We start from the raw sequence: 144179 nt of genomic DNA on the forward strand, positions 1-144179 counted from the left end.
CCTCTAAGCTTCTTTAGAAGCACAAAAGTGCTTCTTGCTATGGTACTTAGTAGGCACTCAGATTTCTAAAATAACCTTTTTAAGTTATTAAAGTTATACTTTAACAATATGGAGTACTTGTGAAAATGCATAAAAATATAAAGTAGAAAATTTTAAGTTGCCTATGATTTCATCCCTCTAATATAAAAAATGGAGTATTTCAATGTATTTTATTCCAGTATTGTAGGGGAGGGACAAGATGGCGGGGAAGTAGGAGGAGGTGCCTTTATTCCAGTACTGTAAAATTGTTTTTATGCCAGTATTTTTTATTTATTCACAGATGTAGGGCTACACTGAATATGTGATCTTCTCCTATCCCATGTGAAAGACATGGTTTTTAGTACCTCTATAATGTTTCCTTGTATCATTTCTCTAATGCTTCCCTAACAGTGGACACTTAAATTTCTTCTCTTTATAAATAAGATTTTTTAAAAGATTTTGACAGAAAGAGACACAGCGAGAGAGGGAACATGAGCAGGGGGAGTGGGAGAGGGAGAAGCAGGCTTCCCACTGAGCGGAGCTTGATCTCAGGACCCAGGGATCATGACCTGAGCTGAAGGCAGAAGCTTAATGACCGAGCCACCCAGGCGCCTCTATAAATAAGATCGTGATGAGCATCCTAGGTGTATGAATTACTAACATACCTGAATCGTTCCTCTGGACAATTCCTAGGGATAGAATCCCTTCATTAGAGGGTGTAAACTGTCAATCGACCTTCTCAACAGAAGAGAACTTCTGTTGAATCCTCAGGTGTTTTGTTGAATTCCAGGTTTGTTTCATTCCTAGGAGTTGACAACAGACCAGCCTCCCTGTGCCTTTGCCAGCCTGGGGCCCTGGATGTGGAATGAATGAATGAATGGACTAATTCTCAGTCTATGCCAGATTCCATCTCTAACCAACACTGACCTATTTCCTGAGAGCCCACTTCTGCCCATGCCATAGGATCGATGGTGTTTTACTTGGTGCTTGATCTTTGAAAGGTCCTTCACCAAGCCAGGGTTCACCAGAGAAGCAGAACCAGCAGTAGATATGCACATATGGGTTTATATCCGTTTGTTACAGCAAACTGGTTTGCACAATGCTGCTTAAGCATTGTGGTTGTCAGGGCCTCTGGGGCTGGAAGTTGGGAGTCAGTGGGGGAGGCCATCAGAAAAGATGAATATAAAGCAGAGGAGATCTAAGGCAGACTGGGAGCCCCAAGAGGTTGGGACCCCATGAGGAGAGACTGAAACTCCCATCAGTTCCTGTGGCCTTTAAGCTCAGGGACAGAGGCATACCACCAAAGCTGGCCGCCGTCAGGGAGCTAAGCGCACCCATCTGGCCCTTGAGTCAGACAAACGGAGGAACCACCAAGGTAAGAGAGGGCAGGTACCACTGCAGACCGGCATCAATGTGCCTGTCTTTCCTTGGGATTTTCTCTTGGTGTATTTGTTTTCACTGTTGTGAATACGATCTTTTTTTTTTTTTTTAATTAAAATTTCTAATTGGTAATTCATGATGCAGAAAACTCTTGGGGTTTTGAAGGCTGACTTTGCATCTTACAGGTTTCCTAAATCCCCTTCATTCAAATCATTTTTCAGCTTTTCTGTAGTTTCTGGGCGGGTGAGCTGATTACATGCAAATAATTGCATTCTTGTCAATTTCCTTCCTGCTTTTGCACCTCGGTGGTAACCCTGGTTGGCTTGAAGAGGAGGGTAGCCAGCAGGCTTGCTCATCATTGCAGGAGTTAACTGTGAGGTTTGCTCTGCTGCTATGTCCACTCCTGGCACTTAATTCTGTGAGCTCTGCTCTGGTAGAGTGTTTATTTAGAAACGAGGATTCAGGACTTTGTGCTCACACTAATACGGCTGTCACCTCAGGCTACTGAGGAGGGATAGGTCTGTTTGTCCCAAATCTTCCCGAGAGCCTGCTTGAATTATCCTGGTGATGCCCCAGAGCCCCCCGCTGTTCTCTGCATGTAACTCTAAGCCCCGTGATTTTCTGGCATTTTGTAGGAAACTGCTATTTATAGCAGCCTTCTGCTTAGAATCTGGACTGCGTTTCCTCCTAATTTTCTGTCAATCTGATCCCATCAGCTTTTTATCACTTCAGAATTGCCCCCAAGCTCAGTAATGGTATTTTTTACCATGTCAAGGGGACTTGGAGCCCGAGGAAGAGTGATGTTAAATGTTCAGTCTGCAATGACACCTAATCTCCCCTACCGATAAATTTTTAATGTTTTTTTCTTCATTTCCATTATTTCTTAAAAACAGCATGTAATTGTTTTTTGAAGCATGTCTAAGAGAGGAGAAGCCAAAGCTCCCATTCCTCTTCCATGTTTCTTCTAGTTCCTCACCAAGAAGAATCGTCGTTAATCGTAAGTGGGTCAGGTCCCGGGGCCCTGAGCCATATTTATTAGTGGAGTAAGAGCTTCTAAAAATTAAGGTGCGGGGGAAAGGAAAGAGACAAAAAATGAAAAAGAGGAAAGCTTTCTTTGCACAGATATGGAAATATCTCTAGAATACATTGTTTTGAAAAAAGCAAGATGATGCACGGTGTATGCTGCCATTTGTTTAAGAAATTGCGGGAATAGGGTGCCTGGGTGGCTCAGTCAGTTAAGTGTCTGCTTTCGGCTCAGGTCATGATCCCAGGGTCCTGGGATGGAGCCCCACATCGGGCTCTCTGCTCAGCAGGGAGCCTGCTTCCTTTTCTCTCTCTCTGCCTGCCTCTCTACCTACTTGTGATCTGTCAAATAAATAAATAAAAATCTTAAAAACAAACAAACAAACAATTGTAAAACTTCAGAAGAAACTAGTGACTGTTTCCTCTGGCCAAGTGTGGTCGCGGACAAGGGTGCTTCCTCAGGGGAGGTGAGGAGGCCTGCTTCAGCGGTGTTCAGCTGTTCATGTATGGCTGCTTATTTATTATTTTACTTATTTCATTTTCTCTTCTGTAACTCCACTATGAACTTTATTATGAATATGGAATTTATGACTGTGAAGTTTATTATCCCATTTGGTTGTTGTTGTTTTTTTTAATTATTCATTTAACATACAGTGTTACTGGAGCGCCTGGGTGGCTCAGTGGGTTAAGCCTCTGCCTTCAGCTCAAGTCATGATCTCAGGGTCCTGGGATCGAGCCCCGCATTGGGCTCTCTGCCCAGTGGGGAGACTGCTTCCCCCTCTCTCTCTGCCTGCTTCTCTGCCTACTTGTGATCTCCATCTGTCAAATAAATAAAATCTTAAAAAAAAACAAAAACAAAAACACACAGTGTTATTATCTTCAGTGACTCATCAGACTTATGTAACACCCAGTGCTAATTACCTCCCATGCCCTCCTTAATGTCCATCACCCAGTTACATCCCCCATCTGCCTCTACTCCAGCAACCCTCAGTTTGGTTCCTATGGTTAAGAGTCTCTTATAGTTTGTCTCCCTCTCTGATTTCATCTTGTTTTATTTTTCCCTTTCCGCCCCTATGATCCTATTTTGTTTCTAAAATTCCACCTATGAGCGAAATCATATGATAATTGTCTTTCTCTGATTAACTTATTTCCCTTAGCATAACACCCTCTAGTTCCAGCCACATCATTGCAAATGGCAAGATTCCATTTTTGATAGCTGTGTAATATTCCATTGTATATATACACCATCTCTTCTTTATCTATTCATCTGTCGATGGACATTTAGGCTCTTTCCATAGTTCGGCTATTGTGTACATTTGCTGCTATAAACATTGGGGTGCAGGTGCCCCTTTGGATCACTATATTTGTATCTATTAGGTAAATACCCAGTAATGCAATTGCTAGGTCGTAGGTAGCTCTATTTTCAATGTGAGGAGGACCCTCCATACTGTTTTCCAGAGTGGCTGCACCAGCTTGCATTCCCACCAACAATGTAGGAGGGGTCCCCTTTCTCCGCATCCTCGCCAACACCTGTCATTTCCTGACTGGTTAATTTTAGCTCTTCTGACTGGTATGAGGTGGTATCTCACTGTGGTTTTGATTTGTATTTCCCTGATGCTGAGTGATGTTCAGTACTTTTTCATGTGTCTGTTGGCCATTTGGATGTCTTCTTTGAAGAAAAGTCTGTTCATGTCCTCTGCCCATTTCTTGATTGGATTATTTGTTCTTTGGGTGTTGAGTTTGAGAAGTTCTTTATAGATTTTGAACACTATCCCTTTATCTGATATGTCATTTACAAATACCTTCTCTCATTCTGTAGGTTCTCTTTTGGTTTTGTTGACTGTTTCTTTTGTGGTGCAAAAGGTTTTTGTCTGGATGAAGTCCCAATAGTTCATTTTTGCTTTTGTTTCCCTTGCCTTTGGAGACTGTCTGGCAAGAAGCTGCGGTGGCTGAGGCCATAGAAGTTGCTGTGTTCTGCTCCAGGATTTTTAGGGATTCCTGTCTACCATTTAGGTCTTTTATCTATATTGAATGTATTTTATGTACGCTGTATGGAAATGGTCCGGTTCCATTCTTCTGCATGTGGCTGTCCAGTTTTCCCAAACCATTTGTTGAGGAGACTGTCCTTTTTCCATTGGATATTCTTTCCTGTTTTGTCAAAGATTAGTTGACATTGGATATTCCATTGGATATTCTTTCCTGTTTTGTCAAAGATTAGTTGACCATAGAGTCCATTTCTGGGCTCTCTATTCTGCTCCACTGATCTATGTATCTGTTTTTTGTGCCAGTACCATACGTCTTGATGATTACAGATTTTTTTTTAAGATTTTATTTATTTGACAGAGAGACAGAGATCACAAGTAGGCAGAGAGGCAGGCTGAGAGAGAGACAGGAAGGGAAGCAGGTTCCCTGCTGAGCCAAGAGCCCAACGCAGGGCTCGATCCCAGGACCCTGGGATCATGACCTGAGCCAAAGGCAGAGGCTTTAACCCACTGAGCCACCCAGGCGCCCCTGATTACAGTTTTCTAATAGAGCTTGAAGTTTGGAATTGTGATGCCACCAGCTTTGCTTTCCTTTTTCCACATTCTTCTGGCTCATTGGGGTCTTTTCTGGTTCCATATAAATTTTAGGATTATTTGTTCCAGCTCTGTGAAAAAAGTTGATGGTATTTTGAGAGGGATTGCACTGACTGTGTAGATTTCTCTAGGTTGCATAGGTATTTTAACAATATCATGGTGAGGATTTTTTTTTTTTATAAACATATAATGTATTTTTATCCCCAGGGGTACAGGTCTGTGAATTGCCAGGTTTACACACTTCCCAGCACTCACCATAGCACATACCCTTCTCAAAGTCCATAACCCCACCCCCCAGCAACCCTCAGTTTGTTTTGTGAGATTAAGAGTCACTTATGGTTTGTCTCCCTCCCAAACCCATCTTGTTTCATTCATTCTTCTCCTACCCCTTAACCCCCCATGTTGCATCTCCACTTTTTCATATCAGGGAGATCATATGAGAGTTGTCTTTCTCCGATTGACTTATTTTGCTAAGTGTGATACCTTCTAGTTCCATCACAGGTAGACTGTGTAGATTTCTCTAGGTTGCATAGGTATTTTAACAATATCATGGTGAGGATTTTTGAATTGTGTTCACTAGGGGTATCGCTCTATAATTCTCCTTTTTGGTGGGGTCTTCGGTTTGCAGATCAAGGTAGTGCTGGTCTCATAAAAAGCATTTGAAAGTTTTCCTTCCATTTTGATTTTTTGAAACAGCTTCAGAAGAATAGGTATTAATTCTTCTTTAAATGTTTGGTAGAATTCCCCTGGGAAGACTTCTGGCCCTGGGCCTCTGTTTTTTTTAGGAGATTTTTGATGACTGCTTCAGTCTCCTTGCTGGTTATGGGTCTAGTCAGGTTTTCTATTTCTTCCTGGTTCAGTTTTGGTAGTTTATATGTCTCTAGGAATGCATCCATTTCTTCCAGATTGTCTAATTTGTGACATATAGTTGCTCATAATATGTTCTTATAACTGCTTGTATTTCTTCAGTGTTGGTTGTGATCTCCCCTCTTTCATTCATGATTTTATTTACTTGGGTCCTTTCTCTTTTCCTTTTGATAAGGCTGGCCCAAGGCTTATCAATCTTATTCTTTCAAAGAAACAGCTCCTAATTTCGTTTATCTGTTCTACTGTTCTTTTGGTTGTTATTTCATGATTTCGGCTCAAATCTTTATTATTTCTCTTCTCCTGCTGGGCTTAGGCTTTATTTGCTGTTCTTTCTCCAGCTCCCTTGGGTTTAGGGCTAGGTTGTGTGTTTGAGAGCTTTCTTGTTTCTTAAGAAAGGCCTGTAGTGCTACATACTTCCCTCTTAGGACCGCCTTCGCTGCATCCCAAAGATTTCGAACAGTTGTGTTTTCATTTTCATTTGTTTCCATGAGTTTTTAAAATTCTTCTTTAATTTCCTGGTTGACCCATTCATTTTTTAGTAGGACGCTCTTTAGCCTCCATGTATTTGAGTTCAAATTTCTTCTTGTGATTGAGTTCCAGTTTCAAAGCATTGGGGTTGAAAATATGCAGGGAATGATCGCAATCTTTTGGTACCAGTTGAGACCTGATATGTGACCCAGTGTGTGATCTATTCTGTAGAATGTTCCATGTGCACTTGAGAAGAATGTGTATTCTGTTGCTTGGGATGGAATGTTCTGGATATATCTGCGATGTCCATCTGGTCCAGTGTGTCATTTAAAACCTTCATTTCCTTGTTGATCTTCTGCTTAGATGTTCTTCCATTGCAGTGAGCAGGATGTTAAAGCCCCCTACTATTATTGCATTATTGTCGATGTGTTTCTTTGAATTTGTTATTAATCGACTTATATAATTGGCTGCACCCATGTTAGGGGCACAAATATTTACAATTGAGATCTGGTTGGATAGACCTTTTAATTATGATACAGTGACCTTCCTCATCTCTTATTACAGTCTTTGGCTTAAAATCTATTTTGTCTGATATAAGGATTGCCACCCCAGATGTCTTTTGGTGTCCACTAGTATGATAAAGTGTTTTCCTCCCCCTCACCTTAAATCTGGAGGTGGCTTTGGGTCTAAAATGAGTGTCTTGCAGATGGCATATCAATGGGTCTTGCTTTTTAATCCAATCTGATATCCTGTGTCTTTTGGTCGGGGCATTTAGCCCATTTACATTCCGGGTAACTATTGAAAGATATGAACTGAGTGCCATTGTATTGCCTGTAAGTTGCCTGTTACTGTATATTGTCTCTGTTCCTTTCTGGTCTGTTACTTTTGGACTCTATCTTTGCTTAGAGGACCCCTTTCAATATTTCTTGTAGGGCTTGTTTGGTGATCACAAATTATTTTAGTTTCTGTTTGTCCTGGAAGATTTCTTCACTTCTTCTATTTTGAATGACATCCTAGCTGGATCACATATTCTTAGCTACCTATTTTTCTCATTTAGCACCCTGAATATATCATGTCCATCCTTTCTGTCCTGCCAGGTCTCCATGGATAGGTCTGCTGCCATCTAATCTTTCTACCCTTGTAGGTTACAAATCTCCTGTCCTGAGCTGCTTACAGGATTTTCTTTGTCTCTGAGATTTTTTTTTTTTTAAGATTCTATTTATTTGACAGAGAGAGAGAAATCACAAGTAGGCAGAGAAGCAGGCAGAGACAGAGGGGGACAAAGGTTCCCTGCTGAGCAGAGAGCCTGACAAGGGGCTTGATCCCAGGACCCTGAGACCATGAACTGAGCCGAAGGCAGTGGCTTAACCCACTGAACCACCCAGGTGCCCCTGTCTCTGAGATTTGTAAGTTTCACTATTAGATAATGGGGTATTGACCAATTTTTTTTTTTATTTTGAGGGGGGGTTCTCTCTGCTTCTTGAATTTTGATACATCTCCTTCCCCAGATTAGGAAAGTTCTCTGCTATAATTTGCTCCAACATACCTTCTGTCCCTCTCTCTCTTTCTTCTTCTTCTGAGATCCCAATTATTCTAATATTGTTTCATGTTATGTTATCACTTATCTCTCCAATTCTCCCCATGTGATTTAGTAGTTATTTATCTCTCTTTTTCTCAGTTTCTTTATTCCCCATCATTTGGTCTTCCATATCACTAATTCTCTCTTCCGATTCATTTATCCTTGTAGTTAAAGCTTCCATTTTTTTTTTTTTTTTACTGCATCTCATTAACAGCTTTTTTAAAATTTGAACTTGTTAGATTTTTGTTCTTTCATTTCTCCAGAAGGGGATTCTCTAATGTCTTCTATGCTTTTTTCAAACCCAGGTACTATCTTTATTTTTTTTTTTTAGATTTTTTTTTTTTTTTTAATTTGGGGGAGAGAGAGAGCACAAGCAGGAGGCACAGCAGGCAGAGGGAGAAGCAGGCTCCCTGCCAAGCAGAGAGCCCAATGCTGGACTCAATCCTGGGACCCTGGGATCACAACCCTTGCTGAAGGCAGATGCACAATGGACTGAAACACCCAGGCATCCCCCAGCCAGTACCTTTATAATCATTATTCCTGATTCTAGTTCCACCTCCTTACTTGTGTCCACATTGATTAGGTCCCTGGCAGTCAGTACTGCCTCTTATTCTCTTTTTTGAGGTGATATCTCTTTCAGTGTTCTCATAGATGGGTAAACTTAGTCTTGGATGGATGTTCTTTGCTGATCTTCTATGGGAGGGACCTGTTGCCATGATTCTCAAATGTCTTAGTCCAAGGGGGAACTGCTCTGCCCTTACCAGTGGCCAGGGTAAGTCATCTCTGGTTTTCTCTCAGACACTTTTGTTCCCTGAACACTTTCTGTAGAGCTCTGGAGGACAGAATGAAATGCAGGCCTCCCAGTCTCCAGCCGAAAGGGTCCAAGAGCTCAGTACCCCACTCCTCAGTGCACCCTCAGAGAAAAGAAGTTAGTTCCCTCCTGTCTCCCTGGTTTCCTTACTGCACTCCCAAGCTCACCCGGCCTGTGATCGAGTATTTCTACCTCTGGTGCTTGGCCCCTTTTGGAGTCTCCAAACCCAGCAGATTCCTGCAGCATGCTCCCATGCCGCTCCTCCCCAGGGAGGAAGGAAGGGGTCTCCCCAGATCTGCCACTTGTAGGGTCCCTGCTCGAAGAGCAGTGGCCTGACTGTGCCTCAGATCATGGTTTAAGGTAACCCTGAGCTGAGAGCCTTACACTTCAGCTCCGTCTCTGCAATACCTGGCAGCTCTGCCACACACAGACACCCTGGTATATCTGACCCCGCAAGGGCTGTCACTGTCCCTGCAAGGGCTCCCCCCCCGCCCCACTTAGCCTGTGGAGCAATGTCCCTCCATGGAGCAGACTTCTAAAAGTTCCAATTTTGTGCTCCGCTGCTCTATCACTTGCCAGGAGCTGGCCCTCCCCCCGCGATCTTTCTTTCCATGTATCACCTCAGATTCACTTCTCCACACATCCTACCTTCCAGAAAGTGATCAGTTTTCTATTTGTAGAGTTGCAGCTCTTTCTCTCTTCGATTGGTTGAGTTCTCAGGTGTTCAGAATGGTTTGATAAGCAATCTAGCAGAATCCGTGGGACTAGACGAAATTAAGGTCTCCTACTCCTCCACCATCTTATATAGCACTATTTTTTAAAAGCAAATTTTACCAAAATTCAGTGGAAAAAAAAATTAAAGTGAAACTGAATTGGTGACTTTCAAGTGGATTTTCATCACAAAAGACATTATTGAATTGAAATATCCTTTAAGATAAAACGTTTTTTAAAAATTTATTTAAGAGGGGTGCCTGGGTGGCTCAGTCGTGGGGTATCTGCCTTCAGATCAGGTCATGATCCCAGGGTCCTGGGATTGAGCCCCACATTGGGCTTCCTGCTCAGTGGGAAGCCTGCTTCTCCCTCTCCTCCCCACTGTTTGTGGTTCCTGCTCTTGTTGTCTGTCAAATATATAAATAAAATCTCTTAAAAAAATATTTAAAGAAAAGTTGGAGGCTTATTTATACCATAAATTTTAACCCTATTCAAGATATATATGTATCTTTTCAATTAGTGTTTTGCTCTGAGTAAATATCTAGCAGTGGTATCACTCGATCATATGGTATTTCTATTTTTATTCTTCTGGGAAACCTCCATACTATTTTCCACAGTGGATGCACCAGTTTGCAATCCCACCATGTGCCTGAGTGTTCCTTTTTCTTCTCATCCTCACCAACACTTGTTATCTCTAGTCTTTTTTATTCTAATCATTATGACCGGTGTCATGTGAGATCCTCATTGTGGTTTTGATTTACATTTCCCTGATAATCAGTGATGTTGGGCATCTTTTTTTTTTTTTTTAAAGATTTTATCTATTTATTTGAGAGAGAGAGAATGAGAGAGCAAGCATGAGAAGGGGGAGAGTCAGAGGGAGAAACAGACTCCCCGCTGAGCAGGGAGCCCAAGGTGGGACTCGATCCCAGGACTCCAGGATCATGATCCGAGCCAAAGGCAGTCACTTAACCAACTGAGCCACCCAGGTGCCCAATGTTGGGCATCTTTTCACATGTTTGTTGGCCATCTGTATATCTTCCTTGGAAAAATGTGTATTCAAGTCCTTAGTCCATTTTTGGTTTTTTGATGTTTTTGTATAAATTCTTTATATATGTTAACCCCTTATTGGACATATCATTTGCAAATATCTTCTCCCATCCAGTAGGCTGCCTTTTTGTTTTGTTGATCATTTTCTTTGCTGTGTAGAAGCTTTTTATTTTGGTGTAGTTCCATTAGTTTATTTTTGCTTTTCTTTCCCTCACGCAAGGAGACATATCCAGAAATATGTTAATGTTGATGTCCAAAAGATTACTGCCTATCTTTTCTTCTGGGATTTTTATGGTTTCAGTTTCTACTGAAACCAAAATCCATTTTGAGTTTATTTTTTGTCTGTGGTCTAAGTAAGTGGTCCTTTTTACATATGGTTTAGAATCATGTTATCAGGGCGCCTGGGTGGCTTAGTGGGTTAAGCCGCTGCCTTCGGCTCGGGTCATGATCTCAGGGTCCTGGGATCGAGTCCCGCATCGGGCTCTCTGCTCAGCAGGGAGCCTGCTTCCTCCTCTCTCTCTCTGCCTACTTGTAATCTCTCTCAAATAAATAAATAAAATCTTAAAAAAAAAAAAAAGAATCATGTTATCAAGTTTCATCCAACTTAGAGCATATATCAGAATTTCATTCCTTATTAGACTGAATAATATTCCATTGTGTGTATATACAACATTTTGTATATCTGTCTACCTGTTGACAGAACTTTGGGTTGCTTCCACCTTGCCTATTGGAAATTATGCTTCCATGAACATTGGCATAAACGTTACCTGTTTGATTCCCTGCTTTCAATTATTTTTCTATAACCAGAAGTGGAATTGCTGTATCATATGGTAATTTACATTTCATTCTAAAGACCACACATTCTATCTGCTGCAGTGGCTACGTTATTTTATATTCCTTTCAGCAATGCACAAGATTTCCATTCTTCGTACGTCCTTGCCAACACTTGGTTTTTTGTTATTTTTATAATGGCCATTGTAATTGGCGTTAAGTCTTGTGGTTTTAATTTGCCTTTTCCTAATGACAAAAAATGATGTAAAGAATATTCTCTTGTGTTGATTGGCCATTTATCTTTCACCGAAACATGTCTATTCAAGTCCTTTGACCATTTACGAATTGGGCTATTTGTTTTCTGCTGCTGTTGACGTGTAGAAATTCTTCATATATTCTGGACATTAATCTCCTTTGTATATAGGATTTACAAGTATTTTCTTCCACTCGGTGGGTTGCCTTTTCATTCTCTTGAAAGTATACTTTGATGTGTAAGAGTATTTAATTTTGATGAGACCCAGTCCATCTATCTTTTCTTTTGTTGCTTATTCTTTTGGTATCACATCCAAGAAATCATTACCTAATCCACTATCATAAAGATTTTCCATGTTTGTTTGTTTACAGTTTTAGCTCTTATAACTAGGCTTTTATTTTTGCCCAATTTGAATTAATTTTGTCTATGGCGTTAGGTGAAAACCCAACTTCATTCTTTTTCATGCAGATTTCTGATCTTTCCAGCATCATTTATTCAAAAGACTGTCCTTTCCCCCATTGAATGGTCTTGGCTGTCTTGCTGAAAATCATTTGGCCATGTATGTATACATGCAAAAGTTTATTTGGGGTCTCAGTTCTCTCCTTTGGTCTTTATGTCTGCCTTTATGTCAGTGTCGCACAGTTTTGCCTCCTACATTTTTGTAGTAAGTTTTGAAATCAGGAAGTGTGAGACTTCCAACTTTGTTCTTTTTCAAGATGCTTTGGCTGTTTGGGTCCCTTGAGATTTCATGTGAATTTTATTATGGGTTTTTCTATTTCTGCAAAATGTCTTTGGGATTTTACTACATTGTATCTGTAGATCACTTTTAGTACTATCATCATCTTAACAGTATTAAGTTTCCATTCTGTAAACAAAGGATGTCTTTTCGATTTATTTGTCTTTAATATCTTTCAGCAATGTTTTATAGTCTTCAGTGTAGATTTTCTACCTCCCTGGTTAATTTACTCATAAATACTTTATCTTTTGGGGTTTTTTTAAAGATCTTATTTATTCATTAGACAGAGAGCACACAAGCAGGGGGAGAGGCAGAAGGAGAGGGAGAATCAGGCTCCCTGCTGAGCTGGGAGCCAAACGTGGGGCTCGATCTCAGGACCTGGAAATCATGACCTGAGCCAAAGGCAGGTGCTAAACCATCTGAGCCACCCAGGTGCCCTTATTTTATCCTTTTGATGCAATTGTATAATGGGATTGTCTTCCTACTTTCCTTTTTGGACTGTTCATTGCTAGTGTACAGATAGAGATACAACTGAGTATGTGTTTCTTTGTATCCTGCAACTTCGCCGAATTTATTGGGTCTAACAGTTTCATCGAATCTCGGGTTTTCTACACATAAGATTGTGTCATTAATGAACATAGATAATTTTACTTCTTCCTTTGAGGTCTGGGTGCTTTTAATTTCTTTTTCTTGCCTAATGCTTTGGGGCTAGACCTTGCTGTAGTGAATAGAACTATTCACTGTAGTGAATAGAACTGATGAAAGTGCGAATACTTGTCCTGTCCCTGATCTGCTGGGAAAAACTTTGGGTCTTTCATTCTTGACGTTGATTGTGAATTTTTCATAGAAGGTTTTCATTATGTTGAGGGCATGCCCTTCTGTTCCTAGTTTACTGTTTGTTTCTGAAGTCAGGGTGTGAATATAGATACAATGGGATTAATTATTCTCTTTGTTACTCTTTCTATGTGCTTCCCCTATGCTCTAATTTTTTTCTCTTTCACTTTCTTTCTGCCTTCCCTGGTTTTAATTGTGCATTTTATATGATTCTATTTTCTCTCCTCTGCTGGCATAGCTATTATACTTTTCCTTAAGTTTTTAGTGGTAACCCTAGGGTTTGCAATATACGTTTACAATGAATCTCTCCCCCCCCCTTTTTTTTCTTTTTTAGGTAGAGAGGAGGGCAGAGGGAGAGAGAAAAATATCTCAAGCAGGCTCCACTCCTGGCACAGGGCTTGATCTTATGAACCCCAAGATCACAATCTGAGCCAAAATCAAGAGTCAAACCCTTAACTGACTGAGCCACACAGTCACCCCTCTAATTCCTCTTTAAAATAATACTTCATGGGTAGTGCAGATGCCTTATAACAGAGTATTCCCAATATTTCCCTCCCAACCCTTGTAATACTACCATCATTCATTTTAGTTATCCATAAGTTACAATAGCCAAATACATTGTTATTATTTTCAACAAATCTTTTCACCATTAGATAAATTAAGAATATTTTTTAAAAAGATCTAATTTTACCTTCATTTGTTTTCTAAGGCTCTTCCTTTTCTCATGTATATCCAAGTTTCTGATGTAGACCATGTTTCATCCTTCTAAAGAACCTCTAACATTTCTTGCAAGTTGGGTAAATGGTTGACAAATTTCCTCAAGTCTTATTCATCTGAGAAAGTCTTTATTTCCTTTTCACTTTTGAAGAATAATTTCCCTAGGTACAGATTTCTCATCTGATTTTTTACTTTCAATACTTTAAATATTCCACTCCACTCTCTTCTTGCGTGCACAGTTTCTCAAGAGAAGTCTGACATAATTCTTCTGCTTGCTCCATTAGGGGTACTGTTTTTCCCCCTCTGGCTTCAAGACTCTCTTCAATTTTCTGCAGCTTAAATATAATATATGTAGGTGTAGAGTTTTGGGTATTTATCTTACTTGGTGTTCTTTAAGTTGAATCTGTGGTTTGGTGTTTGGCATTATTTTGGAAAAGTCTCAGTTATTAACTTTAAATATGTCTTCTTCTATTTTTTTCCCCTCCTTCTGATACTCCCATTCACTGCATGTTACACCTTTTCTTATTTTTTTTTTAAAGAATTTATTTATCCATTTGACAGAGATCACAAACAAGCAGAGAAGCAGGCAGAGAGAGAGAGAGAGAGGAGGAAGCAGGCTCCCTGCTGAGCAGAGAGCCTGACTCGGGACTCGATCCCAGGACCCTGAGACCATGACCCAAGCTGAAGGCAGAGGCTCAACCCACTGAGCCACCCAGGCGCTCTTCTTTTTCTCTTTCTTACTTTCTGTTTCTTCCTTTCTTCCTTCTTTAATTTCTCTTTCTTTTGCATGGTACACCTTTTCTAATTGTCCCACAGTTCTTGGATGTTCTTTTTTTCCTCCCACTCTTTTTCTCTTTGCATTTCATTTGGGAATGGCTATATCTGAATGCTTAAGTCCCCCCAAAGTCACATTTGATCCCAAATTCACCTTTAAGTCCTAATTCCCAAGGGTGATAGGATTAGGAAGTAGGGCCTTTGGGAAGTGAATGGATGGGATCAGTGTTCTAAAAGGGGCCCCAGAGAGATCCTTTGTCCCTCTACTTTTTGAGGACTCAATGAGAAGGCACTGGCTAGGAACCAGGAAGAAGGCCCTCAACAGGATGAGACCACACTGAATCTTGACCTTGGACTTCCCAGCCACCAGGACTGTGAGCAGTAAATCTCTGTTGCTTATAAGCTACTCATCTGTAGTATTTCACTATCACCCCCTGAACAGACTAAGACAGGAAGTTTCTATTGAAGTTTCTAAAAACTCACTGATTCTTTCACTGGTCATGTCCAGTCTATTTCACTGGTCATGTCTAGTCTGTTAAGTCTAATCATGCCCCACAAAAGGCACTTTTTTTTTCTGTTATAGTATTTCTTATTTCTAACTTTTCATTTGGATACTTTGACTCTCTCTCTCTCTCTGATTTACATGACCCATCTGTTTTTGCTCGTTGTCCACTTTTCCCATTAAACCCTTAACATACCAATCCTAGTTATTTAAAATTTCCGTCTGATCATCCCCAAATCTCTCCCATATCTGAGTCTGGTCTGATGCTTGCTTTGTCTCTCCAAACTGTTTTGCCTTTAAGCAGGCCTTGTAATGAACTACCTGTGGGAAGCTAGCCTGGATGAACTGGATAAAAGGAACCGAGGTCAACAGGTTTCTGATGTGAGGATTTATGTTTATTTACCTGAGGCATAAGCTGTCTATAGTTTTTGTGACTATAGCTGCCAGGGGCTAAAATTTCCCCTGATGTCTGCTGATTTTTGTCTCTCCTTGTCTTTTGGCTTTGCTAGAGTTAAGTAAGGTTTGAGATGTATCATTCTTTCCATTTCTTGGTATTATACAGGAGCTAAACTGACGTGATGGTAAGGTGCGGCAGAGGGAAGTGTTCCGTAGTTCAGTGATAAGGTCTCACTCAAATCTTTTAAAGGGCCTGTGTGTCTCTGGACTGTGCCTACTCTTCCTGAATGATTCTGCTTCCCTCTATCCCCTAGGATGACAGAAGGATACAGGGGTCTACATGGGTATTTCACTTCTCCTTGTGGAAGGCTGGCAGGGCTGGAGTTTACTTCTTTCCCTCCCACCAGTTTAGGTTCTGATAAAACCCAACGTAGTTGGCCTCTAGTAAGTTTCCCTTGAAGGTAGGCTTTGGTTGAACAGCACAGAATGCCCTGGGCATATTTTTTAATGGTTCCATTTCCCTCACCTTCTACAGAAGCATGGAAGGATTTTTCTCTGATCTACACTCTGAGAACCTGATGGGGTCCTGAAGATGAAATTCATGGGATTTTATGGGGCTCACCTAAGACGAAACCCCCTTGGAATTTTTAACTCTTCAGCTTGTCTGCATTAAGCCTCCAGCAACTAGTCAGTTTCAGTTCCAGTTTTCCTGTTCCTGGCTCCAGCCACCTCTGCTCGGGTAAGCTGTATCTGTCCATCTCTTCAGCTTCTGGTGGAGAAGTTATCTTTGTGACCTCAGTTCTCTGAGGGATCTAGCAAGAGGAGTTAATGGTTCGGTCAGCTGTTCTCCTTTTGTTACTGTGACATCCAAGTGCCCAAGGTTTCTGATCAAGAGCTTCTAAAGCCCTTGAGATTTCCTGAGGTGAGAGGAGCATCTTTTGTTATGCATGATGAGGCCTTTTAACCTTGCCCAAGCTTATGCTAAGAAAGTCATTCTTGATGGGCCCCTGGATAACTTCGGGATGGGGAATGGTCAGGTCCGCTGAAAGACCAACATGAGATTAGAGGGTTGGGACTTGCTGCCCCGCCCCCCCAACCTCCAGCAAGGGGAGAGTGACTGGAGAGGAGTCCAATCACCAATGGCCAGTGGCTCAAATCAATCACACTCTCTAATGGAACCTTCAAAAAAGCCTCTAAGCAACAGGATTTGTAGCACTTCTGGACTGGTGAGCACATGGGGAAGCCGGGGAGGGTGACCTGCCCAGGAGGAGCGTGGGACCTCTGAGCATCATCACCCCTTGTCACTTCCCCTGTGCATCCCTTCCATTGAGCTCTTCCTGAGTTGTATCCATCATAATAAAACAGTAGCCATATGTCAAGCATCTTCCCAAGTCCTGTGAGCTATTCTAGCAAATTGTCGAATCCAAGAATGGGGCCCTGAAAAACCCCCAGCTGACAGCTGGTCAGTCAGAAAAAGTTGGGTGGGCATGGACTTGCAATTGGGCTTCTCAAGTTGGGGGTCAGTCTTGTGGATCTGAGCCCCTAAGCCTCAACCTGGGGTGTGACACAAACTCTGGGTCAGTCTTGTGGATCTGAGCCCCTAAGCCTCAACCTGGGGTGTGACACAAACTCTGGGTATGTAACGTCAGAATTCAATGGAATCATCAGACCTCCAGCTGGTGTTGGGAGATTTGGAGAACCGGTTGTTTGCCTAGAAGATCCACACATATTTGGTGTCACATGTGACAGAGAAGAAATGAGTTCTAGAACTCTTGCCTGAGAATTCTTGATGACCTCCAACCTCCTGACATGTCACGATGGAAACAAAGTCTTCTATTTTGTTTTTAAATTCTTCCATAATGTTTTTAGATTCCCAGAGTACTTAATGTTTTTTTTTTTCTTATCACCTGGCAATGGATTTTTAAGATATGATAACAAAAGCAGAAGCAAAAAAAGAAAAGATAGATGAACTGGGCTTCATCAAAATTAGAAATTTTCTGGGCACCTGGGTGGCTCAGTCAGGTAAGCGTCTACCTTTGGTTCAGGTCATAATCTCAGAGTCCTGGGATCAAGCCCCACATCAGGCCCCCTGCTCGGTAGGGAGTCTGCTTTTCCCTCTTCTTCTGCCCCTCCCCTGCTTGTGCACTCTCTCTCTAATAAATAATTAAATAAAACATTTTTTTAAAAGATTTTACTTAATTATTTGACAAAGAGAGACAGCACACAAGCAGGGGGAGGGGCAAGCTGAGAGAGGGAGAAGCAGGCTCCTCGCTGAGAAGGAGCCTGATGAGGGGCTCGATCCCAAAACCCTGAGATCATGACCTAAGCTGAAAGCAGATACTTAACCCACTGAGCCACCCATGTTCCCCAAGTAAAAACTTTTAAAAAAAAACAATAGTTTAGGGCGCCTGGGTGGCTCAGTGGGTTAAGCTGCTGCCTTCGGCTCAGGTCATGATCTCACGGTCCTGGGATCAAGTCCAACATTGGGCTCTCTGCTCAGCAGGGAGCCTGCTTCCCTTCCTCTCTCTCTGCCTGCCTCTCTGCCTACTTGTGATCTCTGTCTGTCAAATAAATAAATAAAATCTTTTTAAAAAACGATAGTTTAGGGCCGCCTGGGTGGCTCAGTTGGTTAAGCAGCTGCCTTCGGTCAGGTCATGATCCCAGCGTCCTGGGATCGAGTCCCACATCAGGCTCCTTGCTTGGCAGGGAGTCTGCTTCTCCCTCTGCCTCTGCCTGTGGTCGCTCTCTCTCCCTCTCTCTCACAAATAAATAAAAAATCTTAAAAAAAAAAACGATAGTTTAAAAACAAACAACAAAATCACAAATGTACTAAATGTACAAAATGCTACTGAATTATATACTTCAACTGGTTAATTTTATGTTATGTGAATTTTAGCTCCAAGGTTTTCCTGGAATGTTTCATTCTAGAGCTTCCTATTATAGATCATGGTTGCAGTATTTGGGGTTATCCCTTTGAGGATGTAAGTCCTCTTTATCCTATAAAGTCTCGGTTTCTTTTCAGTTGCCTTCTTGTATTACTGTTTTTTCACAGCTGTCTGGTCATCCTAGGCTTGTTCTCATTTCTGAGAAAGAGATGAAAAGCCAATGGGGACACAAGTCACTTGGTGGGCTTTGTGGAGGGGATCCCCAATATTAGGGTTTGTTTGTTTTTAGTATTCTCTATTTGGATTGCTCAAACTCCCCATAAAGGCTTTAAAACCCTGCTGGGAGAGGGCCACATTTGGGGAGCTAAGCAGCAGAAGACAACACAGATTGATTCTTTAATACAACAGTTGCCACAAAAATGTGTTTGAAGGTCCAAAACTAAAAGTTAGCATTTCGATAGCTTTTATAGCCTCAAATATCATTAGCACGCATTTTCAGTTTTAAGGTGTTTAATTTTATAAAAGCTTGTATGGCCATACCTGAGATAGGACTTGAACAGGCACTTAATACATACCCACTGGTAAGAGTAAATACACTAACAGAGAAATACAAACAAAGCTGGTTCAGCAATCAGTTTTACAGGGCAATGAACTTTCCTGAAAGAGGGAAGACATTCAACATAAGAGCACAGAACACTTCCAGCAGGGACAATCAAATTTACAGATTTACAATGATATAGTTTACATGATATAGTTTACATGATATAGTTAATGTCTGGGAGAAACTTAGAATTCCACCTCTGGCCTTGATCTCCACGAAGACAGTGCAGATTCTTGGGACAACTAAGACGGCATGGAACGATCATGTCTAGTCTGTGGGCTGGTGCTAATGCTTCTATTTTAGCCACGGTCATTGAAGACCCTTACTAAAATGCCTGCTAAAAGAACGGCGACAGCGACAGCTAGAGCTATTCCACGATAGAAAATCAACTGTCTTCCTGTCAGGACATCCCCGATGGTTGAAACGGTGTACTGGCTGCTTTCGTCTAGGACCATTAGTTGGAAGGTCTGGCTCTCGAGTGTGAGGACTTCAGGCAGAACTATTCCATCAGTTACTTCTTTCTCCAAGACAGGTAGATCTGATGGCAGAGGACAGTGGCGTATATATACCCTTATGTACAGGGTTCAGTAAAGAGCTATTATGGGAAGTTCCCTAAGGACACGCTCAGCAATGACCATCAATTATTGGCTGGTATTATGTGAAACTACATTGAGAACATTTCACAGGAGAACCCAGTGTTGATCTCCCAATTAGTAGGGCAGGGACAAGATTATTACGCAAGAGAGCAGGATCTCATAACTAATTAACTGTGGCTACACTAAGTTTCGGCCTCATGAGGCAGATCAAGGCCACTACACTGTGCTCTGTTACCTGCTGGTGACGGCGTGGTCTCTTTGATCCCCTTCAGCCCAGCTCGGACCTGTGCCTGAAAACAAGCATCACAGAAGCCAATGAAGTGTACATCAAGTTGGGCGAGTATTCTCTTGTTAAAATTTCACCCGAGCTACCAATGGAACCACTCCTAATGAGCTCTAACATTGGGGCGCCCGGGTGGCTCAGTCGGTTAAGCATCTGCCCACGGCTCAGGGCATGACCCTGGGGTCCTGGGATGGAGTCCCGCATTGGGCTCGCTACCCAGTGGGGAGTCTGCTTCTCCCTCTGCCCCTCCCCCTGCTCTTGCTCCTCTCCTGCTCCCTCTCTCTCAGATAAATAATCTTTAAAAAAAAAAAAAAGAGCTCTAACATCTAGCACCGTCTTTTCTGGTCCTGAAAACACCAATGACCATAGAATGTGATGGACACATAGATGTAATGGACAACCACTATTCTCCCCAGTGCTCAGCTCACAATCATAATGTAAAAGGCAAAAGTGCCTATAGTTGCAAATTTCATATTTTTCTTGCACTGCACATTTCAGTGTTCCTAAGCCCTGCTATAAGAAATAAAGTCTAAAGACGAATGGTGTTATCATATAAAGGACGGTTTATGGCCTAGCTGAATGTCCAGTACTACTTCCTCCTTCCATTCATCACACTAAGGTAGGAAAGATGCCATACATCACAAGTAGGAAAACCAAAGGCATGTGAACCTGGGGGACAGGACACAAAATTGAAGCAGGGGTGCTTTGTGCACTAAATTCAGCCCCTGTCTCCCTATCAGTAACACATCCCCTACCCCAACCTGTCATCCATCTCATCTTGACAATAAACACAGCTTACAAGTCACACCCAGAGAGGCCCATACAGTCGAGATCCCGTTCCTCTACCCGGAGGTTATGGCTCTTCCCCCAAGCATTCCTCACTGATCACAGATCCTCAGCACGCTGCCTTTTAGGAAAACGTGGACCAAAAATGTTTCTAAAAAGAGGCCTAGGGGCGCCTGGGTGGCTCAGTGGGTTAAAGCCTCTGCCTTCGGCTCGGGTCTTGATCCCAGGGTCCTGGGACTGAGTCCCGCATCGGGCTCTCTGGTTGGCGGAGAGCCTGCTTCTTCCTCTCTCTGCCTGCCTCTGACTCCTTGTGATCTCTCTCTCTGTCAAATTAAAAAAATAAAAATAAAAAAACAGAGGTCTAAACACAGATAAGTCTGTATAATCAAGATTAAAAAACTACTATTTTTATACTAAAACGGAAAAATATTTTCTAAGCTAATTCCTCATTTGTTGTTGAACCCTAGTAAGTAGATACTGAACTCATGGAACAAAGAAGAAAACACGTTGAAACGTGCTGTCTTTCTACCCCGAACTCACATTAGACAATTGCCATGAAATGAAGCAGTCATGCTGCCAATGGCCACCTTAGCATTTGACCTTCAGGTTCCTCAAAGAGCCACGGGACCGAGAAAGAGCCACCCTTCTAGAAGATGCTATTACCTGCTCGGCAGCTCTCTTCCAATTCGTCCTGCAGATGAGCACCAGATAGAAAAGGGCTTGAAAGAAAACACAGATGATCAATCCAGACCAGAGACCTACGGATACAGGATGAGAATCATGGCTTAGGTGTTCTTCCATGATGTTCTGTCATCGTTCACATTCTTCCAAGACAACTTCAGCTAAAATAACTTCCTGTGGTGCTTGGATGGCTCAGTGGGTTAAAGCCTCTGCCTTCACCTCAGGTCCTGGGATCGAGCCCTGCATCGGGCCCTTTGCTTGGTGGGAAGCCTGCTTCTCCCCTCTCTCCTGCCTGCCTCTCTGCCTACTTGTGATCTCTCTCTGTCAAATAAATAAATAAATAAAATCTTTAAAAAATGAAATAAAATAACTACCTTAAAAATTTACAGAAGTATAGACTGGCACTCAAGTTTACACTGATCGATCATGGCAGTCACTCTGGCAATAAACAGTCAAAACAACACAGAACTGTTGGCTGCTTATACGCTGATTTAACAAATATGTACTGGCTGCTTTGTGGCAGGTCGGGTTTTGAGGACTGGCCACACAGAGTGGGACAGGCTGGCGAGATCTGGGCCCTCCTAGAGATTACATACTACTAGGGGAGACAGAAAACAGGCAAGGCTGCAAACGTGCCGGCTGGAAGGGTGAGAAGGGCCACGGAAACCACTGAACAGAGCGCCGCAACAGTGACCCACAGCCCAGAGTCCACGAGAAGGGCAGCAGCTCTCACTATGGGGGGGAGGGGAAGTGGCTGTGACAGCTCCAGGACAGGCCCGGCCGGTAGAGGCAGGAGAAGGCCCAGGCCCAGGGGGAAACCAACTGTGGTGTGGACAAGTTTACTGAGAATATAAATGGATCCTTTCAAAAAAAAAGAAAAAGATGAAAACAATGCCTATTAACCTATGAAACTATTTAAGCTAGTTAAATGTCCATTACATACCAAAGTGGATGTAAAATATCCACTTGTATGTCAATAGTTCCGCTACAAAGCTGGCTGCTTTGGTGAGAGATGGAATCTGTCAGAGATTGTCAATTAGTCCATTCATTCATTCATTCATTCATTCCACGTCCGGGGTGCCACACTGGCAAAGGCACATGGACGCCAGTCCGATGTGGATTCCTCATAATGAAACAAAACTGGAATTTAAGCAAACTCCTCAGAATTAAACAAAACTTCTCTTCCGTTCAGAAGCAGGTGGACTGACATCCCTTTGAGGGAGTGATTCTATTTCTAGGAATCCATCCTGAGGGAAGAGTCAGGGAACTTAGTGATTCACACACCTGGGAGGCTCAGCACAATCTTATTTATAAAGAGAAGCAATTTATTTATTTACTTACTTACTTATTTAATATTTTATTTATTTGGCAGAGAGAGAGCATAAGCAGGGGGCTGCAGCGGGGAGCCTGCTTCTCCCTCTCTCTCTGTAGCTCCCTCTGCTGTTCTCTCTGTCCCTCTCTGTCAAATAAATAAAATCTTAAAAAATACATAAATAACGAGAAGCAATTTAAATGTCCACTGTCAGGGAAGCACTGAAGAAATGATACAAGGGAGTAATGTAGAGGTACTAAAAACCATGTCTTTAACATCGAATGGGAGGAAATTATATAGTCAGTATAACCCTACATCTGTGAATAATAGAAAAAAGACTAGCATAAAATACATTGAATGCCTCTGCTGTTCTAGCTCAGTAGGGTAACTAAAGATAATTTAATTTTCTGTGTGTTTAAGCATTTCCCCAAATTTCCATACCATTAAAGTAAAATTTTAATAATTTAAAAGGACTTTTGAACAAATCTGAGCACCTACTAAGTACGATGGTAAAAAGCCTCTTAGTGAACAAAGAGAGGGAAATCTGCTTATTCTAAAGAAGCGTTAGATTCTACTAAGAGAGAGGTTTTAGCGTTTTGGGTTTTTTTAAGTGAAGGAGAACTATAAAACCTTAGCAGCTTATTGAGGAGGACAGGGGCTCTCCCAATTTAGGTAAACAGTATATCCCAGGGGTTTAGGGCAGTGTTTGATAGCACTACAAGACAGTAATAAACATTTGGCAGGTGTGTGTCCCAAACAGAGAATGACAAAGCCCAGCTTGACATTAATCAGCCACACAAAGGCCCCCAGGCAGGAGAAGAGAGATGACATTGAAGATAGTTATTCTTTAGGCCACCAAGTAATGTTTCCTAAAAAGTCAAGGTAAGAAACTAAGCACCTGTCTATGTGGACACAGGAAGGCTCTTACGACAACTGCAAGATTAAAATTTCACAGAGAACTGGGGTAGATTCAAAATTTTTACATGGAAAAACGTACTGATTGGATGCAGAACTAAACCTACTTGACTACATTCTACGGCATTTAGTAAGTCCTCTAATTAGACTATTTTTTCACTAAAAAAATAAAATTCAGGGCACTTGGGTGGCTCAGTGGGTTAAGCCTCTGCCTTCGGCTTGGGTCATAATCCCAGGGTCCTGGGATCGAGTCCCACATCAGGCTTTCTGCTCAGCAGGAAGCCTGCTTCCTCCTCTCTCTCTCTTTCTCTCTCTCTCTGCCTGCCTCTCTGCCTACTTGTGATCTCTGTCTGTCAAATAAATAAAATCTTTTAAAAAAATGGTGTTGGGGAAACTGTATAGCCACATGAAAAAGAATGAAACTAAACCACTTTTTTATACCATATACAAAAATTAACTTAAAATGGAGTACAGACCTAAATGTGAAACCCCCAAACCATAAAACTCCCAAAAGAAAACATAAGCAGTAATCTCTTAGACATATTTATGGATGTATCTCCTCAGGCAAGGAAAACAAAAACAAAAAACTATTGGGACTACACCAAAATAAAAAGCTTTCACACAGCAAAGGAAACCATCAAAAAGCCAAATAGGCAATCTACCTTTGGGAGACTGGGAGAAGATATTTGCAAATGATGTATCTGATGAGGGGTTAATACCCAAAATATATATAAAAAGAAGTCATATAACTCAACTCCAAAAAACAATCTGATTAAGAAATGGTCAGAGAACCTAAATCAACATTTTTTCCAAAGACTTACAGATGGCTAACAGACATGTGAAAATATCACTAATCAACAGGGAAATGCAAATCAAAGTTATCAGATATCACCTCACACCAGTGAGAGTGGCTAGTACAAGAAAGACAAGAAATAAAAAGGGTTTTCAAAGATATGAAGAAAAGAGAACCTTGAGGAACCTGGGTGGCTCAGTCGGTTAAGCACCTGCTTTTGGCTCAGGTTGTGATCCCAGGGTCCAGAATCAAGCCCCACATCAGGCTTCCTGCTCAGCGAGGTGCCTGCTTCTCCCTTTCCCTCTGCCCCTTCCCCTACTCATGCATGCACTCTCTCTCTCAGTCTCAAATAAATAAATACAAATCTTAAATAAAAAAGGGGGGAACCTCATACTCTGTGGATGGGAATGTGGGTGTGTGTAGCCACTTAGGGAAATAGTATGAAGGTTCCTCAAAGAAATTAAAGGAGGGGCGCATGGGTGTCTCAGTGGGTTGAGCCTCTGCCTTGGGCCCAGGTCATGATCTCAGGGTCCTGGGATGGAGCCCCGCGTCAGGCTCTCTGCTCAGTGGGGAGCCTGCTCCCCCTCACCTCTTTCTCTGCCTGCTGCTCTGCCTACTCATGATCCCTCTGTCTCTCTCTGTTGAATAAATAAATAAAATCTTTTTTAAAAAAAAGAAATAAAAGTAGAACTACGACATGATCCAACAATCCTGCTTCTGGGTATTTACCCAAAGGAAATGAAAATACTATTTCAAAAAGATATATATAGATAGATGGATAAATACATATACATATACATTCATCCCTATATTTATTACAGCATTGTCGATAATAACCAAGATATGGAAGCAACCCAGTGTCCATCAATAGATGGATGGATAAGGAAAATGTGGTCCATATATGCAACGGAAAATTATTCAGTCATTAAAAAGAATGAAATCTTGCCATTTGCAACAGCATGGATAGAGCTAGAGTAATTAATGCAAAGCAAGATAAGTCAGTCAAAGACAAATACCATATGGTTTCACTCAAATGCGGAACTTAAGAAACAAAACAAAGAAGCAAAGGAAAAAAAGAGAGACAAACTAAGAAAGTAACCCTTAACTAAAAGAACTAAGATGGGGGATATTGGGGGAAAGAGGGAACTAGGTGATGGGGATTAAAGAGGACACTTATCTTGATAAAATAAAATGTAAAAAATTAGAAATGGAGAAAAATTATTTCTAATTACATATGACATGATCCTATATATAGAAAATCTTTTTAAAAATCCACACATTAAAAAATACTACAGCTAATAAATTCCATAAACTTAGATCAACACGCAAAAATCAGTTGTATTTTAATATGCCATAACAGTCTGAAAAGGAAATTAAGAAAATAATTCTATTCACAATTGTATCCAAAAGAATAAAATATCTAGGAATAAATCTAACCAAGGAAATGGATAACATGGAAAATTACAAAACATTGACTGGAAGAAGTTAAAGACCTAAATAAATGGAAAGACATTCTGTGTTCATGGATTGGAGGACTTATTATTGTTAAGATTCCATTATTTTCTCCTAAGCAATGTACAGATTCAATCTAGATAAAAATTCTAATTTTTTTGGTGCAAAAATGGAAAACCAGACCCTCAAGTTCATATGGAATTCCAAGAATCCTCAAATAGCCAAAACAAAATTTAAAAAGAATACAGCTGGCAGGCTTACACTCCTTGATCTCAAAAATTATTTTGCAGCTACAGTAATCAAAACAGAGTGGTGCTGGTACAAGCCAGACATAGACACTAGTGGAGTAGAAGAGAGAGTCCAGAAATAAGCTCATACATCTATGGCCAACTAATTTTCAACAAGTGTGCCAAGATCATTCAGTGGGGAAAGAATGTTTTTCAATAAATGGTGTTCGCTTCACCTAGGTAATTCATCATGTTTCAGGTCTGAAGCTAATGCAGGACTACCTTAGGTAAGTTCCTTCTGGTAACTCTGTACTCCAACTTATGATAGGTGCTCACAGGGCCAAGGTCTTCTCTCCTGCTGTACTGAACCCAAATGCTGTACTGAACTGGGTAATTAATTAATCCTGGCCTCATCCTGAGGGCACAGATCATGTCTACTTTGTTCAAGACTGCATTTCCAGTGTTGTACACAGGAAAATAAGGCTGCTTTGTATCTCAAGCAGTTTTTCTTAATAAGACAGATAAGACTTGAGGTTGATCACTGAAGAATCAAAAACATACCTATTATCCCAAGTTTAGCAGCAAACATCAAAGATACTCCCATGGGAAAACCGAAAACATAATAACCAACGGCATTCAAGATAGCACCGATCTTTTGTTTCCCTGTACCTCGAAGGACTCCCCCGCAGGTGCCCTAAAGAGAGGAATACCGAAACCAACACTGCAATCATTTACCTGTCATCACATCAAGTTTGGAATACTACGTTAATATATCACAAGTTTGGATATAGTCAAACAGCTCCATCTGAAAACAAGAACTGAACATTATGTAAGAGATAGAGAAAAAGGTTAGGCTTTTGAGGTTACGTTAACAACAATGTACTACAGCAACTTTCATTAGAAACCCACCAGGTAACATTATTTAAATCTCTATTTTAAAATATTCTGTGGCGCGCCTGGGTGGCTCATTCGGTTAAACGCCGGACTCTTATTTAGGCTCAGGTCATGATCGCAGGGTTGCGGGATAGAGCCCTGCATCATGCTCCACCCTCAGCATGGAGTCCGCTTAAGTTTCTCTCTCCCTCTGCCCTTCCCCACCAAATAAACAAATAATCTTTTTAAAAAGATCTTAACTTATTTCAGAGAGAGAGAGAGGGCACAAGCAGGGGAGACAGGCCGAGGGAGAGGGAGAAGCAGGGAGCCTGAGGTGGGGCTCCATCCCAGGACCATGGGATCATGACCTGAGCCAAAAGTAGAAGCTTAACCAGCTGAGACACCCAGGCAACCCATGAATAAATCTTTTTTTTTAAAAGCATATGTTAAAAAATGTAGAGGTTCGTTGATGGGTATCTCAGCAGAAACCAGTCTGATATCATGGCTGAAAAATATTAATGTGACCATGCACTTCAAAAATGCCCAGAACCAGAGTAGTGATGATCATCCTGCTCTCTTCCACATTATTCTTAACACAGCCAGTGCTCAATATGAGTACCACATCTTCAGAGGGATGTGAACAAACAGAGGAAATTCCCTGGGGGGAAAAGCAAGATGGCCAATGTACCTAGAAATCATCTCATGAGGGCTAATTGCTGAAACTGGGAGTAAGCCTCAAGGCATCATTCTGGGGTACAGAAGCAGGGTCTTCAAATACCTACATATCTAGCAAATCAGCCTAGGGAAGGACTTTTTAGTGGTCAGAATGAACCCAAAGGTGGCCTGGCCTGCCTTGGCCAATACAGCAGAACCACCTTGGCCAATACAGCAGAATCACCTTGGCCAATACAGCAGAATCAGATGACTCAGATGTCACATGGGCATTTAGCCCCCAGACAAAGAAGAGGTTGGGTAACTCTGGTTTCTTCTACCTTGGGATGCTACACTAGGGTACCCTGTCTTTCCCGCAAATGGCTAAGAATGCCTGAAGCAAGAGGTCTCTCTTCTCAAAGATGATATCAGAGATGTTTAATTTCAAAAGTTAGAAACACAAAACACATTTTGCCTTGTGTATTAGGAGTTAAATCACTCCAAGTACTCACTGCGAGTGCATCAAATAGATGAAAGGGAGCGAAAATCGGCATCACTTGGCTCACAAGGTAAATAATATCTCTGTTGGAAAAAAAGAAAGTAGTCAGTGACCCAAAGATCACACATAAGCCGAGTACTAATTAACCACGGAGCTGAAGAACCTAACAAATTAATCAGGTAATTCAGTGAAAACACTACTTTTCTATTGGACAAAACAAGTACACAATAAAGCCTCACTAACATAAGTTTTATAAGTTAGAATTTAGGGTAAAAGGGACAAAGTCTAGGCTGCCGCTACAGAGGATAATTGTTAAAGTTTTGTTTATGAGTGTAAAAACGTGCAGGTTGGAAAAAAAGGTTTCCAGCCCGTGTATAGTAATCTTCCTCTGTGAATGAGAGTCTTCCTCAAAACTGTAGAGTGGAAAGTCAGTGTTCATATAGGAAACATGTGCCTCCTCATGGGTCCTCTGAAGTCTGATTATGGTGGGAGATTGGCTTGGGGAGGGACTACAGGGAGGGTGGTGCTGAGATTTTGGAGAGACATATAGCAGAGTTGGAGGTGACTAAGATTGTGCACAATGGGACCAGTGAGGTTGCAATACATGAGACAGGCTATCATGCTCTCCTGCTTCCCTACCATTCACCCTAAATGGGAAGACTGGAGGTCAACAGGTACCATCACTATGGCCTACGGTCTGACCTCTCACCAGGAGCAACCTCTTTGGAATAGACCCATAGGACTACAAAGTGACCTCCTGTGTACACGATCTTTACTAATCAAAATGACAATGTGGTCTTTTATTCAAACACAGACATTAACCCAGTGTTCACCAGACAATGAAGAAAATTCACAGCAAAAAAGGAAAGACCAAAATGAGGGTTCAGAATAGCTGATACGAAGAGCTGACATTTCTTTTTTTTTTTAATTTTATTTATTTATTTGATAGAGAAATCACAAGTAGGCAGAGAGGCAGGAAGAAAGAAAGGGGGAAGCAGGCTCCCCACTGAGCAGACAGCCTGATGCAGGGCCCGATCCCAGAACCCTGAGATCATGACCTGAGCTGAAGGCAGAGACTTAACCCACTGAGCCACCCAGGCGTCCCAAGAGCTGACATTTCCTTAGCAAACACAGAACGCATGGAAAAAAAGGAGCAAATGGGGAAAAAAATGTAATGAGAAAGATGAACACTAAAAGAAAACATTCTATTTAAGGACCAGATAATGGAATAGACATGGATAAACTCTAAATTTCAATTTCAAAGATAAAGCTGAGGAAACATGCCAAAACACAGAGATAGAAAACAAGAGAAAAGAGGAGATTCAGATTAGTCCATAAGTTCTACCATTTATAGAAATTTCCCAGAACTAAAGAAAAATCCAGTACTTCAGACTGAATGTTTATAAAGTCCATGCTGAATAAAAGAAAAAAGATTCACCTATACTTAAGTACATCCAAGGAGAAAAAGACTGAGAGATTTCCAGAAAAAAAAATCCTCCTTCAAAAGAGTAAGAGTCAGATTAGTACAAAAAGTCTATATCCAGATGATATCATGGTAGATGGTGGAATAGGAAGCTCCAAGAATCATTCCTGTTACCAGAACAATTCTTGAACTGGCAAGAAATACCAAAACCAACCATTTTCAGAACTCTGGAGTCTAGCTGAAAACTTGCAGCAAGAATGCCTGATGAACAAAGAGCCTAGTAAATATCCATGAATTTTGGTGTTTTACGAGTAGCTACCATTTCCCAGTCCCAGACAGCTATAGGGATGGCTCCCTGCATTCCTGATGGGGACAACTGGTGGCATGTTGGACAATAAGGATCTTTTCCTCCAAAAATCAGAGTTGCATGTTTTGCACTCCTTGGCAGTCCACTACAGAACTGGCAGAGAAGCTGGTCACTGTCTCAACGCCTCTGGGCTGAAGTGGCTTCCCACGCAGCGCCTGTCAAATCATTTAGAGAGACAGAATTTTTAAAACATATTTCTTTTCTCATTGGAATAAGACATTTAAGGAAATCGGTCAGGCCAATGGATGACCGAGGCGATAAGATACCACACATGACAGGGAAAACAGTCTTTGTAAAAAGTGGTTTGGAAAATCACTATACAAATGGACAACTGCGGAACAGCAATAAGAACAAGCAAGAACAGCAATGCCTAAGGAAAGAGGAGAACCCGATTTCCAGAATTATCTCATTACAATATTCAAAATATAATTTCAACAAAAGTATAACAAACATACAAAAGAGGGGCCCATTCACAGGTTAAAGATAAATTGTCAAACACTAGCAAATATTGTCAGAATCAATTTTTTCAGAACACTGGAAATTAACCAAAGGATTTCAGTGACCTGGGAAGTGCTTCTTCAAAAATAGCTGATGAATCTTGGCAAGAACGGTGAGCTTTGTGATGTTTTAACTAACTTTAGTACCATCCCCTGCTGCCAGCTCAGCTGTAAGCTTGAAAAATAACAGCCCATATTTATAAGACTGGAGAAGGAAGAATGAGTTGAACTTTTTCAAAGCTTCATTCTCAAAGAACAGCTGTTTTGCAGATAGACCAACCTGTCTAGTTGTTCTTTAGAAGATCCTACTTGAAAGGCTCTTTCTTTCAGTTGACTCAAACTCACCCAGTGCTAATGCTGATCTCTGAGAGATGTTTGCCAAAAGTCTCTCCAAGTAAATGTTTTAGCTCCTGCTGCCTGAAGCAAGAGTTAAGAGCTGGCACAAACAACAGACTAACCAAGAAGCTTGGTAGGAAAGTCTGGGCAATGAGATAGCAGCAGTGGCTTTGAAAGCTCTGATATATTCCTGGGAATCTAGAAGGTCAGAAGCATGCTTATGATTGTGCACATGCTCAGATAAGACCAAGGCTCTCGCCTCTGGCTGAGCTTGAGGCTTGCACAAGCAGGAAATGAGGGGTTAAGCCCAAGTTGTATTGGCCTGTCTGAGTGTTGAAGATATGTCCTGACCCATGCATAGAGGGCCCCTCAACAAAGAGTAGGCCATGTCTGGGCTGTAAGTATCTAAGGAGATCTTTGTCCAATAAGTAGCTGATCATACGCCAGAGACTTTAACAGCCATACTTGCTTGACCAAAAATACAGACTTCACCAAACTAGTTCATAAGTCACTAAGCAAACAACAGCAAATAGCAAAAACAAAAAACCTTGGGGAAGGGGAGGTCTGGTTTCCAGAACTGCCATATTATAATATAAAAAGTGTCAAGTTTTCAATGAAAACATGAGTAATGTAAAGAAATAAAAAAGTAGGGCCAATATACAGAGGGGGGGAAAGCAATTAATAAAACTTGTCTCTGAGGAAGCCCAGGCTTTGAATTCACTTAGAAAAAAACCCCTTAAATCAGCAAATTTTAAATATTTTCATGGAGTTTTAAACAACTGTATTTAAAGAACTAAAGGAAAGCATGAGAATAATATCTCATCTAGTAGATACCATCAATGAAGAGACAGACATTAAAAACCATGGAGTTGAAAAGTACAAAAACTTATGGGGCACCTGGGTGGCTCAGTTGGTTGGGTGACTGCCTTCGGTTCGGGTCATGAATCTGGAGTCCCGGGATCGAGTCCTGCATCGGGATCCCAGCTCTGTGGGGAGTCTGCTTCTCCCACTGACCTCTCTCCTCTCATGCTCTCTCTCTCTCTCTCTCTCTCAAATAAATAAATAAATAAATAATCTTTAAAAAAAAAAAAGAAAATTATAAAAACTTAAATGAAAAATTCAGTAGATAGCCTCAATAGTAGATCTGAGCTGGCAGAAGGAAGAATCAGTGAACTGAAGATAGGATCATTGAGATTATTCTGTCTGAAGAATAGAAAGACAAATAAATGAAGAAAAATGAACAGAGATGCAGAGACCCATTGGAACACCAAGTGTACGAACACACACACATGATGGTAGTTCCAGAAGGTGAGGAGAAAAAAATTTTTTTTGAAAACAGAATAGCTAAAAACTTTTATATAAGATATGAATCTACACATCAAAAACTCAACAAAAAAACCCAAACAGGATAAACTCAAAGTAAAGGCAAGCTCATTTGCTGAGAGTGACAGCCAAGGGTGGTAAGGAGGGATCAATTGTTTGAGGAATGTAGACAAGGTCTACTACAGACTGTAGGGACGGACAGTGAAATGATCAAAGAAATGCAAGATAGACTGTGCTGAGGGTCTACTTGTGGTTGGTGGTCTTAAGTTTCTAATGGAACTGATGCGTCCTCTTGTATGACTTTTCCAAAATGATCAGTTACTGCTATAGAAAATTTGCAACTGGATTCTTCCAGGGTGGGTCAAAGGAATTTAAATTACTAGCAAGAGAGTTACTAAAGTAATGGCATCTAAGTTATCTAAGTAGAGAAGTAAAGGTAGGAAGGTCATGATGGATTGAAAATAAATGCAAGGTCAAAGGTGTCAACACACTGGAGGGCCACACGTTTGATGAACCCTCTTAAAAGTAGATTGGAAGGACTGGGGTTGTAACCAATTGCAGGACTGGAGATGGGACAGTTCTATGCCCATGGGAGAGTATGACTAGAGTAGGGTAGAGAAGGTTACTGAGGTGAGGACTAGGGCATTAGAGTGAGGGTCGGACAATGATGGCTCATCCACATGGATGCTAAGTTCACCCACAATGCTGGCAGGACTTTGGGCTAAAGAGGAAGACTATAATGAAGATGCCAGAGTTGTACGTAAAAGAGGAGAAAATGGAAATATAAAAGTATATATCACATGTTCAGATGCCAGAAGCTGAAAAAGATGGGAAATACTGTCACTGACAGAACTGGGAACCAAAAATGCCATGATGAGTCAAAAAATAATAAGGATCAATAGGGACAAATGTAGGACGTTGCACCTGGGCCCAAGACGACAACCACATGAAGGGTGGGTGGGAATGTTGGGGCTGATTAGGGGCACACTGGCAATCAGCTCAACACAGTAGCCACCAAAAACTTAATACTTCTCTAGCAGTCCGTCAGTTAGAATGAGGTAGAATGAGATAGAATGGGAAAAGTGCTGCTCTAAATTGGTGGTGACCAAGAGCACTGTCTTCAGGTGTGTGTGAATTCAAGATGGCGGGACTCAAAATAACATTCCATAAGAAATGGCTGGAGGAATTATACATGTCTACCATGGAGAAGACTGCAGATCATGAAAGCCTCCTTCAAACAGCTGTAGGGCCGTTAACTCGGGAGATAGATTTAGATTCTCACAAGCAGAGAACTGGAGTAAATGGTGACAGTTAACAGTGGGGAAGGGTAAGTTTCAGCTCAAAATAAGAAGGGTGTCCTGAGAACCAAAGCTGCCTTAGGAGACAGCAAGTTCCTTGTTGCTGAGGTTATAAAAATGTAAGCTGGACCACTTGGTGAGGATCTTTTGTTGGAATCCCAATGTCAGGTGAGTGATTGTATCAAATAGCCTTTTAGATGCCTTTAATCCTAAAATTTACTAAATTTGGAAAGTTTTTTGTCATTATTTCTTCCAGTGTTTTTATCAGTCCCCAGTTGTCTCTCCTCTGCTTTGAGAACTCTAGTTATATTTAGGTCATTTATGGCTCACTGATGCTCCATTCGTGTTTTTCTAGACTTACTTCTCTCCCCATTTCATGGAGGATATGTGCTATCTCTCTATCTTCAAGTTCACTTCTCTTCTACAGTGTCCACTCTGCTATTATCTCATCCAATCCATTTTCATCTTTTTTTTCCCAGCTCTGTAAATTCAGCTTGTTTTAAAAATCCTTGATGAATTACGTTAACATGCTCATGTTTTCCTCCAACTTCTTGAAAATACAAAACAAGGTTACAAAAACTTTTAGTATCCCTGGGCACTAACTGTATGTATCACCCATTTCATCCCTGGGTTGGTTTCCTTGATTGGTGTGTCTTCTCATTAAGGATTTCGGTTTCTTGCTTTTTTGTACGCCTCATCACTTTTGACTGGATACAGATGCTTTGTAAGTTTGAGTTTCTTGGGTACAACCTAGTCTTGTACTAGTTTAAATACTCCTGAGGCGTGATGCAATTAAGTTCTGGGACGCGGTTAAATTTCTTGAAGATAGTTTGATCCTGTAAGGTTTGCCTTTAAGTTTAGTTGGGTGGCACCAGGCCAGCCTTCCTCCTAGGGCTAATTCTCCTCCACTGTCAAGGCAAGATCCATATGAGAATTCCACCAGTTGTCCCGTGTGATGAGGTTTGCTTGCTCTGGCTGGTGGGAGCACAAATTCTTCTCAGCCCTTCATGAGTAACAGGGGTTGTTTTGCCTTCGACGTTCAGAAGATTTTCTCTTAGCCTCAGTCACAACCTCACGTGAGTGCGCAGCTCGGCGATTAGCTGAAGACACAAAGGTGACCCGCTGTAGTTCTCCACAGCTCTCTCTAGAAGCTCTCTCCCCTCTGGCACTCTGCTCTAGTCATGTGGCCTCCCCAAAACTCGTACTCCATTCCTTCAGTCCGGGAGAGGGAGGGGCTTTGCCAGGTTCCCTCCCCATCGGGGCTGTGGCCTGGAAATTCCCTTGGGGTAAACTGGAGCAGTCATAGGGTTCTCTTTGTTTCTTCTCTCAGGAATTACTATTCTGTGCTGCCTGTTGTTCAACGTCTGAGAACCATTTGAAAATATATACACTTTGCCCAGTTTTTTAGTTATTTAAAGCAGGAGAGTGACCCCAGTCCCTACTATTTCACCTGACCATCTCCTCAGTCCTAAGATTTTTTTTAAGATTTTATTTATTTATTTGACAGAAAGAAAGAGAGATCACAAGCAGGCAGAGAGGCAGAGAGAGTGAGATAGGGAAGCAGGCTACCCGCCGAGCAGAGAGCCCAATGCAGGGCTCGATCCCGAGCCGAAGGCAGAAGTTTAACCCACTGAGCCACCCAGGTACCCCAATCCTAAAATTTTATAAGAATACTTCAGGACGCCTGGGTGGCTAGGTTGGTTAAATGTCCGCTTTCTGCTCAGGTCATGATCCCATGGTCCCGGGATCGAGTCCTGCATCAGGCTCTCTGCTCATTTTCTCCCTCTGTCCCTGCCCTACCCTCTGCCTGTGCTCTCTCTCACACTCTCTCTCAAAATAAATAAATAAAATCTTTAAAAATTAAATAAAACAAACCAAGAAAATGAAAATAAGAGAGCACACTTGGAAGCAGTAAAACTGAATTTCTTCAGAGAACTAATCTGAGGCAACCAGTGCAAATTACTGAAGCCCTATCATACAGAGGATCTGGTTGATTCAAACAACCCTTCATTATATCAAAATAATTGTGCAAACATGTCATTACAGAAAATACTGTAAAATTCAACCTAAGTTGAATCCTTTTGGATTCAGGCGTGCATGGCATCTGTGTGCTCTGCCTTGGGCAGGGGGTGCGCTTCTGGGGATGAAGATGCCCCATGTGCTTTTTCTGGGTGTCTCTGAGCCAAACCAGCACTGAACACAAGAGAAACCCCACTCAGGCTCGATAACTGAAGAAACAGGGTCTTAGAGGAATGGGGAGTGGTTACCATGGGCTTCCTTCACCCAGATTCATCCAAATTTAGTAACCGTGGCTCTCACTCCGGGCTATACTGCGGATTTTCCTGTTGAGGGAGAACAGTACTCACCTCTTAGAACCAGGAAAGTACACTGGGGAAAAAAAAATCAAGCAAGCATAAAACAGAAAACATTTCTCAAGAAGACGAGTACATACCTGTCACTGGTAAATATGTAGGCAACCACATCCCTCAAAGCTGCGAGTAAAACGCCCACCATGAGTGCGCAAACGCCTGGAAGATACAGAAAAAGCAACCAGAAGTGAAAATTCCCCCAAGGGTAATAAATCCTAGATCTGGACCCTCAGGAGATGGTTGTGTCAAGGATTTAGGAAATGTGATAGTTTGAAGAGTTTCTTCTTCCTGTCTGTGAAAAGATCCAAGGTGGTCAAACAACTCTGACTGCTTTTTCAAAGGCAGATTCACAGGAAAGACGTCAGTAAGAGGCCAGGCCAACCAGAATCTTCTCTAACTGGTCAGATGCCACAACATTAAAGCCACTAGAGGAGGCCGGGATCCAGGAACACGGAGAAGCGGTCACCCAGACTTTGGTCAGAAAACAAGCCTGCCGGTGATAACAACTGGAAAATTCTTCAGCAGTACCAAGCGTAACATTATGTCGTTGGTACCAAAGGACAGGAAATCATAAGAACTTTCATTTAACTGGGTAAACCTGAAAGAGCTTGAGGAATACTTCAGTTGAGTTTATACGGGTAAATCGATCCCCAAGAGAAGTTCCGATGTGTGAGCGTTAACTGACAACACCCAGGAGGGCGCCGGAGGGAGGCAGTGCTTGGACTCACCGGCGCAGAGGACAACGGTGACGCTGGAGTGCCGGGCCTGCTCAGCATTCCCCGCGCCCAGGGCATTGCCCACGCGGACACTGGCCGCCACACCAAAGCCAGGGGGCAGCTGAGAAGAAACAATCACAAATCATAAGAGATCAGGGGGCCTGAGACTTAGAATATTAGGGCCCTGGAGTCCAACCACACTGGAACCCAAGTGAGAGAGTAATCTGTGTTCTAGAACTGGCTCTATTACATCCAAGCCATGGGAGCATAACCAAACTGCCCAGTCCCCCTCACACCCAACCTCTTCGTTGCTGGAACAATCTAGTCGCTCCCCCAACTGCCCCCTGGATCAAGTCCACCAGGGCAGAATCCCTTAATGAAGCGGGACTTGCGGGCTGGACACATACCATCAAGACTCAATTCAATCTAGCTACATTCAACAAGAGAAGACTTGATGTAGTACAAATAAATAATCTGTAAAAATCGAATGAACCCTGTGAAAAAGCACTTAGAACAAGGCCTGGCACACTATAGGAACTGATCAATGCTGACAGACTCGGACTCGGTGAGTCCATCACCTCCAACAGCCCAAACGGCTAATTATCTGGGACACTGACCAATGTCCCTTCAAAATACCAAAATTTTACTTTCCATCATTCATAATGGCAATCTGAAGCTATAAGCTTCCTTGCTTCTTGAACAGACCATTATTCAACCTTCAGGGTCATCCTTTTGACTTCGTATTATTACTCTAACACAGTGTTGCCCTCAGGAGCTGTTCAAGTAGTGTTGGTTGTATAGAAAATGGGTTTTAGCTGTCATGTCTGCTGAAAATTTAGGCATCATATTTAACCTCTCATTCCCACTAGAAACAGCATCCTCCCAGCAAGCATCCTCACAGCAATAACCTGCAAGTTATTGTCACTGTTTGGAGAAGCCAGCTTGAATTGGTAAAAACAAAACAAAACAAAAAACCCACAAACATTATAAGACTTGCATGTCAGAATATGCCTAATATCCTCCGGTTCAAGATGAGTGACTGTCTTTCATCCTTAACTGTCTTGGCTCCCCAGTACTGTTAAAATACCAATAAAGGGGCACCTGAGTGGCTCAGTGGGTTAAAGCCTCTGCCTTCCGCTCAGGTCATGATCTCAGGGTCCTGGGATCGAGCCCCGCATTGTGCTCTCTGGTCAGCAGGGAACCTGCTTCCCTCCCCCTCTCTCTGCCTGCCTCTGCCTACTTGTGATCTCTGTCTGTCAAATAAATAAGTAAAATCTTTAAAAAATAAAATAAAGTACCAGTAAAGACGCTGAACAGAAAAGACGTTCATTCACATCACCGAGAATAAGAGAGCAGACCGGCTTCTGGAAGACAGAAGGCACATGTCATAACCCTGGGGTAGAACCACAGGAAGCCACAGTCCAGAAGATGAACAGGCAGAGGCCTGCCCGCTCTTCCCCACACAGCCTAAGGAGGCTTGAAACTTCAAGTCCATCCGCAAGGCAGCAGTGAGCACTGCTCAGGGGGGCTCGCTGCAAACAGCAGAGTCAGACCCCACTGCCTGCCTCATCCTCCCTTAGACTCACTGCAGACAGACAGGCTAGGCTAACATAGAAAAGCCAAGTTGGGGGTGGTGGTTAGCTCCCTGTGTGGTGTGAGCACCTCAGAACCAAGCCCTTCTTGGATTCTGTCTTGAGGACGGTACGGAGGAGCTGTGGATGAGGAGGGCAGACTGCCCGCTCCCTGTTCCTCACCCACAAACCCTAAAATGAAGGTGTCCCTTGACAGATACCAGCTTTGTGCTAGGCTTCCTCCGGGTGCTTCCCACTCAGGGGAAAGGTCTGTTGGAGAAAAATTCCCAAACGAAAAGGTCAGAAAAGCCATGCCAGCCATTTATTTTATAAATCAATGTGTTCATTCTTTCGTCAATACAGAGGGACCAATAAAGATCAAGGGATCTTTGGGGAAAACCAAAGAACATATCCCCCCCAAAACCAAGATAAATAAAAGGCCAACTGAGCTAAGAGGTAACAATGAGGTGATTGAAAGCATGGAAGAGAATGTTTGATCGTTCAACTTAGTACCCTAAGATTTCTAACAGATAATGCAGCATAAAACAAGAACAGGTTCCCAGAAAGAAGGGACCATAAGAGAAAAAGAAAGGGATATTGGAAATTAAAAACAAAAGTGAAAACATTTAATAGCAAAAACACAAAGTTCTTTTTTAATGGATGAAAAAAAAAATACCCAAGTTCAATACTAGAGGTCAACCTCCACCTAAGTGGAAATTAACAAGAATAGAAAAAAGGTACAGAAAAGGGGGAAGGAATAATATTTTTAAAAACTTCTCAGAGTAAGGGGAAAACAGAAGTCTTCAGTCAGAAAGGATATACCAAGCCCCCAGAAGCAGGATAAGCAAAGTAGTACCTTCACAGAAAAGCATACTTGCGAAAGTTCACAAAGTGCATGGACAAAGAAAATAAATGTGATAACTTTCAAAGAGAAAAACCATGTCATCACAAAGGAATAAGAACCAGATTAATATCGGACTTCACACTAGGAACTCAATGCCAGATAAACACACAGTAATATCTTAAAAATTCTGAGGAAAGCTTGCTTTGAACCTACAAATCTATACTCAGCCAAGTTACTGAACACATATACGGGGAAAATAAAGGTTCTTTCCAACATGCATGGCTCACAGCTTACCTTCCATATAATCTTAGGGAAAAGTTTTTGACTAATAATCCAAATTTTTTAAGAGGGTGGGGTGAGGCAGTGGGAGAGGGAAAGAGCGAATCCTGAGTAGGACCCGTGCTCAGGGTAGAGCCCCATGTGGGGTCTGATGTCACCACCCTGTGATTATGACCTCAGCTGAAATCAAGAGTCAGACGTTTAAACTGAGGCACTCAGGTGCCCTGATAACCCGAATATTTTTCTAAAGGAATATAATAAAATAGAAGAAGCAAGATCCCAGAAACTGTCGATTTAATTCATGAGGCCAGTGAGAAATAATTATGGCATGACAGCCGTGGGGCACCCCAGGAAGAAGTCTAGAACTCAGGGATACAAATTAAACCAAGGAATCAAAGAGCTCTAAAACCTTCAAGAATAAAAGGGAATCACACCCAACAGTCCAGTCAAACACTGTGTGGCCTTAGTGAGGCTATACTCTGCTGACAACAAGAAATAAAGAAACCCTATGAAAAGTCCTCCAAAACTTAACAAAGGGCCGTAGAGAAAAGTCATACTGTAAATAGGAAGCAAGCTAGAATACATGATTTTGATAAACTGATGAAAGCAAGAAAAAAATAACACACATCACCTTTCACTTATACCAGTCTCTTTCCAATGGGAATCTGGTATGTACTGGGATATTTCCTTCCCATCCAGAGCACACTATCACTTGGGTCTGCACATAATTCTACACCAAAAACTCCTGATACCATCTGGTCACTAGTGTTACGTGGTTTCCAGATTTTCAGACATGCTCTAAAACATGAACGAGACGACAGTGATTAGCGAACACAATTCAAAGGTTATAGCCTTTACAAAATAAAGACAAGGACGGCTGAGAGGCAGTATGACACCATGATTAAGAACTTGAACTTTCCAGGCACCTGAGTAGCTTAATGGGTTAAGCTGCTGCCTTCAGCTCAGGGTCCTGAGATTGAGTCCCGCATCAGACTCTCTGCTCAGCAGGGAGCCTGCTTTCCCCTCTCTCTCTGCCTGCCTTCTGCCTACTTGAGATCTCTGTCAAATAAATAAAATCCTAAAAAGAAAAAAAAAAAAAGAAGAAGAACTTGAACTCTGAAGGGAGGCCTCTGGGATCCGATCTCAGCCAGTTGCTTCCCTGAACTTGGGCCAATCCCCGTCTCTGGATCCCAGTTCCTCTGCTGGGAGGTCGGTGGGAAATAGCAGGAAATCCCTCACACAGGACCCCATGGGCTACTCTGCGAAGTGTCTGGAATAGTGCCTGGCCCACATCATGTGGCTGTTGTTAATATCTTATTGGATTTGGGAGGAAACCGGGAAGAAAGATGTAAAGAAACAAGGACACAACGTTCCTCATCTCGGAGGTTAAGTTCCAGGTGTCTACGAAGGTGTGGGATCAGGGAATAGAGGTCTATCTTTACCATTGTGGGTCACAACAGTAACCACTAAGAGAAGCAGAAATAACCAGCACCTCAAGGTAGAGGGAGATGTTGTGGAAAGTGAGTGGCAATCCTCGTCCTAACAGGGAGTCAGCGGTGATGGGAAATGTAGGAATAAAGCTCTCGGCTCAATCATCTGAAATAAAACCAGCAAGGATTCTCAAGTGGCCACCCCTGGGGAACTGGCCTCAAAAGGAGGAAGCAAATGTATTTTTAGTTTGTGACACCCAAAACTATGTGAGCACATTATGTGCTGCTTAAGTATGAATTGGTTTTATAATAAAACATTTTTTAAAAGATTTTATTTATTTGACAGAGAGAATACTGTAGTATTAAATAAATTTGTCTGAATTTTGTCTTTTGGGGACTAGCTTGTTTCCCTTAGCATAGTGTACTCAGGATTCATCCACGTTGTAGCAGATGTCAGACCCTCCTTCCGTTTTAAATTTTTTTAAGATTTTATTTATTTTGACAGAGAGAGATCACAAGTAGGCAGAGAGGCAGGCAGAGAGAGTGAGAGGGAAGCAGGCTCCCTGCCGAGCAGAGAGCCCAATGCGGGACTCAATCTCAGGACCCTGAGATCATGACCTGAGCGGAAGGCAGCGGCTAAACCCACTGAGCCACCCAGGCGCCCCTCCTGAGTGGGGCGATGTATGTCTATATCGTGTTCTGCGTATCCATTCATCTGTCGTGGACATCTGGGTCACTTCGACCCTTGGCTCATGGGAATAATGCTGCTGTGTCCATGGGTGTGCAGCTAGCTTCTGGAGATCTTGCTTTCTTTTTCTGTGTACCCCAAAGTGACATTGCAGGATCATAGGATACATTTAATTTTTTGAAGAACAGCAGCTCCAGTGGCGCAATCGGTTAGCGCGCGGTACTTATAATTTTTTGAAGAACTGCCACGTTTTCTTCCCATAGTGGTATACACCATTTTACGTTCCTACCAATGGCACACAAGGGTCCCAATTCTTCCGTCCCCTGAGCAAGCCCTATTAGTTTCTTTGTTTTTTTTTTTTTTTTTTTTTTTTTAAATAGTAGCCCTCATGGGTATGAGACGGTATCCGAATGTAGTTTTTTGTAAGTATTTCCTAATGATTATTGATGTTGGGCATTTTTTCATGTGTTTATTGTACATCTTCCTTCCAGAAATATCTATTCAAGTCCTTGGCCCACTTTTTAATCGGTTGTTTGTTTTTTTTGCTACTGAGGTTTAGGAGTTCTGTCTATATTCTGGATAATAATCTCTTATCCATAGGATTTGTGAATATTTTCTCCCATTCTGTGGGCTGCCTCTCTCCTCTGTGGATGTTATCTTTGGATGCACATCGTTTTTCAATTTTCATGAAGTCCAGCTTGCCTGTTTTTTTCTTTTGTTGCCTGTGCCTTTGGTGTCATGTGTAAGAAATCATTGCCAAATCCAATGTCATGAAGCTTCTGCCTTGTATCTTCTTCTAAAAGTTTTACTGTTTAGGGCTTACATTTAGGTCTGTGATCCGCTTTGAGTTAATCCGTGTATATGGTGTGAGGTAATGAGACTGCAACTTCATTCTTTCTCATGTAGATGGATACCCAGTTTCCCAGTACCCATTACTGAAAAGACTGTCCTTTCCCCATTGAATGGTTGTGGCATCTTTGGCAAGAATCATCTGATCACATATGCAAGGGTTGGTCTTTGTATCTAATTTCCATCTGCTTACATGTCTTTGTTTTATTCTGGAATTTCCACCAACTGGTCAAGTTCATTATTTGATTTTCCAGCTTTAACTTCTCTGTTCATCCCATCGAGTATTACATTTGTATGGCTATAATTTGTAATTTTAAAAATCCTATCTGGTTCTTTCCCAAATATTGCTTTTTTCATTTCAGCTCCTCCTTTTATGTTGAACGATTTTAGTTAACCATGTTTTATTTTATTCCAAAATGTTAACTATTCCAAATCTTTTTTTTTATGTTGAACGATTTTAAACGTACTTTTCTATTCCCCAATTATTACTTCATCATCTCAAGCTCTGAACTCTAATTTTTCTGTTTGTTGTATCTGTCCAAACTTTTGTTCACGGTGGATTATTTCTTTGTATTTTGTGATTTTGACTGGATGTTCACCCCTGTGGGGACTTGTTTTTTTCCCAAAGGAAATAATGAAGAATTATTGGCTTACTGCCTCTAACAAAGGAAAGCCTGTGACAAGAAACAGAAAGCAGAACAGTGGTTGCTAGAGGCTGAGGGCAGGGGGAGCAGGTAACTGTGGAATGGGTAGAATTTAGAGTTTTATGGAACAAAAAGGCTCTGGAGCTTGGCAGCTCAACAATGTTAACAGAAATAAATTGCACAGTTAAAATTGGTTAAGATTCTAAATTTGGGGGCACCTGGGTGACTCAGTCACTAAGCATCTGCCTTCACCTCAGCTCATGATCCAGGTCCTGGGATTGAGCTCGGGCATCAGGCTCCATGCTCAGCGGGGTATCTGCTTCCCCCTTTGCCTCTACCCTGCCCCCCCACACCCCTGCTTGTGCTCTCTCTTGTGCACCCTCCCTCAAATAAATTAATTTTTAAAAGACGGTATATTTTATATTATGTGGGTTTTAGCACAATTAAAAATAAAAAAAAAAAAAAAAACAAAGGAAGGCTATGACAGAGCAGGTAGAAAAACAGAAGATCTGAAGAGGACAGATGTAGAAGGTAGTACTGTTGACCACTTAGCTATCACAAGCTCTAGCAGCCCCATGAAAATAAAGAAGCAACACCAAAACCCTCCCTTGATGGGATCATTTTCCACCATCAACTACCAAACCTCCAGACAGAACTGTACCTTAGCAGCCTCTGCTCCTTCGCCATGGCTCTCGCTTCCCACAAAGGTCTCCGATGACGCGAAATCTAACGGACACTTTCCATCCTCACCTAATGCGGAGCCCCTCCCAGGAGCCCCCACCCAATTGTCATTCCGTCTGTGAATGGTTCTTTATCACCTGCCTCCTGTATGACACATTCTCCTGATTTCCTTCATTCCAACTGGCCTGCCCTCCCTTTTGGCTGGGTTGTCCTATTCCTGACTTCTACATCTTGCAGTTTTCTCCTAGACACTCTCCATTTGTATTCGTAAACAACGTCATCAATCCCCACTAAAAAAAAAAAAAAAAGTTTTCATTTTTAAGAATAAAAAGAAAAAATACATGGTGGGGCACCTGGGTGGCTCAGTGGGTTAAAACCTCTGTCTTCGGCTCAGGTTATGATCCCAGGGTCCTGGGATCGAGTCCCGCATCGGGCTCTCTGCTCGGCAGGGAGCCTGCTTCCCCCTGTCTCTCTCTGCCTGCCTCTCCACCTACTTGTGATCTCTGTCTGTCAAATAAATAAATAAAATCTTTAAAAAAAAAAAATACATGGAAACAAAAATGGCCCATAATCCCAGATGGTGTTTGTTGAACTTTAAAAAAAATAAAAGAATCAAACAAACAAAGAGGAGTATCTGTACAGGTTTGGAATATTCCAAAAGAATCAAGAAGTACAAGACACAGTTATCCAAGCCAAAAACTCGGGGGTGGTTTGTGATTATTCTTACTTATTGCCTTGACTTCCACATCCAAACCCTGGTCATGTCCTCTGCCCTACAACACAACTAACTCACTTTTCTCCCGGTCCACCAGCAGCATCCTATGTGCTCACCTAGATGATTCCAGTAGCCTGCTCCAGACCTGCCCAACCACCTGTGCTCCCTTAAGCCAGCTTCTATGTGTCACACCCTTCCTTCCTCATTAGCCCAGGTTCCCGTTTTGAGTCCCGGAACATGCCACGTGCTCTCTTCCACTGGGGAGCCGTGCAGTCAGCTCTTAGCCTCTGGCTTCCCGGGCTGCCTCCCACTCCCCATTCCAGTCTCAGCTTACCAAGTAACTCAGAAGAATGGTTTCTGATTGTCCTCCCTAAAAAGGTATCCATCTCTATTTTTATGCATCTCAGACCTTTTTTTTTTTTTTTTTTTTTTGCTTCCTCTAAGGGATGTGTCATCTATGTTTGTAATGTTCTTGTGTACCTGTTTACTTCTTTATCTCCGTCTCCCTGCCAAACCACAGGCCACGAGAGGGCAGGGACTGTCTTTGTCCCCCTCTCCATCAGGTCCTAGCACCAACTCCCTAATTGTTGAATAGACATGCCAGGCACTGTGCTAAGTACTTTAACACATTTTCTATCCTATTCAGTCTTCACCTGCTACATACATACTGTTTTTCCCATTTTGTAGATGAGAAAAGTGAAGCTTGGAAAGGTTAAGTAATGAATACACAGGTGCACAGTTAGGGAACAGCACAGCAGGACTCAAACCCAATGTCTGGCTCCAAACTCCATGTTCCCCCAGGTATGCTGTGCTCCCTCCCCTGCTGTCTGTCTGTCTCCTCTCTCCCTGGAGCATGGCATGGAGGGCTGAATGAAGGCAGTGACAATGGCCCAGCAGAGTTTATGCAGAGAAAGTGCCAGGTCTCACCCTGAAGGTCTTACCATGTAGGCTGCAGAAGCCAGTTCGTAAATGATGGCCTGGGCCCCAAGCTCTGTCACACTAATCAGACCTGAAATATAGGCACAGACACATACAAAACACAACTTAGAAGGTGGGTTAAAACAAACATTTTCCTTAGGAAACTAGGATAGATCTTAATTTAGAAGAATCGAGAGGGTGCCTGGGTGGCTCAGTCGGTTAAGGGTCCACCTCTTGGTTTCAGCTCAGGTCATGATCTCATGGGTTGAGACACTGAGCGTCACGGGAGTCTGCTTGAAGGTTCTCTCCATTGGCCCTTTCCCCCAACTCATGTGCATGCTCTCTTTTTCTCCCTCAAATAAATACATGAATCTTTAAAAAAAAAAAAAAAGAATTTAAAAAGAAGCCAGGATTGGGCCCAGAAGCATAACCCAGTGGCACAATTCACTATGCATGCTGAGGAGAGCCCCAGATGTCTGCTCCCAGGACGATTCCAAGCATTGGGGTGGCTAAGACCTAATACAGGTTCAATCTACAGGCCCCTGCTCCACCGAGGAACAAAACGTCAGGTTTAGAGTAGAAAACAATAAGACTCCTGGGGTTGCAGGTCATTCCTGGGAGCCATAGGGTCACAGTATGGGAGGGGAAAGACAGAATGCAGCGGAACTCTGTATAGAGCATGGCGGGATGACAGGAATATTCAACTGTCCCCAGATCCTTTGTCTCTATTATTTCCTCTATTGCCTTACTAACAGTAAGATGGCTAAGGTGAAAGCTTATGACCAAATTATCAGATCTCTGATAGAAACAAAGATCACATTGAAAACACAGCAAAGGGGCGCCTGGGTGGCTCAGTGGGTTAAAGCCTCTGCCTTCGGCTCAGGTCATGATCCCAGGGTTCTTGGATCGAGCCCTACAACGGGCTCTCTGCTCAGCGGAGAGCCTGCTTCCTCCTCTCTCTCTCTGCCTGCCTCTCTCTCTACCTGTGATCTCTGTCTGTCAAATAAATAAATAAAATCTTTAAAAAAAAATTTTTTTTAAAAAAAAGAAAAAACAGCCAAATGAGGAACTCTGTGTTTGTAAATGGCTTAAAAACTTGCATGATCTCTAGCAAAAGTCAGTGGAAGCGGAGGGTCTGAGTCAGGAGACCCAGACTGGGGTTTCTGCTCCTCCTCTCCATGACCTTGCCAAACCTGTTAATTGGGGCCTCCCTTTCCGAATCCTTAAAGTAAAGGGCAGGGGGCAGAGCTAAAAGCCCCACTCAACTTGAATATGGTTACAGCTGGACAAGGATTTAAACCTATGTTGAAACTTCCAAGAACATCTGACACAATGGGAAAGAAGGGGGAGTAAGGCCCATGGCTCTTGAGAAGCCCTGGAGACAAGGGCGGCCAGGCTGCTCTCGGATTTCTGCTGGACCTTTGACAAACCTGCGAGGAAGGTTCCAATCTCAAAGGTCCACCACTCAATGCACACCATGAACATACTGGGAATAGCCAGCTGGATGTAGGAGCCCCATTCTTGGAAACAGTCCCAAGTCCAACCTGGAGAACAGGGAAGAAAGGAAACGGCTTTTACTTTGCAGCAGTCTCTGATACCAACAATTCTGTTTCACACACCTCCTCCTCCTCCAAATGGCCAGAGACTGCAACCACAATCATCCAGAAAAATAATACATTTTAAAGATGTCAAACAAGACCAGAGTTTGAGATGGTGGGGACAAGGCTGACAATACTTAGTGAAACTAAATTATGTATATGCCCTCCCATCCGCACATTTCATGCCTGGGTATAAATGGTAGAGACCCTTTGATAGAGCTCTGTGAGAACAGATGTAGGCTGTTCACTGAGGCAGGGTGTGGGTGTAGGCTACTGGGGGCATTGAGGAGATCATCACTAGGAAGCTAGAGAAGCAGAGTCTGATCAATGCATATTACGGTTAAAAGCAGAACACCAGATCTGTATATGGCAATATGGTTAGATCTGAAAATAGACTGCCCATGGGCAAATAATGTAAAAACAGAACCTCCCAACTACATCAAAATTTAAAACTTCTGTATATCCAAGGACACAGTCACCAGAACAGAATCTGACAGCCTGTGGAACAGGAAAAAATATTTGGAAATCATGTATCTGGTAAGGATATGGAGATATCAAGATAAGCAGAATATACAAAAAAACGACAAAACAATCTAACTAAAAAATGAGCAAAGGACTTGCACAGACATTTCTCCAAAGAAGATATGCAAACAGCCAACAAGCACATGGAAGAATGTTCAACATCACTAACCATTCGGGAAATGAAGATCAAAATTACAGTAATAAGATGGTACCTCACCCATTAGAATGGCTTCTTTAAAAAAGAAACAGAAGGGGCACCTGAGTGGCTCAGTGGGTTAAGCCTCTGCCTTCAGCTCAGGTCATGATCTCAGGGTCCTGGGATCAAGCCCCGCATTGGGCTCTCTGCTCAGCAGGAAGCCTGCTCCCCGCCCCGCCACCTGTCTCTCTGCCTCCTTGTGATCTCTCTGTCAAATAAATAAATAAAATCTTAAAAAAAAAAAAAAATAGAAAGAAACAGAAAATAACACCTCTTGGTGAGGATCAATTGTAACCCTTGTGCGCTATTGGGGGGAATCTAAAATGGGGCAGCTACTGTGGAAAAGTAGTGTGGCAGTTCCTCAAAATATTAAAAATAAAAGTATCCTATGATCTAGAATATCACCTCTGAATATACATAGAAATAACTGAAAGCATGACCTCCAGGAACTGTCTGCACACCTGTGGTCACAGCAGCATTATTCCCAAGAGCCAAGAGGTGGATGTGACCCAAATGTCCACCGACAGATGAGTGGATACGCAGAATGCAACACAGACATAACAACTGAGTATGATTCCGCCTTAAAAAGGAAGGAGGGCCGGGGTGCCTGGGTGGCTCAGTGGGTTAAAGCCTCTGCCTCTGGCTCAGGTCATGATCCCGGGGTCTTAGGATCAAGCCCCACATCGGGCTCTCTGCTCAGCGGGAAGCATACTTCCCCCCGCTCTCTCTCTGCCTGCCTCTCTGCCTACTTGTGATCTCTGTCTGTCAAATAAATAAATAAAATCTTAAAAAAAAAAAAAAGGGAAGGAGGGCCTGACAGGTGCTGCAACAGGGATGAACCCTGAGGACACTATGCTAAGACGCAAAAAGACAAATACTGTATACGATTCCACTTCTGTGAGATATCTAAAGAAGTCAAACCGGAGACAGATAGCAGAATGATGGAACGGTGGTTGCTCCGGGATGGAAGGAGGGGGAATAGGAGTTTCTCTTTAATGGGGACAGAGTTCCAGTTTTGTGGGATTAAAAAAGTTCTGGAGATGGATGCTGGTGGTGGTGGTCGTACAGAGTGAATGTGCTTTCACACTACTTAACTACACCCTTCAAAGAAGATGGTATATTTTAGGTTATGTATGTTTCAGTACGACTTAAAACAAAACAACACAATATCGTGCTAAATCAGAAAGGTCAATAAACTTCTTCTGTAAAGGGCCAAATAGTAAATATTTTCAACATTGCTGGCCAGACAATCTGTGCCACTGTAGCAGCAAGGAAACAGCCACTGGCAACGCGCAAGTGATTAGGCATGGCTGTGTTCCAGTCAAACTTTGGTTACAGAAACAAGCTGCAGCTGGATCGGGTCCATGAGGCTGTTTGCCAATCTCTGTAGCAAGTGAAAAAAAATTATGGGGATGGGGGAGAAATCTGAACTATAATACTGTTAGGCAAGTATAAACATATATGTGGGCCAAAAACAATAAAACCAATTTGCAGTTTTCAAAGATGCAAACGAAGACATATACAAAGCACAGAGAGGGAGCCCTGAGGGAGGAGGATACGAATTACGAAATGGAGGGAGAAACAGTCTAAAACAGAGAGGAGCCCTATAAGACACGACATCCGTGCACCATGAATTGAGTGTGAGAAACTCAGTGCTTCAGATCTAAGGTCCAGGGTAGGAGAGGGGAAGAAGGGGGAGGGGAAGAAGGCACTGAAAAACACTGAGGAATTCCTGTATCATAAGAACAAAGAAAGGTACCAAGAGCCATCTTGCCACTCACCTTACTGGGTTCCGAGGGAAGAGAGGGCCTAGGACCCCACCCCACCCCCAAATTTGGAGGAGAAGGCTTGAGGGGAAAACAACATCAAGAACGAATGGAGGGGTGCCTGGGTGGCTCAGTTGGTTGGGCGACTGCCTTCAGCTCAGGTCATGATCCTAAAGTCCCAGGATTGAGTTCTGCATCGGGCTCCCTGTTTGGTGGGGAGTCCGCTTCTCTGTCTGACCTGCCCTCTTCTCATGCTCTCTCTCGCTCTCATTTTCTCTCTCTCAAATAAATAAATAAAATCTTTTTAAAAAAAAGAAAAAAAAGAACGAATGGAGGAAGATGGGAGAGGAATAGACCTTAATTTCGTCTGGTCCCAGGAATTCCAGGTCCCAGGATTTGCTATCAAATCATTCTTAACACCTGCAAACTCAACCGGAGACTGAAGACAAGAAGAGCAGCAATTCTAGGAACAGAAAATCGACCACCATCTGGAAGGAACGATGTGGGGAGAAGTGAATCTGAGGTGACATATAGGAAGATAGACCATGGGGGGAGGGGCCAGGTCCCAGCAAGCAGTAGAGCAGGAAAGCACAAAATTGAAACTTGTACAAGTCTGCTTCACTGAGTGACATCACTCCAGAGGCTAAGTAGGGGTGGAGCCCTCGTGGGGACAGTGTGGTCTCAGGACCTGCTGGGTCACAGAAGGATTGAGGGTGTCTAAGTGTGGCAGAGCCCCAGGTATCGGAGTGGGGAAGCCAGCTGCAGAGACAGAGCCAAGGTGGGGGCTCTCAGCTCAGGGTTACCTTAAACCATGGCACATTTGGGCCACTGCTCTTCCAGCAAGGACCCCACAAGTGGCAGATCCGGGGAGACCCCCAGCGTGAGAGCGCACAGCAGGAATCGGCTAGGTTTGGAGACGCCAAACAGGGCTGAGTGTCAGAGACACTCGGTCGCAGGCTGGGTGAGCACAGAGCAGCAGCCGGAAACCAGGGAGATGGGAGGGATTGAGTGCTTTCCTCCAAGGGTGCACTGAGAATGGGACCCTGAGCACTCAGCTCCTCCAGGCTGGAGATTAGGAGGCCACCATTTTCATTCCTGTCCTCCAAAGCAGTATGGAAAGCGCTCAGGGAAAAAAAGCTCCAAAAGCAAACCTGAGCAGATTGCTTAGCTCGGTCCCTAGCAAGGGTGGTGCAAGTCCACCTCAGGCAAATACACTGGAAACGCCACACAACAGGTCCCTCCGCCAGAAAATCAGTAAGATCATCCGGCCATCAAGTTTACAGATCAATGAGAATTGCAAAACTCCAGCGCTAGGGGAATACAGCACATAGAACTTGTGGTTTTTCCCCCATGATTCCTTAGTCTTTCAACTTTCATTTTTTTCTTTCCTTCTCAACCAATTTCTTATTTTATCAACTTTTAAAAATCTTTTTTGATTTTCATTTTTACAGTTACATTCTATCCCTTCATTATGTAAGTTTTTCTTTCTTTATAATTTTGGGATGCAACTTCTTCTAACAGACTAAAATATAGTCAAAATCTAATGTTGGATCATATTCTCTTTTATGTTGTTGTTTCTTCATTTGTTTTGTTTTGTTAAAGGCTTTTAAAATTTTCATCTTTGCAGTTCTATCTTTTCAGTGTATTTAATTTTATCTTTTACAATTATTTCTTCACAATTTTGGGGTCTAGTTTTCTAAAATAAAAAGAAAATACACACAAAATCCAATGTATTGCTCTATTCTGCTCATCTGTCTAATTATACTCTTTTTTTTCTTTCTCCCCTGACCCCCAGTTTCAGGTATCTTCTGATTTGTTTAGCATATATTTTTCTGGGGTCATTGTTGCCATTTTGCATTTTGTTCTATCATTCATCTATTCTTCTCTGGATAGAACAACAAGACGGAGAAGTATCAAAAGGTGACTATCAAAAAAGAGAACAAGAAGCAGTACTGACTGCAAGGGACCTAATCAATATGGACATAAGTTAAGATGTTGGAACTAGAGTTAGGAATAATGATTACAAGGATATTAGCTGGGCTTGAAAAAAGCATAGAAGACACTAGAGAAACCCTTTCTGGAGAAGTAAAAGAACTAAAATCTAACTGGTGGTGGGTATTATGGAGGGCATGTATTGCATGGAACACTGGGTGTGGTACATAAGCAATGAATTCTGGAACACTGAAAAGAAATTTTAAAAATAAATAATTTTTTAAAAGTGAAAAAGATTGTCAATGAGATGCAATAAAAAAATGGAGGCTCTTGCTAGGATAAATGAGGCAGAAGAGAGAATTAGTGATATAGAACACCAAACAATGGAGAATAAAGAAGTTGAGAAAAAGAGTGATAAACAACAAGGGGAGAATTTGAGAGCTAAGTGATACCATAAAGTGAAACAATATTAGAATAATTGGGATACCAGAGGAGGAAAGAGAAAAAGAGGGGCACAAGATATACTGGGTACAAGGTATAGTGGAGACTTCCCTAATGTGGGGAAGAAAACGGACATCAAAATCCAGGAGGCAGAGAGAACCTCCCTCAAAGTCAATAAAAATAGGTCAACACCCCAACATATGATAATGAAACTTACAAATCTCAAGAGAAAAGGAGAAAATCCTGAAAGCAGCTCAGGACTAAAGATCTGTATCCTACAATGGTAGAAATACTAAATTGGCAGCAGACCTGTCCACAGAAACCTGGTAGGCCAGAAACCATGGATATGATATATTCAGGGTGATGAGAAAAATATGCAGCCAAGAATACTTTACCCAGCTAGAATGTCATTCAAAATAGGAGTGATTTAAAAAAAAAATGTCAGGACAAACTAAAAGAATTCATGTCACCAAACCAGCCCTACAAGAAATATTAAAAGGGATCCTTTAAGCAAAAAGAGAGCACAAAAGTAACATAGACCAGAAAGGAACAGAGACAATACACAGTGACAGTCACCTTACAGGCAATACAATGGCACTAAATTCGTATCTTTCAATATCTATCCTGAATGTAAATGGGCTAAATGCCCCCAATCAGAAGACACAGGATATCAGACTGAATAAAAAAGGCAAGACTCATTGATATGCTGTCTGCAAGAGACTCATTTTAGACCCAAAGATACCTCCAGATTGAAGTTGAAGAGGTAGAAAACCCTTTATCATGCTAATGGACATCAAAAGACAGCTGGGATGGCAAGCCTTATATCAAACAAAATATATTTTAAACCAAAGACTGTAATAAGAGGTGAGGAAGGACACTATGTCATAATTATGAGGTCTATCCAACAAGAAGATCTAACATTGTAAATATTTATGCCCCAAACATGGGAGCAGCCAATTACATAAGCTCATTAATAACAAAATTAAAGAAATCAATAATAATACAATAATAGTAGGGGATTTTTAACAACCCCCTCTCTGCAATGGACAGATCATCTAAGCAGAAGATCAACAAGGAAATAAAAGCTTTGAATGACACACTGGACCAGATGGACATCACAGATATATTAAGAACATGCCATCCCAAAGCAACAAAATACATATTAATCTCTATTACACAAGGAACATTCTCCAGAATAGATCACATCCTGGGACAAATCAGGTCTCAACTGGTACCAAAAGACTAGGTTCATTCCCTGTATATTTTTGGACCATAATGCTTTGAAACTGAAACTCAATCACATGAGGAAAGTTGGAAAGAACCCAAATACATGGAGGCTAAAGACCATCCTACTAAAGAATGAATGGGTCAACCAGGAAATTAAAGAAGAACTTTAAAAATTCATGGAAAAAGATGAAAATGAAAACATAGCTGTTCAAAACCTTTGGTATGCAACAAAGGTGATCTTTTAAGAGGGACATATATAGCACTACAAGCCTTTCCCAAAAAAACAAGAAAGGTCTCACATACACAACCTAACCTTACACCTAAAGGAGTGGGAGTAAGAAAAACAAATAAAGCCTACGCCTAGCAGAAGAGAAATAATTAATATTAGAGCAGAAACCAATGAAATAGAAACCAAAAGAAGAGTAGAACAGATCAATAAAACTAAGAGCTGGTTCTTTGAAAGAATTAATAAGATTGATAAACCCCTGGCCAGACTTATCAAAAATAAAAGAGAAAGGAGCCAAGTAGATAAAATCATGAATTTAAGAGGGGAGATCACAACCAACACTGAAGAAATACCAACAAATTAGATAATCTGGAAGAAATGGATCCATGATATAAACTACCAAAACTGAACCAGGAAGAAATAGAAAACCTGAACAGACCCATAATCAGCAAGGAAATTGAAGCAGTCATCAAAAATTTCCCAATAAACAAGAGCCCAGGGCCAGACGGCTTCCCAGGGGAATTCTACCAAATGTTTAAAGAATTAATACCTATTCTTCTGAAGCTGTTTCAAAAAACCAAAATGGAAGGAAAACTTCCCAACTCTTTTTATGAGGCCAGCATTACCTTTATCCCAAAACCAGACAAAGACCCCATCAAAAAGAATTACTGACCAATATCCCTGATGAACACGGATGCAAAAATTTTCACCACAATAGTAGTCAATAGGATCTAACAGTACATTAAAAGGATTGTTCTCCACAACCAAGTGGGATTTATTCCTGGGCTGCAATGCTGGCTTAACATCCACAGATCAATCAATGTGATATAATACATTAATAAAAGAAAGAAGAACCATATGATACTCTCAGTAGATGCTTAAAAAGCTTTTGACAAAGCATCATTCCTTGATCAAAACTCTTCAAAGTGTAGGGATGGAAGGTACATACCTCAATATCATAAAATCCATATACAAAAACCCCACAGCAAATATCATTCTTAATGTGGGAAAACTGAGAGCTTTTTCCCTAAGGTCAGGAATATGGCAGTGCTGTCCACTATCACCACTGCCATTCAACATAGTACTAGAAGCCCTAGCCTCAGCAATCAGACAATAAAAAGAAATAAAAGGTATCCAAATTGGCAAAGAAGAATCCAAACTCTCATTTGTTGCAGATGACATGATACTCTGTGTAGAAAACCCAGATGACTCCACCTCAAAATTGCTGGCACTCATACAGGAATTCAGCAAAGTGGCAGGATATATCAAATCAATACACAGAAATTAATCGCATTTCTATACACTAACAATGAGACAGAAGAAAGAGAAATTAAGCAGTCCATCTCATTTACAATTGTACCCAAAACCATAAGATAGGTAGGAATAAACCTAACCAAAGAGGCAAGGGGTATGCACACAGAAAACTACAGAATGCTCATGAAATAAATTGAGGAAGACACAAAGAAATAGAAAAACGTTCCATGCTTATGGATTGGAAGAACAAATATTGTTAAAATGTCTATGCTCCCTAGAGCAATCTACACATTCAGTGCAATCCCTAACAAAATATCATCAATTTTTTTCACAGAGCTGGGACAAAAAAATCCTAAAATTTGTATGGAACAAGAAAAGACCCCCAAATAGCCAAAAGAATGTTGAAAAAGAAAACCAAAGCTGTTGGCATCACAATTTTGGACTTCAAGCGTCTATTAGAAAGCTGTTATCATAAAGACAGTATGGTACTTGCACAAAACAGACACATAGATCAATGGAACAGAACTGGACCAGAAATGGACCCCCAACTCTATGGTCAACTAATCTTCAACAAAGCAGGAAAAAATATCCAATGGAAAGGACAGTCTCTTCAACAAATGTTGTTGGGAAAATTGGACAGCCACATGCAGGAGAATGGAACTAGACCATTTCCTTACATCATACATAAAAAATAGACTTAAATGAAAGAAAGACCTAAAGGGGAGACAGGAATCCATCAAAATCCTATAGGAGAACATAGGCAGCAACCTCTGTGACCTTGGCCACAACAACTTCTTGCCAGACAGTCTCCAAAGGCAAGGGAAGCAAAAGCAAAAATGAACTGTTGAGACTTTATCCAGATAAAAACCTTTTGTACAGCAAAGGAAACAGTCGACAAAACCAAAAGACAACTGACAGAATGGGAGAAGATATTTGCAAATGACGTATCAGATAAAGGGCTAGTGTTCAAAACCTATAAAGGACTTCTCAAACTCAACACCCAAAGAGCACATAATCTAATCAAGAAATGGGCAAAAGACATGAATAGACATTTCTCCAAAGAGACATAATAATTGGCCAACAGACATAAGAAAAAGTGCTTGACATCACTCGGCATCAGGGAACTACAAATCAAAACCACAGTGAGATACCACCTCATACCAGTCAGAATAATTAAAATTAACAAGTGCAGAAACAACAGATGTTGGCGAGGATGCAGAGAAAGGGGCACCCTTCTACAATGTTGGTGGAAATGCAAGCTGGTGCAGCCACTCTGGAAAACAGTATGGAGGTTCCTCCTAAGGTTGAAATAGAGCTACCTACAACCCAACAGTTCCACTACTGGGAACCCATAGACACAAATGTAGTGATCTGAAGGGGCACCTGTACTCCAATATTTATGGCAGCAATGTCCACAAGAGCCAAACTATGGAAAGAGCCTAGATGTCCAGCGACAGATGAGTGGATAAAGATGTAGTGTGTGTGTGTGTGTGTGTGTGTGTGTGTATACATATATATGTGTATATATATATGTGTGTGTATATATGTATATATGTGTATATGTGTATATATATGTATATATATATATATATATGTATATATGTGTATATATATGTGTGTGTATATATATATATATATATATGTATGTGTATACAAACACACACACACACACACAGTGGAATACTACACAGCCATCAAAAGAAATGAAATCTTGCCATTGGTAATAACATGGATGGAACTAGAGGGTATTATGCTAAGCGAATTAAGTCATTCAGAGAAAGACAATTATCATATGATTTCACTCATGTGTGAAATTTAAGAAACAAAGCAGGATAACAGGGGAAGAGAAGAAAAAATAAAACAAGATGAAAACAGAGGGAGACATGGGGCGCCTGGGTGGCTAAGTGGGTTGGTTATACCTCTGCCTTTGGCTCAGGCCGTGGTCTCAGGGTCCTGGGATCAAGCCCCACATCAGGCTCTCTGCTCAGCAGGGAGCCTGCTTTCCCCTCTCTCTCTGCCTCCCTCTCTGCCTACTTGTGATCTCTCTCTCTGTCAAATAAATAAATAAATAGAATCTTAAAGGAAAAAATATATATAACAGAGAGAGACAAACCACAAAAGACCCTTAACTACAGGGAACAGAGGGTTGCTGGAGGGAAGGGAGGTGGGGGGATGGGGTAACTGGGTGATGGGCATTAAGGAGGCAGGTGATGTAATGACCACCGGTGTTACATGAAACTGATGAATCCCTGACCTCTCCTCCTGAAACCAGTGATACATTATATGTTAATTAAAACAACAGCAACAAAAGAACCAACGGAGAATGTTCCACATGAATTACATTACAGCTATGGCTGGTGACAAGTGTCAGGGGTCAAGGTATAAGCCCCGGTGAGCAGGGAGCATTCAGAGCCAGGGAAGCACTGTCCCTTTGCTGTCCCCCATTGAAAGCCTAGAAAACCTGCTTGTCAGTCTAGAGCCATGGGCACAAATGAGCCATGAGCAGAAAGGGTCACTGCGTATAGGAGAGGGCTTGAACCTGATGTACAGTCATGGTGAGGAAACCCAAGTTAAGACACTAGGACTGGAGCAGGTATGTTTCATTTGACCTGAACAGACACAGAAGCTTTAAAAAAAATGGGCAGGACATGTATGGGACTCAGAAGGAGGACAATCCCCTTGGGAAATAAGGTCACAGACAAAATCATAAAGAAGCCAATTGAAACCACACTCTGAGTTAGCTAGCATGTCAGATGACGCTTCATGAAATCAAGTATGGTTTTCAACACATCTAAGATATCATTATAAGCCACAAAGTATCTGCCAATTAAATGACGATGTGGCATTTTAGCACATCAACTGAAAGAGAAATTCTAAATTTTAGAGATACAAAAATGCAAAAAAATATGAGCCCTGGAATTAACAAAATGTGGGTAGACATATGTTTCATGACCCAGGATATAAACAGATTTTTTTAAAAATCTAATACCAGTAAATAAACTCCACAAAACAACATAGGAAAGATTTACACCTGACAGAGTAGAAATGATAGGGCAGCCTGAAGAAAAATTCTTAAGTAAGAGTTCTGAGAAATAAATAGTTTTGAAATAAGGATAGGCAGAAAAAGGACCAAGTAATCTTAGAAATAAAGAATGTAACTGTTGCAAATTTAAAATAATAAATAAATAATAAAAAATAAATAAACGAATCAGAAACTAGGCAAGTCACTGCTTAAAAGATACTTCGCAAAAGATAGGAATGAGCTCTCTCAAAGCACAGGAAAGAGTTGTGGAGAGAGAATATATGAAGAGAAATTAAGCAGTCTGGAAGGTTACCTGAGTGAGAGGACAGGACAGTCAGAAATGGGAGAATAAACAGAAGGAAGGGCTAAACTTTCCCATGGTTTAATGGAGGCCCTCAGATCAAGAAAGCTTACTGAATGGCTACAAGATATTTTTTTTTAAAAATCCTCATGTGTCCATGTTATAGTACAAAAAGGAAGAGAAAATCTTTAAAACTACAGGAGAAAATCCCCAATTATCTACAAAACAAAGACAACCCAGTTGATGATAGACTTGTCACCAAGAACAAGAAGGACATAGTGTCATATCAGTCATGCAGAGCTACTATCAACTTAGATTTTTAAACCCAGCAATATTCAAGAATATTGAATATTTGGGACGCCTGGGTGGCTCAGTTGGTTAAGCAGCTGCCTTCGGCTCAGGTCATGATCCCAGCGTCCTGGGATCGAGTCCCACATCGGGCTCCTTGCTCCGCAGGGAGCCTGCTTCTCCGTCTGACTCTGCCTTCCACTCTGTCTGCCTGTGCTCGCTCTTGCTCGCTCTCTCTGACAAATAAATAAAATCTTAAAAAAAAAAAAAAAGAATATTGAATATTCAATATCCAAGAAATTTATTTCTTGAGGGTGAGGCACAAGTAGGGGGAGGCGCAGAGGGAGAAGCAGACTCCCTGTTGAGCAGGGAGCCTAATGTGGGCCTCGATCTCAGCTCCCTGGGCTCATGACCTGAGCCAAAGGCAGAGAGTTAACCAACGGAGTCACCCAGGTGCCCGATAAAGGCATTTTTTTTTTAAGAATTTTTTTTTAAGACACCCGCACACTAAGGGTTTACTCCTTACCTGCCCTTCCTGAAAGGACCACTGAAAGATATAGGTCATCAAAAATAAAAAGAATCTGGAAGGAACGGACAAGATTCAAGCAGCAACAGTGAAAATATCTGCATCTCAAACATGTTGATAAATCAAAATACGACAAAATAATGTTTTATTAGAATTTTTTAAAATTTGCAACTCAACTTATAATGAACGATAATGCAAAAGAGAAGGCAGGGCAGGGAAGGGTTGCAAACTTCTCTGGGAAGAAAACAAAGAGAAGAAAAAACACGCATTTTCAAATATTACAGTGAGCAGGAAAGTTGCCTGGACCACCATCATCCCTGCCTTTCCTGGAAATGTAATTTTCACGCAAGGTTCCAGAGCCCCTTGCATGGAACACCGAAACACCTACCCTCAGACTTCCAGTCACACGGTCAGTTATGTGAAGTTGTAATGGTAACACTAGATTGAGTTGGTCGTTTGGTTTTTGTAACTTACAGCTGAAAGCATCCAAACTGTCGCAACTATGCATCCTAATAATCTAAGAATATATGAAATACCAACGTAGTAATTATTCAAGTGAGAATTGGCAGTGGACGTTAGAGCCATTGGATGAAAATTTATTGCCACAATGGAGAGTCAAACGCATCCCATCACATTACAGGCTGCTTTCTAGTCACGAAGGAGAGAATGTGTATTTCCAGTGGGGAAATCTGGCAGTCGCTGCTTCAGCCAAATGACCAAACCCACACCACCTGACACCACAGATCTCCACAGGGGCTGAGTCTTGTATGTAGCATTCCTACCCAAATGCTTTCTTCTGCCTCTGCTCATGAGGAAACAAATGGATCCAAGACATTCTCCAAGACAACCAGCAGAGGCTCTTGGGAAGATGAGTGTCAGGAAAACAGAAGAAGGTGGGGAGGTTGGGTAGCTAAAAAGGGGCTAAGGACAGGGAATAAGAACAACAAATATGGCAAAATGTTAACCGTCGGGAAATTCAGAGAACGTGCGGCTGAATGACCGCTAAACCATTCTTTGTACTTTTCAGTGGGCGTGAGCATTTTGCAAATAAAAAGTTGGAGAGCACAATGAGAAAGGTTTGGAACTGGAAAACCACTGAAACCAGGTAAGGGCAAGACACAGGTATCCAGTACCCTTCATTGAATGCCTTATGTCACAGTCTTTGTCCTAAACCCTTCATGTGGGTAACTCCATCAATCCTCTCAACAATGAGAGGACGTAGGTCCTGTTTTTAGGACTGCTATTTCACATGTGGGGAAACAGAGACATGGAAGTTGGGTAATAGTCCCAGTTTCCACTGAAGAGGCGGGACCTGAACAGAGGTGGTCTGGATCCAGAGTCAACGAGTCAACGTGTTGAACGATGAGGCAAGCGGCGTGCCCACTGCATCCCAAATGAAGAGGGGTTACAGTAAGAATACAACAAAGACAGACAGACAGACAACTGACAAATACAGGAAGAGGGGGGTAGGGAGTAAACAAACCACGCAAAAAGAGAAAACATAAAGTAAGTAATTCCTAGTAAGTGCGTCCTACCATGTTTTAGTTACGATAAATGCAAAAGGGTAAAGCCACGGATTTGAAATTAGAGATCCTTGGAGAGAAGAGGGTAATGTGCTATTTATGAAAGAAATGCCTGAAACAGAACGACTTAATGGTAGAATAGAGAAAGCTGGCTCAAGAGACAGGACAAGTTGCTCTCATACATTCTGGACACAAGTTGTTGGGGTGCTGGTCCATGGCAATTGATCAGAAAGGAAAACAATTTCAGTTTCAGTGAGCTGGACTGACCAAAGGCCTTGGACTTCGGGCCACCAGATCCACACAGGCCCCATACAGAGCAAGCAGTTGCAAAAGAGGCTTCAGGCTGTGCTATGGGGACAACACAGTCAGAACAAGGCTTTGAAGCTACATAAATATCAGGCTGGATGACAAAGCGGAGGAAAAAAAACACTTAGTACAAGTATCTTGGGGGGGTGGAAAAAACCGCATCTGAGTGGTCATAAACAGTACTTTGGAAATACTTGATGTAATGGAAAAGTCTACCCACAGGGAGGGGAAGGGCTCTTATGCCAGGTCACAGACACAGGGCACTATCCAGAAAGACAAGTCCAAGTCAACCCCCCGAACCACTGCCTGCCACCAGCATCCTTAAACCCAGCCCATCGGAGAAGGTCACTTTGCCCTATAGGCCGGTGGACTAAAATCATTCCTGGAGGAGAAATAAGAGCAGAAGTAAGAATGAGAAAAAAGAAAATGAAAAAAACAAATTCATATTTTTCAAATTAAGACTTCTGTAAATGAGTCTAGTGTGAGAAACCTATTAGTTTTATAATCATTAAACATGTTGTATATAATCTTTTTTTTTTAAGATTTTATTTATTTGAGGGGCGCCTGGGTGGCTCAGTAGGTTAAAGCCTCTGCCTTCGGCTCAGGTCATGATCCCAGGGTCCTGGGATCGAGCCCCCCATCGGGCTCTCTGCTCAGCGGGGAGCCTGCTCCTACTTGTGATCTCTGTCAAATAAATAAATAAAATCTTTTTAAAAAAAAAAGATTTTATTTATTTATTATTATTATTTTTTAAAGATTTTATTTATTTATTTGACAGACAGATCACAAGTAGGCAGAGAGGCAGGCAGAGAGAGAGAGAGAGAGGGAAGCAGGCTTCCCGCGGAGCAGAGAGCCCAATGCGGGGCTCAATCCCAGGACCCTGAGATCATGACCCAAGCCGAAGGCAGCAGCCCAAACCACTGAGCCACCCAGGCGCCCCAAGATTTTATTTATTTGACAGAGAGAGAGAACACAAGTGGGTTTGGGGGACGGGAGAAGCAGACTCCCTGCTGAGCAGGAAGCCCCAGGTCCCTGGGATCATGACCTGAGCCAAAGGCAGCTGCTTAACCGACTGAGCCACCAGCCCCCAAACATTTTGTTATAATCTCAAAACTGTTTTTAAGGTGGTTTGAAGCATTTATGGGATTGACAGATTAAACCTAAGGTTTTAATTAAAAGTGTGAAAGTGATAAATTTACAACCAATGTTTAAATGTCTGGGAAGTCTAAATTGTCAATTCTAAGTTTTGGGGTCTTATGTAAGCACTGAAGGAATAGTTAGACAAATGATTAATTAAAGGATGTTAAATAGTTAATAATTTCACAACAGGTAAATCAGTCCATACCAAAATCCTACCCCTCCTCCCAACATTATTAAAGGATCCACCAACCTTGTACAATGAGCTGAATCTGCAGAGGGTCCCAAATACGCATTTATGTTTATAAAAACCCATTTAGATATGGCCCTTCCCCTCCATCATTAAAACCAAGCAGCACCTGGGTGGCTCACAGGCTTACGCCTCTGCCTTCTGCAGGTAGTGATCTCGGGGTCCTGGGATCGAGCCCCGCATCGGGCTCTCTGCTCAGTGGAAAGACTGCCTTCCCCACCCCTCTGCCTGCCTCTCTGCCTACTTGTGATTTCTGTCAAATAAATAAATAAAATCTTTAAAAAAAAAAAAAACAACTAAGCAGTGGTGGGGGATAAAAACAGACAAAAATTGAGCAAGGAGCTAAGAATCACTTTACACGGGATATGTGAGATCACCTTCCTTACCTTGTTTATTGATCATTGGTAATTAGCCACCTCTGCAGAGGCCCTTAGTTTGCCTCATAATCGGATGGTTTACATACCACATAAAATATTCATGATGGTCCAGAAAAGGTAAATCTACAGAGACTGAAAGCAGATTAGTGGTTGCCAGGGACTCACGATGAGGACAGAGATTTTTCTTTCTTTCTTTCTTTCTTTCTTTTTTTTTTTTAAAGATGCGGGGCTCGATCCCAGGACCCTGACACACAGAGATCAGAGGTAGGCAGAGAGGCAGGCAGAGAGAGGAAGGGAAGCTGACTCCCTGCTGAGCAGAGAGCCCAATGCGGGGCTCGATCCCAGGACCCTGGGACCATGACCTGAGCCGAAAGCAGAGGCTTTAACCCACTGAGCTACCCAGGTGCCCCTATACACCATTTTATATGTTAAATATATATAATATGTGGTATATTATAGATTATATATATTAGTTATTGTAATATATATTATATATGTGTTATATATATTATATATTATATATCATACAGGTATCTGTATCATATAACTCAACAAAGCTATTATAGAACCAGTGAAATAATTTGACTTTGAAACAGAAAGAATCTGAAATGATTAAGAACTGTGATCTGACAAGAGAAAATGACTGAACGTCATCAGCATTTGGATGTGGAGGCTAGCCAGAACGATGCTAAGACCTTCTCTAAGATGCCATTCATTTCTGCTTTGGAAAGTGAAAAGAAAGCTGCTCCTGAGTGGCTCAGTTGGGTAAGCGACTTCCTCTGGCTCAGGTCATGATCCTGGAGTCCTGAGACCAAGTTGTGCATCGGGCTCCCTGCTCGCAGGGAATCTGCATCTCCCTCTGACATTTCCCCTCTTGTGCTCTCTCTCATTTTCTCCCTCTCAAATAAATAAAAACTTTAATAAATAAATAAATAAATGTATGTTAAAAGGAAAATGAAAGGAGGCTGATTATAAGAAAGAGTTAAGGTGTAAGGGCCCAAGCTCGCTCTTCTTTTATCACTTCTAACAGCTTAGTTTCATTTTCAAATGTGCATATAGTATTTTTCTTACTGTGGGCAAACTCCGATCTCAAGTCTGCAGCATTTGTATGAATATACTGGGACCCAGCTGATGGAAAGCGAGCATGCCACAATGTCAGGTTACTTATCTAAGAAGGATTTAGACCCATCAGGAGAATGGTAAATAACTTCTTCAGGGGACTTCTTTCTCCAGCATGAGCATGCAAGAAATCCCACAAGACAAATGAAAATCCGGGGTGAAGGCAGAAAAGCCACAGCTGAGTTATGTTCCCAGGTGGTCTCCACTGTTTGCCCACCTAAATCTGTGTCCTTACCCTTCACAGAAAGAAACTTCCAAAAAGCTTAGAGGTCACATGCACATTTCTTGCAACTTACTAGGACCATACAGAGAGGTACCGGCCTGCAGGGCAAATCAGAATTGGTATGGGGAACTTTCCAGAAGTTTTGCCACACTTAAAGGGAGAGTGTGAATGTCCTGTTCTTCTCCCTCCTCCTTCCTACTAACTGGAATCCAAGAGCAATGTTGGAGCCACCGTGGTCCACGAAGTGACCTCTATTAACCTATTTAATGCCCCTTGCGAGTGGATACTACACCATGACATACAGCTCAGGCAGAAGATCCATGCTGAGGTCCTGTGCTAGGGCGCATGGTGAATGAGGCCCAGGTAGGATTCCAGCCCTCCCTCCAACTGGCCACCTGTGGAGTTCAACCAACACTTATGGCCCTGCACATGACCGTGACACTATAGAAGACGTTACAGTCCCAGACACCTACCTCTGAGTATCCTAAAGGGGAGAGAAAAATAAAACTCCAATCTTTTTAAAGTAATTGTTATGCATAGTAGAATGAAATCCTAACTAACGCAAAGACTATCTGTAATCTTTATTTTTTAAGTAGCAGAAAGAAATTGCTACCATCTATTAAATCTGGTACTGTAAGTTATGGGGGTTATGTTATTCTCTATACTTTCCTGTGACTTTTAAATAGTCGGTAATTTGGGACTTTAATGCTATATCCACGGGGCAAAAAACACAAGATAGAGAATCCAATCAGATACCACTGAAGTGTGTGTTCCAGTTAACAGAACAGACAGCAAAAGACCTACTCAGCAAAAGTCTACTCAAGTGAGAAAGGTGGAAGCCAGGGTAACAGAATTACATAAATGTGTAAAGTGTCTGATGGAATGGTGTGATAGAAAGTGTCCTCATGGCCAGACAGGGAGCTGGAGAAATGTAAAGAGAAAAGGAAATACAAGAGCAAAGCAAGTCAAGAAACACAAGATACTCAATATCATCCACCATCAGGGAAATGAAAGTCAAAATCATAAGATCCCTCTTCCTACCTAATAGGATACCTGGAATTTAAAAAAAAGAAAGAAAGAAAGAAAGGAAAATCCATGCTGGTGAGGTTGTGATGGGAATGTAAAATCATGTACCCAGTTTGGAAGTATCTGCCAGTTCTGTAGATGGTTAGTCATAGAATTATCATATGACCTAGAAATCCTACTCCTAGCTATTTACCCAAAAGAACTGAGAGATAGATCCACCCAAAACCTTGTACATGAATGTTGACAGTATTATTCATAATAGCCAAGAAGTGGAAAGCAAGTATCCATTAGCTGTTGGGAGTGATAAGTAAAGGACGGTATTCCCATACGATGGAATATTAGTCAGCTGTAAAAAAAGAAATGAAGTGGGGCGCCTGGGTGGCTGAGTGGGTTAAGGACTCTGCCTTCGGCTTGGGTCATGATCTCAGGGTCCTGGGATCGAGCCCCGCATTGGGCTCTCTGCTCAGCAGGGAGCCTGCTTCCCCCTCTCTCTCTGGCTGCCTTTCTGCCTACTTGTGGTCTTGCTGTCAAATAAATAAATAAATAAAATCTTTTAAAAAAAAAAAAAAATGAAGTGCCTATAAACACTACAGCATGGCTGAACCTTGAAAATTTTGTGCTCAGTGAGATAAACCAGTCACAAAGGGCCACATATTGTATGGTTTCATTAATGTGAGAAGTTCAGAATAGACAAATTCACAGATAGGAGGTAGGTTAATGGCTACCAGAAAGATAGGAATATATACATCTGAGGAGCTCAAGTTATATAAACTCAGTGAGATCCACAGCAAGACATATTATAACCAAACTGCCAAAAGACAAAAGATTTTTTAGGCAGTGGGAGAGAAATGACTCATCACATACATGGAATCTGCAATAAAATTAACAGCCAACTTCTCATCAGAAACCACAGAGGCGGGGCGCCTGGGTGGATCAGTGGGTTGGGCCTCTGCTTTCGGCTTGGGTCATGGTCTCAGGGTCCTGGGATCGAGCCCCGCATCGGGCTCTCTGCTCAGCGGGGAGCCTGCTTCCCCCCCCCCTCTCTCTGTCTGCCTCTCTGCCTACCTGTGATCTTTCTCTCTGTCAAATAAATAAATAACATCTTTAAAAAAAAAAAAAGAAAGAAACCACAGAGGCCATAAGGCAGTGGAAGGACATACCTAAATTGCTGGGGAAAAAAACTGTCAACCAAGACTTGTGTATCGATGAAAATGTCCTTAAAAAATGAGAGAGAAATTCAGAGCACCTGGGTGGCTCAGTCAGTTAAGCATCTGCCTTCAGCTCAGGTTGTGATTCTGGGCTCCTGGGATCAAGCCCCATGTTAGGCTTTCTCCCTCTCCCTCTTCCTCCTCCCCCATGCAATGCTCTCTCATGCTCACTCTCTCCAATGAATAAATAAAATCTTTTTTTTTTTTTTAATGAGGGAGAAATTAAAATACACCCATGTAAACAAAAGCTGAGGAATTTTGTTTCCACTGGACCTGCCCTAAAAGAAATGTTAAAGGGAGTCCTTCAGGTTGAAATGAAAAGATGCCAGAGAGTAACTCAAAGTTGTGTGAACAAATAAAGCCCTCCAGTAAAGGTAACTAAGCCCTCCAGTAAAGGTAACTATAAGGGCAAGGAGAAAAACCAGGGTTATTGTATCTTTGGTTTGTAACTCCATGTTTTACTGCCTCCATAATTCAAAAGACAAATGCACAGAAAAGAATTATGAGTGTTTATTACCAGGCACACAAGAATGAAGATGTAATCAGTGATGACAATAACGAAAGGTGTGGAGGAGAGACGTGTACATTAGCAGCATTTTCAGATGCTCCTTAAGTTATACTGGTATCAATTCAAACAGGATTGTTAGAAATTTATGTTAAGTATGTAAGTAAAATCCCACGGTAACTATGAAGAAAAAAAATCTAATCTACACAAAGGAAATGAGAATGGAATCGAAACAGTTCACTACCAAAAAACAAAAAACAAAACCAACAACAACAGCTCAACTAAACACAAAAGAAGGCAGTAGGGGAGGAAATGAAACAGAAAAACATGTATAAGACCTATAGAAATCAAATAGTAAAATGGCAAAGAAAGTGCACCCTTATCAGTAATCACTTGGAATGTAAGGGGATTAAATTTTCCAATCAAAAGGCAGAGATGGACAGAATGCACTAAAAAACATGATCTAACCATGTGCTATCAAGGGGAGACTCACTTTCAGCGACAGAGTGACTTACCAACCAACAAATAAGCTGAAAGAAAGAGGACCGAAAAATATTTCCCATCCAAACAGTAGAGAGCCAGGATGGCTATACTAACAGGAAACAAAATAACTCTAAGTCAAACCTGTTAGAAAAGACATAAGAAGAACATTATATATTGATGAAACAGTTGGATCATCAAGAAGATATAACAATTATATACATGTACGCACCACACAACACAGTCCTCCAGAAGATAAAGCAAACGTTGACAGAACTGGAGAATCCATTTCACAAAACAGTTGGAGACAGCAGCACATTATTTTCAGTAATGAACGGAACATCTATACAGAAGATCATTAAGTAAACAGAGGACTTAACACAATACTATACACCAGTTGGCCCTAACAGACATCTCCGGAACACTCCACCCCGTACCAGCAACATTCTTCTCAAGTGCACACGGGACATTCTGCAGGACAAACCATATGTTAGGCCACAAAACAAGTTTAAATTCATTTTAAAAGACTGAAACATATGTATATATATATATATATATATATATATATACACATATATATTAAAAACACATATTTAAAAAATAAAAAATAAGAAATTTTTTTAAAAATAAAAAAAATTAATTTTAAAAAATAAATAAAAATACTGAAATGATAAAATGTATCTTCCCCAATCACAACAGAATAAGGACAGAAACTAATACTAGAAGGAAATCTGAAAAACTCACATATACGTAAAAATTAAACACCTTCTTAAACAAAGCACAGGGTAGGGTTCCCTGGTGGCTCAGTCAGTTAAGCTTCTGCCTTTGGCTCAAGTCATGATCCCAGGGCCCTACATTGGGCTCCCTGCTCAGCAGAGAGCCTGCTTCTCTCCCTCCCTCTGCCTGCTGCTCCTTCTGCTTGTGGTCTCTCTCTCTTGCTATCTCTCTGTCAACTAAATAATTATTTAAAAAAAAAAAAAAACAGGAAATCAGCAAATACTCTGAAACGAAAGAAAACAAATATGTAACATGTCAGATGAAATGCAGGGAAGGAGCACTACAGGGGAAATTTATAGCTGTAAATGCCTACATTAAGAAAGGGAGAAGCTCTCAAATTGATAAAACTAATTATACACATTGAGTTTCAAAACAGAAAAAGAGCAAATGAACCGAAAGCTAAAAAGAAATACAGAACAGAAAAATAACAGAAGAAACAAAAAGTTGATTCTTCGCGGGGGAAGGAAAAAACCAGATCCATGAAACTGACAACACTTTAGGTAAACTGACCAAGAGAAAAAGGGTGAAGACTTAAATAACTAAAATCACATATAATAGTGGGGACATTACTACCAACCTCACTCTAATAAAAAGGTTTATAAGAGAGTACTAGGAACAACTATATGGAAACAAATGAGATAACTAGATGACATGACAAAATTCCTAGAAACGCGAGAATCACCTAAACTGAACCAAAAGAAATAGAAATCCTCAGTAGGGTGCCTGGGTGGCTCAGTGTTTTGGGCGTCTGCTTTCAGCTCAGGTCATGATTCCAGGGTCTTGGGATTAAGCCCCGCATCAGGCCCCCTGCTCGGTGGGAAGCCTGCTTTTCCCTCGCCCACTTCCCCTGCTTGTGTTCCCTCTCTTGCTTTCTGTCTCTCTGTCAAATAAATAAAATCTTTAAAAAAAAAAAAAAAAAGAAAGAAAGAAAGAAAACTTCAACAAACCTTTAATAAAAGATTGAATAGGTGATCAAAATTTCCAAACAGAGAAAAGTCCAACTCTTAGGGCTTCACTGGTGAATTAAAGCAAACATCTGAAGTAGAACGGACACCAAATTTGAGTTTCTCAAACTCTTCCAAAAAATAAGAGTAAGTAACACTACCAAACTCATGGCCTCGTTCTGTGAGGCCAGCATCACCTTGATACGAAGGCCAGATTAAGACAACACAGGTTGGGGCTCCTGGGTGGCACAGTGGGTTAAGCCTCTGCCTTCAGCTCAGGTCATGATCTCAGGGTCCTGGGATCGAGCTCCGAATTGGGCTCTCTGCTCAGCGAGGAGAACCTGCTTCCCCTTCTCTCTCTCTGCCTGCCTCTCTGCCTGCCTCTCTGCCTACTTGTGATCTCTATCAGATAAATAAATAAAATCCTTAAAAAAAAAAAAAGACAACACAGGGAAAGAAAATCACAGAGCAACATCCCTGATAAATACGGATGTAAAATCCTTGACAAAATGCTAGTAAACTGCACCCACAGCATATTAAAGGATCATACTCTGTGACCCAATGGGATTATCCAAGAAACACAAGTGATGATTAACACCAATCAGTGCAACACATCACATTAATAAAACAAAGGGGGAAAAAACAAATACTGCTCATCTCAGTTAACACAAGAAAAAAAAAAAAATCCAACACCCTTTTATCCACAAAAACACTCAACAAACTAGGAACAAAGGAAACTTCCTCAACCTGGGAAGGGCTTCTGTGAATATCACACATGTATCCTATCAATGGCCAAAGCTTTACCCCTGAAATCAGAAACAAGACGAAGATTCTCACTTTTGCTATTCAGCATTGCCCTGGAAGTTCTATCAGATCGATTAATGAAGAAAAGAAATAAAAGGCATCAAAACTGGGGGGGGAGAAGAAGTAAAATGCTCTCTGTTCACACATGGCGTGATCCTGCATGTAGAAACACCAGAAGAATATACAAGAAAGCTGCTAGAGGTAATGAAAGAGTCCAGCAAGGTTTCAAGGCACAAGATCAACTGGAAGCAGACTGGGCGTTACCGGGGGCTGGAGGGAGGGAAATGGAGCGTTATTGCTTAACTGGTACAGGTTTCTATTTGGGGTGACAGGAATGTTTTTGAAAGACGTGGTGGTGATGTTTACCCAACGTCGTGAACGTACTGAAGAGCACTTAAAATGGTTAAGACAGCAAGTTTTCTGTGATAGATGCTTTACCACAATTTTACTAAATTTACAAACGCATGTTACACTATTTAAGGGAATTGAGCTACCCTGTAAGTTAAACCGGTTTTTTGAGTTCAGTCTGTTCATTTGCATTGATAAGACATTAACCAAGCGCTGCTTTACTACACCAGGATTAGTTGCAAAGAACAGTCAGGACTTTTATATCCGCAATTTTAATTCATTAAGTATTGATTCTTACAACCAAACAGCTGTCAGTGGTTTTTTAATGACCAAAAGCTGCCTTCGCAGACATAAAATAAAATTTTTAAAAATCTCATATTGACCTATAACTTTTATATTTTGACCAATTTAAATATTTTCTATAATTTTTAAATTTTCCAAAAGACTAAAAAAAAAAAAAAAAAAAAACCACACACATAAAAAAAACTCTCGGAGTTGGGGGACAATTCCCCAAACCAGAATTACATCCTTCTGAATAACAAATAACAAAATGTAAGAAATCAAAGTCCTCGTACCTCCCCAGGTGTCGACGTGAATTTTTTTCCACCACACATACAGGAAAAGAAGAGCAGACAGGAGAAACTGGGAAGTGGTGTTTGCCCAGGCAGATCCTCTGAGGGAGAGAACGTGATCATTCCCTGTGAGTGCCTTCCATGCAAGTACAAAGAAATAGGCTACCCCTCATGAGCTTTGGCTCCGTTAGAGAATCACAGTCTTTAGAAAAGCCTAGAACCTGGGGGCGCCTGGGTGGCTCAGTGGGTTTAAGCCTCTGCCTTCGGCTAAGGTCATGATCCCAGGGTCCTGGGATGGAGCCCCGCATAGGGCTCTCTGTTCAGCAGGGAGCCTGCTTCCTCCTCTCTCTCTCTCTGCCTGCCTCTCTGCCTACTTGTGATCTCTGTCTATCAAATAAATTCTTTTTTAAATCTTAAAAAAAAAAAGAAAAGAAAAGCCTAGAACCCGTAGGCTACCTTTTAATGGTCTAAATACAGTACCCACTTAAGACAGACGTGTTTTCTTTACAGCAATGCTAAATTTTGGAAGACCCAAAGGTGACTAATCGTCATCCAAAAAACAAAAGAACATATAAACATGTGTCACCATCCTTTGTCCTCACAGCTTCAAATAACCCATCAGATAACTTCTTACACATAGATACATAGAGTATCAAAACACAGCTACTATGTTCAAAATACTGGTCTAAGGTTCATGGCGGTATTATTTCTCAAGATTGTAATAAACTTGTTTGCTATTACAAGATAACCTTAGAACATCCTCGACAGATATTTTATCCCACGAATAAAACAATGCCACATCCTGGCACAAGGAGCCCGGGGCTGCTTGCTTTCTATTTTTTCACTTCACTCTTCTGACCGATCCTTAAATTTTATCACCGATTAATCCATTCCCGTGGGTTCTTCTTCTCCTCTTACCCAACTATCCCCCCCAACTGTCCTTTGTAGATTTGTTCAAGAAACTTTTTTTTTTTTAAAGATTTTTCTTTATTTATTTTGTTCAAGAGACTTCTAAGAGAGGGTCTGTAAGGTGCACCTGCAGGGGAAACCCGGACCCCCCACTTAGCTGCTTACGTGGGTTGACGTCACCAGCTCACAAACCTGTCGACTCTAACTCACCACCCCCGTCCCCATCCCCAGCCAAAGCCTCTTTCAGCTCTTGGCATAAAGAAGATGTTACAAAACTTTTTTCATTGATTATTCTTATACCCCACCTCTCCACTCTCCTTTATTTAATGGCTTTTATATATATTTCATACTGCAAGTAATAGTAGGAAAGAAATTTTCTATCACTACCTGGTACCCACAACAATATGTGTACACACATGCACACACACGCAGGAACAAACGTCCCCTGAAAATACGCTTGTACCTTCTCGTGTTTCCTATTCTATCACATTTTATTCTTTGTCATTCATAATATACCTCATTTTTTAAAGTGTCGATCAAGACCGACTAAACCAATTTTCATTTAGGAAGAAACACGGTGCCCTAAGGCATCCAGACACTGCCAGGGCTCAGGGCTGCGTCTCCAGGCTCTGGTGGGACCACACCTGCCACCTGCGGGGGAGGCTGGCTCTGGGCCAGCACACACCGGGAGGTTTAGCTGAGGGATGGACCGACAGCATGGCGCCTCCATGGGACCCTCATGTTCTCGAGCTTCATAAAGATGGAACTGGCTCGGGGCGCCTGGGTGGCTCAGTGGTTAAGCCGCTGCCTTCGGCTCGGGTCATGATCTCGGTGTCCTGGGATCGAGCCCCGCATCGGGCTCTCTGCTCAGCAGGGAGCCTGCTTCCTCCTCTCTCTCTCTCTCTGCCTCTCTGCCTACTTGTGATCTCTGTCTGTCAAATAAATAAATAAAATCTTTAAAAAAAAAAAAAAAAAAAAAAAAAAAAAAAGATGGAACTGGCTCAATTTCTTACAACTCAGAGAGAGCAGGAGAATTCCCCACCGTGCTCTGCCCCCACTCCTGCCTTTGCTTAGGTGCCCATCTCCATCTGCACAGGCTCCTCGGGCTAACTCCAGTCTGACATGCAGGTGCTGGTTCACACAGCACTTTTTCCAGAACATTCTCCCTCATCTCCCCCAACTAAACCCCTCACTCCCTCCCCAAAGCCTGGGCTGGCTGCCCCTCCTGAGCACCAGCCCCTGCCCCGTATTAAGGGAAACCTGTCAGGGCTCCCTCCCAGGCTGCCTCACTCCCCCATATCCCAGCCCCTGGCTAGAGCCGGCACCCAGCATGCATTAGGGATTTGGGGAATGAGAGGGTCGCTACTTACACAACCCCGAGGTCCAGGGCGTAGAGTAGGAGGCCGTTCATGCCCACATTGATCACATTCGCTGCAATCCCAGTGATCACTTGCGGCATGATGATGCCCTAAAATCCCCAAGAAGAAAACAAATAGCATTTTCAAGAGCTAATCAGGTGGCGTGAAATAAGGGAAGACACATATACTGGTCTTGGCCCCTCTCATCCCCCCAGTTCCCAGCACAGATCTCCTAAATCCCTTGTGATTCCCCCAGCGATAAGAGCACCAAGGGGAGTCCTTTGTTCTAATATATGGTCTTCAACCCAGGTTCTTGACACGGAGTTCCTAAATCCTTTGGAATGTCTTGGGTGACAAGGGTGCCCTCTGTCACAATGAGGGGACTGTGAGTGGGCTCCCGGATGGGAACTGGTCACCTGAAACACCAAGCCAGGGTTAGAAGCTCGACTGTTTCAGCCCCTCTCTCATAATGATCAATCCTGCCTCCCCGAAAAGCACACGATTCAGGAAACTTCCACGCTGGTGAATGTAAGGACGTGCTGGGAAGATGGCACCCCTTTCCCACAGACCTTGCCAGCGGGGTGGGTGCTGTCGGCATTCTTTGTCATTTCCTCTGAAAATGAACTGGTAGATCGTAAGCAAACTTGTCCTCGGTTCCATGAGTCCCTCTAATTAAATTAGTGGAACCTGAGCAGGGGGTCGTGGAAGCTTCCGATTTGCAGCCCATCGGTCGCCCAGGTGCAGCCTGGACTTGCCATCGGCAAGGTGGGAAAAGCCCTCCACCTGTGGGCCGTCCCCATCCATGCAGGCAGAGAGCAATCTAACTGAGTTAAGAGGTAGGCCAGGCGCTGCTCTGGCGGAACTGTGTGGTGCGGAAACAGCTGCCACGCCTCCCGGGGAAGGAGTCCTGTGAGAGCGATGAGATGGGCAAGAGGAAGAGGGAGTCTTCCTGAACAGGGGGGCAATCCGAGTTACGGATTTTTTATGTCATTTTAAATGACAGCACAGGACCATTGCCGGCCTGCCTCTCCCACAGCTCATGCTCAGTGAGTTCTCACCCTCTGACAAATAAAATCTTAAAAAAAAAAAGAGTGGCTTCAGTGCACAGTAGTCACACAGATGCAAGCAGGCAGCTCAGGAAAGAGGGATCGGGGAGGGTGGCGTGGTGAGCCAGAGGTCACCCGTCACCTCTGCCCTCGCCCGTCTTGCCTGTGTCCCTTCTCCCTTGGGTGTATTGGGGGCACCGTGAACCCTGGGCACTTCTGGGGTTGTGGCCCTTGGAACTCTGCAATCTCTTGAGGCACCAGGGCCAGGCCTGGGCCCAGACACAGAGCCGGTAGGTAGCCCACGGGAGAGGTAAGGGGTGGAGGGTGCGGAATGCACAGTAACACCAGGGGTGGGCGCAGGAGTCAGTCAGATGGAGACGGATGTCTCCCCTGAGCTGGACAAAATCCATCCACGAGACGTCAGGTCTCCCCAACAAGGAGCTCTGGGTAGAATTCCAGGAAAAAAATAAAAAATGAATTACTTTCATAGAAAATGCCCTAAGAATACTCACTCTACATTTCCAGTACCGTGGAGTAAGAAAAGACAAAGAACCTGTACCTGGCTTTGCAAATATCTCGTCTGCAGCTGGAAGAGGAAGGCTGCCTGTAAGACGAAACCAGAAATGCCCTGGTTAACATCAAAGTGTCAATCCAACAGTCCCTGTGAGTTCTGTTTTTCAAGAAGATATTTCCTCTTGATGAAAGACCACAAAATCGGAGAACCAGAGCCACACCAGTCAATGCTAGCATGCTAACTGTTTGGAATCTTCCAGAAAGGACTGTCTGACAGAACAGACAAGTCAACCTCTAACTGGCTGAAGCAGAAAATAGCTCACTGCCTTGACATCTGAACGGCTCTGAGGGTACCAACGGTGGGGGTGGGTATATCCCCAAATCCCAGGGAAGCCCCGGAAACATCCTGATTAGCTTGCAATCGAGAGTAATCACGGCATAAGGAAGGGAAGTTCTTCCCATGATCAATGTGGGTATTTCCTATAAGCTGCTGGACCTCAAAATGGTACCAGCTTTGAGAATCAGAAAGGGAGGGATGGCAGGTCCAAGAGATACTTGCAGAACGGACACAGGAATAGCATTATATAAATGAAAGGACGGAGGCACACACATGACCACATTCATTAACTGCTTCACACAGTGCAACGCAGGGCGCCTGGGTGGCTCAGTCGGTTGGGTGTCCGCCTTCAGCTCCTGTCCTGATCCCAGCGTCCTGAGATGGAGCCGAGAGTTGGGCTCCCTGCTCAGCGGGGAGTCTGCTTCTCTGTCTGTCCCTCCCCCGCCACACTCATCCTCTCGCTCTCTCTCTTTCTCACTCCAATCAATCAATCAGTCAACGTTTAAAAAATAAAAGCTTTTTAAAAATACCCTTGACACTTACAGGAAGAGCAGGAATAAAAATCATCACATAAATCTGGGCTATCCTGAAATATACAACAAGCAGTGTTGGTTAACATTCAAACAATTGCTGATCATACTTCCTCAAACTGAATCCATGCAGTACTTTATAAAAATTAAAACTGAACATAATTTGCATGGGGAAATTTAACGCTCTTACGAGACTTTTCCAACAACCCAAATTAACCCTACAGTAGGCAGGCTGCAGGAAAGCTGGACTTCACACCTCCCAGCTCATTCTTCGCCAAAAAGGTAGAAGGAATGCACAGCAACATGAACTGGAAACTTGGCAATACTTAGAAACTGAGTCAGGACCGTAGGTGTATCTCACACTGAAGCCGGCCAAACGGTCTTCTAGAAGAGCAGAGGTGCCTCCCCGCATCCCATGTACCCTGTAGGCGATCCCACAGAGCTTGCTGGAATTATAGCTTAAAAAAAAAATAACACCCCAACTCGTAAAACAAATGGGAAGAAGAAAAGGGAAAAAAAAAAAACAGGAAGGAGACTGTGTTGCCATTCTGCTTCTGGGAGGAGAGAAGTACTCTGCGTGTTTACAAAACACACATACACACATTCTTGTCCTACATCTTTTCACTCGGGACATGGCATCAGGTCACTGTGTTACCCTGTGTCACCCCGCGTCACCCGTGTCAGATGGTCCCCCACCAGCCCTCTCTCCTATGGTCTGCACATCACAGCTTCTGTTTGCCATAGGGTTGGAGTCCAGGAACGTGGACGTGAGGAAGAGGACCGGACAGCCCCTTACTCTGAACCTGGGGTTCTGACATGAGTGATGCTGCTGACCTGGAGACTTCGGGGTCTTGCTTTAAAAGCAGGAGGATGCGCTCCGTGTTGATGAAGACGGCCCAGCATGGAAAGCAGCACAGCAGCAAGATGAGGATTCCTCTCTGAAGGATGATCCCCACGCGTTTTAGGTTCTTGCCGCCAAAGGACTCGAGAGAAGAAACACATAATGGTAAAGAATGCCACGGTGTGGGGCGCGTGGGTGGCTCAGTGAGTTAAGCCTCTGCCTTCAGCTCAAGTCATGATCAGAGTCCTGGGATCGAGTCCCACATTGGGCTCTCTGCTCAGCGGGAAGCCCGCTTCCCCCTCTCTCTGCCTGCCACTCCGCCTGCTTGTGCACTCTCTCGCTCTGGCAAGTAAATAAATAAAATCTTAAAAAAAAAAAAACTTAAAATTGACTTAAAAAAAAAAAAAAGAATGCCATGGTGTGCTGAGAGCAATCTGGGAGAGGCACAGGGCAAGCTGCGTGTCTGGGACCAGGGAGGGGCACGGCAGCTGCCCCAGTGGCCTCCACAGTGAGACGGAGTCGATGGAAAAATGACATAACCTGCTGAAGTCTAGGAGGGACGAGGGTAGAGAAGCCAGAGCTGAGCAGCTGCTGGGTGGCCAGACCACGAAGCAGAGAGCCGTCCAGGGGAGGACAGGGCAGGCCCCAGACAGAAGCAGACCCGACCCAGGCCGAGGGGCTGCAACCTCACAGTGGCCTTGCTGAGTCTGGGTCTCGTGGAGCTTTTCCCATGTTCCCTTTCCTTCAAGTAACCAGAATGATTGTCTCCTTCCACACCCAAAAAGTGGTCTACCTAAAAATACGGTACAAGAAGCAATAGAAACAAATTTTTTAAAAAAGCAATATACATGACAAAGAATATTATAAAGGCAATGTGTGCACCTGCTTCATACCACGTTCTCCAAAACACATGGTTTAAAACCATGCAGATTTTAGAATGGTGTGGATGTGTGAGTGTACACAGATGGAAGTGTTTGTAGGACAGTCACCAAAAAGTTAATAGAGAGAACTCAGAAGATTAAATTTTAGTGATTTTTCCCCTATCTTGTTCAAATACTTTTCTAGGTAATCTGAAGTTTCTATATGTACTTGACCTTTAACTATCTTTTTATTTTATTTTTTATTAATTTTTTTTTTTTTACAATCTTTTTAAAAGGCTATTTAAGGGGCGTCTGGGTGGTTAGTCGGTTGAGCGGCTGCCTTGGGCTCAGATCATGATCCAGGGTTCCTGGGATTGAATCCCACATCAGGCTTGGAGAGCCTGCTTCTCCCTCTGCTGCCCACCCCCCAAGCTTGTGCTCTCTCTCTGTGTCAAATAAATAAGATCTTTAAAAACTAAGAATAAAGGGATGCCTGGGTGGCTCAGTCATAAGTGTCTGCCTTAGGCTCGGGTCATGATCCCAGGCTCCTGGGATCGAGCCCTGAAACAGGCTCTCTGCTCAGTGGGGAGCCTGCTTCTCCCTCTGCCCTCCCCCCTGCTTTTGTGCATTCTCTCTCTCAAATAAATAAATATTTTAAAAAATAAAATAAAATAAAGAGGCTATTTAAAATCCAGGAAAGGGGCACCTGGGTGGCTCAGTGGGTTAAGCCTCTGCTTTCAGCTCAGGTCATGATCTCAGGGTCCTGGGATTGAGCCCCACATCAGGCTCTTTTCTCAGCAGGGAGCTTGCTTCCGCCTCTCTCTCCTGCCTCTCTGCCTACTTGTGATCTCTCTCTCTCTGTGTGTGAAATAAATAAATAAAATCTTTTTAAAAAATAAAAATCCAGGAAACAACGTGCTATTATGGAATACATTTACTAATACAGAAGAATGCCCATTATATACTGATAGATGGTGAAATAAGTCATAGATGTCTTTGTTTTTTAAAATATGAATAAAAATAAATGGTGCAAAAAAAGGACAAAAAACTAGCTTAAAATAAAAATTCACATCCTACACCATGCCAATCCAGAGCTAACTTGAACTTAAATTGCATTAATTCCTTTAGAGCCATGTCTGGCTTAGCCCATAGAAACCATCTCAGGACACCTTCATGCACAAATGGCCGCGGAGTTGCACAACAGCTCAGGAGACACCACATATGCCCAGTGCTGCTCCCTCCTTGGGACACAACCCTGTCCTCACTCTCCCAGGCATTGGGTTTGAAGGCAGGACCCATTCGTCATACATCCACCCACCCATCTATCCACCACCCATCTATTCACTCATTCATCTACCAACCACCCAAACATCTATCCAACTGTCCATCCATCTACCCAACCATCTGTCCACAGCATCTACCCATCTCTGTCTGCTTCCCTGCCTTCCTGTCACTCATTCAACAAACTTCCAGGGTATAGAAAGCACAAGGCTGAACTTAGGGATTCCAAGACTGAATGGGATAAAGGCTCTCTCCCCAAGCATCTGGGATCCTATAGAGGAAACCACTATGCTTCTAAAGTAGGCAGGTGAGGGCGCCTGGGTGGCTCAGTGGGTTAAGCCTCTGCCTTCGGCTCAGGTCATGATCTCAGGGTCCTGGGATCAAGTCCTGCATCAGGCTCTCTGTTCGGCAAGGAGCCTGCTTCCTCCTCTCTCTCTGTCCCTGCCTTTCTGCCTACTTGTGATCTCACTCTGTCAAATAAATAAATAAAATCTTAAAAAACAAAAAAGTAGGTGGATGAGATGGAAGACAGACCCAGCATTGAAAGGCCTGGACCAGAATATGACTCTCCTTTGATTATGCTAGCACACCCAACCAGAATTCCCAATCCCATGACAGCCAGTGAGGACGGAGAGAAATGAACAGATTCTCTGCTAACATACGGAGATGGGAGATAAAGGATTCTGACTTGAGTGGAGGACAGTGTATTCTTGTGAGAGAAACAGTTCAGGTGGGAAAGTCTGATGAGTTTAGTTCTGGTCGAGCTGAGTTTGAGATGTCTGGACTGTGACCAACTTTCAAGCCTGGACCTCAGGAGACAGATGGGAGCAGGAGATGGACACGTGAGTCTTCAGCACCGGGCGAGGGAGGGCAGTTTTAGGGTAGGAGAGATCATAACAGGAAAGAAAAAGGAAAGCCCCACCTGAGCACAAAAGGAAGCTGACTCTCCTTATATCCAGTCACCAGCAGCATCGTATTTGACAAGTAAAAGCCACAGAGGAGACAGTCCCCTACATGGTCTCCCACAGGAAAGGTAATCGACCAAAACGGGTCCTCACCTGAGACATCAGAGTGTCGCAAGCGGAGGCCAAGCCAGTTCCCACGGAAATCCCAATGACATTCACCACCTGCAAGGAACAACATGGAGCTTGGGCCAGCACCCCAGGGACCAACGGGGACAGTGGCTCCCCCCACACCAAGGAATGAATATCTTCGAAGAGCAAGCATAAGGCTTTCTCCTTCAGGTCGAACGGCTGACTGTCAACTGTAAACAGAAATGCACCCTCTGACGAGAGGACCACAATCCCTTCATGTCGACCAGGGTGTCTTACCAACTAAGTTTTCTCCACACAGTGCCCGTTGCGACATCTCTGTGAAGAAGTGAGGTTGTGATCCGCAGCTGACAGCAAGGACTCTGGTCCTCGATGTGCGAGGCAAACCTGTCCTGAGCAGGTGCCACGAGCTTGCCACAAGTTCCAGAAAGCTGCAGCCATCCAGGTGGTGGCCTGAGGCCGGGAAGGCTGGTCCCGGGCTTTAATCCCTTTGTGAGGCACAGGGACTCGTTCTGGGTCACCCACTGGCTTCGGCCTCAGCCTGGGCCCCTGACAATGGAGGGCACAGCCCAACATGCTGTTTTGCAGTGGCCGGTGGGGGGTAGAGGGGAGCTGGAGGCCCTCGTTTTTATCTCCCGTCTCACCTTTAGCAGGGAGGTCGACCCCCTGTGAGTTAATTTCTTGACTGACCAAGGTCACAGACTCCAGCCCCCCAGGGAGTCGGTGACAGGCCACACACAGAGCAAGTTCCTGGGCCCTGGTCCAGGGCACAGCAGGAGACGCCCACACCAAGACACCCTGTGCTCTGCCTGCCAGTCCAGGGCAGCGTCAAGGTTTAAAACACCAAACACTCCTCGGCCTTCCAGGAAAAGACAGCGAAGCCTCCCTATCCCTCTTCCTGGAGGGCTCCGAGTCTCTCCCCAGGTCAGGGTCCTTGTCAGAGTCTGCCCTGACTCCCATCAAGGGCTGCTAACCCTAAGTTCTGATGTCACCCCCTCCCCATACAGTGACCACCTGTATGCTCAGCGGGTTCCAGACTTGCTCTGTATCTCCGTGACAAGCTATCCAGGACACCGTCTTCCACTTTACCAAAGGAGCTGAGAGACATTCCTCTGACTCGATATCAGAAAGGCCATCCTTCCCCCGAGTACAGGGCTCTGTAACATCTTGGGCATGCTGGGAATTTCTGGAAACTACCAGGGCGGGAGTCCAGAGTACGATTTGTACCTTCTTGGGTGCTGATCAATCCCAGCTGAGTCTTTTTCTATGCATGTTTCTTTGACCCTATCCTACCAGCTATTTATTTATCCTTCTGTCTTGGAAGTATTTTTATAAACCAACTCAAACTTTTCAGGAAGCAAGATAAGGTATAAATAAATGTTCCCAGGGGGCGCCTGGCTGGCTCAGCTGGTAGAGTATGGGACTCTTGGTCTTGGGAGTCGTGAGTTTGAGCCTCACGTAAGGGGGAGAGATTACTTTTTAAAAAAAATTTTTTTTAATGTTCTTTTATTTTAAAAAACAAGCACTTTGGGGCACCTGGGTGGCTTGGTCATTTAAGCCTCTGCCTTTGGCCCAGGTCACCATCACAGGATTCTGGGATCGAGCCCCGCATTAGGGTCTCTGCTCAGCTGGGAGCCTGCTTCTTCCTTGCCCTTCCTCCTAGTTGTGCTTTCTCTCTCTCTCCCTCTCTCTCTCCCTCTCAAATAAATAAATAAAACATTTTAAAAATAAATTTTTTTAAAAACACACTTTGATAAATCCTCTCATTCCACCGACAATTTTTCGTAAGGCAGAACATTTTTTAATGTGTCCAGCTTTCATGAATAGTTGTGGGTTTTTTTTTAAGATTTTATTTATTTGACAGAGAGAGATAGTGAAAGAAGGAGCACAAGCAGAGAAAGTGGGAGAGGGAGGAGCAGGTTTCCCACCAAGCAGGGAGCCCAATGTGGGGCTCGATCCCAAGACCCTGGGATCAAGACCTGAGCCAAAGGCAGACGCTTAGTGACAGACCCACCAGGCGCCTCTGATGAATATTTTGATACTGGGCCTGCTGTCTTCTTAGCAATTAGTTATAGCTTAACAGCTGGTCAAAAACATAGTCTAACCACCCATTGCTTAAGGAAGGACAGGCACAGACCCCTTGACCTTGAACCTTAGCTACAGAAATTCCTCTTTTTGGAATACACCAACCTTCCCATATACCCTTTTCAGGCCTATTACCTGAATTTCAGGTTTCTTTTCTTTTCTTTTCTTTTAGATTTTATTTATTTATTTGACAGGCAGAGATCACAAGCAGGCAGAGAAGCAGGCAGAGAGAGAGGAAGGGAAGCAGGCTCCCCACTGAGCAGAGAGCCTGATTGCGGGCTCGATCCTAGGACCCTGGGATCTTGACCTGAGCCGAAGGCAGAGACTTTAACCCACTGAGCCATCTAGGGGTCCCGAATTTCAGGTTTCTATTCACCCTGTACCTATGAATTTTTTCTTCAAAACGTAAGAACTCTTCTTATGCTCTTATCATCAGGTGCTTCGGGATGGAAAAGTGTGAAAGAATAGCGCTGGGAAGGTCATGCCCAGGACATGCCCAGGAGAAGCCCAGCTCACAGTTCCCCGGAGCTATGTCCTTCTCTGAAATACCCACTTGGGCCAGATCTGAGCCAGGCACCAGGCTCAGCAAAGCTTAACATGAGCCGCCCAGTCGACAGGAGGGCATGCTAGGACATAGAACGTGGCAGAGCCCCAGAAGGACAGGCCCTACCTGGGGCTTCCAGGAAAGCTTTCTGCAGATGCCCCAAAGTCACATCTAGAAGCATACGCCCCAGCCTCCCACGCAAGTCGCAGAATGCAGTGGGCACCCATAGGCAGGATGCCCCGTGCCTGGATTTCACTGCCTGGTGCCAGGAGCAATGAAGGGGTTAAGCCAGGAGGTGCTTTGATTTTTTTTTTTTTTTTTTAACAGCTGGGACTGGAGGAGGATGAGATGGGAGTCAGATCCAGAGGAGGGGCAGCCCAGGGCTGGCAGGTAGTGTGCAGACCAGGCCAGGACAGTGATAGCAGGAAACAGAAGATGAGGAGTCATTTTAAGAAATTCAGGACAGGGGCACCTGGGTGGCTCAGTGTGTTAAGCCTCTGCCTTCTTCGGCTCAGGTCATAATCCCAGGGTCCTGGGATCGAGCCCTGAGTGGGGCTCTCTGCTAAGCAGGGAGCCTGCTTCTCCCTCTCTCTCTGCCTGCCTCTCTGCCTACTTGTGATCTCTCTCTCTCTGTCAAATAAGTAAATAAAATCTTTAAAAAAAAAAACAGAGGGGAGGGTCTAGGTACTCCCGGGGAAGATGGTCACTCGAGCTTCACACATTTTCTGAGTGTGAGGGGGTCCTGGCATATTCAAGCCGACGGATCCCGAGCCGGTTAGACACGGGAGGGGGCACGTTGGTCAGGGAGGGAGACACAAATCTGAGAGGCATCAATAAAGTGGAGGAAGGAGGGGAAGAGACAGAGGTACACCTGTCAGAGGGTGGCAGGAGATCCGAGGAGAGTCAGCAGAGGAAGCAGAGAGGAGGCCAGGGGTGGCAGGGAGGCCCGGTTAGGGCGAGGCCCCCGGAGAAGGCAGAACGGGATGTCACGGGCAACATTAGGGCACATGAAACAGAGTAGTGGAGAAATACAGGCCACCCCGCAAAGGGCAGAAAAGGAAATAAAGACCTAAGACTTTCTGGCAAAGAGCAGAAGTGGCTAGAGGCTGGACAGGGGGCTTGGCAAGCGGACGGGGGCTGGAGGTGGTTTTACAGAAAGGGAGAGACCTGGATACATTTATCCTAGTGCAGAGGGACCAAGTAAAGAGAAGAAATGGAAGAGGAAGGATGGTTCTGGAACACAGGTGGTCTTGAAGAGGGGAGTAATGGTGATCTGGTGTTGACGGGCAGACGAGGGGGTGTCAGGCATGGACTGACCGGCCCACAAACCTGGGAGGGAGAGAAGATGGAGGGACCACAGCATGGGAAGAGCCCACGAGGTCAAAGGCAGGTAGGTGTGGGGAACTGACGGCACAAGGATAAAACGTTGCCAACAGGAAAGTAAAGTTTAAAACATCTACAGGGGGTCTATGCTGTGGGACAAAATGTGTACTGTGTGAGCCCTGGAGTAGATCTGGGGGACCCTGGAAGCCAGTGAGATGGAGGGACACTGGGCCCACCCCACATCCAAGGAGATGAGCGCCCAGGTGCTGGAGTGTTTGCTGAACACTGAAGAGACCCGGTTCTGGCCAGTGGATATCCTGACAAGGAAAAGTAGAAGATGTTGTACCTGGACGTAATGTTCAGACACGGGTATTGCAAAAAGACAGTCTATTCGATAAAGGGTATTGGGAAAGCTGGACAGCCACAGGCCAAAGAATGGGACTTACACTATACACAAAAAAATAACTCCAAATGGATTAAGGGCCTGAAAGCAAGACCTGAAGCCATCAGAGAGCTTGATGAAAACATAGGCAGTAAGCTCTTTGACATTGGTCCTGGTAATGATTTTTTGGATTTCATACCAAAAACAAAGGCAATAAAAGCCAAAACAAGCCAGTGGGACTACACCACACTCAAAAGCCTCTACCCCGTAAAGGAAACCACCAACAAAATGCAAAGCCAACCTACCGAATGGGAGAAAATATCTGCAAATCGTGTATCTGGTAAAGAGCTCATCTCGAAAGAGACGAAGAACACATCCAGCTCAACAGCAAAAGAACCCCAAACAACCTGATTAGAAACTGGGCAGAGGATCTGAATACAAATTTCTCCAAAGACATACGAAGGGACAACGAATGCTAGAAAAGATGCTCAACATCACTCATCCTCAAGAAAATGCAAATTAAAAACCACGAGGAACTACCACAGCACATCTGTGAGAGTCTGGGACAGAAAATAACAAGTGTTGGAGAAGATGGGAAATCCTTGTGAACTATGGTAGGGGACGCCAACTGGTGCAGCCACCTGGGAAGACAGTAGGAAGGATCCTCGAAAACTTAAAAACAGAACTTCCATACTATCCCACAATCCCACTTCTGGGTTGTTTTCTTTTTTTTAAAGTTTTTATTTACTTACTTGACAGACAGAGATCACAAGTAGGCAGAGAGACAGGCAGAGAGAGAGGAAGCAGGCTCCCCACCAAGCAGGGAGCCCGATGCAGGGCTCGATCCCAGGACCCTGGGATCATGACCTGAGCCGAAAGCAGAGGCTTTAACCCACTGAGCCACCCAGGCGCCCCCAAATTCTGGGTATTTAACCAAAGGAAACAAAAACACTAACTCAAAAAGATATCTGCCCCCCCCCATGTTCACTGCTTATTCCTAAGCCAAGATAAGGAAACGACCCAAGTGTCCCCTGATGGATACACAAATAAAGAAAATGTGGTCCACACCCACGTGTGCGAGCTCCGATGCACAGTATAACTCAGCCATAAAAAAGAAAAAAATCTTGCCTTTTGTCATAACATGGATGAACCCTGAGGGCATTATGCCAAGTGAAATAAGCCACTCAAAGACAAATGCTATAGAATCTCACTTATATGTGAAATCTTAACTAAAGAAAACTAAACACATAGATACAAAGGGCAGACTGGGGATTATGAGAGACTGGGGGGTGGGCTGGGGGCCGAGGAGCTGGGTAAAGGCAGTCAAAGGGCATAAGGGTCCAGTGACAAAATATGTAAATGTGGGGATACAGTGTACAGCATAGTGGCTATAGTTAATAATATGTATTGCACGTTTGAAAGTTACTAAATCTTGGAAGATTTCATCATGTGGAAAAAAGTCTTATGTTTAGTGACAGATGTAACTAAACTTAGAAGGGTGATTATTTCGTACTATATACACATAACGAACTAATACATTATACACCTGTATGTCGATTATGACAGCTCAGTAAAAAAAATTAATTAAAATAAGTCTTTAAGAAAAGACACTGGGAAAGAAAAGTTTGGAAGCTGGAAGGTAGAACCCTACTCCCCCCACTGTGGGCCCCATGGAGAAACAGACAGAAAGTGTCCCTCCAAGTTCCCAGTAACAACCCAGTATTAATATCTGTTCACAGCCAACAGAATTACCAGGAGTTCAAGGTGTCTCAGGGGCCACAGTGACCTATGGGGGTAGGGGTCAAGTTCATCCTCTCCAGGGGACATAGTTAACAACCAGTCTATAAAGCTTCTCTGCTTTCTTGGCTCTTTCTAGAAGCCCCACGTAAACTTGGAAAGGAAGAGGAAATATCCCTTCATGTGAATTAGTTCCCTCAATGACAGACCTGTAAATAAAACGACTCATTCCACACAGTGAGGTCATCCCAGCCATAAAGCCACAGAGAAACTTCGGTGGTCCCGCCCGCAGAGACCCACTTTCAGTGGGAGCGAAGGAGACATTTTCTAAGACTGGGAGTCCACCTTGCCGTCACCCTTTGGAAGGATTCTTCACTTTCCCTGAAAGCCTGGATGAAAGGCAAGAGCGAGGCCCCTTTCCATTACATCACTAACAAAAACCCAGGGACAAAAGACCTCGAAGGAGGTGCCATTTCAACCCACGGCCCACAGGGAGCCACTATAGGACGAGTGTGAAATACTGCGCCCATTGCGAGCTGTGTAATTCGAACCAATGGCAGACAACCTACATTACCTCTAAGTTATTTGATTAGATTTTGTAACCGGGGGTGGGAGTGGGGGAGCAGTTCTGTACGTTTCCCCAGCACGATTTCTATCATTGCCACCAACTCCCTTTGATCCCTGGCGGGAGGGTTACCAATACGCGCGCACGCCTGGACACGACCTTCTTTCAAACCTACGGACAAAGCGAAGACAGGAACCCCAGGGTCAAGGTCCGACGGGGCAAGGGAAGACCTCCGCCGTCAGACAACGCCAGTTCCGAGGCTCCACCACAGGGTCGACCCCGAAGGACAGAGGCGAGGGAGGACGGACACCTACCGACACCGCGAGCGTGACGGCGTCCAGCTCGACTCTGCCCAGATGCCCGCAGAAGATGGAGCTGACGACGCTAATGAGGAAGATCATCAGCTGCGCCAGGAACTGCCGAGGGAAAAGGAAGGGGAGCGCGAGAGTGACGCCAAGCCGCGGGGGAGGCTCCGGGAGCGCCAGCAGCAGGCGCTGCGCTGCGCCCGGGCTGGGCCGCCGTCGGGGGTGGGGGGCGCGGGGCCACGGGGCCGTGCACTCACCACGGGGCCCGCGAGCGCCACCAGCGCGGCCGCCTCGCGTCGCACGTCGGGCGGCAGAGCGCCCCGCAGGCCCCGCAGGCAGACGCGCCAGCCTGGGACGTCGGGCGGCTGGGCGCTGTTCCGAGGGGCGATGGCGGCGGCGACTGTGGTGGCGGCGACAGTAGCGGCAGCGGCTGCGGTGGCGGCGGATGGGGGCTCCATGCTGGCTCGGGCAGTGGTGCCGGGAAGGCGGCGGTGGGCTGGGGGCCCTGGCCCCGCCCCGCGCGGCCTGGGACCGTCCCACCTGCGCACGCGGTCGGGGAGGGGGAAGGGGAGGCCGTGCCCCGACACCAGGGACGCCCCCGCCAACCGTCGCGGTCCGCAGACCCCCGGGGGCTAGGAGCGAGGACCCCGAGGGGCAGCACACAGTGCGAGGAGCTGGAGGCCGCGTGGAGTGGGGGGCTGGGGGCCTCGCGAGGACAAAGGAGGATGTGGGTCGTTACAGTGAAATGTGCGGAGGCGGGGGTTGGAGAGGGCGAATTCGTAATTCCACCCTGCGCTCCTCCGGAGCCCGCTGCTGCCCTTTCAGGTGACTCCTCCCTCTGCCTCGGGTTACGAGTGTGTTCAAGTATCCCTCGGGGGTGCGCTCCTCACAGGCAGGTTGGAACTGGGAGATAAGCCTCCCCACCCCCCATCCCGGGGGCTCCTACCGGAGGGCAGACTCCGTGAGAAGTCCCTAGAAGGCTAGGGAGTAGGAGTCCGGGGACCAAATGAAGAGGGTGTGTATGAACTTGCTAAGGAGAGCGTGGAGAGGGGATGTTGCCGGGCCCAACCTTCAGGGCCGCCTTTATCTTGGTCCCCACAAAGAAATGATCCTCTAGAAAGAAGCAAGCATTTTAGGTGGAAATGCCTTAAGGTGGCGCTGGGTAGTTTTCACTCTTGGTAGCAAACTTCAGATCTGGTCCACTATCTGTTCTCCCAGGGCAAAGACCAGGCCTAGCTCTTTGTATCCATCCAAGCACCCAGTGTGCTGCGCTAAGGGGTGGGCCCCACCCCCAGAAGGCTGAGTCCTAAATTCTACGTGTCCACTGCTTAATCCAAGGCCACTATTGAGGTCTCGTGCCCTGCTTCCCCTGAGAGGAAAGAGCAATGGCTTGGATTGTCACAGCTCCAAAGACTTCCCTAACTACTCTCCAAGGCCCCAGGGGAAGAAGGGAACATTCACTGAAACCTCACCCTTTTGAGACAGAACTACACAAAACTTCCTGGATACACCATGCTTGCCACCAAAGCTGGGGTGCCTTTTTTTTTCTTTTAATATTTTATTTGACAGAGAGCCCAAGTGGGGGAGTGGCTGACAGAGGGAGTGAGAGAAGCAGGCTCCCTGCTTATTAGCTCGATGTGGATGTAGGGTTTGCTCTCAGGACCCTGGGATCACAACCTGAGCCAAAGGCAGATGCTTAACCAACTGAGCCACCCTGGTGCCCAGCTGGGGCAACTTCTTAAAGACAAAGACACAAACAGAAGATGAAAGGGGCCTGCCCAAGACCCAGCCTCACATCTCCTAGACCCCCCTCTTCATTTCTTCTACCTTCCAATTTAACAATCCCCCCCCCGCCCCCTTCTATCAACATGAGAAACCATCTGACTTCTTCCTTTGCCTGAATGAGCTCTTCAAACCCTGTATTAAAATTTTAAACAAATTTTAACAAGTTTAACAAATTTAAAACAAATTCAAAATTAAAACATTTTAAGACAGGAAGCTTGCTCATCAATGCCCTCTGACTCCTTTCTGCTTAATCTACATCTTCTCCCCTTCTGGTTTCTCAAGCGACGCCACTGCTCACAGCTCCTGTGATCTAGATATTAACAAATGCCATTGGCCCGTTGCAGAATCACTGAAGGCACGAGGAAAGATATAGTGCAAAATATATTTTAAATAAGACAGTAGGAAACCTGAAGCACTCAGTACAAGGGTTTATATCTAAAGAAACATTCAGCATAACAAGTAACCAGCAAAGCTGTACATGAATGTAGTCAGTACACAGTGGTCCTTGGTTAAGACAATGGCACATAAATTGAATCATTGTCACTCTGAACTTTCCAACATTGTCTTGGACAGGAACATAATTTGTACCTTAGTTCCTTTTCCTCATGAGAAAACATAACTTGGAACTTGTAATTCTTCAAACCCATGAGCCCAGTTGAAACTAACTTAACTAAAAGCAAATTCCCACTGTGGGGCCTCTGCATTTTTTTGTCAGCTCAGAATTATCACTTGTCCTGACTCTCCCTCTCTCTTTTGCCTATCACTCAATTCTGACATACACTCTCACTAAAATCCCTACGATCAAGATCAAAATAACCCCCAGGAGCAGAAGCCCCCGCCACAGCACCAAATGTTTCCCAGTCAAGTCAGTCATGTCCCTTGGCTGGGCCTGAACATCTTCTTGGTGCCTGTGCTGGTCCAACCAGGTCTCGTGTTTTCTCCTCACATCTCTCACTCTAATTCCTCCATGGCTCCCGGGGCCCCCTGAAGGGAAAAAGAAACTTAGTTAGCAGTCCAAAAGGATTTTTTTCCCCCTAGGTATACAAGATGCCATATAGAGGAGCCTGGGTGGCTCAATGGGTTACGCCTCTGCTTTCGGCTCAGGTCATGATCTCAGGGTCCTGGGATCGCATGCTACATCCGGCTCCTTGCTCAGCAGGGAGCCTGCTTCCCCCTCTCCCTCTGCCTGCCTCTCTGCCTAATTGTGATCCCTCTCCATCAAATAAATAAATAAAATCTTAAAAAAAAAAAAAAAAGATACCATATATACATGTTACTCATCAGAGGCAAGTTTACTCAGGAAGAAGTTGCTACCTTGGATACATAAAAGAAATTCCATTTCAGAGTCCCTCTCCGCTCACTCACCCACAAACTCTGACTGGATCCGACTGTTGTCAGCCTGGGTCTTCTAGGGAGCTCGCCCCCCACCCCACAAGAACTAGAGAAATACGTGGCCTCTCGAAGTGAAGGTTCATAGGGGAAGTTTTCAGGGAGCCAACACTCGTCTAATGAGCAGTCCCAAAGGAGAACAAGGCCAACAGAGGAGAAAATAACCAAAGAAAGAATCCAAGGGCATCTGGAGAGAGATGTGGATCGAGTCAGAAGGCCTACTGAGCATCCCCCGGGATGCCAACAGAGGAGAAAATAACCAAAGAAAGAATCCAAGGGCATCTCTGAAGAGAGATGTGGATCGAGTCAGAAGGCCTACTGAGCATCCCCCGGGATAGTGACAGATGTATGTCATCTTCCCACACTCCCTGAGGGAAGAATAAAAGCAGTTAACCTAACAGAACAAGATGAGCAGAGCGCCTGGGTGGTTCCGTGGGTTAAGCCTCTGCCTTAAGCTCAGGTCATGATCCCAGGGTTCTGGGATCGAGCCCCGACTCAGGCTCTCTGCTCAGTGGGGAGCCTGCTTCCTCCTCTCTCTCTGCGCCTGTCTCTATGCCTACTTGTGATCTCTCTCTGTGTCAGATAAATAAATAAAATCTTTAAAAAAAATCAAAATAAATTTAAAAATAAATAAATAAAAAATAAGATGGGCATCAGACCTCTTAGTAAGCATAATGGGTATAAGTTGTGAGAGAAAGGAATTTCAGAGTAACACCAGCTCTCACTCTCACAAGATGCTTTCTCCTGGTGGGGGTGGTGGGCTTCTCCCTCTCCCTTAGCCCCTCCCCCCTCCTCATGCTCTCTCTCAAATAATCTTTTTTAAAAAATGTGTTTTCTCCACATCAGGCATCGTTCTCAGCCCTTCACATGTACGAAGCTCACTTGCCTCTCAAGACAGCAGCATGAGGTACTAGGAAGTATTGGTACTCTGCTTTTATAAATGGCAGACAGGAGAAAACTTGGACCAGCCATTCTCTGAAGACAGTTACAAAAGCTGGACAAGCTAAGTGAAAAGTATCATCTTGAAGATGTCAAGAGTGCTTACCAAGGTAATGAAAAGTCGTCAGGGCAAGATCTAGGGGAAGCTGGAGACCCAGAGTTGGGAGCCAGCCTTTGGAGCCTCTTTGGACCTGAGAGTTCTCCATCGGGATGGACCAATGCTTTCGGGAGTTCAGTCCCTACCCAGGTAAACCCCTCTGACTTCAGGTTGGATCTCAAGGGCTGCATCCAAGACTTAAGGACGGACCAGAAGCCAACCAGCCCTCACCCCAGTTGCCGCCAAGTCAGCTGGATGGGCTAGGAGTCTGGGTTGTTTCAACCGCCCTGCGCTGCTGGTAACCCTAAGAGTTTGACAGAACCAAAGGAAAATCCTCTCTGAAGACCGAAATCGTCGTTGGCCTCCAATTACTTCTACCCACAGTGTTCAAATACAAGATCAGGAACCAGGCACATAGGGGACACTATGTGAAAACTAGTGGGAGCTGTAATTCACCAGCCACTGAGTTCAAAGGGGTTCAGTTAGAAAGCAGCAAGGAACAAGTCTGAGTCCATGACTCAATGCCTGAGGAACTGGGAATAGAGGGGGGTTTACTAATGGGACAGAAGGAAAACGATACCTACAGTTGCACCCTGCTCCCCAGAAACAAAAGTTAAAAACAATAATCTGGGGGTGCCTGGGTGGCTCAGTGGGTTGGACCTCTGCCTTCAGCTTGGGTCATGATCTCAGGGTCCTGGGATCAAGTCCCTCATCAGGCTCTCTGCTCAACAGGGAGGCTGCTTCTCCCTCTCCCTCTGCCTGCCTCTCTGCCTACTTGTTCTCTCTGTCAAATAAATATTTAAAAAAAAAATAAATAAATAATCATCTGTTTAAAGCCCACCTATGTGTTGGCCTGGGGAATGGGGGAACCCCACGAACATAAACTTACTCATGTCAGTCTCCAAGATAAGGGTCCCAACACAGGATCAAGCATTAGAAATGCCTTTGAGATGCTTACATCCAAGGCATGGATGACCAGAAGCCTCGAACCATCTAGAGCAGTGTATTAATATCCAGAATGCAAAGCAAACAAAGTTCCAAGTCTGTTGACCTCAAATTGGTGTGACTTTATCATTTATCATTTACTGCCCGAGTTCAGGGGGCACTCACGGCAGCCAATCTGTTTGTGTCCCACTGACAGCCCCTTCCAGGACCACCCGGGGAGGGACCTATTCCCAGAGCCAAGGCAGTTTTCCATACCTGGGTCCTGGCAGGCAGCTGCAGGCTCATCCTGGACCATGTTCAGTCTCAAATTGGCATGGATCTGAGCCTAGAAGATGAAACTCCAAGTAAATTCACAAGGCTTTATTTACCATACTGTTAGGAAACTGACTTGACCACTCCGCTTAGAAAAAACCCAGCCATTTTCTTTAACTGACATGAGATTGGAGCTTCTCTAGTTTACAAGTACGTAATCATCTTTCTGAATGATTGACATGGGGTCTCTGGGTGGGAGAAGGACGGATGGAAAAGCACAACATCAAGGGGAAAGCAGGGCCCGACGTCATAGAATCCGTTCCTTTCCCTTCCCTTTATCTCTTAACCTACCATCTATTTTCAGACCCACACTGACCCTAGCAAGTTGGAGAGAGAGAGACACGCAGGTATCCTCATGAAATATTTTGGGATCATAAAAAACAGTATCAGGATGAATTTGCTGGCTTCCCACTGTCCCGCCAGTTCCAGATCTTGTCCTGAAATTGGTTTTCTGGGCACAAGGCTGGTAGCTTACTATAGGACACAAGGAAGAACGGAACCCCTATTTTTTAATTCACTGACTAAAACAAAGGGGAATGGATAAATGGATAAGATCCAGGGTCATCTGGCCCTTTGCATCCGAATTAAATGCAGCTAAAACAATAAAGTAGCATTGGTGATAAAGGGGGAAAGGCCCTTTCAAAATGAGAGAGAGAGAGTGCCTGAGCTGATTTTGTTTTCTAGGACAGGAATTTTTACCCGGCCAGCAACGAGCACAGTTACCTCTTCACAAGCTTTTTTCCAATTTAGCCAAGCAATAAAGCCAAGAAAACACAGAGATTGTGTGATGGAACAAATGATGATCCCCAACCACAGACCTAGAAGTGAAAATATGTAATAGAGGTTAATTCACTGGAAAACCAGGCGTCCCTGGGAAGTAAGCTGGTCCCCTGTCACTTCTGAGAATCCGCTTTCATGACCCCGGGGTGGAACCCACAGTGAGACACAGACCTTGCTCGTGCTCCCTCCTTTGGTTCCCAGAAGGTTCTGGGAGGCCCAGGGCAAGTCACTGCCCAGGCCTTCTGGATCTCAGAACTGACATTCAGAGCCTTTTTTGGTCTTTGGGAGCCTAACTATTAAGAGAAGCACTAATTATAAGGAGAAGAGGTTCCCAGGACAATCTATTTCCTACTTCTAAGAGCACGGTACTTCCAAACAGCTATGTTCTATTTTCCTCAGCTAACATGTTCAAAATGCAAAAGACAGTATCTGCCTTGTACATTCCCTCCTTTGGTGCTTCCTACAGGCCCTCACTGGCTCTGGGCACAGACTTCCAGAGCTCCCAGGATAGGGTTGTCCGCAGAGAGAGAGGACCACACCAAAGGAGAGGCTGAGTGGAAATGTAAAACGGGAAGGGCCACATGGATCCCAAGATCCCATCACACTCCACCTAGAAAACCCACACCGGACACAGAGGGAAGCCCCAAGCAAGGAGGGTTTCTTTGGTCAACAGTGAAAAAGTGAATATACCAACGGGCAACTGTCAGACCATAGGCAAAAACAGAACACTGATCCATAGCCTACAGCAACACTGATCCATAGCCTACAGCAACCCATTGCTCTGCCTGCCTCTGGGTCTCTTTGCTTTTCGCATCGGGTTGGTTTTTATTTCCACAGCCCATTATGGAGGCCCCGCAAGACCTGGCCTATGCTACCAAATATCATGGACGCCAGCATTCAACCAGATGTGGGACCCGCAGAGGCCCCTTGTGCCTTTCTGCACGTGGCGCATGCAGTCCAAGGGAACGTGGTAAGTTGGGGCCAGGTCCACAACCCAGTCTCTATCGTGACTGCCTTGGCTGTATCTTCATTGGTTTGGTGCCTGGGTACCGTTGCTTCCCATGTGTTTGACATCCTTGATGGAATTGGGGTTCCTTTTCATCCCTTTTGCTGTGCTCTGTGCTCTTTTTGTGGTGCTGGTCAAGTGTTGTCACAGAAGGAGAATTAGAAGCCAGGGCATGGCCTGTTACATGTGTCTATCCCCTAGACCTGTGAGTTTGTGGTTCTCACCCAATGGGCACCCATTTGGACCAGTTCTTGCTACAGGTTACCCCAAGAACCAGACAAGGCTCTCCTGGTGCAGTTTCGGGTCCTGAGAACTTGGCTTTGATCCAGAGAGCATTTTCCGTCCACCCGTGCCACCTGCCGTTCTGGAGTCTAAGAAAGTGCTGATGTGTCCCCACTGCTGCCCTTCCCTCTCCTTACATCCGTGAGAAAGTGAAAACTGAAATTGGAGCCCTCATATGAAAACAGAACCTGATATGAAAAATAGCCCTTTCGCCAAACGACAACACCTGGCAGAACATTTGGAAAGGACTTTGGGACAAAAATGAGACGAGACCCAAAGTAAACGAGGAGCCCCACAGAGAGACAGCTGGGGAACCTAACCCCTACTCTCCCCACCCCCCAGCCAGCCACCTACTACAAGAACACTGGTAGACATCGCAAAGAGAAGGATGCTAAGAAAGATAAACCAAGACAAGGCAGAGTCTCTCATTTCAGATCAGTAAGAGTCCTCAAGGAGGCCAAAAGCACTCATTAGACCCTCCAGGGGAATAAACTGTAAATATAGGCGGTCATTCTCTTCAACGCCCGGTGGACACCTGCTACCCTTGCCCACCTTCAGCCTCAGCCTCCATGTACCACACAGGTGGCTGGTATTCCAAATACGCCACAGGTTTTCCCAATCTCCCAGTCTTGAACTGGGACCCTTGAACCCTCGACTAAGAAACACTCCTTCCTGCACTGTGATTACCAGCCCTGTGGAATGTCACAGGCAGAGACTGACTTTGCAGACAGAATTATGGTATCAAAGGCACAGCAGAGGGAACCAGGTCTAGAGGTCCCAGACAACTCTTTTTTTTTTTTTTTTTTTAAGATTTTATTTATTTATTTGACAAAGAGAGCTCACAAGTAGACAGAGAGGCAGGCGGGGGGTGAGGGGACAGGCTCCCCGCTGAGCAGAGCCCAATGTGGGGCTCGATCCCAGGACCCTGGGATCATGACCCGAGCCAAAAGCAGAGGCTTTAACCTACTGAACCACCCAGGCGCCCCATCAGATGACTCTTTTATTCATAATCAAGTCGGGGCTGCTCCGGATAGATCTCGCCTTCTCTATCGTGTTGGATGGTGGGTTCCAGACAAGGAACTTGACCCTGTACCTGACACTCCACGGCCTTGATATCCTACTGACAGAGCCAAGTAATTGCAGCAAGATGCATAAAAGTTCAGATCGCTCCTACCAAATTCTCCCTAACCTTCCTCAGCATCCCTTCAAGGCCAGCAAAGGGAATCAAACCCAGAGCTGAAAGTCTTAGCCAGCGGTCTTCTCATTCCCCAGATGGGCCCTTGTAGCTGCCACGAAAAAAAAAATTGGGCAGCTGGGTGGCTCTGTTGGTTAAGCGACTGCCTTCAGCTCAGGTCATGATTTCAGGGTCCTGGGATCTAGTCCCACATCGGGCTCTCTGCTCAGCAGGGAGCCTGCTTCCCTCTCTCCTCTCTGCCTGCCGCTCTGCCAACTTGTGACCTCTCTGTCAAATAAATAGATAAACCAAATCTAAAAAAAAAAAAAAATCAAATGAATGAGGCTATTGATTTACGCAAGACTCAGGGTCATCAACAAAATTGTGATCCCTCACTTGCGGCTAATACTTAACCCAATACCATCCTGACATCAATTCTGCCTGAAGCCACTTGCTACAACAAGGTGGGTCTTTGGTCTGCCTTGTGCAGCTGCCTCTACACCGGGACAGCCAACAACTCTTTGCTTTCGCTGCAGAGGACAACAGTGGGTCTGAAAGTCAGGCCCCCTCCTATTTTTCTCAGCATCTCCATCAAGAACCGTAAACATCTAAATTTCCCTTGTGATTCCGATCTCCTACATTTAGCACCAGAGCTCCTGCCTTGTGCAGAAAATGAGGAAGCCCGTCTTACAAATCCTGTTTTCTGGTTCATGGCCTTGGCACAAAAGGGACCTCGTTTCAAAAGCAAAGTCACGATTTTGCCAGAACACAGCTCATTTAGGGTCTGACCTCAGTCTGGGATTTCTAGGCTTAGCTGGATATTATAGACAACGAGTGTCAAATTTCCTTGAGATCGCAATCCGTCTTTATGAACTGACGAAGTCGATAGGGATAGACCCTCTGCTCAGGAGGCCCCAGGTTTCTGGAATCTGACGAAGACTCCTCAACCACCTCCTTCAAGCCCAGGCATCCCTAACTACCCAAAACCCCATTTTGTCAGTTTGCTCCTGAGCCATCTGGATAAGCCCCTGGGGTTTTAACTCAACCTCTCAGGTTCAGGCAACAGGTTCTCTATGCATTAAAAACTTCTGATGACCGAGTTCTAGGCTACCCCCCAAATCCCACCCCAGATCCCACTGCTGGGAACACACAGCATTCTTCAGCCAGTGGATTAACAGAATCTTCCAAGATTCTGTTGCTGCGTGTCCCCTCCTCTCCCACTACTCTTCACCCCAACGGCCTAAGAGTCCTGTCACTCTCCGAAACTCCCAGAAGGGGAGCCTGGTGGCTGTCTTCCCTGTGCCAGGGAACTCTCTGTACCTCACTCAGCTTTATCTGAGAGCCCTCTTGACGACTCTGACCTAATGTTATTCGCTGGTGAGTCGTACCTTTGCTCGGGAGCTGGAGGTTATTGGCCAGGATGTGCTAGCCCTAGTGTGAGCTCTCCTTCGGACCACAGTCCTCCCCCTGCAATCAGCCCAGACAACGGACCCCGTTGTGCTTCCTAAAGCCGCCATAGACCAGAGAGGGAACATCTGTGCGGGCAGCCCATTCACACCTTTGGAAAAGCAGCCGCTGGTTTGGGGGTGCTTGGGAAACAGAACGGATTGCTCTCTTGTGCTGGAACCCCCATCACAGATGGACAGCAAATTAAGGAGCTTTTTTTTTTTTTAGATTTATTTATTTGAGAGAGAGAAACATGAGCAGGAGGGACAGAGGGAGAGGGAGAGAGAAGCCCAAGTGAGCTCCGCATTGAGTGCAGAGTCAGATGTGGGGCTCGATCTCACAACCCTGAGAACAAGAACCAAGACCAAGAGTTGGGAGCTTAAGCAACTGTACCACTGAGGCACCCTGACAAGCTTTTAAATACACTCCTATTACCCAGACAGGAGGCTGTTCTAAAGCCGTGGCCCCGGTCAGACAAGAAAATGTGGGCGCTGTAGGAAACGTTCCCATATCATTGATGCCAACCAGGTTCTGGTCCTATCTGAGGCCCCAGAAGATCAGTCTCTGGAGGGTTCAAAGAGGCCATCATAAAACATCAACATTACGAGATGCCTGGGTAAATCAGTCAGTTAGACGTCTGCCATCGGCTCAGGTCATGATCCTGGGGTCCTGGAATCGAGTCCCACATGGGGCTCCCTGCTCAGCACAGAGCCTGCTTCTCTCTCTTCAACTTCCCCCGTGTTTGTGCTCCCTCTCTTGCTATCTCTGTCACAAATAAATAAATAAAATCTTAAATAAATTTAGTAATAAAACTTATTTTATTACTAAATTACTAAAACGGTGTCTCATTCTAGGATAGACTGAAGCATGTCCTTGCTGAAAAGCTCCAACCTCACCATCACTAAAAAGATGCTTGATTTTTTGTTTCCAACCTGAGACATTCCAAGTTTTTTATCAAGTGACTGAGACACACCCACTACGGGAACCATATAAAGAAACTCTGTAAGATATTGCCCCCATTCAAAAACGATCCTGTCCTCCTCACCCACCATGGGTGGGAAAAGTCCTGGAAAAGGAGAAAAGACTAATGTCCTCCTTGAACTGAAATTAGCAAAACTTTGAGCAACACTTGAGCTCCCTTGGCCAAAGGTACTCCCTATAGTCTTTGCACACCATATACAACAGACAGTCACCACTCGCAGGGACACATCAGCTGCCCCTATGAATTCAGAACTGGAAGGCCTATGTCTAGGGATTTCAGCCAACACCAGACTGACCAGACTGACCAGACTGACTGGCTACATGCCAAATCTTACCAGGGTCCTACTGCCGACGCTTAAGCCTGCCTTTCCCACATCTTCCTAAATAACTTCTTCATCATCTTTAGCCAGGAGATTTCATCTACTGGAAGAGACAGCAGAGGGAAACTGCTCCTGAACCTTGTTAGAAGGGACCCTATCAGGGCTTTTGAGTCTGGCTGGCTGCATTTTCTCCCAAGTCTGGAATGTTTCTGTGCAGCCATTCTCCTAGGGGGTGACCACCATGATGGACACCATCAAGGGGCTCGAGAAGATCTTGCAATACAGTGGACCATGAGATGACTTTATAATCCCAAGTGGTAAAGATCTGGCTCTCCAGCCTTCCCTGAATTCCCTGAGTTTCTAGTTTTCCTTGAAAAGAGACTGAGGCACTGAATACACAGACAATGGCCACACCATGTATCAGAGAACTATGACCCCCCAACCTGTAGCAACATATCCAGGAAACCCCCCATCTACGATAAGCATCCCAAAAGTGAGCCTGCTACCATCAGTCTCACGGGAAGCTAGACTTCTATCTCTAGGATTATTGCACCGAGCTCAACAATAACTTCCATAACTGTTGACCCCAAATGGCCAGGATGCCATCAGTAACTGACAGCTTCTTCCATTTCTGTCTCTGCTTCCAGCTTAGGGCCAAGCAGAGAAAACCAAAGCTGCATCCCGCCTGATCAGCCACACAGGACCCCCCACTTCGGTTAGCCCACATCTTTCCCAGGCCACCGGCGTCCATCAGGGTCCACCTGACACTTTCCTGTTCTCCACCATGAAGCTCTCTCACTCCTCGGCCTGCCTTGGGGTCTCTGCCAAAACTCTAGTGATGGTGGTCAAGTCCCCTGCTGGGGCAAGCTCAGAATAAACAACTTTTGCTTTTCCCATTTGGCTGGTCTCAATTTATCTCCACAGCCTTCCAGATCTCAATAAGGGAGAGATGGCTAGACAGGGTTTACAGGTTCCGGTGGCCAGACTTGGTGCATAGTTTACAGATCTGCTCCTTGATACCAGCAGTCACACCCATGTCACATGTTTCAGGAGTGATCAGCCCAATATTTAAAAGAGTAAAGTTGATAGCCACCTGCCATTCCTATAATGGACTAATAAAAGCAAATACAGGGGCGCCTGGGTGGCTCAGTGGGTTAAAGCCTCTGCCTTCGGCTCAGATCATGGTCCCAGGATCCTGGGATCAAGCCCCGCATTTGGGCTCTCTGCTAGGCAGGGAGCCTGCTTCCTCCTTTCTCTCTGCCTACCTCTCTGCCTACTTGTGATCTCTGTCAAATAAAGAAACAAAATCTTTAAAAATATATATATATGCATATAAATATATGCTTTCTCGTTCAAATCCAGTGTTCCCGATCCATAAAAACTACCAGCTTACTCTAATCACCCTAAACAGAAAATAACCAGATATCTCTACCTAATTTGAAAGTGATGGGTTACATTTCCAGGAAATTCATTATATACCATTTAAAAGATTGATTGGATTCAAGGTAAGAAGCCCAAAATAAGGTGTGTGTCAGAATCCCCCAGGAATGTATGTATTTGAAAAGCCTCCCTAGGGGATCAAGATGGGGACTTCCTGATTTGCGGGAGCTGCCTGTGAGGGTATTAAGGGTAACTGGTGTGATGCTCGCCATTGCATATCCTACCAATGGTGACACAGTATTTGAAATCTGAGTTAGTTTTATACTTTTTTTATTTTCTGGAAGAGGCGAGTGGCAGGGACTAACTACAGTCTCCTCACAGAGCACTCACCTGCCCAGAGCTCCCAACATTTCTTAAATTGAGATATAACAATTAGTTTCAAGAGTGTGACATCATGATTCAATATTCGTATATATCACAGAACGATTACAATAAATCTCAGTACCTTTCTCCACACATAGTTAGAAAGTTCTTTTTCTGAGGATGAGAACTTTTGAGACCTCCCTCTGTAACCTTCAAACGTGCAATACAGTATTACTAACTATAGCCACCATACTACACATTCCAGCAACAAACTTTGTAACTGGAATTTTCTACCATAGCACTTCCCTTAAGTGAGTCTTCACTCCCTTGACTCTGCACATACTAGGTAGGCTTTTGTCAAATGAGCAAGTGAGCCTCGTCCAGCACTGGGAACATGTGTAGATCTGTGTTTTTATTTCTCTTAAATTTATTTTCTTATTTTTGTTTTGTTAGATCCGTACTTTTAAGATTTTTCCAATATTGCCCTTAGCTTTGCCACCAGCAAATCCAAAATACGAGTAATGCCAGAAACTCAGCTAAGTCATTTTCGGCACCACGATGAAAGTCCAGTGAACTTTGCATTGGCAACTCCAATCTTGGAACATCTCCCCTATTTTTTATTAAAATATTATTGACCTTGAGAACAACAGGCAGTGTAATGGGATGGGGAGGTCACTCAAGATATCAGGATGACTTCTCACCACTCGGGGCCTGCCAAGTACTGATGGGTAAATAAGTCTCTCACTATTTCACCCAAAGATAATGTGTCCGGGTTTTAACAGAATCTTCTATAAACTGCCAATGTATTCCAAATTATTATTTTAGAAATCAAAGCTGAGCAGTTTTCTGTTTCCCTACTCTTTTAAAGGTCAGCTCTGGTCATTCCAGACCCTGTGGACTAAGTTCTTTCCTCCCCAGGTGGTAAGGTGATTAGAGTCCCCTGCTTTCTGTGATGTTTACACACATCCCACCCATGCCCTTTGGGGGGGGGGGGGGGATGCCTGGAAGACACACGGCTTAAGGCAGGAGATGGAAGGTGCAGAATGGCCATGAAGGTGACCTCCAGAGCGCAGATCCAGGTCCCGCATGGGCTAAGCCACAGCAGGCATGATCTAGAACGTATACACCCACCATACCACGTATGTTGTCAGGAGTTCTATTAAGAATCACAGCAGGGCTGATCCCTGGCTTCTCCTGCCTCACACCACACAACTCCAATAGGGCCAATTTATAATGGCTTCAGCTCACCCCCAGGGTCCCACCATAAAAGGACTGTCACCAAAGGACAGAACTGGGGCCACCAAAGGTACACTTCTGAATGCTTTTTCAGCCCTCCTGCTGTCACCAGCTTGGAAGAAGTGAGAACTTGATGACACAGGACAGGGAGAGGAGGCAGAAAGGTCACCCGGCTCCACTCAAGTACGTCAGTGTGGAAAAGGACCCAGCGGGGTAGGAGGGGCATGAACTTCCAAAGCCAAGTCTCCCAAAAAAGCTACAGTTCCAGAGGTCATTTCCGGGGCCCGTGAGTGAGAGACCCACCTGCCCGTGGTGAAGGCTTACCAACCACTCCCATTCTGGCTGCAAACATCAGCGAAATCCCGATGGGGAGACCAATCAAATAATACCCAATGGTGTTGACAATGGCCCCAGCCTTCTGGTTACCGCTCCCCCGAAGAATGCCTCCACCTGTGCACTGTAGGCAGAAACCATCCGTTGGTGAGAACGTTCCCCAAAGTCTTCGGAAAGACTAGCCATCCCCGAGCACGCCCCGTCCCCAAAAGACTCAGACTTAAAAATCCACCATCATGGACCAGTTTCTTTGTCAAGTGAATATGCTAAAAATATTCAGTATCACCTACCTGCCCCCCAACCCCAGCCGCTCTTTTCTGCTTAAATTTACCACCAACAGAAGGTACATTTAGATCATAAAGTTGCTTAAAGGAGTATCGCAGGACGTGGATGGCTTAGTCGGTTAAGCGTCTGCCTTTGGCTCAGGGCATGATCCCAGGGTCCTGGGATTGAGTCCTTCATTGGGCTCTCTGCTCAGCGGGGAGTCTTCTCTCGCTCTCTTTCTCTCTGCCACTGCCCACCCCCCACTGGTGAGCTTGCTCTCTCAAATATAAATAAGTAAAATCTTTTAAAAAAATAAAGGGAATATTGAAGAATACTTACAGCCAGAGCTTCAAATAGATGGGAAACAGCAGAGATCGGAATCACCTTAGCCACTAGAGCAATGATTTCTCTGTTAGGAAAAGAAAGCACGTGGTGATCGAAGGAGACAGACACGTGGGAAAAACCAGACTACTTGATTCAGGTGAGAGCACTTGGCTTCCACATACAACTGAACTGGCTTGTGCATTCCAGCCAACACCCAATTTGGGACAATCCTTCTGTTTCTTGGCCCACAGCGGAAACCAACCCAAGTCGATGCATCGCATGACTTGTAGAAGAAATATCTAGTCCAGTCAGCCAAGGCAGACAGTTCAATGATTTGGTACTCCACTGCCCCCACAAAGAAAATTTGGTTTATAGTGCCATCCTTCTTTTAACATGATTCCATGTATATCTCTCCATGTGTCTGGAGAAACCACATGGAGTGGTTAAGTTTCTCCATGTGGAACCAAGGTAGGCAAATTATAAAGGCTATGGGTATAGTTTACGGAATTATCCACAGTTCCTAGAAATCGTCCCTAACCTCTACAGCTAGAGACTTTAATTTTAATGCCCACAGTTAAGGAGAAACTAGAAAATGTTGCCCCTGACCCAGGGAGGCAAAAATAAATCTGTAATACTTTCAAGTGATTAACAAATAAGCCTAGAATATTGTCTAGCAATAAATATTTGTTGAATGAATTAAACAAACAAACAAGAAATCCAGCACAGACCATGACAATCGCTCCCCTGCCCCTCCAAAAAAAGGACAGAAACACAGTTCTTTTCTTCAAATTGAGTTTTATTTTCGGAATATGCAACAGTTAAGAGGAATCAAACAATATGAAAAGGATATCGAGAAAAATCTTACTTCCGCTCTGTTCCCAGCCCACCCATTACCACCACCTCCCCCAAGATGAGGCAACAACAGTCCTTGGTACTGTTCTTATTTGTCCCTGTCCAGATACAAATGCACACTCTTATCTGCCCCTTCCAGCCTCCATCATTTCGTGTTCTAGCATTCTCTACACGGTGTTCCCCAACTTGATTTATCTACCTGATAGATTATATTCACTTCCACAGTCTACCAACTGTATTATCTTTTATGTGCTGCTGAATGTGGTCCACAATATATTTTTCTGGATTATAAGACAGAAGTTAATAAGTGAGATTTTGTCTGCAACTTTCTTTTTCTCTTGTACAAACTCTGTCAGATTTTGGTACCGATATTCTACTTTTGCTTAGTCCTAAACAGAGTGTGGAAATTTTCCTTTTTCTGGTCTCTGAAACAGTTCGACAGCATTGGAGTTACATTTTGAAGGTTCTATAAAATTCTCCTTTGGAACATCCAAGGATTAGCGCTTTTTTGAGATTTTTCAAATAAATTTTTCTTATTTCTTCTAAGGAAATCGGTCCAGTTAGCCCTTCTATGTTTTCCAAGGTATGTTTTGGTAACTTATTTTCCTAGAACGTTATTTATTCCTTCCAGATTTTTTTTTTAGTTTACTTGCAAAAGTCATGCAAACTAGTCTCTCATGGTTTAAAAAAATGATAGTTCTTTTAGTAATTTCCTCCTTTCTTACTTTGAATCGAGCTCTCTCCCTTTTTCCTCTTTGATTAGGTTAAATGTCCATATTGTTGTTAAAAGTCTATGTCACCGATGCGGCCAGTTCCTGCTGATCCCCGCCAGCTCGTAAGTAATTTGATTTTCTGAGTTTTCTCTGTCTCGTAATATCATCAAGGCTATGGTTTGTGGGCCTTTTGTTTTCCCATGCTTTTGCCTGCCCTGCACGGCTTCCAGAAGTGGACAGACTCAGGATCCAAGGTCTGCCCTGTGCCTACTGAAACCATCAGCACAGATACACATCTGAGGATGTTAATTCTGATTCACTTGTAAGATCACGAGAATGATTTCTGGCTGCCTTTCCATTCACTCTCAAGTGAGGCACACTTAAACACTGTATTTCCCCACAGCGAAATGGCTGAGGCTGAAAGAGGACAACCCAAGATCAGAAGGCAAAAGACAGGGGCGCCTGAATGGCTCAGTCAATTAAGAGTCCGATTCTTGTTTTGGCTCCGGTCATGATCTCAGAGTTGTGAGGTCAAGCTCTGTGTTGGGACTCCGTGCTGAGCGTGAAGTCTTTTTGAGAGTCTCACGCCCTCTCCCTCTGCCCTTCCCGCTCGTTCTCTCTCTCTCTCTCAAATAAATAAATATATCTTAAAATTTAAAAAAAAAGTCAACAGACAAATACCCAAAGAATGAACTGGGAACAGCAGGCCTGTCCACCAGCTGCTTTTTAAATCCATGAAGGAAAAGTCAATTTTGTAATTGCCCTGAGCCAGCATTTTGTAATTGCTGATGAAAGAATCCCAAATCAGGGGCACCTGGGTGGCTCAGTGGGTTAAGCCGCTGCCTTCGGCTCAGGTCATGATATCAGGGTCCTGGGATCGAGTCCCACATCGGGCTCTCTGCTCAGCAGGGGGCCTGCTTCCCTTCCTCTCTCTCTGTGATCTCTTTCTTCCCTTCCTCTCTCCTACTATGATCTCTCTGTCAAATAAATAAATAAAATCTTAAAAAAAAAAAAAAAAGAATCCCAAATCAGGGGTTCCTGAGGGGCTCAGTAAGTTAAGCATCTGCCTTTGGCTCAGGACATGATCCTAGGGTCCTGGGATCAAACCCCGAATTGGGCTCCCTGCTCAGCTTGGAGCCTGCTTCTCCCTTACCCTCCACCCGCCACAGCCCACCCCCCCCCCCCTGCACTCATGATCTCTCTAATTCTCTCTCAAATATATAAATAAAATGTTAAAAAAAATCCTAAATCAGAATTATCCTTCCCATATATCCATGTAGTCAAAACACACCACAACCAACCCAACAGAACCCAAGAACCACAGAGCCAATCCATTCATTGCAAGAATTCTCAGTGATCAGTCTGAAAATGTGACTTTTTTTGAGATGATTCATTAGGGGGATTTTAACTTCAATTTGAACTGACGAGTATATGACCCAACTCGTCCAAACCAGGCACTTGGGCAGATTCTGAGATACCAAAATGATGCATGTCCCTGGGAACAGAATATTTAACTGGAAATGTAATCGATGGGACCCAAAAGGAGTTTCCTTCTTTAAAATACATACATATTCTGGGGCGCCTGAATGACTCAGTCTGTTAAGCATCTGCCTTCACCTCAGGTCATAATCTCAGGTCCTGAGATCAAGCCCCACATCGGGCTCCCTGCTCAGCAACGAGTCTGCTTCTCCCTCTCCCTGTGTGATCTCTCTCTCTCTCAAATAAATAAATAAAATCTTTAAAATACACGCATATCGGGACACCTGAGTGGCTCTGTGGGTTTAGCCTCTGCCTTCAGCCCAGGTCACGATCTCAGGGTCCTGGAATAGAGCCCCATGTCAGGCTCTCTGCTTAGCAGGGAGCCTGCTTCCCCCTCTCTCTGCCTGCCTCTCTGCCTACTTGTGATCTCTCTCTCTGTGTCAAATAAATAAATAAAATCTTTAAAAATAAATAAATAAAACAAAATACATGCACATCCCAAACACCAGCAGCATCTATCAGAAGATTCTGGATGATAAATTAGCTCCCAGAGCGGACCCATTCTTCCCAGGTATACGGCAGCGGGTTTCTGATCTTGCAAATGGCTCAGAGACCCTCTGCGAGGCAGCTCTCCCAGGAAGGCATCTACCCAACCATTTTTTTACTGCAGATTTCACATTTCAAGAAAACCTCCACACTCACCGGTCGGTAGTGAAAATATACCCCACGAGATCCTTACAGCTTAACATCAGGACACAGAAAGTTACAGCAAAGAGTCCTGGAGGTAAAAATGGTAGAGAGACAGCGCAGTGAGAAGGGAAGGCTGTCGGGAACCGGGCAGCTGGGCTTCCCGTGCAAAGACCCGTGTTCAGGTGAGTCACTGATGGGAGACTCTAAGCACCTGTGACCAGCAGGGAGACAGCCGATGACTTCTTGGCTTGCTGGATGTTTCCCGCGCCCAGTGCGTTCCCCACCCGGACGCTGGCAGCCACACTGAAGCCTGAAGGTATCTGAAATACAAAAGGAAACATACAGTAATGACAAGGAAAAGAGCAAGCAAGGAGCAGAGAGGCAGCCCTGCCTCCAGAGTCCATTCTGAGCCCATCTGTGAACCTTCTCCAGGACAGAGGTGTCACTTACGGGGCTTTTAAAGTATGCAATGGAGGCTTATGTTCCTCCTTCCTCATGTGGGAGGGGGGACCGCCAGGAGCCCAAGCTAAGTCTGAGAGACCAACAACAGATCAAGTTTAGAAGATAGGGGCAACTGGGTGGCTCAGTGGGCTAAGCGGCTGTCTTCCGCTCAGGTCGTGATCCCGGAGTCCTATCATCGAGTCCCACATGGGGCTCGCTGCTCAGCAGGGAGTCTGCTCCTACCCCCACTGGTGCTCTATCTTGCTCACTCTCTCTAATAAATAAATAAAGTCTTAAAAAAAAAAAGTTTAGAAAACAGAATCCTAAACAGGTGCCCCAAATCTTAGGTGAAAAGGAACTTAAGAAAACAGAAAGACGCATACCAAGCTGAGAGCAGGCTACCCTTTTGTGGGGGGGTGTCGGGGAAGGACAGGATTAAGAGTGGTGTTAAAGCAGACCCAGGAAGGCCAGGATGCCACAGTGGTTAGGAATGGGTATTTCCTTTTTTTTTATTTTTAAGATTTTATTTATTTATTTGACAGAGATCACAAGTAGGCAGAGAGGCAGGCAGAGAGAGAGAAGGAAGCAGACTCCCTGCTGAGCAGAGAGCCCGATGTAGGGCTCGATCCCAGGACCCTGGGATCATGACCCGAGCCGAAGTCAGAGGCTTTAACCCACTGAGCCACCCAGGAGCCCCAAGGAATGGGTATTTCTGAAGCCTGGGTTCAAGTCCTGATGCAGACATTTATCTGCTGGGCGACCCCGAGTGAGTTACTCACCCTCTCTTGCCCTCAATTGTTTGCTGTGAATGGGATCCTGTAACAGAGCCTAGCTTGTAGGGTTACTGTGGGGATGGGAGGAGTCCATATATGCTAGCTGCTTAGGACAAGGCCTCACGTGTAGTAGCTCTTCAATAAAAATTAGTCATTACTAATACCTACAATTTTACCCCTGGTGAAAGCAGGATTAGGTTCAAAAAAAAAAAAAAAAGTCATCAACCATTAGAACATGAATTTTGCCTCCTGTGCAGACTGACCGAGGGGTAGGATGGCAGAAATCTCAGAGTGAGGAACACAGGAGACCTGCGAGACTGAGTACACACTGGAAACTCACTAGTGGGAGCAGACATACAGCTCTCCCACTGATCATGTATTAACTACCAAGGGAAAGAGCCGACAATACCTTAACCACGAAATGAGTTAGTATCACCCATCGTGGAACAAATCCAGGTCACCGGACAGAACACGCAAGAAGCACACAGCGATACTTCTGTTGTATTCCTGCCAAAAATGCAGACTCGGAAACCATTCACAAGGAAGTGTCACCTCCACGCATTGAGGGGAAGTCTGTATAAAGTGCCTCTGTTCTTCAAAAGGTCAAGGTCGAGAAAGACAAAGGAAGGCTGGGGATCTGCTCTAGATTAAAGAAGATTAAGGAAGCCTAACCCTTTAGGGGTACCTGGGGGGCTCAGTCAGTTGAGCGGGGGGCTCAGTCAGTTGAGCTCCGACTCTCGGTTTTGGGTGAGATCACAGTCTCAGGGTCGTCATCTTGGGTCATGGGATAGAGCATTGGGCTCTACGCTCAGTGAGGAGTCTGCAACATTCTCTCCCTCTGTATCTACCTCCCCACTTTCACTTGTCTTTGCACCCACATCTGCACACTCTCAAATAAATACATTTTTTTTTTTTAAAGAGGGAGCAATTGGGTGGCTCAGTGGGTTAAGCATCTGCCTTCGGCTCAGGTCATGATCCCAGGAAGCTGGGATCAAATCCCACATCAGGCTCACTACTCAGCAGGGAGTCTGCTTCTCCCTCTCCCCTCTCCTCCCCGATCAAACGCTCTTTCTCAAGTTCATTCATTTTTTTAGAAAAGCATAACACTTTAGTTCCAGAAGAAAAGTAGTTTTAAAGGACATTATCAGAACAATGGGTGGTATTGGAATACAGGTTGTGGAGGTGATGGGTAGATACATAGATTGATCAATAAAGTGAGGAAACAGGCCAAAATGTAAACAGCTGGGGAACAGGAGGAGTAAAGGATACAAACTCTTGTTTCGATTAGAGAAATACAAGTGTAAATTCTTGTAAGCTTTGGAAAGCATATGGCAATATATGCAAAAGACATAAAACTGTAATTAAGTTTCACTTTTAGGAATTTATTTTAAGGTAAGATGTAAAGATACTTTGTCCTAAAGCATGGAATATTTAATTCTGCAGTAAGAAATGGGTTTAAAAATTATACATGTAAGGAGACATCGGTATGCATTTTGATTTGGATATACTTACAGAACTTACTAAAATTTAAAAATATAAATAAAATATCAAGAGTTGAAGTGGTGAATACAGGTTTAGAAATTCCGCCAAACATAGAATAAAAGAAAAACAAAAATCAGAGTTCTTTGGGAGATTTATTCTTTAAAAAAAAAAAATGGGAGATATGGGGGCATCTGGGTGGCATAGTCAGTTAGGCATCCGACTCTTGGTTTCAGCTCAGGTCTGATCTCAAGGTCGTGAGATCAAGCCCGGAGTCCTGCTCCATGCTCAGCGGGGAGTCTGCTTAAGAGTGTCTCTTCCTGGGGCACCTGGGTGGCTCAGTGGGTTAAAGCCTCTGCCTTCGGCTCAGGTCACGATCCCAGGGTTCTGGGATCAAGCCCCACATCGGACTCTCTGCTCAGCAGGGAGCCTGCTTCCTCCTCTCTCTCTGTCTGCCTCTCTGCCTACTTGTGATCTGTCTGTCAAATAAATAAATAAAATCTTTAAAAAAAAAAAAAAAGTGTCTCTTCCTCTCCCTCTGCCCCTCCCCCTCAAGTGCGTGCCTGCGTGTGCGCACGCGTGCTCTCTCTCTCTCAAACAGATACATCTTTTTTAAAAAAAAGTAAATACATATTTTACATAATTCTTAAACATAACCAGACCCAAGGTGGGGCGGGGGGTGGGGGTGCTAAGCATTAGTGTGCTGTCTCCAGTCCCTTCCACATTATAATTCTCCCTTTCTAAGGGACTGGGCTAGAGAAGAAAACCCTTCAGAATTTCTAGTTGCTGTTTTCAATTTTAAAACAAAATCTTTTTTAAAACAAAGTCAAAGGAAAGCCTCTAATAACTGGGATTCGTCTCTAGCACATGAAGATATTTCCTTTCCAAGGCTGAGTAATAGTCCATTGTACGGACAGACCACAGTGTGCTTCTCTGTCCATCTCTTTTTTTTTTTTTTTTTTTAAGATTTTATTTACTTATTTGACAGATAGAGATCACAAGTAGGCAGAGAGGCAGGCAGAAAGAGAGGGGGAAGCAGGCTCCCCGGAGAGCAGAAAGCCCGATGCGGGGCTCGATTCCAGGACCCTGGGATCACCGCCCCAGCCGAAGGCAGAGGCTTTAACCCACTGAGCCACCCTGGCGCCCCTCTCTGTCCATCTCTTGATGGACACTTGGGTTGGTGCCACCTTTTGGCTATTGTGAACAATGCTGCTGGGGGCTTTGGCGTGGCTTATCTGTTGGAGACCCTGCTTTCATGTCTTTAGGGTCTAACCCATGAGGGGTCTGAAACCTCAGACCCAGGCAGCAGGGGAGCTCGGGGACCCACAGGAGCTAGGCTCTTCTTGCCACGCACCTAGCGCCATCGTCCTTCAGGCCCCCACCTGTACCCCATCCTGGGCATTTGAATAGTGACAAATGGAAAACATACATCATGTTTGGCAAGTGTGGTAATAAAGGACATGCCTGACCATCCCTGAGCATCTCATTCTTCCCAACTTTCCATAGCTCCCAAGGAAGACCCCATCATTCCAAATGGACCCTCCCAGGCTCTGGGATGAAATTTTATTTTCCTGAATCAGTCTATAAATTACTGTGGGGCGCCTGAGTGGCTCAGTCGTTACGCGTCTGCCTTTGGCTCAGGTCATGATCCCAGGGTCTTGGGATCAAGCTCTGCATCAGGCTCCCTGGTCGGCAAGAAGCCTGCTTCTCCCTCTCCCACTCCCCCTGCTTGTGTTCCCTCTCTCACTAGGTCTTTCCCTGTCAAATGAATGAATGAATGAATGAATGAATAAGTAAATAAACAAAAATTACTCATGGGAGGAGTAATAATACTTGTTCTTCAGACTCTTTGTTCAAGGGAAACATCTAGCACCTCTCCCCATGCCCGACTCCCAGACACTCACCATGTACAAAATGACGGTCAGTTCATACAGAACAGACTGGGCTCCCAGCTCTACCATGCCGAGGATACCTGGTGGAGAGAAGCAGCTGACACCACACTTCCAGACCCCGTGTTCACACCGGCCATCACCACCTGCCCCCACACTGACCGCTCAGTAAGCTCCCGATCTCGTAGGCCCACCACTCCATGCACAGCATGAGCATCCCGGGGATGGCCAGGCTGAAAAAGGAGGCCCAGTCCTCCAAACACTCACGGGACCACCCTGTAACAGTGGGGACATAGACCTATTAATGACACACAGGTGGCTGGGCCAGGCCTCAACCCAAGACAAAACCCGTGTCCAACCTGGAACGCAAACGGCGGTCTTTACCTCCCCAGGTAGCTTGGTGCAGGTTCCTCCCAAGGATGTAGAAGAAAAGGAGGAGTGCCAGGGTGAACTGGGAAATGGTATTTGCCAGTGCCGACCCCCTGGAAAGAACAGTCCCAGTGAGGGGAGGTGCCCGTCCTCCATGCTGCTGGGACCCCTATGTATGCCCCGAATGTGTCTTCTTTCTGGGGCAGCCTCACTGTCCAGAGAATGTATTCCAGAGTGGCCCAGGGAGGGGACCACACAAAGACACGTTGACCAGGTCTAGGTTTCCACTCCTCCCACCATCCTGCCCTGGAAAAGCCACACGGACATTCCTTCCCCGTCCCAAGGTCATTCCTTCCCCCAGTCCCCAGGTCACTCCTTCCCCCCATCCCAAGGTCATTCCTTCCCCCGTCCCAAGAATCAGTTGCACTCACATCACCCCAAAATGCAGCTGATGAAGAAAGAGATAGTTGAGGAGGGCATTGACAAGGTTGGCTGCTACTCCGGTTAGGACCTGGGGTACTACGATTCCCTGAAAGAGAGACCACACCCCATGCTGGAGACCAAGGAGCGGGACTGCCACTTCGTCCCCAAACACACAGGCAGGGAGGGCTGCTGCAGGCATGCCCCAAGGACGTAACTGGATGCCCATCCTCACTGTTCCTACCTGCCTGCCTCCTATACCCTTCTTCCAGGGCCAGGAAACACGGAGCTCTGGCCACTGGCAGGCAGGCAGGTGAAAACGAGGCCAGAAGACAAATCGGTTGGCCTTCCAGAGTGCAAGGACTGACAGGGACGGAGTATAAACAAGTCACGTTCAGCACTGGATGGTGCGTGAGAGCTCAGCGCTTTCTTGACCAAATGGCAGTTCGATGATGTAAGAAAACCTAGGATGACCTCCCAAACCTAGAATGTGGGAAGCACTCCATCACACCTGCTCTGCTTGCAAGTACAGGGCAGAAAATTCCAGGCTATCCGGCATCTCAATCGAAGACTTCCAGCAGAAGGGGAAAACGACACACACAGGCTGGGGACGTACCGACCCAGCCACCAAGCATCGGGACAGAACCTCGGACACCAGGAAGCCAGCGGTGACCATGACAGGAGGTGCTGTTTCTCCGGCTGCAAACAGGTCACCTTGGCCCCTTCTCTGAATGCTTTTTCTCTAAGAAACCTGGCTCTCTAAAAATCCCAGAGCACAGGACATTTGGCTGTTTGAAGTCATCTCAGTAGACCTCAAAGATCCCTCAGCTGCCTGGGGGATTGAAGTCACTCTCAAACACACAAAAAGAAGCCCCGATTTCCATCTCAGAGGGGCTGGCTTCTCATGGGTTTCTGGACACGGCCATCTGCAGCTGTGCTCCCCAAGGAAGAGAGGTCTTAGTTAGGTCCACTTGGCAGGGCAGACCCTTTCCTGCTTTGCTCGGAGCCCACCAAAACATGGCTTCCCTTGGATTGCTCCTGAACTCTACTCTTCAGAATCATAGCTCTCTTTTCCCTCTGTTGAGTGAGAACCACACTTCTCTGACCTCCGCTATGGCTGCCACGACTCTGTCCTGCTGCGTGTTTGTCTCTAGTGGTCTCAGTAGTCCCGGGCTCGGGGACCAAGGCAAGGATTGTGGCCAACCACTACTATGGGTCACCAACTTTTATCAGGTGACCTGCTTAGTTTTTAGCAAAGGAGGCAGGTGACCACACCTACCTTTCAGGTAGAAAGTAAAGGAAGCAGCATGGTATGGGGTTGGCCCAGGGAAGGAGTGGCAGCAGGGAGGTTTGGTAAGAGGCCCCTGCAGTTATCACAGAAGGAAGAAGGAGGAGAAGAGAGGAACCGAAGTGGGGGGCGGGGGGTAAGGAGGGGAGAGGCAGGACCTACAGGACCGTCCCTGATGGGCTGTGAGAGTGAAGGAAAGGATGGAGTGCCACATGAGGCCAGGTTACCCGAAGAAAAGATGTTGGAGGCCACTAACTAGGAGGGAAGGCAGGCAAGTGGAGAGGCAGGCCTGGGGGATGAGAAGGTCAAGGGCGCTATGTGCACAGGCCTCCCACGGGCAGCGGGCAAGACTGGTGGCTCGAGCTGGAAATGTGGGAGCTGTGGACACACAGATGGAAACCGAAAACATCCAAGAGACAGCTTCCCGCAGGTGGTCAGTGGAAGCTGGCGGGGTCACCTTCTCTAACCCTCCCCACTGAAAGTCTAAGCAGCCCCCTGGTTTCATCTAGGGCTCTTCCCAGCCTCCCCAACACTGTTAACATTGTCCCCAGCCCAGCTGCTTTGCCCCAGGATGGAAGCTGGGTTACACCCAACTCTTGGCTCTCCTGCCGGTCCCTTTAGCCAAGAGTCATTTCATCTTATAGGAAATATCCCAACATAGGACTTCCGTTGGTTCCACAGGACATGCCTTCTTGTTAGAGCCCACGGCATCTTTTGTCTGGACCATGTCTGTAACTCCCCTCTCCTCCTCCACCAATCCACTGGTTTCCACCAACTGAAATATCCTCAGCAGGGAACAAACACAGAGCCCCATGCGCTGAGCCCAGGCCAACCCACCTCCCTGGCTCTGTCCTCCACTGTGTCCCTCTACCGTGGTCGTGGTCTCGGCACTCCAACCCCTCAGTGACCCGGATGCCTTGGGAGCTCTGCATGCTCTCCAAAGCCCAGTAAATGCCTCCTGGCCCTTCTCGGCTCCGGGCTCCTCCTTCTAAGTCTCTCCCTGTCCCTCCAAGGATCGGAGAGAGGGGTCGTCACTCCCAGTCTTCTCACTGGACCAAACTGAGCCTGTGGTCAGAAGCCCCCGCATTTGCTGGGAGACCATCGGATACAAAGGAGGTCCTGAGCAGGCTGAGGCCTCTACGTGGGTTCGGACAAGGTTACAGGCTGACACCAGACATGGAGTCTTCTGCCTCTTTACAGACACTAATGAAGATTTGAAATGTTTCCTTCACAGGGGGAGCTCTTACGTTTAAGAACACTTAACAGCTGGAAAACCACCTCCCTTCTCTCTTCCCTGCTTTGGCCCCTCCATGCATCCTGGAGAGCCTGCTTCCATGGCCATGACCCACTGCCAGGTACCCTCATTTACCTGGACCATCTGGAATCAAGTCCATGGTCCCTCATACCCAGGCATCGCAAATCCATACGTCCCGGCCCCGGTCTTTGACTGTTGCTGCTAGTCATGTGGAGGTCTGACCAACATGAGGTATAATTACAAGGTGGGCCTTCATGTCCCACCGAGGAGTTGTGGGGCCCTTTGGACAGATTGGAGCTGAAACATTGGAGCCCGACAGGCACCCTCTATAGGCCGCACAGCCACACACCGTCACTTCTAGGGAGCCAAAGACAGCTCCAGTGCTAACCCTATCCTGTCAATGACAATATTTCCAAGGGGGAATCGGATAAGATTTTTTCCAGAGCCAACAATAACGTATACTTTCCTTGATTTCACCTCATAAACCTCTCCACACCAAAGTCCTGCACCTTCAACACAAGGAAACGGACTTCGAGGGTTCCTGAGTATTTTAGGGCAACCCCTCCCCAACTGCATGAACTCCCATGAGATCCCCCACCAAGGAGAGCAAAGAGTCTGTATTACCTGGTTGAGTAAATATTTCACTTGTAACATATAAAGAAAGGTTGCCTGCGAGAGAAAAAGAGATGAAGGTTAACATTTTGGCCTTGCCACGCAGGTGTGAGGTGGGAGCCACAGCTTGGCTGCCCCCGGCTCCCACATGGAGCCACAGAGACACGCCGTGACAGGAGGGGATGGGGGTGGCAGCCAAGGTGTCTGGGCCCAGGGTGTTCCAACCATCTCTCATGGATGGAAACAATCCAAAAGACCCTAGGTCTGGGAGACTGGTTCCCTTGAGTGCATGGCACTTCTTCTGGGGGTGGTAGGTTGTCAAGGAGACCCCTGGGCAAACTCTAGGAAAGGTACCCCTCTCATGCAGACGAGACAACAGCCCTATTTGGGGAACAGTTAAAGAATATTAAGCATTAAAGATTTCAGGATAAATTCAAGACCACAGGGGCGCCTGGGTGGCTCAGTGGGTTAAGCCTCTGCCTTCGGCTCAGGTCATGATCCCAGGGTCCTGGGATTGAGTCCCGCATCGGGGTCCCTGCTCAGTGGGAAGCCTGCTTCTCCCTCTGCTTCTGCCTCCCCCCTTCCCTCTATTTCTCTGTCCCTCATGAGTAAACAGAAAATCTTTAAAAAGTGAAAAATAAGAAGTAAAATAAATAAATATGTCAGTTAAAATGAGGCCATTAGGTGGGCCCCAGGGCTGCCCCTGCTCAGGGGAACACCTGTGAGAAGAGGCAGCAAGAAGGAGGCTGTCTGAAAGCCACGGAGGGAGGTCTCCGAGAACACCAACCTGGCCACACCTTGACTTTGGATTTGCCCACTTCCACCAGTGTGAGAAAAATCAATGTCTGTTGTTAGAGCCAGCCAGTCTGTGTTCTGTTTTATGACCACACGCAAACCAAAGACAGGCTTGCCACCCAGCTGAATAAAAGGAACTCTGTCACAGACCACACGTTATTGTGTCCAAGGTCGCACACTGAGGGGTCTATGTGATCACATACCGTGAGGGGAAACAAACCTCGAAGTTCAGAGGCAGGCCCTGAGGGCTCAACACAGGGAAGAATTTACCACCACACCAAAATAAATAAATAAATAAATAAGACTGAACTCCTTTTCGTGGATGATTCCCAAAGGTCCCTCCGGCTCTAAGAGTTCAGGATAGGGCCCCTTGGACTTGCTTTGACCCAGGTGTTTCTTGAAGGACAGATGTCTGTGTCTTTCAGGGGCATAATTAAAGCCATGCTTCTTGAAGGAGCCAAAGTCATATGTGCAAATCCCCTAGGACTGACCCAGACTGACCCAACACACTGAGCTCCCAGGTGTCCCAGCTGCCTTCTACCAGTGAACCTCAAGAAGGGGGCCTTGTAACCCTTGGACTTACAGGAAGAGCTGGAATGAAGGTCATGACGTAGTCCTGGGTAAGCCTATATGATGAAAAGAGAAAAAAGTGGCAGAGGTCTCCATTCCAAGGCCAGGGTAGGGAGGCTAAGCTAACTAACACCGCCTTTCCCATTCTTGGCTCTTCCCGAATTAATGGGTTTATCGTGCTAGCAAGAATGTGGAAATGGACACATAGACCTTATCAGCTTAGATCCCAGATGACCTCTCTTGGTTCTTCCAAATCTTTAAGCCTAGGAAAGGGTTTTTCAAACTCAGTACAATGGCCAGAGAATTCTCTACTGTGCTTTGAAAGAGGTTTTATATTCTCTCTGGCTTCTCCCCATACCAGTTCTGACAACCAGAAGTACCTCCCAACATTGCCAAACGTCCCCAGGTTCACAGCCACTAGTCGAGAACAAGAACTTATTTGAACTAAACCAGCAGACCTCAAACTTGGCAGCAGATTAGAATACTCTAGGGGAACTTTTAAAGACACTGATGCTCACACTGCCCCCCCCCCCAAGGCTGGTTAAAACAGAATGCTAAGAAGGGGAGGGGGACCAGGTATGGATGGGTTTTTCAAACACCCAGGTGACTTGCAATATCAGCCAAGGTCAAGAACCACAAAACCATGAACAAATGCCACAAACTACTATGTCAAGTGGAGAATGTTTGCAAATCTTGTTTTGCTCCCAACTTTTTACCCTGAAGTCAACTCAAGTGAGGACCAGTGTAGACCCTGGGTGCCAGGTGTGGACAGCAACACGGCCTGGTGGAAGCCAGCTGGGGGAATCCTTGGACCTCCCCTTCTCCCCTCTGTAATTCCCAGAGGCTAAACTAGGACAGGTCCATTTTTCTGCCCAGAGGGACCCAACCCCACCACAGAGCCGGCCCGCCTGACCTGGACACAGTCGGGTCCTGCCGGAAGAGCAGCAGGATCTGCTGGGTGTTGAGGAAGAGGGCCCAGCAGGGGAAGCAGCAGAGAAGGAGCACCAGGGTCCCCCTTTGCAGGATGACCCCGACGTGCTTCAGATTCTGGCTCCCATATGTCTAGGGGCGCAGTCAAAACAAACCCGTTAGCAGAGGAAGGGTACCCCCCACACCCCTGGCCCCGCAAAGGCCTGCAATTGGGATCCATAAAGATGGTCCTAAGACTTTGCCACACTCCTTAGGGTTTCGTGGTCTCAGACTTGGCTGCCCTTTGGAATGACCTGGAGGGCCTTCTGAAAACCCCGATGCCATGGTCCCCCCAAAGACAAGTCAGGATTTAACACCCGCAAGGTGGGGCCGCAGAGAGAAGTCATTCTTGAAAGATCCCCATGAGATCCTAATGATCTACTGGTCAGCTGGAAACCTCTTAGAGATGCAGTATCCTGCTGCCTATATATCCCCCAAGCTCAGAGCAGAAACTCTGAGCTTCCAAGGGCTTCCAGAAGCCAAACTGTGCATGTCTCTCCCAGGCCCACATTCAGTGACGTCTATGTGGCAGCCTGAGACCGGCTCCAGAGAAAGTAGCTCCTCCTGCCACCGCAACGAGCAAACCATGCAGGTCAGGACATTTCCCTCCTCCCACCCAAGACCTGGACATTAACATTTACCAGCAGGCCACTGGTGGGAAGCCCCCGCCCACCACTCCAAGGTAGCTCAGGTGGGCACTCAAGTTTGAGAAGCGTGGGACAGTGTCAAACTCAGGGATGTGGTTAGTACTGGGACTTATACACAGTGTCCCCTATGCGGTCAAAGGATAAATACGGCTTCCCAAGCCCACAAACACCTGGCCACATTTCCAAGAAAGCAGGCAGTGGAAAGCAGAATGGAGGACTTGCTGTCTGGGAGTCCCTCCCTCTGTGCACGAAACCCTTCTTCCTGCCAGTGGGGCCCTGCTACCACGTGTCAAGAGTTACTTGCAGGGTCACCTGTGGTTTCCGTTTACCTGGGACATGAGGGTGTCACAAGCAGAAGATAAGCCAAAGCCCACGGAGACACCAGCGACATTGATAACCTGGAAAGAAACGAAGATGTCCATGCAGAGTAAAAGGGAGGCAGGAAGGTGATTTCTCTGTCCGCCCAGATCAGAGGCTGCTGTGTGCCTCGGGCAACCCTCCCAAGTCAGCCGACCCAGCCCTGTCCCTCCCCTGGAGCCCTTGCACAAACACCCTGGGCCCACTAAAGGACCGGCACAAGTTTGGAGAGAGAAGAAAAAGTCTCAGCCAGAGGTTATTACCAAGCCCTTTCCTTCTGTAAGTCCTGGGCATTTTGATCCTCAATTTGGGGTTCCTCCCAATTTTAGGTTTGGACACCAGGATTTCACCTTCCAGTTCTATATCATGGAGATAGGAAGTGGGGACAGGAACCAGAGCTCCATGAATTACAAATTCACTGATCTGGGAGAATGAACAACAGCCCTCCAGAGATGTCCGGTCTTAACTCCCGGATCCCGGGAAAATGTGAAGTTACATGACAAAGGAGAATTAGAGTTGCAAACAGAAAAAAGGGGACAGCCCAGTCAACACCTTGTTTTTAGCCCAGCAAAGCCCATTTGAGACATCTGACCTCCAGGACCATAAGATAATGAACTGTGCTGGTTTAAGCCATTAAAGGATGGGAAGCAGCAAGAAGAAACCCATAAGGACAGCTTTCAGAAAGGCGTGTTAGGAAGTCCCATACATACCGCGATCGCAAGGGTGACTGCGTCCAGCTCCAGCTTCCCCAGGTGGCCACAGAACACGGAGCTTATGAAACTGATCAGAAACACCATCAACTGTGCCAAGAACTTGGAAGAGACAGAAAAGGAGCCGCAGGTGAGTCCCAACCATCACAGCGGGAGAAGGGCATGAGGTGCTGGCGGGGTGCCCCCCCAAAATCAACTCTAGTCAGAAGTTAAAAAACGGGGTGGCTGGGTGGTGCAGCTGGTTAAGCATCCCGTTCTTGGTTTCGGCTCAGGTTGTGATCTCAGGGTCGTGAGATGGAGTCCTGAGTCAGGCTCTGTGCTTAGTATAATCTGCTCGAGATTCTCTCTCTCCCTTTGTCCCTCCCACTAGCACTCACTTGCTCTCAAGTAAATAAATAAAACTTAAAAAAAAAGTAGGGGCTCCTGAGTAGCTCAGTGGGTTAAAGCCTCTGCCTTTGGCTCAGGTCATGATCTCAGGGTCCTGGGATCGAGCCCCGCATCAGGGGCTATGCTCAGCAGGCAGCCTGCTTCCTCCTCTCTCCCTCTGCCTACCTCTCTGCCTACTTGTGATCTCTGTCAAATGAATAAAACCTTAAAAAAAAAAAAAAAAGTAAAGAAATTCTGCCATCAGTGAGCCTCTGCCATCTTTCACAGGCAAATGTGCAACTTCTGGTAGCTTTCTTGAAGGATATTAAAGAGTTTATTTGCAGTTGTGATCAGTATCAAATCTTTGAGAACTTCCCCGTTTTCTGAGTTGATTTTTCACGCTTTCAATTCTCAGGCCGGAGATCACAGACCTATTTTCTCTGAAATTCTCAGAGAATTCTCAGAGGCTGCCTTCTGGGATAACCCCCTCATTATCTCAAATTCCCAAGGAGGCCTAGAGGGAATACAACCTTCAAAAGTCAGCAAGAAGGGGCGCCTGGGTGGCTCAGTGGGTTAAAGCCTCTGCCTTCTGCTCAGGTCATGATCCCAGGGTCCTGGGATCGAGCCCCACATCTGGCTCTCTGCTCAGCGGGGAGCCTGCTTCCTCCTCTCTCTGCCTGCCTCTCTGCCTGCTTGTGAGCTCTCTCTGTCAAATACATAAATAAAATCTTAAAAAAAAAAAAAAAAAAAGATTTTCTTTAAAAAAAAAAAAAAAAAGTCAGCAAGAAGGGCGCCTAGGTGGCTCAGTGGGTTAATGGCTCTGTCTTCAGCTGTGGTCATGATCCCAGAGTCCTGGGATCAAGACCCGCGTCAGGCTCTCTGTTCGGCGGGGAGCCTGCTTCCCCCTCTCTCTCTGCCTGCCTCTCTGCCTACTTGTGATCTCTGCCTGTCAAATAAATAAATAAAACCTTTAAAAGAATGGGGTTCTTCAATCGGAAGATCAGCTGGTTCTGGAAATTGTGGGATGAGAATCCCTTTAATTCCTGACTCCTTCAAGGGAAACAGACGCCTTGCTCGCTAGCTGGGAGTCCCTGTTCTCAAATCCTGGTTTCAAGCTCTTTGGGTGGGCTCTTGGCCATCGCACTGTGGTTCCTGTACAGGAGGGGCCCCTGGAGACATTGCTCAGCCCATCGATGCCCCGCCCTAGCTCAAGTGACATCCCAGACATCTTTGGGGCTGTGGGATCTACCTTTCAACACCCCCACGCCCACCGCATCCACACACCCAGTCAAGGATGAGACCCATCATGGGGCCTGCTGCTGTGCCTGAGGAATTAGGCAATTCTGTTCCCCCCGCGTGGCTCACGGATGGCTGTCTCAGCAACAGCCTCACTGTCAGGGGCTAGCTGTAGTCAAATGCACAAATGAAATCATCAGACTGAGATCGTGTCTCTGTTTCTTCCCGCCACTGAAGCCCCGCTCGTGTTTTTACCCTGGCAGTATAACCAAAAGTCTTGACACCTGCAGGCTTTGGAAGGGAGCTCCCCAGGGCCGGATGCCAGAGAGGCAATGGCTAGAAGCCTGCCCAGTGTGCTCGCTATGTGAGCACCATGCCAGAAGCCCTGGTTTTGCCCCCTCCCGTGGATGCCTGAAAGCTCACTCCTGGTATTGAAAGGTTAACATTGGAAGGAGCTGCAAGGTCATGGGGTACAGCCTCATCACTGACACAGGAGAAAACCCAGGAAGCCCCAAAGCACACAGAGGTTCATCACAGAGGGACAACTGGGACCCAAGTCACTTGACTTACGGATGATCAACAAGGGTCAACATCTTTGGAGCACAAACCACACGCCAAGCACTGGGGACATGGACAGAAGCACAAGGAATGCTGTCACTCCATTCCTACCCTCGTGGGACACCCCCTAGCACAGGGGAAGAGGCTCAACATGAGATAACACGGCCAGTTACCCAGGAGATAGGCACTGCAAAGATGACAGGAGCTCCAAGAGCACAACCTGGGAGTCAGAGAAGGTTCTGGAAGAAATGAAGTTCCACAGACACCTGAGTGGTGAACAGGCAGGAGGAAGGTGGGCTGTCCATCCAGGCAGAATGTTCCAGGCAGAGGAAACAGAGCAGCAGGAAGGTGTGGGGTCTGAGACAAGGCTGAGGGGAAGGACCACCAGGAAACAGACAAACTCCTGACAGGAGCCAAACCCCATAGGACCTCACGAGACCAACAAAAGAGGGTGACAAGCTCACATGCACATCCCCTCTGAAGAGGACTTTGGTGGCTGGCTCCACGTGGAGCATTTAGGGTGCCTAGCTAAAGGCAGAGGGCAGAGGGAGGCTGCCATGGTCCAGGCATGGAGCATGGATGGCAGAGGGGAGGTGAGGATCCCCATGTGTCCCCCGCCCACCTGCCCCCACGCCCATCAGCCTTTGAAATGCCTCTTGTTCTTGGAGACCGTTATCACCTAAGCCTAGATCATCTTGTGCCTGTGGCAGGCAGCTTGCTTCTGCTGAGCCTTACGTCTGTCACCAAGGACTTTCCCCACTGCCTCGAGGATAAAAATCAAGCCATTAGCCTGCATGCCTTGTGTTTAGTCTGGCCCGTCCATCCAGCCGCCCCTCACCCTGTGGGGCTGGCTCTGGTCCTCCTGCCCTGCAGCCCTAGAAGGCTCTCCAGCTCCCTCTCAGGCAGTCCTTTCTGCACACAGATGGAAACGAACTCTCTTGGTTTGGACCCAAGCTACTCCACACCATTTCCATCCTTGGCAATGCAGCGCACAGCCCATGCTCCTGGACAGAGTGCCATCCCTCTCTGGGATTATTTTCAGGACTCTGACCTAGTCTCGCGATAAAGGTAAAACACTTTAAAAAGGGGAGGGGGGCTCAGTGGGTTAAAGCCTCTGCCTTCTGCTCAGGTCATGATCCCAGGGTCCTGGGATCAAGCCCCGCATCGGGTTCTCTGCTCGGCAGGGAGCCTGCTTCCCCCTCTCTTTCTCTGCCTGCTTTCTCTGCCTACTTGTGATCTCTATCTGTCAAATAAATAGAATCTTTAAAAAAAAAAAAAAAAAAAAGATACAATCCTAACCACCAGAAGGAAGCATGACTGAAATGCCCAAGCCTAGGTACTACAGCTACGTCTCTCTCTCACACAAATACGTTTTCTGCACCACAATTAAAACACAGTGACATGTGTTCTGATATGCACCACTCTCCCTTGTGTTAGGAATATTCTCTCTACAGGCCTCACCAAAAGCGCAATGGGAGAGGGGTAAGGGAAGTCCGAACACCTGAGCCTGAAGCCTATCTCAGATCCTCAAGGGTCCATGTTCACACGAGAGGCCTGGAAAGCAGATCGTGAGTGGCAGAGACAAAATCAGAGACAGGAAATTCAGACCAGGAATCCCACCTAATTGATGGTAGATCCTTGGAAAGCAGAGTATGGGACACTTAGCACAGGAGAAGGAGGCAACTATCTCCTCTCCCTTCAAGCCCCTCAGGAAATAGAACGCTCAGAGCAGATGGAAACCAAGCTGTAGAAAGACCAAGAGGGGCTCCATATATAATTCACAAGAAACTGACCAGATGCCAGAACTCTAGGACCAGACCAAGAGGGGCTCCATATATAATTCACAAGAAACTGACCAGATGCCAGAACTCTAGGGTGTCACTCGGTAAAGCCATCACATACAAACCCACTCTCAAAGGACTGGAAGGAAAATGCATTCCCAAATTATCTCAGTGGCGTTTTTCCTTCGGTTGCCTGGGTCTTCTAGCTTTTTTTCCTACAAGGACAAATATTAATTACATTCATAACTAACACAGTCCCATACATCTTTACGCTGTATACGCACGACATTAAAGGACCAAGCATGTCAGGCTGGTGCCCATCCTTGGAGACCTAGAAGGTCTCCTGCATCAAGGGGACCAGGTTACTTCGGAGACCTGCAGAGAGAAAGGACTGGTCCCAGGAGAGGCGGGGTCTCAGGAAGCTGCCTTGTGGTGTTTGTTGTTTTACTACATCAGTAACAGTCTTATGGAGAGAACTTTCTCACAGCGGCTCAGTGAGAGAAATCTGGGCAAGGATTATGAGCCTCAGTTTATGGATGGAAAAGCAGAGGCTATAACAGTGTAGGGACAGGGAATTACTCAAGGTCACACAGCTGTTTCTTAACCTGCCTTCTGAGATCAAAGCAGGGAACTGGTCCCCAGGTATGGAGAATGGAGATTCCAAACCATGCATTCTTTCCATTTTGCAAGAGAGCTTCACAAACACCTTTTTGGTGGATGGATTTTCATTTTCTGGCTTTCTCCCTGGCATTTCTCTTGGTCCCAGAACAGCACAGCAGGTATCACACGATCCCACCAACAGCGGTGCCAACGCACCAGGAACACGCACCAGCCCATCTTAACCTTCACGGGTTCGTAATATCTATGCAGCAGCCCAAAACTTATCCCTTAAAACCACAACAGACTCTTCTTGTCCAATGAAATGACACACTCCGCTGACTCGAAAACCACCCAAACGGTCAGGAAAACAGGGACAGGATTCTATTTCTTGTGGTTTTTAAAACCCACATAACTTTCAACTAGATAATGCAGAAAAACCCCTAACCTAATGATGGGAAGAAACCTCAACCTCAAAGAGAACCACATAAAGAATTTTTTAAAAAATAAACTCACTAAGGGGAGGAGAGTATGGGGCAGAAAAGGATGCCTCTGGTTTCCTTCTGCAGAGTCTGAGTAACTCTGAAGGTTTTTGAGATCTTGATCCAGAACAGACAATTTCACCCCCTTCCTCCCTGCCTCACGAAGGATAATTTAGCTTAATTACTAAATTACTAATGTAGTTTAATCACTAATTACTAAATGGCTAATTTAATTACCCTGTCTTGGGTGAATTTAGCTACCTGAAGTCCCAACTCGACAGCTAGTTCTCAAACAATGTCAAACGGTTCCACGAACTTGTTTGCTTGATGGAGTCCGCACCCCGAGAATGCGCCCGGGAGAACCTGGAGGCGAGCAGGTGCCGGCTACCTGGGGGCTCCCCACGTCCGGGCGGGTGCCAGAGGCGCGCGCTGTGCCAAGTGTGCCAGCAGCGCCCGGCGGTCCACCCCGGCGAGGGTGCAGAGTGCCGCCCGGGACGCACGCGGCACCCGGACGCGGGCCCGCCGGGCTCTCTCTGGACACCGCGTCCCCCAGCGCCCGCCCGCCGGCCGCCAGCTCACTCACTCCCTACCCCCACTCCCCGGTCACCCGGGACCACACGCGCGTCCCGGGTCCCCGACGCGCGGGGCCGACCTCCCACCGACGCCGCCTTACTCACCGCGGGGCCCGCCAGAAGCAGGAGCGCTCGTAGCTCCTCTCGGAAGCCGGACAGCAGCGGGCAGCGCGGCCCGGGGCTCTCGGGGTCGGCCTCCTGGCCTCCCGGCCCGGGGCTCTCGGGGCCGGCCCCCTGACCTCCGGGCCCGAGTCCCTGGCCTCCCGGACCGGCCCCCTGACCTCCCGGCCCGGGCCCCTGACCTCCCAGATCGGCCCCCTGGCCTCCCGGCCCGGGCTCCTCTACAGCCTCCATGCGCCTGGCGCTCTGCCTTTCGGGAGCGCAGAAGGGGCCTGTGAAAGGGCACAGGACCACCTCTGCGCTCTGCGTTTGAGGGGCGCAGAGGCGGCCTCTGAAAGAGCACAGGGCCACCTCTGCGCTCTGTGTTTGGGGAGCGCAGAGGCGGCCTCTGGGAGGACTCAGGGCCGCCCCCGCCCCAGTCCCCGCCCCGGGCCGCCTGCCTAGCATTGCGAGCCCGCCAGCAGCCCAGGGCCCAGTCGGGCGTGCCGCCTGTCCGGCCGCGACCTTGGGCGCATCCCTTGCATCTCCGCACGAGCGTGGACGCCCGCGGGTCTCGCAGAGGCCTACGTACTCCCGGACTGGGAACCCAAGAGGTTGCACAAGGTCTGGGACCAGACGGAAAGCGTTTTGGGCGCCTGGAGCCTCCGAGCCTCGGACGCCACGGTTTGCCCGTGTCTTGGGCCTTGCGCCGAGGGCTTCAGGTTGTGAAACGTGTGGCAAAGAAGAGCCTGGAGTTCTCACTTCGCCAGGGCGGTCGGCCAGGGGCGCGGGCTGGGCGCTCGCCTGCATCTCGGGCACCTGAGCTTTGGTGGGACTCGCTCAGCGCAGTGCGCTTCAACACGCGCTTTTTGAGGCTGCGTTTGGGACATGCGTACTCCTCCTCGCCCACCAACTGTATTGAAAAACTTAGTATCTACTAAAATAGAGCAACAAGCCCACGTTTTCCAAATAGAACTATGCGGGTACCTCCGGCCTCTTTGTTTATTTACCCATCAGCCTGAAGTGGTGGAACAAAAGTTTGTGAGCGTTAACAAACTCCGACTCGGGAGACACCTGCCACCCGCAGAGCAGAGCAACTTGCTTGCCTCCCAAAGCCTCAGTTCCCTCCTTTGTAAAACTGAAATGGCCTGTCCATCACTGGTTTGGGTGAGGACTCAGTAAGCTTGTGAAGGTGGACCCCTTGGTTTTCAGCCTGCTAAACAGTAATTGCCTAGCAGAAGTTAGTCCCTATGACAGGATGATTTCCCTAATAGTCGAAATGCCTTTGGTTGTAATAAGTGATTCAACTTTGGGGGCTCACATAACTAGAAAGTTTGGACTCCGGGATTTTAAAGTAAGATCTTACGTGTTCTCCCTCGCGCCCCCTTCCACTCTCCTCGTCCTCCCCTCGTTTTTTTATTCTCTCCCCAGTTTCATATTTTTCTCTGTAGGCAACCTTTCTTTGCCTGGAGGGGGCAGGGTGACCTTCAGCAACACTCACCCCTTTCTTTTCCACCTCCTAAACCAGGTAATAAGACCCTCCCTTTTCTAAATGGAAACAGACCAAAAAAAAAAAACAGAGAAGAAACTTATGTTTGTAGGTTTCATATGTAGGTTTCTTGCTCACTTTGAAACAATCATCCTGGGTAGGGGAATAGGGTGGAATGTTTCGCTGGAGGGCACCCTGCACTCAGCTCTGTCCCAAAAGGCCTGGGTGCTAGTGATGAGGGAAACAAAGGCAAGACAAATGTAGCTTAAATTAAATCTTCTTCCAGCTTGCATCCCACTGATAAATACCTGAAATTTATAGAGTGTGACCTTCCTCAAGGAATTCATGGCTGCCTTCCTGCCTTAAGGTTTCTGTTTTATTAAAGACTAAAAGTGACTTTATCTTAGCAGCTAGCAGCTAGCCCTTCAAGGTCCCGAAAGCCTTGCTTTCCAGTTCCTTAGAAACTTATGCTATTCCTAAGCCCCATTAATTAAAAAGTATTTTTTTAACACTTCACAAAACCAGTGCCACTCTTTTCTGTCCACGGGTCCTGTCCCCATGCTATAATGCAATCACCTTTTTGCACCAAAAACATCTCAAGAATTATCTCTTAGCTGTCCACTTACAAACCCAAAAGCTTCCAAATGTCACCACTGTAACTGCTAATAGACCCACTAGAATTTCATGTAGGGAGTGGAGGAGGAGGTGTGAGTCCCCACCAGACAAAAGCCCTAGGCTGGGCACTAGATCTCCAATCATTGCTATTCTTGACTTGAACAGCCTTCTGGAGTTCTGGCCAATGCAATTATACATATAACAAATGCAATATTTAAATATTAGGAAAAAGAAGTAAGATCTTGAAATTACAATTACACACAATCCAAATAAATAAAAAAATCCAAATGGGAAAGAAAGCTAACAGAGTAAGTAACAAGGTTTAACAAGTTGCTACATGCAAGTTCTTAACAGATAGTATCAGTCTTTTAAATTGGTAACACCAGGGGCGCCTGGGTGGCTCAGTGGGTTAAGCCTCTGCTTTCGGCTCAGGTCACGATCCCCTGAGATCGAGCCCCGCATGGGGCTCTCTGCTCAGCAGGGAGCCTGCTTCCCCCTCTCTCTGTCTGCCTCTCTGTCTACCTGTTATCTCTCTCTCTGTCAAATAAATAAATAAGGGGTGCCTGGGTGGCTCAGTGGGTTAGGCCGCTGCCTTCTGCTCAGGTCATGATCTCAGGGTCCTGGGATCGAGTCCCACATTGGGCTCTCTGCTCAGCAGGGAGCCTGCTTCCTCCTCTCTCTCTCTGCCTACTTGTGATCTCTCTCTGTCAAATAAATAAATAAAAATCTTTTAAAAATAAATAAATAAATAAATAAATAAAATTGGTAACACCATATATGAAAATATTGGAAGAAATCTCAAAGTAGTAGTACCTTGTGATGTAGAACAGAATCCCCTCTTCAGAGGGACTATGTACAGTGACTTCCTTCCAAAGAGCACAGTATGCAAAGGGGGGAAAATCGTAACTTCAGAGTGGAGAAAACTGGCAAATGCTGTCTCAGCCAGATGATTAAGGTCATTGCCAAAATCATATTGATAGATGCAACTGTCCTAGGTCCCTATGGTTGCTGTGATAGGTTAACACAAACTTAGTGGCGGAAGGACTTAGGGGTGCCTGGGTGCCTCAATCCGTTAAACATTCTACTCTTGACTTCAGGGTCCCGAGATCCAGTCCCATGTCAGGTTCCATGCTCAGCACAGAATCTGCAAGGTTCTCTCACCTTCTGCCCCTCTCCCCACATCCTCTTTTTTTCAAATAAATAAATAAATTTTAAAATAAAATAAAATCAACGACTCGGCAAAGTTGATTCCCTCTTGGGGGCTTGAGGGAGAATCTCTTCCACGCTTCCCTCCTAGCTTCTGGGGGCTGCCTGCAATCTTTAGCATTCTTTGCTTTGTGACAACGTAATTCCAATCTCTCTCTCCGTCACCACATGGCATTTCCTGTGTGTCTACCTCTATGTCTCTGTTTTCTTGTAAGGACACCAGTCATGGGATCAGGACTCATTCTAATTACGACCTCATCTTAACTTCATCACATCTGCAAGACCTTCTTTTCAAATAAGATCATATTCTTTCTTTTTTTAAGATTTTATTTATTTATTTTTCAGAGAGCAAAAGCAGGGGGAGCAGCAGGCAGAGGGAGAAGCAGGCTCCCCGCTGAGCAAGGATCTTGGTGCAGAACTTGATCCCAAGACCCTGGGACCATGACCTGAGCTGAAGGCAGATGCTTAACTGAGTCACCCAGGTGTCCCTAAGGTCTCATTCTGAAAGTCCAAGTAGACAGGCCTTTGGGGGAGATGATGCTATTTAAGCAAGCATAGTACCTTTGATGTGATGGAATGAAAACGGAACTTAACCTCTGGTCTTCTCACCGAAACCCACAACCTCCCCACTTTTTTGTATCTGTATTCCTGTCTTTGTAAGTGTCTGCCTTTTCAGCTCAGGTCATGATCCCAGGATCCTAGGATCGAGCCCCGTACGCAGGGAGCCTGCTTCTCCCTCTCCCTCTACCTGCCGCTCCCCCTGCCTGTACCCACGCTTTCTTTCTGTCAAATAAATTAGTTAAGTAATTAAAATAATTATCCGTTCTTCGAAGGTTTGAAGGCATTCGTCTAGACAACTGGCTGATCCTTTTAGGGGCTATATTTTGTTTGAACATAAGAAAAAAAGGAAAAGGGAGCAAGTTGCTATTTCTTACGAGGTTGCTGGTGTATTCCGATTTTCTACCTCTTCTTGAATCGGTTTTGGCCAGTGATAAATGTTCATGGATTACGGCTGTAACAGATGACCGCAAACTTAGTGACTTTGAAACAAGAAAATGCAGGTGGGGTCTGAGGGTTCGAGAGCACCAGACTCTGGGGGTTCCCAGCCCAGGTTCAGCCACTTACTGCTGACAAAATCCAAAGGCAGAGAGACAGTGGTGGTGAAACAGACGAATTTACTTCAGTGAGGCCAGCACTGGGGAAGACAGTGAACAGTTTCAGAGACTGTCTCCAAAGTGCCAGAAATAATTCCAGGTTTACCTAAGGGAAGAAGGTCGGTGGGTCCCCACAGATGGGCAGTGAAGATCTGGTCCATCATTGTCTTGGAGTCAGTCACCTGCGGAAGGGGTCCTGCTGGCTCGGGGCTGTTGTTGATGGCTTGACTGGATGGATAGTTCGGTTCCCAGCCCCGGTGACTTGCCCACCGGGTCTTTTGCCTGAGGTAAGAGATAAGCTGGAAAGAAGAACTTAATCAGTTAGAATGTTGAGGTCAACATGGAGATTGGTGGAGTCCTCTTTCAAAAACTTTATTTTGCAGCGGTCATAAGTCTGAAATGGGTTTCGTGGGGGTAAGAGCAAGATGTGAGCAGGGCTGCGATGCTGCTGGAGGCTCTAGGGGGAAATCCATCTTCTTGCTTTTTCCAGCATTTCTAGACTGCCCATACCTCTTGGCTCATGGCTCCTTCCTCCATATTTTTTTTTTAAGATTTTATTTATTTACTCGACAGACAGAGATCACAAGCAGGCAGAGAGAGGTGGGGGGAAACAGGCTCCCCGCCAAGCAGAGAGCTCGATGTGGGGCTCAATCCCAGGACCTGGGGACCATGACCTGAGCCGAAGGCAGAGATTTTAACCCACTGAGCCACCCAGGCGCCCCTCCTTTCCTCCATCTTTGAAGTTCATTGCTCCAACCTCTGCTTCAGCACCACATTGCCTTTTTCTGATTTTGACCCTTTTGCTCTCCTCTTGTCAGGAGCTTTGATATTATATTGGCCCTATTTGATAATACAGGGTGATCTTTGCATGCAGGATCTTTAAATTAAGCCTGTCCACAAAGTCCCTTTGCCAGGCAAAAGGCAACACCCAGGGGTCGCAGAGGTTAGGGTCGCAGTGGCCATCTCTGGGGAACACTGTTCTGCATCCCACACTCACCGTGTTCTCAACGTGTCTCTGGTTCTCCTGATTCTTTATTCTGATGAACTCTTCATTATATAGCAGGTATTTTCTCGGGTTGCCATGTTTTAGAAAGGATGTGCAAAGTATCCTTTGTTTCTAGCATTGTGTGTTACAGATGAAAAATCCAAAGCCGCTCGGATTCTTTTTATTGTAAGGAACCATGGCAGTCATTGTGGCTAATTTTCCAATATTCTTTTTTTTTAAGATTTTATTTATTCATTTGACAGACATAGATCACAAGTAGGCAGAGAGGCGGGCAGAGAGAGAGAGGGAGAAGCAGGCTTCCCGCTGAGCAGAGAGCCCAATGCGGGACTCAATCCCAGGACCCTGGGATCACGACCTGAGCCGAAGGCAGAGGCTTAACTCACTGAGCCACCCAGGCACCCCTAATTTTCCAATATTCTTTTCACTCCAAATGATTCGTCTTGGCTAGTCATGGTAATCTCATTTTCCTCGTCAGGGCTCCTTGTTGGAATGGACACATGTGCCTCAGTCATGGCCGTGAAACAAGACAGCAAATCTGATGCAAGTTTCTGGGAAAGACAGCCTTGTTTCTAAGAAAGACTCCTAGAAGGGAAAAGCCCTTATTTTCCCCTTCAGGTGTTGCTATATTGAAGGGCCCGTGGACAAAAGGACGAGGCCGATACAAAGTGAAGATAAAGCAAAGCTTTATTTCGCGCCAAGCATCGAGAACCAAACCAACCAACCAGGGCCGCCTCTTACAGAGAGGGCGACCCCTCCCAGCTTCACAGACTAGCTTTTATAGAGCAAAGGCCATGGGGTTGAGCCTGGCCACGCACAGGTGGCCAATGAGATCGCAACACACAGAGAAAGCTGCACAGTCATGCTAGGTCACACTCGGGTGGCCAATTGAACTATACTTCACCCCATAGTAGCTATTTGAACTAGCCTATCACCTTGGTCAGAATTGGTGCCCAAAAGGCAGGGCCCATGTTCTTCGGTAGCTAGGGAGGCAGTCTGTACACCCACGGATTGGACGTCTCCACCTGGCTTGACTCATCCCTGCATTCTGGGCTCTGTTATTTCTACCTGAACTGACCCGTCCTGGTATATGGGCTTTTTCATCAGGGGCCGGTCAGCCCTACTTTACCAGTTTCCCATACCCGTTTCTACGCAAGTTCCTCTGGGGGGCAGGGTCAATCTAAGTTCACTGCATAAACAACAAAATGGCTGTTCTACCGAGGTAGGGCTGCTCCAGGTAAGTAGGCCCATAGAATATCTAGGTGTGATCCCTAAAAGTCCAGCCATCCTGTCATGCTGCCAGCCCAAGGATGAAACCAAAACTGGAAAAGGGTATAGTCAAGGGAGTTACAGATTCAAAAGACTCAGAGAGAAAGGGCTCTAGCTCCAGGGAGATTATAAATACATCATTGTGAAAAGTAAGTTACTCTCATTTGCAAGAAGGGGAAAGTTTTTTAAAACTGTGATGTGCTTTATAATAAAAAATGGATACAGGGGCGCCTGGGTGGCTCAGTGGGTTAAGCTTCAGCCTTCCACTCAGGTCGTGATCCCAGGGTCCTGGGATCGAGCCCCACATCGGGCTCTCTGCTCAGCAGGGGGCCTGCTTCCTCCTCTCTCTCTCTCTCTCTCTCTCTCTGCCTGCCTCTTTGCCTCCTTGTGATCTCTCTCTGTCAAATAAATAAACAAAATCTTTTAAAACGTTTTAAAAAATGGATACCATGTTTGGTTGTTCATCCCATTTCTGGCACAGAGCTCCCCAAACCATTGGAATTTCTCAAGTGAGAAGAGCAATCAAGATGCCTTTTGTTCTGTTCATGGTGACTCCTGGGCCTCACAAGGGTGAGGGCGGTTTGCTAGTTGAGGCCACTGTGTGATTAGAGGGTTGGAGCCTTCTGGGTTTACCCCCACCCTCCAGGAAGGGGAGAAGGCTTGGATCCAGATGGAGTTCAATCATCAATGGTAATGATTGAATTCGTTGTGCCTACTTAATGAAGCCTCCATAAAAACCCAAAAGGATGGGGTTCAGAGAGCTGCTGGGTTGGTGAGCAGGTGGATATCTGGGGACAGTGGCCCTTGGAGAACATGGAAGCTTCCTCCCTTCGCACATATCTTGCCCTGCACATGTCTTCCATCAGGCCATTCCTGAGATATATCCTCTTATAACAAACCCGTCATCTAGTCAACAAACTGTTTCTCTGAGTTCTTTGAGCTGCTCTAGCAAGTTAAGTGAATCTAAGGTGGGGGTCATGGGTGTCTCCAGACTCTGGCCTGTTGGTCAAAAGTACAGGGGCCAGTCTGGACTTGTGCTTCTAAAGTGGGGAGACCGGAGGGTGAGGGGTGGCCTTAAAAGACAGCTCTTTACCCATGGGATCTGACCCTAGCTCCAGGTATATGGTATAAAAATTGACTTGACTTATAGGATACCCTGCTAGTGTCTAAGGATTGTTTGGTGGTGTGAAGAACCAGCCCCTACATACACACACACACACACACACACACACACACACACACTGGAATTCAGTACAGAATGCTTCTTACAAGCGTACACACACAGAGAGAGAACCCACAGGTCACTAAGTAAAACACAGAAATGTAACAATTACTGAATGGCAGAACTACAGCTACCATCAAACTTCTCTCTCTCCCAGCGAGGAAAAAATTTACATGTCCTATTTAAGTGATTTGAGCTCATAATGGCAAAGGAACAAAAAAATAAAACTAGGCTTCCCAGTCGCGATACCAGAATCCCCAAGATAAAGGAAGAAATAAACTAATGACCAGAAATATGGACATCTGACCTTGCTCACCAAACAGTCCAACCATAAATCCCACCCCCTAGGCCCCCACCCCCACCATAAGGACATAAGTCTCTGTACGAGGGTCAGAATCAGACCAAAACCAGACTTGGCCAAAACCCAGATATAACCTGGGACAGAAACAGAGCCAAAGGACACATAGAAAACATAGGGTCAGTGAGACCCAAGCTTTATTGTTTCGTGAGATTCATGCTGGGCCAGGCCAGGGCAAACTGCCATGGAGAGGCTGCATTTAGGCAACAGGCTTGAGCAAAGTGAACTTGAACAAGGCAAAAGCGCCGCAGTGACCACCGATCTGAATGCAAACAGGATCCTTAAAAGACCCACTTCAAGGGGCGCCTGGGTGGCTCAGTGGGTTAAGCCTCTGCCTTTGGCTTGCGTTATGATCCCAGCGTCCTGGGATCGAGCCCGACATTGGGCTCTCTGCTCAGTAGGGAGCCTGCTTCCTCTTCTTTCTCTGCCTGCTGCTCTGCCTATTTGTGATCTTTCAAATAAATAAATAAAATCTTTAAAAAAAAAAAAAAAAAGACCCACCTCAAAATGGTCACAGACCCTAACGGACCAATTACAACTGGTGCAGTTCTTAAAATTGCCAAAAAAGGAAAAATTCCCTACGTTCCCATTCTCTGACACTGCATCTGTCACCACTGCCTCGTGGCAGACACTCTCTTCTTTGTTGTCCTGCCCATGGCTTGCTTGCACTGTGTTCAAGAAACTTCTCTTTTGGACATGAACAAACATTTCTGCAAAGAAGACATACAGATGGCCAACAGACACATGAAAAAAATGCTCCACATCACTCGGCATCAGGGAAATACAAATCAAAACCACAATGAGATACCACCTCACACCAGTCAGAATGGCTAAAATTAACAAGTCAAGAAATGACAGATGCTGGTGAGGATGTGGAGAGAGGGGAACCCTCCTACACTGTTAGTGGGAATGCAAGCTGGTGCAACCACTCTGGAAAACCGTGTGGAGGTTCCTCAAAAAACTGAAAATAGAGCTACCCTATGACCCAGCAATTGCACTACTGGGTATATATCCTAAAAATACAAACATGGTGCTCCGAAGGGGCACGTGCACCCGAATGTCTATAGCAGCAATGTCCACAATAGACAAATTATGGAAAGAACCTAGATGTCCATCAACAGATGAATGGATAAAGAAGATGTGGTATATACACACAATGGAATACTATGCAGCTATCAAAAGAAATGAAATCTTGCCATTTGCGATGACATGGATGGAACTAGAGGGTATTATGCTTAGCGAAATAAGTCAACCGGAGAAAGACAACTCAGATGATCTCCCTGATATGAAGAAGTGGAGATGCAATGTGGGGGGGGGAGGGGTTGGGAGGTAGGAAAAGAAAAAATGAAAGAAGGTGGGATTGGGAGGGAGACAAACCATAAAAGACTCAATCTCAAAAAACAGACTGAGGGTTGCTGGGGGGAAGGGGAACGGGAGAGGGTGGTGGGGATATGGACATTGGGGAGTGTATGTGCTATGATGAGTGCTGTGAAATGTGTAAACCTGGCGATTCACAGACCTGTATCCCTGGGGATAAAAATACATTATAGGTTTATTAAAAAATTTTTTAATTAAAAAAAGGGAAAAAAAAACCTTCTCTCTTGTTCTGCCTTGAGTGAATTCTTTTTTTTTTTTTTTTTTAAGATTTTATTTATTTATTTTACAGAGCAAGCACAAGTAGGCAGAGAGGCAGGCTCGGGGGGTGGGGGGCAGCAGGGAAGCAGGCTCCCTGCCAAGCAGAGAGCCCGATGTGGGGCTTGATCCGAGGATGCTGGGATCATGACCTGAGCCAAGGCAGAGGCTTAACCCACTGAGCCACCCAGGCCACCCAGGCCGCCTTCACCACAAGTCCCCACCCAGACAGGATACTCTATACTTGGAAGTGCTGCTTCCTTAGCTCTGGGGGGTAAACATTCCAGGCTTCCCCAGCGGACCCTTCTGCGGTGACAGGGAGACCTGGAAACAGATGCATTTTAGCCAAGAGAAGAACGTTGTCTGCAAAACTGTTCCAAGGTTGGCCGTGAAAGAATGGATTGCCAAATAAGAAAACACTACAGGTATTTGAAGAGGAGAAAAAGTTGCGATCTCCAAGTCCGTCCATGATACACACACGCGCGCACACACACACACACACACACATTTTTTTTCACATGAAAATCATATCCATAAAATTGCCACATGTCTTCAGATGTCGACATTACAAATGTTGATGAGAAGGGTTTGGGTCAGGGAGGAAACAATTTATAGGACTCAGGTCTCATTAATTTGGGGAACCAGAACTTGACAGAGTGGGTTTGGGGTTTGGTTTGGCTTAGCTCAGGGTACAAAGTGTTTGCTTTGGATTTGCTCCTGCCTGGGACATGTACATAAGCACCCACTCACCGTGTTAGCAAAGTGTCAGCAATCAGAGTCGCTTTCCCTAAGAACATAAACTATAGAAGCCCTGGCGGGTATGCCTGAGTCTTCCTTCCCTCGGGCTCCTCTATGTCTAACTCTGGTCCAGTTTGCACAACTGTATCTATCACACTGAGGAAAATAGCCTAACTGATACAGAAAGCTTTTTTCTGGGGCGCCTGGGTGGCTCAGTCAGTTGGGCGTCTGCCTTCCGCTCAGGTCATGATCTCCGGGTCCTGGGATCCAGTCCCGCATTGGGCTCCCTGCTCTTCAGGGAGCCTGCTTCCTCCTCTCTCCCCTTCTGTCCACCCATCCCCCGCTCATTCTCTCTCATAAATAAGCAGATAAATAAAAGACAACTTTCTTCTTCTTCCTCCTCCTTATATGGCCAATCTTGACTTTATCTTTAGAATTTCAATATTTCACTAGAATTTGTCTGAGATCAGGTTCTCCCTCAATTGCTCCTGACCTTGTGGTGCCCTTCATTCACGAGCTTCCTTAGCTCAGCCAAATGGTCCTCACTGACCGGGAAACCACTACCAACAGAGTAACTTGTCCCAAATTCTTACAAACTCTGAGGCCTCTGAATCCAGGTCTCCTGTGTTTTTCCCAATGTCCCCTCACCGTTTCCCGGTGGGTTTTGTAAAGGCAAACACACTCTTTAGTGAATCTGGGTACTGTTTTGTATGTCTGAGCTTTGTGCCTTAAGGATCCATGATGCATCAAAATAGCTTTGAAGGTATCTTACCCCACGGGGGTGCTCGTATGGATGAGCACTTACAGAAGGACCAACTGTGAACTCTGCAAAGTGGCAGAATCAAGATAATTCCAGTCCACATGTACACGCAACTCTAGCAACTTGGATGTCCCCAGACTGTTCATCCTGCTGAGAGCACTCTGTCATCTTTTCTTTTTTTTTTAATTTAAGAAAGAGAGTGGAGGGGGGAGGGGCAGAGGGAAAGGGACAAGCAGAGTCCCCACTGAGCAGGGAGCCTATTGCGGGGCTCGATCCCAGGACCCTGAGATCACGACCTGAGCTGAAGGCAGACGCTCAACTGACTGAGCCACCCAGTCGCCCCGAGGTCACCCTATCACCTGAAAAGTAAAATTTAAATGGTAGAACCTGATCTTGCCTGGAGTGGGAAACTGACGCCCTCCCCAATAGGGTCCTCAGAAGGGCCTCTGTGGTAGGCTGGGAGAACCAGACTCGGTGACTGATTTAGGCTTACACACTCTTTAGCGAATCTGGGTACTGTTCTGTGTGTCCGAGCTTTGTGTCTTAAGCCTTCATGATGCATCCAAGGGTCGACCTCTTCAAACAGGATGGAGTTCAGGCCGTGGTCGAGAAAGTGGGGTGAGAAATGATCCCTTTAAAGCACTGTGTGGTTCCTCTGGCATAGAATGGTGGAGGAACGGGTACAGAGCAGACAACTAGAGGTGAGTGTCTTCTGGTCGGAAGTGCTCAGGGAAAGCCAGTGTTCCTGCCCCAGAGAGAGGAGAGGACGGATCTCTCCTTCCTTTGGGCTTGGAGCTCTGTACTACCCCCCAGCAGGTACACCCACATACACCTGGAAGGGAATGCCTGCTGGCCCCGCCCAGCCCGCACCTTGGGGACCTGATGTCACACCCTGAGATTTTAGGCCCAGCCAGCCAGTGTATAAAGGTGTGGCTGCCACTCCTTATGATCAACAAACAAACTCCAGGCAAGGCCAGAGGCTAACACCTGCACCAGCTGCTGCCTTAGCGAGCTCAGGATGCTGGCCGCTCGGAGGCCAGGCCTTGCTCTGCCACAAGGGAGCTCAACACCCCAAATCAGTCAGAAGCTCACTGGCTCAGCGCTGGCCTGGGGCGGGGGGTGGGGGAAGGGTGCAGGGCAGAGCTGGATGGGGGTTGGATTTGGAGGCTAAAAGGAGACACCCTAGGTCTTTCTCTGGAACAGCGTGAAATAAGCCCATTCAGTTCCCCACCAACGGAGACCTTTAGTTTCTGAAAGCAGCAGCATCATTGAGTGGAAAGAGCCACCCACCGGTAAATCAGGAGACCAGGGTTCTGGCCTTGCTTCTGCCATTTCCTGGAAGCATGACTGCAGCCCAGCCACCGCACCTTGAATTTCAACATTCTTGCAACTAGATGATAAGAATAATTCCTACTCGGTCTATTCCCATAAACTTTTTTTTTTTTTTATTGTCATCTACACCCCCCAATGTGGGGCTCGAACTCACAACCTCCAAGACCTCCAAGATCAAGCCATAGGCTCTACCGACTGAGCCAGCCAGGCGCCCCTCTATTTCCATAAACTTATTGAGAGGCTTAAAGGATAAAATGTGTATAAAAGCACACCGTGAACTCTACTGAAGGATGCAAACAGGAGCCTTCCTCCTCTCCAAGATACAAGGGGTCTCACGGAATCTCTAGCTTGTTCTGTGTGTGCTCTATGACCATCACGGCAAACCGGTCTAGTCTTTCTTTGAACACCTTCAGTGATGGGTCTCATGATTTCTACCAGTTTCCTGGGGCTGCTGGAACCAGTTGCCACAAATCTAGTGGTTTAAACAACACCAATGTATTATCTCACAGTTCTGGAGGTCAAAGGTCCAAAGTAGGTCTCGCTGGACTACAATCAAGGTGTTGGCCAAGGGGTGCCTGGGTGGCTCAGTGGGTTAAAACCTCTGCCTTCGGCTCGGGTCATGATCCAAGTCCTGGGATCTAGCCCCATGTCGGGTGCTCTGCTCAGCAGGGAGCCTGCTTCCTCCTCTCTCTTTGCCTGCCTCTCTGCCTACTTGTGATCTCTGTCTGTCAAATAAATAAATAAAATCTTAAAAAAAAATAAAGGTGGGACGCCTGGGTGGCTCAGTTGGTTAAGCAGCTGCCTTCGGCTCAGGTCATGATCCCAGCGTCCTGGGATCGAGTCCCACATCGGGCTCCTTGCTCCGCAGGGAGCCTGCTTCTCCCTCTGACTCTGCCTTCCACTCTGTCTGCCTGTGCTCGATCTCGCTCGCTTTCTCTCTGACAAATAAATAAATAAAATCTTTAAAAAAAAAAATAATAAATAAATAAAGGAAACATTGGACAAATACAAAATAAAGAACACGCTATTTTAAAAATCAAAACCTTTTTAAAAAAAAAAATTTGTTGGCCGGGCTCCACTCCTCTTGGGAAGCCCCAGGAAAGAATCCATTCCCTCACCCTTCCTAGCTTCAGGAAGTGAGCTGTCCCTGTTTCTTGGACTCTTGGCTTCCTCCATCTTCAAAGCTAACAACACAGATGGAGTCCTTGTCAAATCACATCCATCTCCACCTGCAACCTTAATTCCCCTTTGCCGTGGGATCTAACATATTCACAGAGTCTGGGGATTAAGGCATGGACATGGTTGGGAGCCTCTCTTCTGCCTAACGTACCCCAGAAGGGGGAGGCTCTTCATTCCGCCGAGACATAATATAAAATCCCCACCGGCTAGTCCTAATTCTGCTCTCGCATGATATGTGACTTCTCTGCTTCCCACATGATAGTTCTGGGAGCCAAGGAGATGGTTTCTTCTGTATTTTTTCTGTTAAAAAAAAAATTCTGTAGTTTCTTCTGGCGTGTGTGATCTGTCATTGACCCTCTTTCTACTGAAGCCTCCACATCTAACAAAAGTTGAGTTGTCATCCCTAAGGATGGTCTGTTCAGAGAACCCCAAACTCCCTTCATTAGGAAACTGGGAAGATGGGCAAAGAGCAATCTTTACCAACCCCTTTGATGCGTTCTTTTGAAAAGAAAGAATCAGCATATCACCATATCTCAACATACATAAATAAATATGTTTATTTATGGTGTCCAGCTTGGTGAATTTTCGCAGAGTAAACACACCTCCGTAACCAGTAGCCAGATTAAAGACAGAACATTACCAAGCCTTCCAAAGCCCCCTTGTGGCCTTCTAGTCACTAATCTTCCCAAATGAACCCACTATCCTGCATGGTAGCAGATTGAACTGTGCTTCCCCCACACTCTGCAAAAATATAATCCCTAAAAGCCACAAATGTGACCTTATTTGGAAAAAAAAGTCTTCTCATGTCATTAAATTAACCATCTGGAGAAGAGATCATCCTGGATTACCTGGATGGGCCCTGGCTCTTATGACAAGTGTCCTTACAGGAGACAGAAGAGGGAAAAGACCCACATGGGGAAGGGCATGGGAAGACAGAGAAGGAGAAGACAGAGAGGGAGACTGCCATGATGGGTCAGGCAAGGTGTTCCTACAGCTGCCAGGAGCCAGAGGGGTAACCATGGGTTCTCCCCTGGAACCTCTGGAGGAAATAAAGCCGACATCTTGACTTTGGACTTCCGGATTCCTGCCTGTGAGAGAATGAATTCCTTCTGTTGAAAGTCATGGAGTGTGTAGAGATCAACGGTTATGGCAACCCTGGGAAATGAATACAAGCTCAGCTTCGCTCTGTTTTCTACTGAAGTAAAAAGAATTTAGTGAGGGTGCATGTTTTGTGTGTGACTTCTCTCATCCAGCGTTCTCTCTCAGCACTGAGGGTTATCCCTGCTCAGGTGCGCGGTGGAAGTTGGCTCATTCTTATGACTCTGTGCTAATCCACTGTCAGAAAATGCCCGTGGGCAGGGCAGGATGTTTCCATTTTCTGTGCTTCCTCACCAAAGTGTGCAGTCTTCTCATTTTGGTCATCCTGGCGTGTGTGCGTGCGTGTGTGTGTGTGTGTGTGTGTGAGTGTGTAGAACATTCTGCTTTTGATTCCATTCCCCTAAGAATTAATGAGATCTGTTCTCTTTTCACATTTTTTGGCCATTTCAGCATCTTAAAAAAAAATTTAGGGCGCCTGGGTGGCTCAGTGGGTTAAAGCCTCTGCCTTCAGCTCAGGTCATAATCCCAGGGTCCTGGGATTGAGTCCCGCATCAGGCTCTCTGCTCGGCAGGGAGCCTGCTTCCTCCTCCCTCTCTCTCTGCCTGCCTCTCTGCCTACTTATGATCTCTATCTGTCAAATAAAATAAATAAGATCTTTTAAAAAATTAAAAGATCTTATTTATTTGTTAGAGAGAATGAGCACAAGCAGGGGGAGCAGCAGGCAGAGGGAGAAGCAGACTTCCCGCAGAGCAGGAAGCCGGATATGGGGCTCCATCCCAGGACCCTAGGATCATGACCTGAGCCAAAGGCAGATGCTTCACCAACTGAACCACCCAGGCGCACCTGACCCCAAGAATATTAATAACAATGATGACTGAATTGTGTCCCCTCCCTGATTCCCCTGTGGAAGCTCTAACCCCCAGGGTGACTATATTTGGAGGTAGGGCTTTTAGGATGCAATTGAAGTTAAATGAGGTCAGAAAGGTGGGGCCTAATCCAATAGGACTGGTGCCCTTATAAAAAGACGGCATGCATTAGAGAAAAGGCCATGCGAAGACAGAGCAAGATGGCAGCCATCCAAGAGTGGCAAGGCAGGTCCCGAGCAGGAAGTGAGCCACCTGGCACCTTGATCTAGGACTTCCAGCATCCAGAACCAAGAGAAAATAAATTTCTGTTGTTTAGGGCTCCCGGGCTACGGTATTTTGTTATGGCAGCCCAAGCTGACTAATGCAACGACCATAAAAATGTCATGTCATTACCCATAATTTGACATAATGACATTTTCTTTTTTTGTAATAGCATTAGCCACATATTCTGGGGCTGTGCTCAGTGCTTTCATCCATAATCTCCTAATCTTCACAGCAATCCTAGAGCCATTCTTAACTTCTTCAGAGGGTCTCCTTTCAGGTTCAGATGGCTAAGTAACTTGCCCCAGGGTAAGTGATGATTAAGTGCAGAAAGGGGACTGGAAATGACTTCTGCCTGGTTCCAGAGATAGCGGGAAAATAGGTCATAATTTAATATCCGATCATTGATAGACAGGAATACCCAGCAAATGCATTGTGCGAGCCTGCTGTCCCCAGGCACACAGTGACAAAAACAAAGAAATCCCATATTTTCGGATGTGGGGGTTCAGAAAAGGCACCCAACATCTCCATATTGTCAGGACCAGGCTCGACCCAAGAGACTATGAAACTTCTACATCTATATTGATTCCAGCAGTTTTGTTCTTTAAAGTGCCTCAAATCTCTTTAATCTAGGTCAGAGGACCACATGAGAGCAGTGAAGTTTGAGAGAGCAATGAGTAGAGAGTATTAATGCTAGAAGGGTTATAACTAGTTGCCAGTAAAATCCTCGCATTCAACACATAGGACAGGGGTGCCTGGGTGGCTCAGTCGGTTAAAGCCTCTGCCTTTGGCTCAGGTCATGATCCCACAATCCGGGGATCGAGCCCCCCATCAGGCTCCCTGCTCCTGCTTCCTCCTCTCTCTCTGCCTGCCTCTCTGCCTACTTGTGATCTCTGTCTGTCAAATAAATAAAAAAAATCTTAAAAAAAAAAAAAAGCAATTGGCCAAACTAGGATTCAAGTGTAAACATGTCATGCATCAAAATTTATCCTTTCCACTAAAGAAGCACGCATTTCATCTATTTTAAAATCTCAGAGACCAGACATCATGTTTGATCAAAAAAGCAAGGGACTGAAGCTCCATTCAATCACAAACTACCCCTATTTTTACAAATTAAAACAAACAGGTGAGTTACAAATATGTTCATTTTCTCAGGTTCAGATTCTATTTATAGGACTTGCTAAAAACGGAATTTGAAGAGCTATAAACTATTTCAGTGAGCAAAGTAAGGCCATTAGATAGATTATAGACACATGTGATGCTTATAGTATGTAGTATAAACTCTTAAAAATAATGTAAAACATTTAAAACAGACATAGCTCTGGCTAGCTGTGCTGCCATTCTCTGTAGTAAAAGAACAATGTCACTAGGAAAATTTTCTTTTCATCCTTTTGCACAGATGCTGTCTGTTGAGTTGGTCCTGAAGCTTCCTCTGGGTTGACTTTGATCAGTGACTTTTTTTAAAAGATTTTATGTATGTATGTATGTATGTATGTATGCATGTATGCATGTATTTGACACACAGAGAGAGCAGAGAAGCAGGGGGAGCAGCAGAGGGAGAGGGAGAAGTAAACCTTCCCCCTCCCCGCCCTGCAGCAGCAGGGAGCCTGACTTGGGGCTCCACTACAGAACCCTGGCATCATGACCTGAGCTGAAGGCAGACCCTTTACCGACTGAGCCACCCAGGCACACACCCCCCCATCAGTGATTTCTGATCCAGCCACCCCGTGGGCCACGAATATTTCATTATAATGAAAGCATGTTGCAATGTGCTCTCCCCTACTTGATCTCTCTCTTACTTTAACCACTCAAGGGGGCCAACACAGACCCCCACCTCCACCCCAAGTCCAGTGGCCAATGTTCTTATTTGGCTTTTCTATTTTCTAAATAATAGGTTTTGACAGCACACCCCAGGACGCAGGAAGACTTTCCAAGGGAATCTGTGACAAGATCAGTTTTAAGGAACTGGTTTTCCAGACTCTCCATTTCCTTGTTTCAAGCACCCTGCCTGAGAAAAGCACACTGTGGGTTGAGTGTTCCTTTTGGCTTGCCCTTTTTCTGTTCGGTCTTTATCACCAGAAAAGCCACCTTCTCCCTAAGGTGTATTGCCCCAGGGTGTAAAAACTTGCAATGTGACCATTTGAAGCTCTGTTACCAAAACTCGTAATACATTTGTGCTGCTTGTCTGAGCGCTGCGCTAATACTAATAAGTGATAATTCCATCCCAAAGAAAAGTTGTTAACGCTTAGACCTCTAAGGTCTCAGGAAATAGGCATTTTAATTTTCAACTTATATTTGCATTTTTGTGGATCGAAGTATGACAGGGGTTAAAATAAAAAGTCATCCAGCATGAAAGTGTATATTATCCTGAATTTGTAGAGGGAAGAACAGGGACATACAAAGAGAAAAAGGAACCATGCAAAATTTCTAACCAGCACATAGGAGTTTGTTCTTGTCTTTTTAAAATGCATCATAGTATCAAATCATAGCGGTGTTTACACTTCACGGGCTATTTTTAGAAAATGATGTAACTGCAGACTTTAACATATTACTATTTATAACATGCCAGCTCTTGCAACGATTTTTAATTATCACAAAAAGTGTTAGGTGCCCGCTACAAAATATGCAATGGTTACATCGATTTCCAGAAAGTCTTTTAGGGGTACTCAAACAGAAAATCTCGAAAGTACTCACTGTGTCAGAGGAAAAAGATTTTGCAAGTTCCCGGCCGAACTTTCCCTGGGTTTGCCTCTTGCGCCCTCTGCTGGTGGGCCGCGTCTCTAAGAGGGCAGCGCTGTCTTTCTGTTCTCTGCATTCGCAGCTAGGGTCAAGATCACGCAGGTTTGGCGCGGGCGGGGGGGTGGGGGGGTTGCAGAGTCGGGTTGCCTGTGGTTGCCACTGTGGCCAGACCCATGTGGATTTGCATGATCCCTTCACAGCACACAGAGCACAGAATCACCGGTCAGACAGGCAGCAGAGTGCTCTCACATCCAAGTGCTGGACTCACGTGACCTTCCCTTACTGACTGATCTAACCAGAAGTTTCTGGCCTTGGAAATAATAAGTGTTGCAATAATGATGATAATAATACCCAGCACCACAGTCTATGGTGTTTAATTTGTGCCTGTCCGTTGCTGTTTGAAGCACTCTCCATAAATTCACTCACCGAACCCTATAAGGTAGGAACCTTTATTGTTCCCATTCTGCAGAGGAGGGTTTTGGGCACTGAGCAGTGAAAAAGAAATAAAATAAATTGCCCACGTCACACAACTGATCAGAGACAAAACCAGGATGTGGAGCCAAACAGCCCCCCAGACCCACCCCATTTGGCACACTTGCCACCATTCTTTACCATTAGTTGTGGGAAAAATGAGAAACATGGGCACAAAGACAAAATAAAAATCTGTCATCTCACCACCCAGGAATAATCACTGGCTAGTGTTTCAGCATGTTCCTTTCCAGTCCCATGTGTGAGTGTGTGGGTCTATCATTCTGTTTGATACATGAGAGACCTTCTATTTCTAGAACATGCTCGGGACACTTCAAAATACATCTGGGTTTCCCCCGGTCACTTTTGTCTCTATTCTTTGCCACTGTCTGTTTTGCGCATCCCCTGAAGATGAAGGTGGCAGATGTCGCTCTGTTTCTTTCTGACATTCAGCTTCTAGAATTTTCCCCTGTAAGGGCAGCTCAGGGGAATGTGCTGGTAGGGACCCTCCATACGTTGCTGTGTGCCCCTGGGCTGAGGTCCCCCTGGTCCCCCTGCCCTCCTCTGAAGCACAAAGTTCAAATGGGATGTGGGGAGGAAATAGAAACCGGGCTCACCACCAAATTCTCGAAGCTTTGGTTGCAATTGTGCTCTGTCTCTTGAAGGAGCAGATTCTGATGCCCAGGCATATTCCATCTCTCTGGAACCAAGGACGACAGGACGCACTTGGAGTCCCTTGCAGAGTCCCACCAGGGTCTCTGAGCCTGGGGCCTACAGACCTAAGGGGAGGCAGTGCTTACCTGCACTTGGGGACCCAGGGAAGAGAGGCGACCTGATGGGATCTGTAAACCTCCGCTGAGGCCACAGGTTGCAGTGACCCCATAGGGAAGCAGCTGGGGGATAAACAGCCATTGAGAGACTGAATATACGATGGACAATGCCAGGCCAATATCAAAGTAGAACTCCAAGGGTGCCTGGCTGGCTCATTCAGTAGAGCACGCAACTCTTGAGTTTAGGGTTGTGAGTTTGAGCCTCATGTTGGGCACAGAGATTATTTAAGAAAAAAAAGGGGGGGGGACTCCAACACACCATCTACCCCTCAGGACAGTAACCAGCCCAGGAAGGCAACTGGCTGTAAGTGGGACTTGTAGGAAGTCAGACTGCTATCTCCAACAACAATCCAGGAAGCCAAGCAATGACTTCTAGAACAATCAGCCCCAAATGGCCAGGGCGTGATTAACCACTCACAGGTGCCCTGAATTTTGTCCCTGCCTCCTACTTAGAAGCAGCCAGAGAAAAGCAAAGGTGCACCTGTGAGCAATCACACAGCCTGTTTCCAGCTTCCCCAGGCCACTGTAAAGCCCTCCTCCCACCCCCTGCCCGCCTGTGGGTCTCCGCCGAAACACAGGTGCTGGTGTCAGACTCCATTCTACAGCAAGCTCAGAGCATATGGTCCTGCTTTCGTGTTTCGTTGGTCTTCATTCTGTCCACGTTTCTTCCTTTCCTACCCTAGTTGGTATGCCGCATCAGCCTAACTCAGTTGGAAGCTAGAGGGCAAGGGTCACGTGAATGGGGTCAACAGAGGAGTCACATGGAAAGGGCACACACTGGGTCAGACACACATATGGGCTATGAATGGGACATAATAACTGGGGCACCCACAAGAGAAGTCACATTAGGACAAGTGGGTCACGCAGGTGACATACAGAATTCACACATGTGGCCGTAGGGGCCCTGCAAGGGAGCCCCTGTTTACTCCATCCACCGCCACATAAGCCTCCACCAGGGACATCCCATCCCGGAGCTCTTAGATGTTGAGGTCAGAGATTTTGTTCTAGGAACCTGCTTTCTGCCTGACCTTTTAGCTGTCCCGGGTCCCTCAGTATGCCTGCCTGACACCCTGC

The 144179-nt window shown here is 45.3% G+C and overlaps 2 protein-coding genes across 5 annotated transcripts; both read right to left on the minus strand.

The window, feature by feature from the left end:
• Positions 1-18846: 18846 nt before the first annotated feature.
• On the minus strand, positions 18847-86129 carry LOC131816532 (multidrug and toxin extrusion protein 2-like). Of its 4 annotated transcripts, none has more exons than XM_059149348.1 (17): positions 85789-86129; positions 85541-85642; positions 78597-78665; positions 75391-75539; positions 74570-74612; positions 73736-73780; positions 72143-72240; positions 69867-69964; positions 46396-46509; positions 44989-45056; positions 36359-36467; positions 35714-35789; positions 28031-28100; positions 26556-26688; positions 21278-21372; positions 19781-19835; positions 18847-19005 (listed from the first exon to the last, which is right to left on the minus strand). In XM_059149348.1, exons 1-17 carry the CDS (start codon positions 85987-85989, stop codon positions 18986-18988), a joined length of 1545 nt encoding a protein of 514 aa, XP_059005331.1. In that variant the 5' UTR covers positions 85990-86129; the 3' UTR covers positions 18847-18985. The 4 variants fall into 4 exon arrangements, 3 of the variants coding, with proteins under 3 accessions (XP_059005331.1, XP_059005329.1, XP_059005330.1); XM_059149346.1 differs by having other exon boundaries at positions 18847-19487; XM_059149347.1 differs by lacking the exon at positions 78597-78665 and having other exon boundaries at positions 18847-19487.
• Positions 86130-87731: 1602 nt separating this feature from the next.
• On the minus strand, positions 87732-123293 carry LOC131816531 (multidrug and toxin extrusion protein 1-like). Its single transcript, XM_059149345.1, has 17 exons — positions 122893-123293; positions 117196-117297; positions 116458-116526; positions 115426-115574; positions 114526-114568; positions 113160-113204; positions 110004-110101; positions 109588-109685; positions 109366-109479; positions 109219-109286; positions 104833-104941; positions 104634-104709; positions 100903-100972; positions 100291-100423; positions 91722-91816; positions 90942-91011; positions 87732-88300 (listed from the first exon to the last, which is right to left on the minus strand). Exons 1-17 carry the CDS (start codon positions 123139-123141, stop codon positions 88077-88079), a joined length of 1812 nt encoding a protein of 603 aa, XP_059005328.1. The 5' UTR covers positions 123142-123293; the 3' UTR covers positions 87732-88076.
• Between the last annotated feature and the right edge of the window lie 20886 nt (positions 123294-144179).

Source organism: Mustela lutreola, chromosome 15 (genome assembly GCF_030435805.1).
Source record: "Mustela lutreola isolate mMusLut2 chromosome 15, mMusLut2.pri, whole genome shotgun sequence".
Lineage (NCBI taxonomy): Eukaryota > Metazoa > Chordata > Mammalia > Carnivora > Mustelidae > Mustela > Mustela lutreola.

Bases quoted from the DNA above. Each gene is read 5' to 3' on its own strand.
- LOC131816532 (XM_059149346.1), bottom strand. From the start codon at position 85,989: ATGGAGCCCCCATCCGCCGCCACCGCAGCCGCTGCCGCTACTGTCGCC. The intron at 85,643-85,788 runs GTGAGTGCACGG...TTCCCTCGGCAG, and splicing joins TGGCGCTCGCGGGCCCCGTG to TTCCTGGCGCAGCTGATGAT. The intron at 73,781-74,569 runs GTAAGTGTCAAG...TTCGTCTTACAG, and splicing joins TTTTTATTCCTGCTCTTCCT to GCAGCCTTCCTCTTCCAGCT.
- LOC131816531 (XM_059149345.1), bottom strand. From the start codon at position 123,141: ATGGAGGCTGTAGAGGAGCCCGGGCCGGGAGGCCAGGGGGCCGATCTG. The intron at 104,942-109,218 runs GTGAGTGTCTGG...TTTGTATTTCAG, and splicing joins TGACCGTCATTTTGTACATG to ATACCTTCAGGCTTCAGTGT. The intron at 91,012-91,721 runs GTAACTGTGCTC...TTCATCTTCTAG, and splicing joins GGAAAAAAGCTTGTGAAGAG to GCTCAGATCCATGCCAATTT.